We start from the raw sequence: 138,615 nt of genomic DNA, 5'->3' as shown, positions 1-138,615 counted from the left end.
CTCATTTGAACCCTTGCCACCTGAGCAGTTACCGCGGCATCTACGCTGCATGGAATATCGCAGAATATTCAATCAACGATACCTCGTCCCATGTACTATATAGCGAAAATAAATACCGTATGAGGTTTTAAATGTTTGCCATTCGTAAAACAATCAATCAAGTTCTAATATTTTATTTTATTTCTACTACAAGTCGTCGACTTTTTTGTTTTCCCAAATATATTATTACGTGACTTAGTCGCGCAATAAATAATTTGTTTCTTTCTTCAACCTCGTACTGTCATTGCTATTCTAAAATACCTGAATGAATTTCCAGTTCTCAAAAAAGAAAATTGGGTCGACAGTTGGATTAAGTCAGTAGTAGAGGGCGGCAGCCTCAGGACTTGCCCCCCCTTGAAAACATCCTAGATCCGTCGGTGACCGAGTCACGTGGTATTTCGACGTGAATACCAACCGCGTCGATTAACTTTGCACCGCCCTGTAGATACAATATTTTTATGGGTATACGTATATTGTATATATGCATGTAGACCGTTTACCGCTATGAAAATAAACAAACGGTCCATCAAGCACGCTAATGCCCTCAGCGTAGAACAAATTCCTAACTATACCACGTACCCCGAAAATATATATAATCCGGAACGACAACATTGCAGACATTGTTCTCGGATGCCGCAGGCTCAGCGCCAACTACACAAACATCGCAAAACTCTGCCCGCTTTCACGAGGTTGCATCGAACCCCTCACCCCTTTTAACATACGTATCGAAAGTATATCAATGGCTCTCTGGGATGTTTACAGTCGTCGAGTTGTATCTGTCGATTTTTTTACAACAATTTAATTTCTCAGGTTGTCGTTATTTTCACATTCCATGAAATATAATACGTGTCTCAAATAGCTGAACATTTTTTAAGACGTTATTACATACCAGCCAATTAACGAAAAAATAACGGCCAGTGTCGGATTGTCGTGTGAGAAAGGGAGAGGGATTTTATAAACATTTTCTAATATAATATGGTCGAAAAAGTGATTTGCGATTTACACACTGCAGCCCCGATGCCATTGTAACCCTTTTCCTGCGAGAACTTGCATATCCTTTGTTTGGAGTGGCGAAGGGACAGGAGGAAGAGGATTTTTGCACGGCGCGTGCAGCTCGCTGTTGGATCCGTTCGGAAGTCCTCGAGGTGTTTATTCACGTGCATGCCTGATCCTTTCAGCATGCGGAAAAAAGGACCGCAGGAAAAGCTTACCCTGCGGAAAAGGTATCGACGGCATCTGTTGCGCCGCAAGAATTCTTGCCCGGTGTCTAAACCGTCTTCAGCTCCGCGACGAGGAAAGGACGCTTGGAGTTATCCTTCAACTCCTTCGTTATACCAATTAGGATATCATCAAATTAAGACATCCACGCCCCTCGCCGATCGACCCTGTGAACATTTGGTTGCCGAAATATGCGAGACTCGATCGGATCCGACGATCGGCAGCTGGCGTGAACCGGAGTCAGGATCGCTGATATAATACCTGGGTTTAGAGTATCGGTCCCGGTGCCGACAGCCACCTCTCATATTAACGGCCCTACTCGCTCACTGACTCTAATTAATAAACTGCTTCGTCTCGTAGAACAAAAAAAAAACTGTACTACACAACGGAAATTCCATGTCATGCAGAATAACGTGCACCGCGGTGAAGTTACAGGAAAGAGGACAGGAATTGTGTATTATAACTATACTTGTATAACGCCACGTGTTTCAATCTAACAATAAATTTCTTATTGTCATAAAATTTTGAATCACCTTCTAAGTTTAATTCAACTTGCAGAGACGACGTTGCAGTTCCGAATTTGAAAAGTTTCAAAAGCGCCTAATTACGAAGTATTTGGTGGCGAAACTTGAAGTACGGAAATCAAACTTTGAAGAAACAACAAAGTTTCGAGTGGTTGGAAAGCCGACGTGTCAAAGTTCCGAAATGCAAAATTCCGACAGAGCAAAGTTCCGGAAGATAAAGTTTTGATGGGGTGATATTCCGAAAATTAAAATACATTCACGCAGCGTAGTTTACTCATCGAATGGGTGTAAAGAATCAGAAAAATCAAAAATCTCATGACGAGGATTCCGGACATAAAAATATCGTAAATCCGAAACAAAAAAAAAGATCAAAGTAGTGAAATTTCACCCAGCCAGAAATTCATAGAACTGAAAATCGTCGATAATTCGGAATTTCGATTTTTCAGATTTTGAATTTTTGTATCAGTTCCGCTCATTCGGCATTTCGTCCTTTCGGAACTTTACACTTTCGAAACTTTGATGTTCCGTCAAAGTTTGACTTCTTTACTTGAACTTTCGCCTGGAAAAAGTTGGGAATTTGTCGCTTTTGGAATTTTTCAACTTCGTAATTTCAACCCCGGCCCAATTTGCATTCCCGGAATAAAATTTTCCACGATATTTTCACGACAATATTTAGGAGAAAGATTTCTCCGCGTACCGAAACGAACGTGTGGGTACGGGAGGTTGTTGAATATACGTATAATGTATGTATTAACGATGCCGTAAAGGAAGAGAGGCCGCGAGATGAAGACGCCGGGCGGGAGATATTCGTGTCTGGAAAGCGCGTTGACGACCGCGCGGCAGCAATACAGACCCGCATTTGTCATGATTAGCCCTTTTAGTCACGGTCGTCCTCCGTAGCCTCTCGCGCACCTTCTCCCTTCGGCCATGACCAAGGTAGGCAGTAGGTAAACCTTCGCGATGAGCTGCTCTCGCCTAGCTCGAACGCCCTGTACGGCCTGTGAAGAAGGCGCGTGTTTCTCAAAAAATGCCACGATGTGCCCTATCATCCTCCTCCTCTCCAGAATTTTTCAACGCCGCGTTTTGACGCCTTCTTCTCCTCGTAATTCTCCGTGTCGAGGCTATGAGATCTCTATAACACGAATGCCCGGGGAACCCGGGCCAAGAGGCCCGCCAAATTAACGCGAGCTTTGAACCGGGCCGCACCGGTTTTGTTGTGACTCGACTATGTAAGTGTGGACATGTACACGCGTGCTTATTGTTTAACCGTGAAAAGCAGAGTGCCGCAGGATACAGGGAAAGCTGGGGGTGCAGCTCGCTCCTTGATCCCTGGGCATCGTTATACCTTTTCGTTCCTTTATTCATTATTTTTTCTATCTCTATAACGCTCTGTTTTCGCTTTTCTGACCCTACCATGGGTGTAGTTTCGGCATTGAGCGGGCGACCCGCGCCTGAGCCTTAAAATAACACCTCTTGGCTCGACTATGCACTCCTTTATATTCTCTCATTCTTTCATTATTTCGTTCTCCACTTCGCTAGGCGTGTAATTTACCAAGTGATTACTCATTCGGTTTCATAATACCTTACACTCTATACCCGGCCTTGAACAAGAACGGTTTCCTACACACCTCATACCCACACACATCTGCGGACAAACCTCCCGGCAAACACGTACATCTCTACCTTTGAACAAAAAAGATAAACATGACGAACGTACGTAAAAATATTGAAGATAAAAACACGAAAGAAGGAATAGCCAGAGTAGGCGATGCACCTGGACACCGCACAACGTGTTTCAAGTGATTTGTCAGGTTTCGTTCGAGTCAATGGTAGTCGCGTCCCCGTGCTCAATGAGCGAGTATAGAGAAGAGTAACAATTAGATCTAACTCGGTACGATACGATGGTATAGCTACGTATAAAATGACGGACAAAAGATACGCAACTCTTTCCCTCTCTCTTCTAGTTCTATGCCCTGCGTGTACAAAACTTATGCACGGGCATAGAGCAACTGTTTGAATAGGTGGCTGAGGGAGCTGCTGGGAGCGGGGAGAGATGCGGAACGAAAGATGGTCCGGCGAGATAAGTATTTAAGTACCGAGTTTAGCAACAATCGCGTAACTCTACACCGCTGTTAAATGTGTATGTATGAGGTGGGCACGGGAGGAGAATTATTCCGAGAAGAAAAAAAACGGGGCAAACCTGAGAGAGCCGTCTCTGCGTCTTGGAGGGACAGAGCGTAGCCGAGGCAGAGGAACGCGCGCAGATCCAGAAACCGTTGTATTTGCTCAATTTACAGTTACATAATTCCATAATGGTGGGTCGTGTTTTGTTGCAAGTTGTTGCGAACACAGGACACAATGGGGATCGGATTTTGCAAGCAACTGCCCACAAAAGAGCAGAACGTCAATAGATGATGCGGTGATGGCGCTGCTCCTGGTCCTGCACAGACCTCGAAACTCCGGGGGTGAAACCGGGCCAGGGAAACTGAGGCACCAGGCATCGGATTTCACAGTTGTTTTTATGCATGTACCTTGTGCTGTGTGAATGTCTTTACGCATACACGCATACCCTCGTCGTATCTCCTCGATACGAGTAAATTTTACAATTTACACAGGCACGTAACATTTTCGAACCACCCGTCGTCGTGTGAATCGGTCGGGCAGCTAACGTGATGTTTTTTTTTATACATATATATATATATATATATACGTATATAAATGTTTAGCTTCATCCCGACTCAATATTCCGCAAATTTAATTGATCAACTGTAAATTTTTTTTCTCTTCACTCTCAGGCTCCGATGAAGATTCTCTTGCATGAGATCTTTACTTACGGTTCCTGCATGGGAAAACCTATATGTAGCATTCTTAGCTCAACCACAAGTTTCGAGTGATCCTTGAGTACCGGGCGGAGAATAACTAATCCCTATAGGTCGCCGGGTCTCGTGAGGATAATCCGCGGTGTAATTTCAGGTGAGAATGGCCCACTTAAGAGGGTTCTTTGTGAAATTGCGCGCGAAATGCGCGTAAGGCGACCTCGACGGTTCCGCACGCATTAGTTCGATATTCTCGTAGTGACGACCTGGACCGCCCTGCACGCAGCTTGCTTAGGTAGGTTTAGTACGCGTTGCCCAGAGTTCGGATATGGATGAAAATCCCCAAGCCAGAAGGAAGAGAGAGATAGAGAGAGATAGAGAACTTTCTTATAGCGCCGTGTTGAATTTCAAGGCTGAAGTACGACGATCCTGAGCGTCCACGTTGTCACTTTTGGCGTTGGTTACAGCGCACGCGTATTTAGGCGCTAAAAATGGAATATTCCAGGTACCTGGCCACGATATTCAACACCCCGTAGAACGCAAAGGTTCCTCTCAGTGGTTGGTGGACGTGTCCGTGTACGCTTGTACACCCGTGACACATTCCACCTTGTGAGTGTGCTGGAAAGCTGTGACAGTGATTTCTCACGCGGGCGCATGCTCGGTTTCGCGTGACGCCACGTTGACGTGCCATTGTGACCGTAACTGAAAATGACAGGAGTACGTCCCACTGAGATCAACTGGATCCTGCAGGACTAATTTGCGCGGGGAGGACGAGCGGTGTTGGATAACGACGTTGATGGATACATTGTTGTTGCTTCGCGGTTGCAGTGGATGGTTGTTTGCGGGAGCACCCAATCTCCTCGTGAGACTCAAGGACCGGTCTTTTTTACCAGTGTCGGTTAAATTGCGACAGAGTGTCCGAGTCGAAATTCAGCGCCGACATTTGACCTTATATACCAACGTTCGTATAAACCTACTTCGATAGAAACTGAACCTAGAAATCCTACGTTGACCCTCCAAGTCATTAAAATTTAAAAACAAATACTGCTTTAACGCTCTCAGTGGACGATCGAACCTGATTCGATGCTATTCGATCTACGGCTCTTCCATTGGACCTGTAACTCCTCCTCTACTTATAGATATATTATTGCAGTGACGTTCAAGCGTTCTCAATGAATAATCCAAGGGCTATTTCGACATGATTTTGATAAGTTTCAATGACATTTGAAATTTAAGTGTTGCATTTCAACGGTAGTTATTCAACGTTCTTAGGAATACGATAAGCCTTTTAACGAAAAGAGCTTCAAGTTAATATAAATAAAAAATTCCAAAATTTATTAATACACTGAACTGGAATTAGATGATGGTCATAAACTATAAATTTGTGTCGCTAATGATAAACGTAGAAGTCTGATTAAAAATAATCGATTATCGAATATCTAGAATAAATACAATCATTGCATCAGAATCGATGAATCTTTATCAGTCGGGTAGGGTTTCGAACGTTGAAGGAAGGTTTCAAGGAAGCAAGTGTAACCCTACCTCTGGAGGGTAAAAGAAGGTACTAAACAGACCCTACTTTCAGCCTAAGCTTGGTAAATCGAGAAATTTCGAACATTTTTAGCGTCAAACCAAGGCTTGATATTGCATTGAAATACAACCTACCTTACCGTCTTCAAACGGAGCTCCTACATAGGGCTTGAAATAGGCGCTAAATTTCTACTCGGGTGATGCCTTGATTATGCCCGAGGTGAAGACACGGTCACTTCGGTAGGAACTTTTTCTCCTTTCCACGAACCTGGATAAGTGAGACGTAAGCTTCTACACGAGCGGTGGTGGCCGATGGTGGTTTGCGGCTGTTGCTTCTCCCACCGCGTGATCATTGATCCTGAGCGGCAAACTAACCGGCCGACAATGGAGTCGCATAAACTGCACGTCAGGCTGTTGTGTGTAAACTTGTGGGGCACACCGTGCAACAATCGACGACAAACGCGGTCTCGGAAAGCAGCAACGCGTCGCGAGAACGCCGCCAACCGAATCGGTAAGCCGCTCGCGTCCAAGAGTGAAGGGCTCGAGTAGTCGACGCAACCGATGCTTGATCGCGCAGCGCGGTGCGATGCGAAACGGTGCTTTCACGTCAAAAATTCCTAACGAGGGACACCATTTTTTCGTAAATTCGACGCAAGCTCTCAGCTTGGTTCGCTTTTTGCTCCGCGTTATCTGGCTTTCGGGAAACTTCGAGAGAAGGTGTTTGCGCGGATTCGGAACCAACTCGAATCCGTCCGTAAAAAAATCCGTGAGCGTGTCGTCGTTGTCATTAATCACACGAGCCGGTCGGACGCTCCCTGGTCCCCCTCTGGTCTCCTGCGGTTCCCTCTGGACCCCGCTGGAACCCTGGCATGAGTCCTTGCAGCGCGCACTCGCCGGGGCATGTAGCGACGAACGAGCGTTTCTATACCGAAGCAATAAAGCCATAGTGCGGCATAGGCCGCAGCCAATAATAATAACAACAACAACCCGCAGCCTAAAAACGTGTGTTAAGGCATGTACGCACGGCGGGCAGGTATACCTATCCTATATATGACTAAAATGCGACCGTGGCCATTTTAGGCCTGTCGCCGCAACAGATCACAGAGGACATTCAGTTCGCCGACACATTTGTCACCCAGCGGCGTGGCTCAAACGTCGACCCCAACAGATTCCTCCGCTCTCCGCACCTCACCGTTTATCGCTTCTCCTGGTAGTCGTGTACCTCCTTCTATTAGTATAATGTCATTGGGGGTATTCATTCGGATTACGGACCTCGAACACTACGGAAGTCACGCGTAACAACGATTTTTAAGTAATTCGCAGGTATAGGTACATTCGGTTCCTGTACTAATTACCGTTCGCGCGCGTTGAACGAGTATTTTACGAGCTATAATAAAACCCCTCGGATTAAGAAAGAAGAATAACTGCCAGACCGATAAACCGTAAATCTTGCGTCAACGTGCGAAATATCATTCCAAATCCGTAGAATAGGGTGACTCATTTTTTAACTTTATTTTAAGATGCCACTCGAAAAATTTGTGACAAATACTGAATTGTTGAAATATTTTTATTTATTTTTATGTGTACGAACTTACATATATCGGTTTTTTTTTTTTTTATATTGTAATGATTCAAATATAAATGCGCGATGAACACGGCACGAGTGGATTAGGTTAGACCCAGGGAGTGGGGAACCTGGTCACAAATTTGAAAGTAGAAGGTGGTCTACGTCTCTCCAGGAGGAAGGAGGTGCGGAGGTGTTCCTCTCTGAACTGAAATAGTAACTGATCGAAAATCGACCATTTAAAAATAATAACGGAAATTTAAACTACGGGGACATACCTATTAAATTAACAATTAAAACACTCGAAAAGCCAAGCAAATTTAAAAAGAGAGACGATAGAACGAGAACATTAAAAGTGCAATAAACAAATATAGTGCCTCGACGAAAAACCGTTATTGACAAGACATCATAATTTCAACGATATCCACCCATTTTAATAAAATACACTGTTTTAACCATATACACTGATTTTCACAATATACACCGTTTTAACTAAATACACCGGGAATGAATGAATGATGAATGAATGAATTTTAAAATTAATGACAGCTCATGTGTAGTAATATTTATAAATAAATTAAAATGGTCACTCTACTAATCATAGTTTGATAAAAGATTGTTAATATAGATTTCGCCTCATTGATAAAATTCAAATATTATTAGAATTTTGGCGCCCAACGTGGGGCATGTCCTATTAACAAGGAGTCCAGGAGTAGAGAGGGTTAGATAGAATTTATAATTTTCAATTAATTGCATGGGTAGAGTAAAACGAACTCCAGTTTCTAGACCGAAAACTACACGTAGTGGCCGAAATATTCAATATAAAGACATGGCACCTGGTTCGACGAATTCAAATTCTGACCGTGAAGACAATGCGACTGGAGTTGAAGGAGGTGATGATTTGAATAAATTGAGACTAGAACGACAACAATTGGCTAACCAACAAAAAGAATTGGACAAGTCTTTGCGTGATAAGCAGCAGCAGGACACGATGATGGCGGAAATTCGACGTTTGATGGAGGAAAATGAGAGACAACGTCAATTGGTAGAAAGATTGTCGGCAGTAGAACCAATTCAACAAAGTCAAAATATTGAAGGAAGGTTAGTAGGAGGTTTGATAAACCAAATGAAATCATTTCAAATAGACATAAAAGTACCTAAATTTTCTGGGGAGGATAACACGAATCCTAGAGAATTTTTAAGTGATTTAGAAAGATATTTCGATGTGAAACACGTACCGACTGAACAAAAAATATTAGTTATTCATGGTGCATTAGATGGTAGAGCTAAGATTTGGTTTGATGGAAAAAAAAGTAGGTTTAACGATTACGAATGTTTTAAAACTGCATTTTTGAAAGAATTTTATTCCATAGCTATAAGAATCAGGGAAAAAAATCGTTGGTCGATGCGCAAATTCAAAGGGAATGAAAATAATTTGCAAACGTATTTTTTAAAACAAACTAAGGAAGCTCAGTATTTTGAACCCAAGTTGTCGGATTATGAAATAAATTATAGTATTATTCAACAAATGCCGATTAAAGTGAGGGAAGCGTTAGTGGCAATTGATTTTTCCGATAATAATAGAGTTGAAGCCGCGTTAGCTCAGCTAGATTTGACTTATGAAGAAAGAGAACGTGAAAAACCTCGAAATTCGCAATCTTACAACAACAATTCTTATAATACCAGCGAAATCAATAAACCAGGTCACATTCACGCACAACAGAAATATCAACAGATAAGTCAACATAACGGGGTATCTACGAAGCCAAATTTTCAAAATACTATACCAACAGCTGTAAGCGTTTGTTTACCCAACACAAGTTATCCGCCACCTACTTACTTTGGACAAAATCAAAGGTCGAATGGATATCATTTACCAACAGGGAATTATAATAATAACAACAGTAATGACCAACAACAAAATTTAAACTGACCATCGGCGCGTTGAATCAAGGTCCAATAACGTGTCGTGACCCTTTTGATTATATTACGGACCTATCTTATGATGTAACTGGTACTGAAAAAAATGTCCAAAAGAATTCAAGATTAACTGTACCAAGATGTCCACATATCTTAGTTACTGTTTTGGGGATTAAAATACATGCACTTCTTGATACTGGTAGTCAAGTGACATGTATATCCGAAGAATTTTTCAATCGATTAATGACAATAATAAATTTAAATATTCTCCCGGTTAGTAAAGTAATGGTAATCCCAGCTATTGGACGAAAAACTATAAATGTTAAAAAACAAGTTTTCTTACAATTGCATCTGGCAAATCAAGTTATAGAATATTCATGTCTTGTTATTCCACATTTATCTAATCGTATAATACTTGGTAATGATTGGTTATTGAAAAACGAAGTGATAATAAATTACAAAGATCGTATGTTGGAAGTCAACGGTGTTCATATCGGTATACCAACGGTGTTGTTTGATTTGGAACCTTTAGATAAATTGGTATCCTCTACAAATAACGAAGTAACTTTAATTCAAATAATAAATATGCAAAATGTTAATTTAGATTTAAGTGATGAAAATGATAAACTTGTTATTGGTGAAGAAAATTGTGGAGTTGATGCGTTGATTCATAATGAACAACCACACTGCCATTTAGAAAATGAAATTGAATTGATAGTTGATGAAAATAATATCGTTAATGATAATGATGTTGATACACAGCATCTCAATTGTGAAATGTATAAAAATAATTTACCTCGTGAAAATGATTTTGTTAAGTTAGTTAAAGCCATTGAAATAAATAGTAGTCATAAACAACTAGAAGAAACAAATGAGGAAGAAAGATCTCAAAATTTAAAGAAAGATGAAAGATTTTTAATACATGGAGAGGATCATAATTTTTTTAAAGAGTCTTCAAACTTCGTGCATAGTCTAACGACACTCAGTAATGTACAGATTGAAACTGTCTGTGTACTTCTTAAAAAGTATCAAGTCTTGTTTTCCAATAAACCCGGATGTACTCAAGTATATCAACATGAAATCAAAGTAACTAAGCCAAATCCAATTGTACGAAAAACTTATCCAATTCCTTTAGCTTTGCGAGAGTTAGTAGACAAAGAGATAAAAATTATGTTAGAAATGGGAATAATTGAAAGATCCATTAGTCCACATTGCAATCCTTTGAGAATAGTAAAGAAATCAGAAAATCAAATTCGGATATGTTTAGATGCGAGATTTTTAAATGAAATTATCGAATCAGATAATGAGTCACCACCACTAATTTTTGAGCTATTACAAAAACATCATGGAGTACAATATATGACAACAATCGATCTTACTCATGGATACTGGCAAATCCCGTTAGCTGAAAAGTCAAGGCCGTATACCGCATTTTTACACGGATCACAACTATACCATTTCTGCAGAATCCCATTTGGACTTAAAACAGCAGGAAGTGGGTTCATAAGAGCTCTCAATTTAGCAATTGGAAATGATTATTTTAAGTTTTTAACATGCTATATCGATGACTTATTGATCACTTCGCCAACTTTTGAAGAACACATGATACATTTAGACCTAGTTTTTAGTAAACTACTTCAACATAACTTCACTTTAAAACTCGGAAAATCGAAATTTTGCCAAAAATCGGTGAAATTTTTGGGATTTATCTTGTCACCTGAGGGAATCCGACCAGATCCGGATAAACTAGAGATCATCAAGAATTTTGCAGAACCCACAAATAAAGAACAGTTGCAAAGATTTTTAGGTGTATGTAATTTTTATCGTCAATTCAGTATTAAGCACTCGTATTACTTAGAACCCTTACGGATGTTATTAAAAAATAACGTACCTTTTAAGTGGACGAAAGAATTAGCCAAAGCATATAAAGACTTAAAGGAAAATTTCACAAAAAGTGTAGTATTGCATTATATTGTACCAGGAAAACCTTTTCGGTTACAGACTGACGCAAGTGATAAAGGTATTTCAGGGATCTTGTATCAAACTGACAACGAAGGAAATCATTATTTAATAGCAGTTATCAGTAGATGTCTGACTAACCCAGAAATCAATTACACGACTACTGAGAAAGAATTACTAGCAATAATTTATGCCATATGTAAATTAAGAATGTATTTGATAGGAGCAACTTTTACAATAGTTACCGATCACAAAAGTTTGACTTTTTTGAAAAATACCATATTTCAAAATGGAAGATTGATACGTTGGAGCTTGTTACTTCAAGAATATTCATTTGACGTGGAATATTGTAAAGGGAAAGATAATATAGTTGCTGATTTTTTCAGTAGAAATCCTGAAGGGAAATTTACGGATGATTTAGAACCTGAAAAACTTTTAATATCAACTTTAGAATCGTACTCTAATCTATTAAATGTGAATAGTGTAAATGCCAATTATAATCTTATTTATGACATGACTTTGGATCGAACTTTAACTAGAGATTTCAAAAATATAAAGAAATTACAAAGAAAAGACACATGGATATCAGAAAAACTAATTAAAATGTCCGAAAATTTGCCTGATCAACATTTTAAAATTCATAATGAAATATTATTTCAACATAACGTCGAAAATAACCAATGGCGAGTAGTAGTACCATGTTCTTTAATTACAAAACTAATCGAACATACCCACGCTAAATTAGGTCATCCCGGTCAGTACAAAACTTTACAATATTTGAAACAAAATTATTATTGGAAAGGCATGACGAAAGATATCAAGAAACACGTAAATGCATGCGATTTGTGTCAGAGAGTTAAAGTTTTATCGAAAACCATGGAAGGAGAATATGAAATGATTAAATCTGATAGACCAGGAGAATTAGTAACTATCGATTATTATGGACCCTTACCGCGATCTGTAGGAGGGGTGCAGTATATTTTAGTTGTGTTAGATAATTTTTCGAAATATGTCAATTTATATGCAGTGAAAAACGCTACAACTCGTATTAGTTTGAAGAAAATCTTAGAATCATACGTACCAAAAATGGGCAAACCTGTACGAATTCTGTCAGACCACGGGACACAATTTACGGCAAATAGTTGGAAAAAAACGTTAAATGATGCAGGAATAAAAACAGGATTTTCAAGTATTAGACATCCGCAATCTAATCCAACGGAAAGAGTTATGAGGGAATTAGGAAGGCTTTTTAGAACATTGTGTTCGGAACAGCATACTAAATGGGCAGCCCACATTTCAAAAATTCAGGATTTATTAAACATAACAACCCATTCGAGTACAGGATATACTCCTATAGAACTGCATTTTGGTAAAAAACCTGTTGATGAAATTCGAAAGCTTATCTCTTTTCCAGACAATATTGAGGTGGATCATGAAACTAAAATTATGATAGCTATGGAAAGATTGTTAAAGAACTTTCGTTATCGACGCAAGCAACAAAAAGTGAAAACAAAGATTATTCTTGATGTGAATGATTTAGTTTTATTGAAAGTACCACTACCCTCTAATGCAGCTGATAGAGTAACTCATAAGTTTTTTCACATATATCAGGGACCATATAAGATTACAAAAGTGATTGGAAAGAATGCGTTCGTGTTATGTAATCCAGAAAATTTAAATGATGTCAAAGGTACATATAATAGATTAAATTTACGCAAGTATCAAACTTCCTAGTTTCCTGAATCAATTTTGAAAGCAATTTATATACATTTAAGTTTATTGATATTCAAAAAAAAAAAAAAAAAAAAAAAATATATCTATATCATAATGTATTTAACTCGTATGAATCTCAATGAAATTGATTTCATCCTCTACTTTGGACTCGACATAGAATAAGGACAAGCAAATTTTGTGAGTTAGATTTAATTTTATTAAGTGGACGAGATTGTAATAATCGGAATAACGGAAAACCAGAAGATTGTTAATTAGTTTATACAAGTGGATGAATGTGTGTGGAAGAATGCGTGTGACAAACTTTCCAGTGCTAATAATGCAAAAAGGTGATGAAATTTCAAGTATGTGCAGAGAACGGTGGACATGAAGCAGTTTTCGATCATTATATAATAAATTTGAGTATGGATAATGAACAATGACAATAACTGGTGTTTGTGATAATTATGATAAACCTAACCATCACAAAAGGGAGGCAAATGTAATGATTCAAATATAAATGCGCGATGAACACGGCACGAGTGGATTAGGTTAGACCCAGGGAGTGGGGAACCTGGTCACAAATTTGAAAGTAGAAGGTGGTCTACGTCTCTCCAGGAGGAAGGAGGTGCGGAGGTGTTCCTCTCTGAACTGAAATAGTAACTGATCGAAAATCGACCATTTAAAAATAATAACGGAAATTTAAACTACGGGGACATACCTGTTAAATTAACAATTAAAACACTCGAAAAGCCAAGCAAATTTAAAAAGAGAGACGATAGAACGAGAACATTAAAAGTGCAATAAACAAATATAGTGCCTCGACGAAAAACCGTTATTGACAAGACATCATAATTTCAACGATATCCACCCATTTTAACAAAATACACTGTTTTAACCATATACACTGATTTTCACAATATACACCGTTTTAACTAAATACACCGGGAATGAATGAATGATGAATGAATGAATTTTAAAATTAATGACAGCTCATGTGTAGTAATATTTATAAATAAATTAAAATGGTCACTCTACTAATCATAGTTTGATAAAAGATTGTTAATATAGATTTCGCCTCATTGATAAAATTCAAATATTATTAGAATATATATCGTGATCCAATTCATCGTTTACCAATCAACAGCAAACTACGCCTAACAATTCCGCAGTTGGCTGTTTTCGTCTTTTATCCGAAAGACTAAACGCCTCGGAGAAATTTGGATAACATGTTTTGTTAATGAAATAGGAATATCGCATCACCTGTCCCTATTTCCTTTTCAATACCGATTTCTGTGAACAATGATTAATCGGACCACGATACGAAAAAAATAAACTAATACATATACATATAAAAGTCCGTAACGTGTAGACATAAGAATGAATAAAAAATATTACAATAATTGGTAGCGACCTCTAAATATTTACCTACCTCCTCCAGGTTTTGCGACAATTTTTTTTCAGTATTTGTGATAAATTTTTCGAGTGGCATCTAAGGAAGAAAAAAGTTAGCAAATTAACCACCCTACCGTAGAAGTAAACCACATCACCCTCATTTTGAAAATTACACCATGGGGCAGTTTACGTTTACGGAAAAGTTTAGCGCTTCTCATTTTTGCTTTCGCTGCTCGTTTGCTCCCTAGATTCAGCTCCTGATCATCACAGGGTCTCGCAGCTCAGGCAGACCAGAAGCCCTTTTTCTGGTTATCAGGTTGTTAGGGGAGAGTTATTGGTTCGTTTACTCCAAGCAGTTGCGGGCGGTGCTACTTCTGCTCCGCTAATAGGTTGCGGACGTGTGTCCCGCTCTGAAGTTCTTCAACCAGTGTAGGATTCTTGGTTGACTCCAGGGGTGGCCCGTATGGCGGCGCGTTTCATCTTCAGACTCGGCATCTTTCCGGGTTGTTTTCTGCTTTCGTAAGCTGCAGGGTGGGCACGGAGTCCTCGACCAAGTGCAGCGTCGAGTGCAACGCTGCTGAAAAATCCTAATCAGCCTTGAACTCAAGAGCTCACCAACACTGTAGATACGCAACATTTTTTCACTCTGCTTGGGAAACTGAGCCCTGCAATATCATCGAAATTCCGAACAACGAAGAAATTTTAATTCCATCAATGCATCGAAATTTCCACTGAGAGGCTACTTTGTTTATCAACGCTGCGATGCGATGACGCGTTGAAAACTGTGATGAGTCCGAAAGAACTCGCTTTCTTCCACCATTTTTTTTTCTCTGGCCTCTCATTCCACAGGCGCCACTCAACCTGCAGTCAAGAAATTCGCCACGACGTTACGATTTTTTTCAGACCCAACTAAAAAGATGACGAACAATCGAATCTCCCAGCTTCGTGAAAACTCGATTGGGCACTTGTGAAAGCTATATGCTTTCTTCCAGCTCTTCATCCCCAGGGTGTCATGAGGAACTGCCAAGTTTCATTTATTTCCCATTGTATTGAAAGAAAAATATACTCTTCTGTAGATATTTTAAAATGTTGCTGATGCATTGCCTCTTAATGTAACAACTAACTGTGACTTGCGTCAGCGAAAGCTCTCGAGTTTACGGCTTCTGAACCATGTGCAATGATTGTTGATTACAGAATCACGGATGCTAAGCTATGTGTCATCCTTTTTCGGTCGATATATAATCAAGTTTCCAAGACGTTCATTTACGTCTATATTACGTCGATACGTATTCATTCAATCGATATTTCATTTTTCGGTCCCTATTTTGGTAATTTTCATTCTATTGTCAATTTTTCAGGAGGAAGCGACAGATGTTAGTTAAATAAAGATATCCATACAAAGAGACTCCGTATTGGATTACCATTTCGTATCGTTTACCTCGTCGGACTAATTACTTCGGACTGTCCACATTCTTGACCTGCAAACCGTGCCATAAATTATAATTATTCGCGAAAGAGCCAGTAAACATCACTGAAAGTACGAGCCGGTTACGTTTACATCCACCATCGTTAGAAACAATCAAAGTTGGGTAAAGTTTTTGAAATCTCGAACCTCCAGAGTGCCCTCAATGCCGCAGCCTGTAAATTGCATCCAGTAGGTACCCTCGTATCCCTTCGTAAAGACGCTGCCCCCGCCTCCGAAGTCCGTTTCGGGTGCGCTTCCTTTGGCGAAGCGATGGTACCGCTGTGCTTTGGAGAAGCCGTGAGCGAGGCGTCGGTGCCCTCTGTAGCCGGATCGTGGGCGGAGCGTAGGAACGCGCGGCGTCGTGTGTCGAGGATGAATTGTCAATGGAGTGCATTGTGGTTCGCTCTGGGGCATAAAACACCCCTGTGTTCGCTCGTTCCCAGTCGTCAGCTCCGGTAATAAACTCCCTCCCCATTAACGCCGCGGATAGGATACGCGTATGCGGCGAATCGCGCGTTGCCTCCACCCTCCGACGCCTACGCACAGAGGAACCCATTCACCCCCGGCGTCGGGGACTTCCGGGCGGAAACCAAAGGTGTGACACAGCCACTCCTCGCAGCTAGCAAAGGGAACTTTGATCTCTTTCCGAAGTCCGTCGCGCGACACCTGCATGTGATATAACCACGCATCTTGACGCATCTGAAGCTGCGCGCACGCCTTTTTGATCGGACGTTCTTTTTTTCGTTTTTTTTTATTTTGGATCGCTGGTGTCGAGGAAAACGGTAAGCTGGTGTCGAAACAAAGCCAGAGAAGTCGAACGAAATGTACATGTGTGTATATATGTGTTAGGGTGGTTTTTTTAAACTTTTTTTTTGTTCTTACGTACCCTTCGGAAAGTCAGTTCTTAGCCTCAAGCGAAGCCTCGTGAAACCGGAACTCGGTAGCAAAATTCTACAAGGTACTTCATCCGTTTTGAATTTTTCAAACACTCTAACCGAAATATCGCAAAAACTATACAAGTTAGGAAGCTATTCTTGATTTCGTTTTGTAGATCGTCAAGTATTGTTTTATAAAAAACTCGTGATCCGATTAAAACACGGGTGAGTTAAAAATTTACGAGTCAATAAGCATCTTCATTCATTTATTCAATGCACTCAACTTTAAACGTTCGTATCGCATACAAGATGAAGATTTAGGTGTGTAGTAGTCACGACCTTTTCTTATAGAAAATTCGTTTATCTACAAAATGAAAGCAAAAACAGTTTCCCAACTTGTATAATTTTCTAAGTATTTCGGTTAGAGCATTTGAACAATTCAAACCGGATGAGCCACGTTTTAGAATGTTGCTACCAAGTTCTCTGATGTTCACGAGGCTTCGTTTGAAGCTAAAAACTAACTTTTCGAAGGGTACGTAAGAAAAATGAAAAAAAAAACTGAAAAAAATTATCCTTATATATAATATATTTCCATTGCTGTTGCAAAGAAGAAATAATCAATTTTTGAGTGGGTTAAAATGAAAGAAAAGGGGGAAAAGTACTCTTATTTTAGGATCCTTTAGCTTTTCGGGATCCGCACTGATCTCCCATCAGTACCGTACTGCGAAGTGATCATCACCGCTGCCAACCAACCACCTTCCCGAGTTCTTCTTTATACCTGAAGCGTCACCCGCACAACGCCAACGACGTCGGCAGCTGTCGGATAATTGAATTATCTCGTTTCCAATTCGACGCGGAGATTTTCCCCGAACGGGCCCCGTCGAAGAGTCACGATGGCTAAATATTGAAAAACATGCCATCCATTGTTGAGGCTCCAGCCAAAGAGGGTTCTCGGTGGGGTTACAGAATAGGCGGAGCGCTTTGGCTCCTAATTCTCTCTCCTCTCTTTCTCTTACCCACATACCTGTGTATATACTCCCCAGCTTCTCCTTACTCCATTTTTCTTCCAATCTCTCTTTCACCTTTGTACCTTTCGATCTGTCCGCTTCTTTGTCTCTTCAACCCGCTACAACGCTTCCCCTAAGCCTTTTCCTTGCATCCAAATCCACGATATTTCACACCTCCCGATTTCGACAATTAGATTCAAAAATATACCGACTACAAGAATCTGGAAAGATTCACGAACTTTGCGAGTAATGTAGTACTGATTTATCATGAGAATAGCTGGCAATTGCTGAAGCGTGGACACTATTAGGGTGGTTCAGAAAGGGCCCTTTTTTAGATTTCTCTCTTCTCCTAGATTCTTGTACTTTTTCTCTAAAAAATAGTTCGGGCGAAAGGGCTGGTGTGAAAAAAAATTTTGAATGCTGCTTCAACGGCGTTGAAATTTCCAAGAGAAGATTATTTTCCGGACTTTCAAACTTGAGATGTCCTCAAATCCTTCAGTGGCTATGTTTTGTACGATGAAACAAAAGTTTTTGTCAAACCTGAGATGCGTACGTTTTTTTTTAATAGCGAAAACACTGTGTTGAAATTCGTAAAAATTAATTTTTTCAACTCTCAAATGTTAAAATATTTCACTGCTCTATATTTTTCTCATTACTTTATAGCTGACAAAACCTCACGCGAAACTGGATGAGTATGAGCTAGTATTGGATATACCGCTTCATCGCATTATTCAGTTTTTCTTTCAAGATGTGAGTTGAAAAAAAATTATTTTTGACGAATTTCAACGTAGATTTTTCGGTACTAAAAGAAAATCGCACGCATCTGAGGTTTGACAAAAACTTTTGTTTCGTCATGCAAAACATAGCCATCGAAATTTTTAAGGATATCTCAATTTGGAAATTCCGAAAAATAGCCTTTTAGAGTTTTCATTTTCAGCCCAGCCCTTTCGCTTGATCTATTCTTCAGTGAAAAAGTGCAAGAATCTCGTAGAAGAGCGAAATCTAAAAAAAAATGCCCTTCTCTGAACAGCGCTAGTGGACAGTTGAGAAATCACAAAAGGACAAAAGTGTCGCTGCAGTTCAAGTCAAGCTTCTGAATTCCGGAACCAACGCATTTGAAGCCGAACGATCCATTTCTGTTTTCATGAATCGAAGGGTACCGGACCTACAATGAGTAGTTCCTACAGAATCCAGGGGCAAGATCCTCCTTAAAGATTCCTCTCGCGTTGTTCTCCAAGTTCCCTGCAATCCTCGTGATCGAGCATTAGTGTTTTACAACGGTGCGTTGCAGGGAATCGTCATGCGCGTCACCTGCCATTGTCCAAAGTCGGAGGTTGTTGGTCAGTCACACGACTCAAGTCTGTCCGGTTCCCCCAGACTAAGTGCCAAGAGACCGGATAGCCACCGTTGAGCCGGCCATTCTTTCCGGCGACTTTTCATCCGCCAACGCGGTGAGGGAAAAACTTTTCCAGGCCACTCACGGCGCTCGGAAGAGGATGAATACCCCTGCGTATCTAACCGTGACGCAATGAAGATTACTAATTTACAACCATTTCTCTCCTCGACGTGCCCCGTTCGCCCACTCCGCCCTTCAACTCCGCAGCTCTTCGTACCTTTGCCAACCCCCCGGTGACTAGTCTGGACCTGAGTAATTACATTACGTTCACGCGTGACTTTGCCTGTGCGTCCGACTTGCCTTAAGAAAATCAAAACACTAGGAGCAATTCGAGTTTGAGGGCTTTGTTATTTGTAGTTTCAAGAATATTTTTGAATTTTTTCATTGGTGTGACAAGTAGCGAAGTGCCCCTCCCACCCCCCTTAAAAAACACACCCCAATACATGTATTTCATATTCGCACTTTTCCCTTTTTCGATCCAACGTACGAAATGTTTTACGGTGTGGCGACAGTACAACAAGTGCAAGTAAACCAGCAACTATAGGCTGCGGAGAATGACAAGCACGGTGAAACTGTATTTGCGGCCTGAAGAACTGTCGATGAATATTTTCTCCAAGTTCCGAAGGGGATTTGCATTCCACCGATGTTGAAGAGCGCAGCGCAGGTTCGTCTAACGGAGTGTTGGGCGTGGTGGGACGGACGGGACTCATTGCCGGACCCCCAGGAATTGTCGAAACGAGATTAATGCGTTTCACGGATAGGAAACAATGCCGGACAATGCCCGGGGGCCAGGATGGAAAACGGCGCCGAGTGACAGTGTGAATAACGGTCAACAATGGCCAACAAGTAAACAGCTCCCTTGAGTCCAATATTGCAGTATTATTATACTACCCATCCCGCCATCTCTTTCGCAAAAACCTTGCGTTTCTTCTCCGCACGATTATTTCTGCGCAAGATCAAACGATCCAAGGTGGTCCTCAGCTTTGTCGTCTAGACGGTAATGGTCGCTCGGTTGTCACTCACTTCAAAAACCCCGGTGTCGCAAAATCTTGCGTCTCATTATCGCCTGCAACCCCTTCACTAATGTATTCCTGTTCCCCGTTCCAGCAACGTTTGAGTAGAATCTCTGGTGCGGGGGCAATGAAGCGTGAGTTGCGATCACGATCTGCCCGATACATGTACCGAATATGCATCCGATGACATTTCTTACTTTGGCTGGTTGCAGTTATACGGTTTATTCCCGACTCGACCATAAAGTTAACTTTTTTGACCTCGAAAGCGAGACGAAAGTGGCATATTTTTTCCTAAAACGCATTTGACATCATATTTCCAGCATCTCTAAATCAGTGGGGAATATGAGGCCAATTTAAAACTCCCAATTTTCAAATAAATATTAAAGCCAGAGTTGACTCGGAAATAAAGTCCTATATGTCAACACAGGAATAAAAGTCGACTTTATTCCCTTGTTACATAATGTACTATTATGGTAGAGACTTCTCGAAGCGAGAATTATCGGGAAATCTGGCCCTAATCGAAACGAGAAAAAAGTGTCTAGAACCTCAGGAAGGAAGCAAAATATTCAAACACATATTCAAAGTACCTACTTTTCAATAAAAAGACAAATTAAAAGTTTTCTGGGAAGATACTCAAAGTTTAATTTAGTCAATTTGGTTAGAAAAGTTTGCAAGCAATTAAAATCTTAGTTAAAACAAGACAGAATAAATAACAAATATTAATGATAATTAATAAGCGTAAATTTACTTTGCATTAAATGAACAATTTTATAACTTTTTAAATGATTTAAAAATTTCTCGAAAGTTTATGAATTCCCGGAAATTGCTAGTCGAGAATTCTCGACTCCCGGCAAAAAAAAAAATAACTCGAGAAATCAGAAAGCCTATTTGCAGTCCAGTAAATCGTACATAGCCATAAAATGTGAGACGGTTCGAGACGAACAAGTTCGATCATTTCGCGGCGCAGGAGAGCCGGAGAAAAGTGGCGGAACGTTAGAATAGAGCCGTCGAAGGCGATTATGCACGCAATAAATAGATTATCGGTGGAAAACACCCCCGCCGTGAGTGTGACCGATCTTTTCGTCGTCCGGGGTGGGAACCAGCTCATGGTTGCCGAGAGTGGAACCGCGTCGAGGATCGGCGACCCCGGAGCCCTTTCAGCCGGCGTCACGGCGAATCGGCGAAATTAGCGGCATCTGGCAGTTGAGCGTTTTCGGAAAATCCGTCAAAGGCAACCGGAGGCGTGGCTCTTGCCTGGGGGGCTGCTGCAACGTACGTACAGCGAGACCCTCCGTCGCCCCGATTGAGACGTCTCTCCTTTCAAATTTACAAATATTTGCCGAGTCGTGCCGCCAAAATACGCCAAACTAAGCGGTACACACGTATAAGCTACGAGGATCGCCGTGTATACCTACACACGCCTAGCCTAGATCTCATTTCGACTCCGTGCATGCCCTTATACTGGCGGAATTTGCAGGGAGAGTAAATAAACATGGATACGAAACGTCACGGAAGAAACGAAAACCTTACACCGTGATTGACGACCGACTTTGGATTGCACAAGACACGCGTACTTGATTGACGAGTTATACACTGAGGGAAGTTTCATTTGTTACGGTAACTAGAAAAATTCAGTAAAACAGGTATCGTTAAAAAAACTGCCTGAATATTGTTGGAATTACGAAAAACGCTATTGTCGATCCTTTTTTGGTAATTGCAACGCAAAATCAGTTTGTGAGGTTTACTCTACTTTTTTAGTTAAATAAGGCTTTAACGTCGATGTATTGTTGCACAAGCATCAAATTTTCGCAACGGTTGCAAGAAAATCTAGTAACAGTGATCGTAATGAGAAAGAATAGTAACGGATACTAGACTATCTGGTAACAGCTAGAAAACTAATTTTCATTTTCTACCTAGAACAATATTTTTCGAACGTGGTAAAAAACGAAAATAGTCAAGGACTGAGCGGTAACCGGAACTAAAAATTTCTCTCAGTGTTTTTGTAATCTTATGTATGAGGTTAATATTTGCAATTATTTTGAAAACAAGTAGGTAAAAAAACTCGGAGAGTATTCGGTTGAATTCGTAATTTACATCGCCTATTCGTAGCTTGACTGACAGAGTTCTCTCAGTTTCGATGGCGAACAATAAAGCGGACGTCAAGATTGCATATCGAATAAAATGTCTGTTAAAATTACAAAGAGTAGCGTATGAAAGAAGGTGACACAAGTACAAGACGTTATGCCGACCTGATTTACGTATTATCTTGAAACGTGCGAACGTTTCGGCTTCGGCATTTCTCTTTCGAAATTCTAATTACACGGCCGGAAATTTTATCGTGACAGAATTTGGTAGATACGGTTTGTGCCCCGCATGCATAATGTATTGGATTGAGAGGGAAAAAGTTTTTTTATTTTTTTTTTCAACGGCACATCCATCGGTCTCAGGATATGGCGGACAATTGTTTAGAATCCGATTCTATCGGACCCTTGAGACGGAATTCCAGGCTCGGAATCTGTTTAAAGGCACTAATTGGTACTGTGGCGAATATGACAAAGATATGGTCGTAAAGAACTCGTTATGAAATTCCTCCATGACGAAGCGGGGTGCGCGTAGAAATACTTGTATATATATATAAGGAGTGACCGAATGATCGCGGTCACTTCGACATTTTAACTGTTTAAGTAATGCACAATTTTAGATTAGGCACGTAATTTATTATACTCACAAAGAGGTTTGAATAATATGGAAGCTTGTGGATATCAAATAATTATAGAACTTATATGTGTTTGAAACGCTTAAATAATTAATTTCTATAAAGATGACAGAAGTGCTGCTTACGTTTACAATAATTAATGAATTTACGCGAAGCTGTCGCCATAAAATTGTCGAAAAAAACGTGCTAGCTAGTCTTACTGTGTTGTTCAAACGGCAATTTCATCTATCAGTGACAAAATCAACCTCGGTGAATGTATGTATAGTATGACCTAGTAGACGCTGAACGAGACATTGATTAATGAAAATTGATGGCAAACTACAGCTCAATGTACGCATGAATAATAGCGTAAGTGTTGAATAATAATTGTTTGACCGGAGAAAAAATTTTTAGCTTAATATTGAAAGATTATTACTCTGATATTTTGAAGAGTTATACAGTTTTAATACATAAATGTGGGTATTTACGATGACCACACCCATTTGTCATTAATAAATACGTTTTTCGCAAGTCAAAAGCCCTGACTATTCCTCTTTTTTAGTTCGCAGTATTCCAATAGCCTTTAATATTTCTTTTTCCTGGTTTAAGCGCTCTCTCCATATGTCATTAGACATTTTCGGACACCCCGGTAAGCAGTTAAAACTAACTGAAAGGTACAATTAATTTGCAATAATTATTCCCACTCAAAGATGAATTTCTTAACACTTCGAATTTTTTCTAATGTCTATTTTCAGAACGAGGAACAACCAAGGAATATCCGACACAAAGCTTGGAGTAACAACCTTTACCACTAATCTTACGAAGGTTTTCGAAACCAGGGGAACTCCTACGAGAAAAGTACAGGGACGCACCTGCGCTAAATTATGATCTACGTTTTCATTGCGAACTTGTGCTTTTTGTAAGTGTTTTTTTGTAACTATGAAGAATCTAAAATGAAATATTAAATGAGAGAAAAATAATCCCTTGATATTTCAAGAAATGCCGGGTACAAACTGCACGGAGTTCAGAATTTTTAATCTATCTCAGAACTGTATAAGTATCCCTCCCTGGGAGGAATTTCCGGTTTTACGTTGCAGTCATAAAACAATTACAGGACTTCACCCGACGCTGACCTCATGCGCTCTCGACTTCGGTGATTTACTATCTTCACTGTGTTCCGGAACAATCCCGGGGAAGAGAATGACGGATGACGGCTGCCTGCCACGCTTACCTTGCGTTCGCGCAATTTTTTCGTTCATTTTCTCCAATTCTACCCTTCATTCCGCAAATCGAGGGAAGTCTTTTTTTGCATTGACTATAAAGGAGTTATCGACAGCGAATTCAGGTATTCAGGTACCAGTGCGAGTTTAGAAAATGACGAGAGAACTAGGCGTTGGTCACATGATCCGGTCTTCAATGTAGCCAGGATATTTCCTGCCGGTAATTTATAGTATCGTAAAATAATAAAGGCATTAAGTACCAGTTCACAACGAGGTTCGTCAACAAGTCGTAACGCCTGACAATGCAGACCGTATACATCTAGGCGTACGACAACCACCTCGACGGCTACGTGCATAATAACCGATACGCCACTAGGTACAGATAGACGCAAGGATGCGAGTCCTGAAAGACGCGTAGAGAAAGTCCAACGACTCGGGGAGTAACTAACAAGAACCTAACGACGACGCGCTGGAAACGGCGTCGCTGATTTACGAACTACGCGATTCTCACCTTACCCAACAATCAAGTCAATGCTCTCTGTGATCTATAAATTACTTGACGGCAAAACAACTCACCGAAGGACGTCTCACGTTCGGCACCCTCTTGGCACGCGAGGATTCCGATCCTTCGGACTGCACAAACTTGCGTTTCATTGATGTTACAGACAGCCTGGACTTTTTCGTTGAGAACTCCGAGGATCTAATGTGTCGAAAATCCGTTTAAGCCCTTCGAGTTTTGATTATACCACTATTTTACCCAAATTTTTTCAGATTTTCACCCAACATATGAATAATTTTCGAAATGACAACTTCGTCAAAAAATTTCGTTTTTCTTGAGAAAAAAAAAAAAAAAATGATTTATCAAGAAGCATTTCAACTACCTAGGATTGATTCTACAATATTTGAAGAATGGCTAAGAATATTTTCGAATTGATGGAATCAGTAGTTCTGAAATGACTATAGACCCAGAGTATAGGTACTCGGTGATCGAAAAAATAGGTGTTTACTCGAAGGGTTAAGAAATAAAAAGCTAAAATGAAACCACGATTCGGCAGCTGCGAGAATACTTGATGAAAAAATTTCAAAAGTGCAATCAAAATGTCGGTCGTTGTCGGAATAGCGCCAAATTGTTAAGCGTACAGGTGAATCAATCAATCAATCATGAGATTATTTTATGGTCTCATATAGCTTTTCACCGATGCCATTAGTATAGTACAAGATACACGTACACTATGGATACACGTAGATAAATGAACATATAAGCTGTTGGTTGTAACCTGCAGATATTTCCCGCATTATCACGTGAGGCAGTCCCGACCCTTTTCAATCAGCTTTCACGCGCACATGCCACGTCTGTAATATGACAGTCAGCGTCAAAAAGACAGAATTCAAGTACCGTTGAATCTGAATGTATGAGTAATCCGATGCAAACTGAATATGTCGATACAACTTTATTCCAATTCTCTATCTCCATTCGTTTCCTAATTTTTGAAACGACGTATAGCCAGAATTCACTGGTGCAACGATACACAGCATGTAAATAAATAAATTGTACGCCAATTTTTCGTATACGTTTCTTCAATTTTCCTCACACAAGCAAAACAACTAATGTAGAAGAATTGCATCATGTTTTTTTTTCTCCAACATACTGCTCTGCAAGTAGTGATATTTATTTCGGTGAAGCAACGCTGAAAAATCTGTCGATTTGCCCTCTAGCAACGGAAGTTGAAGGGGAGGAGTTGGAGCTGAAGGAGGTGAGGAGATATTTTTAAAATGCTTGCCGAGCTCGCGGTTCGAAGAGGTGGAAAGGGGCGGTAGCCGCGAGTCACGAAGACGTGGAGGACTCTCGCCTGGGCGCTCGTGCCCCGGACAATGCCGCCATATTGTGAAAATATTGATTAGAGTTCGCCAACAATGGAGACAATGCGAATAGCTCCTATCCTCGAACACCGTCTTCCTACTTACTCGAGTACATATACGTTACATACACTGCAGGAGATCTTACAAAGCTTTATATGCCCCCAGAAACCTGATTCGTACTGACACCTGGTTTCGAAAGAGAAAATCGTTTACTTCAATGAAGGTTCAAACTTTTTCGAGCTAATTTTAAATTATCATCCGTTTTCCAACAACGCTGTTTGCCCCTTCTACCAAATTCATTCACCGACAATTTTTAATTTCGATAAAAAAATAACATTACTTTTTCACAAACATAGCAAACGTTGAAAATACACGTTTCAGTGTTTCCTTTCAACGAACAAACGTGTATGCACATAACATCGAAACGTAAAGCAGACCTCTACAAAGTTTATAAACGTATGTGCGTTGCGAAAGCGTTTGCGTTTCAACATTTTTCACCCTTTTCAGATCCGGGTGATAAAGTACGCGACTGCTTCGTGCTCGGCAATAAGCTGTGAAAGTACTTGAACGGTTTGCGGGTACCTCTGGCCCGTTACCCCGAAGTGTTGAACGTGGTTCGCGGCCGATCCGGAGAAATCTGCTGACGCCCTCCGTTGTTACAAGTCCCGGAGGAAACGGAGGAAGCAAATTTCCTGGCCATCTTTTTTTAGGGCACGTGGACGAAAAACGCCCGCGATCGTTTCTTCTTTAAATTTGTCTTTCGCCTCGTCGTTGGTTATTAATTGCAATAATTCCTCTTCCATATTCCGCCTTTTTTTACTCCTTCAATTACCTTCACCGCACGCACCGAGCCCCCAGCTTGCACCAAATGCCAGATGGTGACTTGCCTGTTTCGAGGTACCCGCAGGCCGGACAGCCGTGTCCACTGCATCCAACACCCATCGCCGATTTCACGTATGCTCATACGTAGGTATCTACGAAGTGTGGCGACATTTAGAGCGGCTAATTTCACCGGCTGTCACGCGTTCGCCCGGTAAATCGACACGCGAAGTCCGGCACATGCCGCGTAAAATTTCCCGCATGTATTTGAAATCGTTCAAATGACGTCAGAGCCTGGTTGTCGGCGCCATTTTATCGCCACATAACCTAAGTTTTTGATTTTAATGGAGGCAATTCGTAATTCTTGGGCTTTCAAATTACTCATGTCACATAAATTAATGAAACGTAATCGATGATATACCTGTTCTACCATCCACGCGCGAAAAAACACGCTCATCGGTCAGCTGTCAGTCTGGTTGTGTTGGTTCGAGTTTTTTCCATCAGATGACGCATTGCAAAGCGACAATCCCAATAGTACAGCGACGGTGAAATAGTTTCGTTTAAATCGGAGAATAACACTGTTCTGCAAACAAAACATTTTTTTTTTTTTATCCTTCCAATTATTATGTGTAATTATAATAGATTTCATGCTGTTGAATCGAAATATAATAATAACAAATATGTACCACGGATATTTGTCATGTAATAATGGTTTTTTTCAGTGAAAGGCTATTTTTGCTTATAAATTATAACCAAACACTAATGATAGGAACAAGATTCATAAAAAAAAGTTATAAAGTAAAAAAATTTACGAGTTAAAATCGTCAAAAAATCTATCTGTGTCAAGTAGGCATAATTCTGGTTATTTTGTAGTTTTCTTTATTTTCATATCATTGATTGGATTTTCACGGCGAATCGACTGAAAAAAAATTCCTTGTACAGTTTTTCTATGTGCAATATGTCCTGGATTCACTATTCAAGTATATTAAAGTAGTGTAAATGCAAAAACAAAATACAACAAATTCTGGATTTTGAACAAGAAATAAAAAAAAAATCGTATCATGTACCTAACATATATGTGACAGAAAAAAATGGGAAGCAGATATAGATTCGGCACATTAAAACCATCATATCTATAATGTATTTTTATTATTTTTTTTTTTTTTTTGCAACAGAATTTCGTTGCTGACTCGTGTCATCCATCGGACGGGTTTACAAATTTCACCCCGTGTAGTATGACGTAACTGGTATTGCAGCTTTATATCACAGCTAGTTGGTAAATGCGGATCGATGCGCAGACAGACCGCGGTATGCAGGGTAGCATATCAGGTATTAATTATTCTCCGACTCAGCGACCCATTACCAAAGCAGGACTGCCTCTCCCCGCCCAAATCCTGAAAACAAAACGCCTTCGGGATCGACGATATGACTTTGAATTGAAGCCGGGTTCTATTTTACGTACCCACGAGAGAATGCACCCGGTTCGGTGCAACCGGTTAGCCGTAACGTGCGATTCTGTTGTTTGTGGTCACTCTTCAGCCGACTCAATTCGCACGAAGAATGGTAAGCTCGGGGTGCGCCTTCGCCTAAGTGGTGCGCTGGCCGGGGTGCCGGCGGGGTGCGCGATTGATTCCCGCTTTGTTAGCTGTTTTTAACATGAAATACCTACTCGCCGATCCGCCATGGCTTTTCGTTCTTTTCTCCCCTCGTTTTTTTCTCACAGCGCATCGCCTCGATGCGCACTAGAATAACGTACTGTGACGTGTACGAACTCCCGTAAGAGCCGCGTTTTTCATTTCCGTACTTTAATATTCCTGTGGGACAAAAATTTTCAGGACGGTTAGAATTACGCCCCAAATCGCTCGTTTACTAATTATTCACTTGTATATTTAGTTTACGCAGCGGGCGGGGGTCGAAATCCCGAATTTGAAAAGTTCCAGAGGCGACAAATTCCGAAATTTTTGGTGCCGAAAGTTGAAGTAAAGAAATCAAACTCCGAAAAGTGCAAAAATGAGAAAATTTTAAAATCCCAAACATCGAAATTCCAAATTATCGAAGATTTTCGCTTCTGTGAGTTTCTGGCTTGGTGAAATCTCACCACTTGGATCTTTCTTTGTTTTGGATTGTCGATATTTTCACGTTCGTAATCCTGATCATTCCGATTTTCGGTTTTTCTGATTTTTTAAACCCACTCGTTGAGTAACCTACGCTGTGTGAGTATATTCTAATTTTCGGAGTTTTAGTCCATCGAAATTTTATTTTTCGTAAATTTGCCCTATCGGAAATTTACTTTTCGGAACTTAGCTCTATCGTAACTGGAATTTTTGGAATCTTACATCTCGGAATAATTCGTAATTAGGCGCTTTCGAAACTTTTCAGTTTCGGAACTTGAACCCTGCCCCACGAAGATATTGTTTCAGGGTTCCATTAATACAAACGCGTGATACAGCATAGTCTCAATTTAATTGCATCGAAAATCGCCCGTATCCAACAGACATGACTAACGGAAATACTGAAAGCACCTGACTAGTATTACCTACATTGAACGACACCTATCAAACCATCAGCGTGTCTGCTACAGATGCAGTCAGTCGATCCGACCGCCGATCATTTGTCATTATTTTTCTGGACACTTTCGGGTGCGTAATATCGTCAACACATGTCGCTTCCAAGTATCCCCAAATATCGGCATCGGCAGCACGAAGGGCTGCATTATGTATCGCCGTCCCTTAGAAACTCATTCTAAAAAAAAAGCGCCATTCTTGGTTCCGTTATTCAAAAGTTGTACACCAGAGAGACGTACGTGACTGCACTTATCTTATCCGGTGAGATTGTCGTTTCTTGAGCACACATGCAACGTAAATAAGAGTCCGGGTCGCACGGGTCGCGATCCGGTCAGGCATCAGACAGTTAACTTCGGACTGCGAACCATTGCCGATTGCATTTTGCGGCCACATTGGAAATACCTATTTTATACTCGTTCCTCGTCGATCATTCTTCACAAAAGTAATCTGCGCAGGTGTGGACCGATATCAGTCACTATGACAAAAGCTATGGTGTGCCGCGTTACGTTTTCTTTGTACTTCAGAGACAGTGCAGGACGTTACTAATTCGAATAAGGGTTCAAATACTCGCAGCTCCCGATTACGTACAATTAGTGATTACCGGACCGATAGACATGGAAAAACGAAGGGTTAATTAAGTCGGACAACATGAGCACTGCCGATTTGTGGGTGAGAGAATTAGGAGCACGATACGGGCTTGTATTGATCATCGTGATCGTCATCGCTACGTGGGCATATTCGAGATGGTCGAAAGTTCGTAAGGTTTGGTACCGAGATCACCTCGTCGGATTCGAGACAGAATGTTCGACTTTGGCCAGATTCCACAAACGCCGACTCTTCGAGCCTCTGCATAGTCTAGTTTCGGCCGACAGTGCTCTTCGCGATTTGGGACGAATTCGTATCCTTGAGATTGGCGTAAAGACAGGTTCGAGATCCCAAATTCATTTTAAGGGCCCGGCCACGATCAGGAGTGTGTTCCCTTTTCAGGTGAAAATATCCCATTCTACCCAGAAGCCTGTCACCTAATAGGGGTGGACTGGAACAAAAAATTGGCCGACTATCTCTTTCACGACGACTACGCCTGGCGCTTCCAACACGTCTTCGTCGAACGGACTCTCGTCGGCGACGGAAGTCGTCTCAGCCGCGCGATACCTTCCGAAAGTATCGACGCCGTTGTGACAACTAGAACATTGTGCTCGGTCAAATCACCTTCTGCCGTACTTCGCGAGATTCGGCGAGTTCTAGTGCCGGTAATTGGATTATATATTTCTTCTGACAAGGAAGGTATCCAAGGTCAATCTCTCCGATTTCATTTCTTTTGTAATATGTTATAGTAGACCAAATAATATATTGCGAGTGTGACGTTTACCGCCCGAGCAAAGCGAGAGTGTTGACCACACGAGTTAAATTGTCTTCCACTCCTCATTTGCACAATTTATTTTTTTGTCACAGTCCCTTTGAAAATTCGCCTTTCGCACATGCGAAGCGGTTTCAAGAAATTGATATTTTCATGCGCAGTTCACGAGCAGGCTGACATGAAATTTTGCGCCCGCTACAGCGTGCGTGAAAACGGCAATTTTGCACCCGCTTGACATGCGCGAAAAGGGTGTTTCTTTTCGAAGGGATTTGAATACGAAGTACATTTATTATTTACTGGCAATATTTGATTTCCGATTCTATGAATAATTACTTTAATGTATGAGGAAATCATTGTTTTGCAGGGCGGTGCATACTTCTTTATGGAACACACGCCAGACCCTGAACGAGGCACGCTTATTTACTGGCTACAAGCATTTTGGTCTCGATCCAGAATTTGGCCCTACCTCTACGGCGGTTGTCGACCAGATTTCGACCCAATTAAAAGCATTGAATCGGCTGGCTTCAAGGAAGTTCGCTGGGGTAGGGCAACTCTACACGGCGACGTATCAAAACCCCATCATCTTGCCCTTACTCGTCATCACATGATCGGTACGGCAATTCGATGAGCGATTATTGATTGTGATTTGAAGTTGCTGATCATGTATAATTTGCACGTGTACGAATCTGATGACATTTTTTGTGCAAAACTCTACAGCATTATGTAAATAATTCTATAACTTGCCGTGGACACGATACAATTTATTTTACAGGATAAAAAAAAATTCGAGTCTTCGATAGTATATTGTTAAAACTTTAGAACTTATCGTTATGATAATTTTTAGTAAGAAAAATATATAACATATATTACAGATACCCTTAATTTATTCATAAGTTATATACCTATGTTTAATTGTATACTGATACTTTTAACAATTATACTTCTAAATATTAATAGATCTTAGGACCAGTGAACCTGATTAGCAAAGAATTTAATGTTCTTATTTACATTAAGGAAAATTAAATAGAACAAGAAACTAATTGTATTCACATAATTAAACGTCCTGCTTGTGGTTTCAAAACGTGGTGTTAAAAGTTTTTCTCTTTTATTGTTTATTTATTTGACGAATCGGCAACAGTGGCACAAATTATTGACTTATTCTTTTGAATTGATTATGCTGTTACATGCGTTGATTAGATGTGAAGTAGTTTTCGGTTTCGGAATATAACGCAGAAATAAAAGCAAAAAACTATAAATCGTTACAACTGAATCAGTCTTTGATACCAATTTTCTGCACATGTTCTCGTCAAAAAAAAATGTAGAAATTTGCGACCTCGAAGGCACCATAAATTATTTTGCATATATGTGCGCTCCTGACCATGGAAGTTCCTACGTTGACCACCAGTTAACTCTACCGTCCACCACAAATATGATGGCCACGGTGGTTCACTCTTAATCGAAATATCACAAAATTCATAGATTCAAAGTCTTTTGTAACTGTGCGTTTTATGGTATAAGTGCGTACGAATATCATGCTGTTTTTGTAAAGTCTCAACAACGAAACATTAATAACAATATCCAGTAATTATGTATAAATAGTCACAACAGTAAACTGTTTTATTTAAGCATTACTGTAACTTGTGTAGTTTCAAAATAAGTTACGAATAATCAGAATCTGATTCCCAGTATTCTTTCGTGCAGAAAATAATCTTTGAATTTTTTTGTCCAGTTACAGAGATTTTTTTCAATGACGAACGCGTGTCTTTTTCATATACAAGTCCCTGCTTTGTAGGACTCATAGAATCTTTTAATGAATTTGAATTGTAACTCTCATCGTTGTTCTCATTTTTTTTCCTCTGAGAATTCGTACCAGCGCAATTCATGAAGCGGGAAATCGTCGGATCATCATTTTTAAATGACTCGTCACTAGAAATTATCAGAAATCTTTCGCAACCATTGGAAGTTGCCAAGTTTCCATCGATCGCCTCGTCTACCTTATCCATCTCACAAAAACTTTTTCTCCTATTTTTGTAATTTGGTACCCTTCCAAGTTCCAGCTCTCCTTCAGTCCTGACGGAATCAGCACTTGTATTGTCATCAATTTGAGAATTCGATTTTCTCTTCTTCTTCAATCGGGTGTTACCCAACTTCTTCACCACTCCAACCGCGTCCCGGTGCTCTCTTGTACATATTCTTCTCTCATCTTCGGACGATACATTTGATTTCGAGATATTCTTACGTAGTTTTGATCTATCATTCAAAGCCAAATCAATGGGTGTTATAGAGTGCTCCGAATTTTTTTCTGTGAAATTTTCTTTGGTACGTGACATCAGTACAGTTGTCCTGGTGTTGTCAGTCTTGTGAGAAATTGGTAGCTTAGACTTGGGGATATTTTCATCCATCCTTTCATGTGACTCGTTATAATTGTGTATTTGATTATTAGCCGGATTACCTTTCTTCATTTCAAAATGTTTGTTCACATCCAAAGATTGGCAATCTAATTCTTGATCATCACTTCGAAAGCTATCTGCCTTATCCACACATTCATCTTGTACTGGAGATGTCGTTTGTTCAGATTTTGGAGAACTTTTCCCCTTATTTTTCTTGGAGCTTAGCTTTGGAAATGTCCTGGAACTAGCAATTTTTTTGTGTTGCAAACCTCTCCCATTCATGATATTCGTTTCATCTTCTGAACTGCTAGAGACTATTTTATAACGTGCACTATTGAGCTCTGCGCCTTGAGATTTCTTTGGAGTTTGAACTGTACGGTTTTCACCTTGATCGATAAGTTCCGTTCCTCCCGTTTCTCGGACGGATCTCGTTTTTCTGGACGATCGTGATTTCAAACGGCGCGTCAATGTTTCTAAAATATCTTCCTCGTCTGAAGATATAAGATGAAATAATGAGTTTTGTGAATTACAGTTTCTGTTGGTCGTTTTAACCGTTGCCTTTCTATCCTTTGATAATTGTATACTCGTTGCTGCTTCAGGACGGCAACTGATTCCAGTAGTAGAAGCGCAATGAATATCTTCAATTGGCTCGTGAGTTTTCAGAGGCGATAATTTTTGATCTGACAAACGAAGATTGTCGGTAACTAAATCTATATTCTTCGTTAAAATATCATTATTGCTCTTCAAAGATGTCAATTTCTTATTCAACTTTGCTTTGTTCATCTCAGAGTCTCTGTGGTTCAATGATTGCGTAAATTTGAAGTTTACATTATCTTCTTGAACCGAATTGTCTTGCAGCGAATTTTTCTCATCTATGTCTTTCTCAACTGTGTGTAAATTTTCATTCTGATGTTGTTTACTGAGCCATTTCTTGTTATGTTGTTTTTCCAGTTCACCACAACAATTTTTCAGGTGCAGAAAATCATGCAGGATAATTATTGGCTTCCGTACAGTAATTTCTGAACCAAGACAAATATTGGTTGCTTTTACTTTCGTTGGCGAAGAGAAGCTTTTTCTTTTTATTTTTTGCTTGAAACTATGCAACAATGATGTGCTTGCCTCACTGCCATTATCTTCTGCAACTTGAATTTTACTCGGACTCGATGCCAAAGGAGAGTTTGTGTCAGAACATGACTTCAAATCTGTTGCATATAAATTCTTCTTTGCATCAAATATATTTTGTCTTCTACTGTCCATCATCTCGGATAACGAATCAGCTGGCGGTCTGAACACAGAGCCTTGATCATCCTCCTTATGTCTATTCTCAAATTGCTGACTTCCCGTAGGAAAGGATTGCTTCAAAAAGTGTTTTCCAGCTACGCTATTATGTGTTTCCTGAATCCTGTTCATTTCCTCATTTATAATTTCTGAAACATCTTGCAAACTTAGAGAGGAAGAAGCAGCAGCTGGGTCATCACTTTTCATAACTTTGTTCGATTTTGTATGCAAGATTGGCGATGCTTCAAGCAAAGTTTGTTTTGTGGGAGAATCAATTGTTTTTTCTTGACCAAGGTAGATCTCGTCATTCCTTTTCATAACCATACTGTCAGGCGAATCTCTATGCAGCCCTTGGGAATCCTCGGCATCCCTCGATTTAATGAGAGACGATTTTTTCTTAAGCTTATTCTTGGCAGAGCTTGTATTGATGGAGCGATTTTTAAACCTTCGGATTTTCGACCGCCTTGTCAAAGTGGACAACTGTGGTCTGAATACAGATTTTCTAGGTCGACGTGTTGAAGAACTGTCTACTAGTGCCGGATGAATACTCTTTCGGCCAGACTTGCTATCCTGACAGTGTTTGATCATCGGCGTAAGTTCATCACATACATCATGGTTGACTGAGTACAGTTTCCTCCAGTTTGATTTTCTTTTTTGACTAACTGTTACAATTACGTTTGAAGAATGGAATGATATTCCGCTATTATTTTTTTCGTCTACCTTCTCACTTTCAATGGGAAGACTATCTACGGCAGACTTCTTAGACTCCAAAGTAACTTCAGAGTCTTTGTGCTCGTCGGAATTGCACCGTTTGTCAATAGTCCCTATGCGTTCAGCCAAAGACATATCACCCATTGCACTTATTTTATCATTTTCAAAGGATTCTCTTTTGCTAATGCAATTTAGATCCAGAGGCATATTTTTCTGCAATATTGCATTATTGTCTGAGTTTGACGTCTGTTTAGGAATCCCTGTTAACCGTGTCAGCACAACCTTTGGGATTCTGTTACTAACGAATCGACCAATACGATTATTGTTTGTGTTAGTTATATTTGCGATACGAGGGTCCTTATCGAAGGGAAGATTGGCTTTCCTTGTCATGTTTGCATTTGACAATATATAAGCTGTAGTATCAACCGAGCTACCTGATGAGCATGTCCCAAACAACTGCTCCCTACTGCTTGCAAATTGCTTAGTAACGACCAACGATGTTGAAGTTGATAACTGGGATTCATCCAAGCCTGCGCCTTCACTTTCGCTTATCGAAATAGTTACATCCGAATCACTTGCTAAAGCCTCAAAAGCCTGACATGGAGGATTCCCTGTATCAACCCAGTACTGAACTTCTGCTGCAGATTTACGAACTGGAACCCGGTATTCGCACGATCCACTTGACTCAGCTTCTGCATTTAGGGTGCGGATATACAATTCCAGATCGTCAGACACCTGCAAAATTAAAGATGCTTCATGTTTTTCCAATTGTAGTCGTTTATTAGTTGCTTCAGTGATAGCGAGCTTCTTAAATTGGCACCAGATACACTAGCTGTGTCCATTGCACACGTATGTAGCAACAATTAAACGACAGTAAAGATCATTATTAAATATATCACCTGTTCAAAAAATGCACTAGCTGATCGAGAACGATAATTTATGTTTGCTTAATTTTGTATGTTTGTGTGTGTGGATTTCTGTATGTGTACTCAAATTCTGTATATAGCTTCCAGGATAGTCTGAGTTATGAAGGAGGCCAAGCAATGCTTAGGTTAGGTTACCTGAGAGAATTTTTCGAATAGCATGGCCCACTCTTCTTCACGTGCCTGAATGACTTCTGGTATTTCAAATGCATCCCGTTGTTTGTTTTGATTCCCCGTAATTCTGTAAAAAATAGCAAAGCTATTGAAATAAGAAACTTCTAACCAACGATTGCAGATTATCATAACCTGAAAGTATCGATAAACTTTGTTACCGTTCAATCCCTCGCATGTAGGACTTGGAGAGGATGCTAGTATTGCGTAAGCCGTGATCGATTTCCATCTTATATGTAACATAATAATACAGAAAATCAGCGTAGATCGCTTTAGAAAATATAAATAAACTTCCCTCACATCTTCGAATTACATACTAGACAGCAAACACTCGACTCTTCAATCGTGTTTTCAATATTTTGACGTCGTTGACATCAAGTTGACATTCGGAACAGTGATATTCTACGACACTCTTCATCTTTTTCTAAAACACGCCTAAAAAGAAATTACATTACGCAGTAACATGTTCTTTCGTCGTGAGGCATTAATCCTGTGCTAAATTAAATCTGGTGTTTGGAACGGAGCAATAATATTATTAATTTCGAACAGTGCCGAAATTTTTTTTGCAAAAAAAAAAACATTTATTTTCCGCCAGTCCTTGACAAGCCATTGTTTGCTCTCACGGCAGGCAATGAAACTAAACTTACAAAAAACCAGAAACAGCTATGGAGAGCATGGAGAGATGGTTTGACGAAAGGAACGGAACGGAATCTCCCGCGTTTTTTGTAAGATATAAACATTTATATGAATTCATTGATATTTTGTGTATTATTCGTGCGGCTGCACAATGAATATTGTAAAGTCTGTCCTGAGGCGTGAGGAAGGTTTTGGTAAGCTACAGAAACTAATGCACTATCATAATTTTGCGTACAATATTCATAATCTTTCGAAACTTGATCATAACCTTTTTTTCCGGCGACATGTATCGGGATTCAATTACAAATCAGAATTCTCAACTTTTCGAAAACTCTGACAAATACTATTGCAGCATTATGATTAGCAACTTATTGAATAAAACCAGCAATTTCACTATCTCACTACATGCAGAGTTATACAGGGTCTTTCACCTTTGTGGGTACTAATTGTGAAAAAGCCAAACTAGACCATGTCATTTTTAACAATTCGCATCCAAGAGAATGACACTTCGTACAACAGAGAATATATTTAATTAGCATAGAATATCTCAGTACTTTGCCTAACAAATTTAATGATATAATTTCAATTCTTCAGGAGCTTTGAGCGATTACGACATCGCATTACGTCGCTTAAAATGTTATCACAATGACGTATATTGTGGAATATCCCCAAGTCTTGAAACACCAGATTTTAATCCAGAACCACCAGTGTTTGCATGCAAATTCAGCACAACACGTAATAACGAGCATGTGCTTGCATTGGCTAATGAAGATGGCAAAATAGCCTTACAAAACACAACCATTACAGGAAACTTTCACGAAAGACTAGAGGGAACACAGGTAATGTCAAGTTTTGTGCTTAAATGATACGTAATTGAATATGAATTTCTGTTTCTATTTTTAAACTTATGTGTGATATCTGCAGGCTCATTACAATGCAATTTTTGATGTTGCCTGGATGCCGGGTGAAATGAAGTTGGTCACAGCATCCGGAGACCACACATCGAAACTCTGGGACATATCGCAAGAAGAAATCAAGCAGATGGAGTGCTTTCAAGCCCATACAAGAAGTGTTAAAACTGCAGTTTTTCGACACCAAGACAAAGGTTTGCTAAAATCTATAGAGAATAGTGAAAATGCGTTTCAGGTCAATGGTGCCAAAAAAAAAATTCTGTTTATATTTCATGTAGATTCAGTTTAAGCATATCATACTTCATCGATGAACGATATTTGTTTTCAAACCAGCGGTTTTTGCAACCGGAGCTCGAGACGGTGCCATTATGATATGGGATATCAGAGCAAACCACACGCACCATCCCAGACCAGACAACTGTATATACAACTCGCATAGCATGGTGTCTGCAGGTGGGACAAAATCGCGAAAGAGACGTAGCCAAGCTTCGCGCGCCCACAGTATTACCAGCCTCGTTTTTCAGGATGATTTCACACTGATATCTTGTGCTGCTGGTGACGGGTATGCATGACATTCATTTCCTGGATCAATTTATTCATATTATCCAAATTGCACGCAAAGTAGTCATCATTATTACAGTTTAAGTCGCTGCTGATGAATCTTTAATTTCTGACTCAAGAATGTGTCCGATGCTTGACAATTGGTGGAACTGATTCATATCTAATGAGGGTTGAAATTTTTCTGATACACAGGATCATAAAGGTGTGGGATCTTCGAAAGAATTATTCGTCGCACAAAAGAGACCCAGTGGCAAAAAATATATTACAATACACTGGTGGAGGTTCAAGAAACGGTTTTACGTCGTTACTTGTTTGCCCTGCAGGCGTTGTGCTGTATGCCAGTTGCATGGATAACATTATTTATGCGTACAACATAGCCACATGTAATCCCAAGCCAGGTAATACCACATCGATACACTTCCTATTCCATGCTTTGATAACTCATAATCAGTAGAACAGATTAAGATTGCTCTGTTCTGAAACAACAGCTCACTTTTGTGCATCACAGTTGCAGAATTCTACGGACATCAAAATTCAACCTTTTATGTCAAATCCTGCTTAAGCCCAGATGGCCGTTACCTTGCCAGTGGATCTAGTGACGAATTTGCATACATTTGGAATACCAGCAAACCAGGACGCCCATTGGTTAAACTTTCAGGGCATACCGCCGAAGTGACTTGCATTGCGTGGTGCAGCATCGGCGAAGCAAAAGTATAGCTTGCGCAATTGAAAATCCTATTCTGTTGAAAAAGAAAACTTTCCAGATAGTCAATTTCTTCACTACTTACTTATACGTGTTACAGATCGTTACTTGTTCTGACGACTCCAGACATAGAATATGGCGAGTGGGTTTGGAACATAAAGGTGATAACTCAGAAGTAGAAATACAAGGAGAGGCAAACCCAGTACCAATTGAAGACGCTCTGAGCCATCTTGTAGGTGGCTTGGAAGCAACACCAACTATATCTTGCCAATGGATTCATTGTCAACAACAGACCCCTGGCTCTGATACTACCGTTGGTATACGAAAATATTTGAATAATATAATGCAACAAAAGAATTTTACCACTCCAAACAGTTACTTAGCCACAATTGCTATTCTAACTTCCTCCCTCCGTTCATCTCTGGCTTAAATTGTAACTGAGAGGCTCTATTTATTCACGAAAAATTGCGTGTTTTCGGCAATTGGAAGATACCTTCACTCTTTTTAAAGGAATGATAAAATTTGCGATTGTAAGTGCTAATGTTGAAGGGGCCAGTTCAATAATTAACAGTTTTCTTCCAGGTCCTTCTTCGGGTCCTCCAAGTTCTACTGAATCAGTTGAAAGTTACAACTGCAGTGAAAAAAAGGCTCTGACGCCGTCGACCAAGAGACGATACTCACAAATGACAGCCGATGAGCTAAGATTCAAATTTGAATCAGTTTTATCGCCGGTTGAGGAAAATCTCGAAGGTGGTAGCGCGAAACGTCTGCACATAGAAAACCGAGGAGCTCGAAGACTATTCAGCTCAGCAAACGAGTGCGGACGAACACTGAGTGCAAATTATGACTCAGATGAACCTGGACCAAGTTCGTCTACGGTAAACGATCGAAGTAACAGTGAAGTTCCGTTTTCCCCGACTCTAAATCTGCCCAATTACGTCATAGACGGTACTGCGCCGCACTTGCTACAAATATCCCCACAAAAATACAAAGAAAACGTTGACTGGTTAACAAAAATACGTAAAGAAAAATTCGAACAGAAGTCGAAAGCTGGTATAGGGGAACTGACTAGTCCTAAAGCAACCGCGACGGCAGTACGACGCTCAGCAAGATCACGATCAACAGAACCACGGAAAACGATTAAGGAGCCTTCTCTCCTTAATTTCTTTAGAGTATCAGGCAAGGAGTGCGAGAAGGAACTCTGCGTTACAAGTGACAATTTAATTTCTTCACAATCTGTGCCATCCGATGACGCGAAGCAAAAAATAGAAACGGAAAATGCTTTAAGTTGAAACCAGTGACAGATCTGAGATCGTCTTCAACGAAATATGAAAACATGGACATTACAGTACAGTGAAACGCTCCAACCCAATACTCTTTTGTACAAAATTGCCAGTATTATTATGTAAAAATTTGTCGTGATACATCCTGTATCCGTTACACCTGGTCGTAATGATTTGCTTCAACTCAAGGTGAACTCCTATTTTATTTCTTACCCGTTGTTATAGCAGCTAATATTTGTTCTGTTACTAATGTCAGTATGTTTGTGTTCATTTTGTACGAATTATTTTAACCTATAGGATATTGTGCACTACGAGAATAATTTGGAGGTACAATTCATATCGATACATAGGCGTATAATCTCATTTAAGACCATTCTACAATACCCAGGATGAAAAAAATTGTAATGAAAATGCCGGTTCAACGAAATCGTTAGTTTTGTTGTTGTAAATAGTCATACATTATTTTTTATACGAAAAACGTGTTTCAAATATAAGTAATAAATTGTTTCTTATTACCAAATGAAATTGAACTTGTATGTAGAAAACCCGGTTGAAAAGCCGAAAACCGGTGAGACATTTCCCCTTATTAACATATTTCCCTTATCCTACCTACATTTTCGTTTTTTACAAAGTTTTGTACGATTTTTTTTTTGTCCCAGTTTATTTTTAGCAATGTTTTAGATAAAAGCTGTAATTCAATAACTAGGGGATTTCAAAGAAAATGTCAGAAGGGTAAAAAGTTGCATAGGTTCACACTGGAGTAACTCGGATTTTTCCAGTATTAAAAAAATTTTTTTTACAATTTTGGGATGGGACTCGGATGAGTGGAAGGTCAATTTTTTCGGCTGAAACATGGACAACCATCGTCAGTTGAGTTGTTGTGTCTCAAAAACTATCAGATTTAAGACGAAATATTAAAAAGAAAAAACTTCAGTCTTTTGAACTTGCTTTTTGACGCAAAAAAATAGTCAATCACGTCTCTGAGCTCATCTTTACGAGATTTCGTTGTAAAAAAAAAATTACATTTGCGCCGACCAAGACCATATTTATCGATATATTCACTTTCTTCGCTATATTGCGACATGACATATCTTTATTTCTTTAAGCAAAAATCATAACTCGTTTTCAAATATGGATTTCTTTATATTTAGCCATTTTTACACGTGAAAACTTTTCAAAGCAGGAAAAATTAAAAAAAATTATACCACGCAGTTGCTGGAAATGTTCGTACAACAAAAAAAAATCGACAGGATCGTGTAGAGCAATTGTTTACCTTCATAAGGTCAATGCGAAGCTTAAAAGTATTTATTTTTCATCTAGAGTTTGTGTTTACATCGTATGAAAGTCACACAAAGTATTTTGGACTCATTTCAACAGTCTTATATGTGATTGATACGTGCGATTAATACGTGGTCAACATTTTTCTGAATTTTCCTTGCTCCGAAAAGTTTGAACGTGTAAAATGGACTGAATATAAAGAACTTTGTATTAAAAAAACGAGGCATGATGTTTATTTTACGTAATCAAGGTATATCATATTTAATTATCGCGAAAAAATGAATATAATTCTCAACTGACGATGGTTCTCCAAATTCTGGCCTCCAAAATTGCCCCTCCACTCATCAAAGTCCCATTAAAATCCCCCCCAAATGCTGGCAAAGTTCAATTTACTCGAGTGTAAACCTATGCAATTTTTTATCCTCTTGCCATTGTCTCTGAAACCCACTAATTGTTGAATTACAGCTTTTTTCTAAAACATAACTTTTTGAGCTGAAAATTCAATACTTGGGCGAAAAAAAATCATACGATACTTTATGAAGAACGAAAATGTTGGTTGGAGACTAAAGAATGGCGGAAATACGGCCATGTTCAAAAATACGTACCAGATCCAAGAAAAATTGTAAATAATTTTCGAAAAAACAAACATAAAGGTAAATATGTCCTCTTTAAAACGCTGTTTGGAACGTTTGATTATCTTTATTTTTGAGTCCGCTATTTAACTTTTAGTGCGGCAAGAAATTTCGACTGGTGTACCCAAACTTTTGGTTGGCGGTGTATATTCAAATTTTTTAGACTTTTACAGAATCACCGATGGAAATGATCCGTCATCGGTATTAAATGCAAAGGATAAAAGAAAGGCGCAAAAAGTACTGTTAGCTCTTTATTTATACTAGCTTACTGCACTATCCATAGGCTGCGCACAAAACATTGTTACACTTTTTGGTAGTAATTTAACTCTGATTGGCTTCAATTCAAATTCTTCATTGTCTATGGAAAACATTTTGCTTTGTTCCTGTAATAAACATTTCACGTTTAACACATGTCAACATTCCAGGGTTTAAACTATATGTAATACAATACATGACTTCGCATAGTTGTTAAAATTCTCGATTCCCTTTTTTAAAATTCACAAGGGAAGTTCGAGTAGGGATAACAATATGATGTAAATATTCACTCACCGGTTTTGAAACAGTTTCACGAGGTCGTAATTCAATATCCTTCGCCTCAATGGTTTGTTTGTTGACAGTTTTGTGACCATCTGCTCGCTTCCATCCTTCCTTAACAAAATCTAAGTAGCTCACGGTTTCTGGACCTATTGATCGAAGATTGTTATAATATTTTGGATTTGTTGATGTGAAGATTGAATGATAGGTTTAGCTATTCAATGGCTACTTTAACTCACCTAAATGGACTTTAATTGCTGGCACACTATGATCGGTTGGAGAGTCCAGATTACTGGTAATCATTTTCAACTCGGTTGTGACTATTGGAATTTCATGAAGAGATCCACATTTTTCATTTATCACCTTACTATAATCGATTTCTAAAAACGATATTTATTGATGAATATCAACTTTTAATTACGCCAAATTTTACTTATCTTTTATTGTACTATGTAAGTGTGCATCTGATTGGTACTGAGAATACTTTTAGAGAACAATTGCTATCGATATTACCAAAAGATGCACTCCTCGTCCTTGGAACAAAAGAATGCCACCAACGTCTGTCACTGGAAGATGAATGACTACTCTGCCTGCTGTGGCGACAACGAGAGCACCCGTTGCATGGTTCTGAGTATCGTAAATCAGCGCTACAGTCCCAGGTGAGGTCACTTTTGTAACCATTGAATACATAAGTTGCATATCTGTAATATAAGAGTTGATTACAACCGAATTACTGGATCCTGCAATTAGATTACTTGTAACTGAAGTTCTAGCAATTGGTGCAAATCAATACATGGCTGAAGCAACTTTTTCATCTTATAAGCTTTTGGCCATGTCAGGAAATTTACAATACACCAAAATTGTACTGTTTACCTACGAAGTGATCCCCAATACCAGTATTTGTTGGCTTTAGCATTTGCGTCTCTCCATGCACCCCACTCCACAGTGCCCACTGCATAAACTGGTTTGATAATATTCTCAGGGTCTTGCTGTAAGATTGAGAATAAATGTTCTAAAATTCAAACAGCAAACACTGTGAAAACTTACAATTTACCCGAGTTTAAGGTCTGATGATAAAAAAAAAAAGAAACAATTCGCAAAATGAAAAATTAGCAAACACCAAGTGACCTATGATCGGTCTAATTAATTACCTCAAGAGGCTCAATTTCGATAGTATCAACTAATTTAGTAGTGCCTCTGACAACAGCCATGGTAGCTTCAGCCATAGCGTGTATCTGTGGCAAATCTGTGTATCCATTAAACAGTGATTTTGCGACATTGTTGGTCTGCCCGAGAGGTAAAATGCCAATTGGGCATTGCTTGACTATCTCGACATCGGTGTTGCACCTTCGCATCACCCCAGTAACGACATCCGACAATGACCCATCGCCACCTGCTACAACTATGGCATCTGTATGAGAATTCAAATTCTCAACTATACTTCGTGCTTGGCCCTCAGATTCAGTTTGAATGATCGTTACAGCTATTCCAGCAAGGTGTAGCAGTGGTGCGCAATACTTTTCTAACAAATCCTTTGCTTTTCTAGATCAACAGCGTCAAATGGTAACGATGATTACATATCGGTTCCAGAAATCTGGAGCAGTTGTTATATATCGCTGGATCAGTAAAATATTTTATATGAAGTGCTTCCATGAAACTTTAGTAGTAATCAAAATAATCTTGTCGCTGACACACCAATCATATGACCATAGAATTTGAACATACCTTTTGTTAGCCGCTGGATTTAAAATGACAGTAACGTGTCGCGGTTTTAAATTTACCGGCAGTGGCATATCTCCATATCTGACCGCATCCTCGCAATACCTTCGCATCAACTGCTCTTTGCTGAAATTTTAATTTCAACAGCATCGAGAGGTTAATCCGTTAAGGTTATGTTTGTTTGGTAGAAATAACTTCCAGCTTGACAGGCAAGGAAGTACTCACTTATAAGACTCTATGCCATAGGACCCACCATACGATATCGCAGCTAGAGCGAAGGTGGATTTTTTCCAATTATTTCTTATAATTTTAAAGAACTTAATAATTCGGGCCATAGCCTATGTTTAAATGCCAGTCTCGGCGTCCGGCGATAGGCGAAACCGCCACTGATTATGAAATAAGGAAACACGGTGTGCTCTTTGGTGTGCTTCGTGTGCTTTAAACAGAGATGCGCAGTAGCAAGGTCACGTGATAGCCCCTGCATGACGCCAGATAATTATAGTTAGATATAAATGACGTCATGTGGGGGGGCACATTTTCAATAGCCGAAACGACAATAGATGCGCAAGAACACACCTTGTTTCCTCAAAGACGGTTCAGTCATGACTGGTTGCGAACCATAGCACAGATTCCCTATCCTCCAACTACCTACTGAACGGTTTAGAAGATCGAACTCGACTGCAATGAGTACTGATTTTAAACAGCGTGGCCAAAATCGTCACCGCTGAATACGCAAATTGGTACTCTCATTACTCGCATCGCTCGCATTCACGATTAGTGGCCCCGGTAGTTTAAGCTGTGATTACAACTCTATACTAATAGAGATCGGTGACTGTGATCGTGTCCGCGCGGTTTCCGTTTACACGTGACATTAATACAGCGTATCACAGACAACTTATAGGAATCTGTGGTTTAATGCGAGTCGGTAGGCCTTGCAGTATATTTCAGTAATTTCAAGTGATAATGGGTAAAGGTAGAAAATATAGGCCAAAGAAGAATTTTGCTGAAAAACGCCGCGATAAACAGAAGGTAAAAAATTTTTCAGAACTGATGCGGTTTCTGATTTGATTTGGAGGTTAAGTTTACGGTATTTCGATATTGAATTCCGCAAATGTCACTAAAATTCATCCTTCTACCCTCCGCAAGCATGTTGCTATTAGAATTAATTTTTATTGAATATTTGACATGACAATTCTTTTCTCTGGAAGCTGTACATTTTTTACCCAACAGCAACTTACAATCGCTGTGACAGATGGATTTTCGAAATAGATTATAACGAGCTAAATCAACTTGTTGCAGAACAAAGATGAATGGGATAAAAGGCCGCAGAGATGCTATGAAGAAATAATCAGGGAGAATGTTGATTTTGAAAATTATTACAAAACCCAAAATATCGTTCCTAGCGAAGAATGGTACATTTTTATGAACAAGATGCGGGAAAACCTGCCGGCCGCCTTTCGAATAACTGGTTCCAAGGCAGAAACGAAGGCACTGCTTGATATAATTAAAGGGGATTTTTTCAATGAGATCATCAATATAAAACGAGAAAATGAAGAGGAAGAAGTCAAAGAGAAAGAAAAACTTTATCCAAAATGCCTTCCATTTTATCCAGATTCTTTGGCTTGGCAGCTTCAGTTGACTCGTAAGGACATTCGAAGGTCTGAGGCATACTTTAGGCTACATAATTTTTTGATTGCTGAAACAGCTAGCGGTAACATAAGTCGCCAAGAAGTAGTGAGCATGATTCCTCCCCTCGTTTTGGAAGTCAAACCTCAACATAAGGTTTGATTTTATCATCATTTGCTGATACACTTATGAAGTAAACCAATTCCTTCAGCTGAATGCATTTCAATCAACTCTAAACGTTTGCAATCTTTCAGGTTCTCGACATGTGTGCTGCACCAGGTTCAAAGACAGCTCAGTTAATTGAAATGATACATTCTGATGAGAGCAACCCACATCCTGGTGAATATATGCTTATACACAATGAGATCAAGTCATTTTAGGAATAGTAGCAAGTCGGCTTTATCATTTTTGCCTTTTTTTTTCCTTCCATTAACCAATAGTTTTGCTACTTTTCTTGAATTTCTATTGTCACCGCTAGTTGTGGAATTTAATACTTTTTACAATGTTATCCATGTGTCCCTTGTCAACAGAGGGATTTGTAATTGCCAATGACGTGGACAACAACAGGTGCTACATGTTGGTACATCAAGCTAAGAGATTGAACAGCCCAAATATTCTGATTACAAATCACGACTCGTCAGTAATGCCTAATTTCAATGTTGCCAAACCAGATGGCACGACAGAAAAGTTAAAGTAAATAGACTTGTCTCAGAAATACCTTTCCAATAGCATATCTGAGTAATACACTTTTCGATTCCATTCAGGTTTGATAGAATTCTTGCTGATGTACCTTGCAGCGGGGATGGAACAATGAGAAAAAATCCAGATATTTGGTGCAAGTGGAGTCCTGCGAATGGAAACAATCTTCATGGGTGAATGTTTACTTACTTTGCACGAATTTTCTCGCATAGCCTTAAAGTTGAAATTAAATTTTGTCATTCATCGTTTACTTCTCGAGTTTTCATGAGTCAAACAAATTCTTGTTCTCCACTAGAATTCAATACAGAATAGCCCAGAGAGGACTGGAGCTCTTGGCAGTTGGTGGAAGAATGGTTTATTCCACATGTTCTCTTAATCCGATAGAAAATGAAGCTGTTATTCATAGAATACTTACCGAAGTTGGTGATTCCGTTCGATTAGTTGATGGAAGAAATTTAGTACCTGGTCTGAAATGCAATCCAGGTTAATATCATCTTGCGACCTGTATTACCTATCTTTGAAACGACTCAATTATTACTTACAATTTATAAAAGCACCCTCAATAGTTTTTAATTTCGTTTTATTCTCTGCATTTATTCTGATAGTAATTTTTTTGTTTGTCAGGTGTAAGCCATTGGACTCTTGCATCAAAGAACTTACAGTACTACAAAACGTGGGAAGAAGTTCCTGAGCAATGGCAAACTCAAATCCGACCTCATATGTTCCCTCCAAATGCAGCAGATGTAGATAAGTTTCACCTTGAAAGGAGGTGTGTACTCCTGAAATTTTTGATATTCGTTTTCTAATCCACTGGTAAGCTGCAATTCAATTTGTATAAACTGAACGCTTTCAGTATGAGGATATTGCCACATCATCAAGATACCGGTGGATTTTTTGTGGCAGTATTGGAAAAAGTTAAACCACTTCCATGGGAGAATAAAGAGGAAAAAATGGAAGTAGGTTCTGAAAAGCCGTCAACCAATGATGCTAATACTGAATTGAGTTTGGAAGAAGAAGCAGAAAAAGAAGAAGCAAACCTCAAAGCTACTGATGGCAAAAGGCCGTTAGAGGCAGAAAAAAAACCGTGGGGTCCTCAAAGAAAGAGGAAAAGGATGGTTGGATACCGTGAAGATCCTTTTGTTTTTTTCAAAGGCGATAAGGAGGATGTCTGGCCATCAATCAAGTAAGTTTTAACAAAAGTAATAGGAATAACGGAGTAGAGATAATTTGAACGTGTGATGAATTTCGATGGTGAAATTGAAAAAAAATAGTGATAATACTCTTTCAATTACAGAGAGTTTTACAATATATCAGATAAGCTGGACCCAACATGCTTGTTGGTGAGGTGTCACGAGGGGAAAAAAAAGAACATATACTTTACCTCACCAGCTATACGCGATATCGTAAAATTGAACGAAGCTAAAGTGAAGATGATCAATACAGGAGTGAAAACTTTTGTTCGCTGTGACAATAAAAACATGAAGTGTGCTTTTAGACTCGCTCAGGAAGGATTAAACAGTCTCTTTGACTATATCGGCGAATGCCGAAAGGTTCGAATCTCAAAGGACGATCTAGTGATGCTTTTACAAAATGACAACCCCAATACTCCACCTGAGATATCAAAATTGAGCCCAGATACACAAAGTCGAGTCCAAGATTTTGGTAGACATTATACTATGTATTTAAAGACTTACGTCTTACCTTAAACATTAATTTCTAGTTGGAATATCTTTCAATTTAGCAACTGGAAGCTGTGTACTGATTTATAAAGAAGAATTAATCGAAGAAGACAAAAACTTGAATCCTTTGGAGTTGGAGATGGTTGGGTGGCGAGGTACCATGTCGTTGAGAGCCTACGTGCCCACTCATGACGCAATACATTATCTTCGACTCTTAGGAGCAGATTGCTCTAAATTTGGTAAAATTTTATCAGACATATCATGAGAAACTAAAATGTGTAAATTCGTTAATATTTCGTATTTGTTCGATGGTAAAAAAAAAAAATAATAAGAATAAGAAGTTACCTATACAGCAGTAATTACCGTTTTCTAATCTTTACATACAGAAAAGAATAAGTTCAAAGAGAATCAGAATGCAGAGACATCTAACGTAGAACTCGACAATGGGGAATCTATGGAAAAAGACGATACGACTGCAAATGGAAAAGAACTGGAGGATAATAAGAATGAGGAAGAGTCAAGCAACAATACATCTTAACAGACGATCTTGTCCATATATCATTTGTTATCTATGAGATGCCGACTGGGAAAAAGCATATTATTCCAGGTTTCAATATTGTTGAATTTTGACAGTTTTTCGTTAACTTGACAGTCAATATCGTTTGTTTCTATTCTAAATTCATTTAGTTTTAATATTGTATTCTAAACTTTGAATTCTATTTTTTAATCGAATGAATGCAGGATAGTAAAGGATAAGGCAGAGAAACTTCTCCATAACGTTCAGAATTTCGTATATGGGATGTTTTTTAAAAACAATAAACTACGTGATGATAATTGATAATGACAATGGTTTTTTCGTTATTCACTTTCTGTGAACAATTTTTAGGAAACTGTATTACAATATTAACAATGTTTCATCCTTAATTGATATCATTTGAGCACAAATTACCCTTTCGAATTATTAATCAGCCTGTGTTGCTGCTCACAATATTTGAACAAGCGTAAAGGTACGTACGTATGTATAATTATGTACGTGCAACTGCGAGAATGTTATAAAAAGTTTATGAGCATGGTCGGAAGTGTTATGAATTTATGAAATGAAAGTACCAAATCGGTAATTTCATGTTGGACTAACAATAAAGTTCTACCTAACATACTGAAAAGCGTTGTGCTTCATACGTCTCAGTTTTCAACAGTGAGTATTCATAAGGTCTGACTGATTTCCCTGTCATTCAACTGTGAGAATAAATAACATACATGTACAACGTACGAGACGGGATCTACTGTAAACGAGATATTTTAATGTATACGTACAAATATAGCGTAGAAACATTAAAATTCTATAACAAATACATAAACTATAAAATAAACAAGATTCGAAAACTCTTCATACACTACTATACATGAGGCAAAGGTTGACGCTAGTAATCCCTGCTAGTTGGCGAAGTCAATTTTCCGCCAATATTTTGCGTGTTCGATGGGGATTTCGAGCCTGTAAAAATAATTGACCAATCTTCACAGTTGGAAATTTTGAAACGTAAATTTAAAAAAAAATTAAATAAATATAGGTAAATACCAATGTCACGCGACGATAATATAAGTTTATACATCATTCGTACTTTTCTTCGTTTGCTTCAACTAATATATTCAACGTTAACTTACAGCTTTTGTTTGTCTTATTCCGCGGATTATTTGTACAGGGTTGATCTCCCATGAGATGATCTCGCCATTTATTCCGATTAATATGTAACTGACATAGTGGACATCTTTCGCATCCTTCTATTGGCTCTGCGACAGCGTACAGACAGATTATGTATTTTGCGCATGCGAAATTTTATCTTAAACCCATATATCTGGAGGAACAATTATACTCACTAGTACATTTGTCACTTTTTGAATGTCGCTTCAAGTCTTCTATGTGTACTGCTTGTTTACATGTATCACATTTGCTGTAATTATTTCTCATATCGCATTCGTCTGGTAAAGAAATTGTTTTGATCATTCGCATGTTCTGCAATTTATCTCATTTCAACCTTTTTTTTTTTTTTAGTTTTGTCACAGATTTTAAATACACATACTGTGTATACTCACTTAGTAAATGTAGGTTGACGTACGAAACTTCGACAACTTGTTTACAAGCCTCGCATCTCGTCAACATTGGACAGCTCCTCCAATAATGTATATTCAAACCTTCCTCTGAATATACCTGACCTTTCGACAAACAAAATATGCACATCCTGAAAATTAAAGAAAAGCATTCTTCGATCAGTTCTGCCAATTTAAGCAGTATTTTGTTACATTGAGCAAGATGTCACAAACATTCCGAATAACTCATTTGCTATTCTGCAAAACTCAGAACTCGATATACTAACAAAAAATACTAACTTGTCCCCTTTGTGATCGCTGCTGTTGTCCGACGGTGATGTAATGCTGATAGAACTACTAGTACTAACAACGGGACTAGACCTTGGCGGAGATTTAGCAATGCTAGCTTCGTTATTTTCTACAAGCTTTGTGTGAACTGGCGTCGTGGTTTTCTGACTAGTTTCTAGATCTTTCTTTCTCTGTGAAGAAAGAATCAAAAAACCAATACGTTGAGAGTTGGTGAGTTAATACAACAAAAATTTTGCAGATTTCCTACGCGCTTATAACATTATAAATGCGGAAAGTAGTTACCTGAAGATCGACTAGATCAAATTCATGGAATAATTGTCTGTAAAGGAGATTTCTCCTAGTGATATCATCGTCTGGTGGTAGCTGCTTTCTCACAAGCCTTGGATTTACTTTATAAACCAATACCAATACTCTTTCCGATACTTTTCTCACAGCTTCTGCTGGATGATGCAGTCCAGACAGGCCAAACTCCGACAATGTTCGGCAAGTCAAACCGCTAAACGGATTAATTTGAAGATTACCAATTACGTAATCATCAATAATTGTAACTATTTTATCTGTGCTCAATCTCACCTTACCTCTGTTTGTCCGTAGATATTCCGTGATTCAATATTAGCTGCTCGACCATTTCTAGTCTACTCAGAGCTAATCTTTGATGCGTACTACTGTTCACAGGCCTGCTAAGATGGACCGGTATAATATGCAGTTCTCTGACACACTTGCAGTCTGCCATACTGAGAATAGTGTGAACAGCCATGTTATGGATCCTTGGAGTAGTATCGCCTGATTTTGTCAGGAGCTCTGGCAGCAATCGATCTACACTGCGAGCAATTTCAGCAGATGATACTCTGAAGTAAGAAAAAATAAACTAATGAAAAGAGGTATGTCACTCTCTATAAGGGAGTGAGTATCGTCAGCTATCAAAGTAAATCACATTTTTTTATTTTCGTAATAAAGTTTGTTGCTGATAAATTAACTCTTTGTGCTTACCGACCCACAGCAAACTCGGTGAAGAATACCCTGATTAACTGAGCTGCTAGACTGTAGACACTGAAAACTTTGTCTCTAAGCGCTCTGTGCAGCAGCAAAATAGCCGCCCTTGCTGTTTTGTTTGCTGAATTTTTTGAAACTTCAGAATCAAATGTCCGCAATTCCTCTTTGAGTTGCATTAATCCCTCTTCTTTATCAGTAAATTGCTTGGAATAAAATTTTTCGACCTAAATAAAATGAAGGGGTTTGTGATTATAATAGGCCTTATTGTTTGAAAAATTTTCAAACGGTTGAAAATGTAACTGAAGATAAAAGAATTACCATTTCCATTCCAAAGACGGATATTGGTAGCGCAGCCTGTTTCTTCTCTCTGTCATTAAGTTTCGATGTTACTTTTGTACTGTCTGTACTGTCCAAGTGACATTCTCTCGTAAATTCGTTTGTATGTGAGCTAAAAGAAGGTATTAATTTTAATAATTCTGAATAAACAACACTATTTTTTGGATACTCACTGCCTTAGCGCAGGTATAGTTCGTTCCTCGTAAGCCTCGTAGCTGGATCGAAGCATTGGTCCAGCTGACTTGGTTTTTCTTCTGAGAGAGCCCTTGGTGCAACCATTTGTTCTTTCTAATACACCACTTGTCGGGTGATCCAGCACCTCTGGTCATATAAAATTGATTTATAGCAAGAAAGGCAAAAATGTATCCAAAGAAAATAGCTAATGTGGAAACCACTTTTATCCACAAATTTATAACTGCGCCAAGATATCACTAATATTTCTGATGACTTGCGAAATTCTTCAGAATGTAGAAACAGTAAAGCTCTTCTTCATATAGACCATTCAATAACTGGTTCTATCTGTTGAATCTTAGCATTGTTTTCCATTCTTACCCGGACTACTAGGCTTTTGATGAAGCGGTGACGGTGGTTGTTGATGGGCAGGACCGGTAGGAGACAGGGCACCGTCTCGGCTTGGCGGAACGACTAGTCTTGGTGGCGAAGTAATGTCTTCAACCACTTGAGCTGCCGTTGCGGATACAATTGCATCAGCTGACACCGGCTCTTTCCCTTCTATGATGGACTCGTCATTTTTTTCCAATGGCTAGGTGGATAGTGTGACAATGTTATTGATTTTATTTTTGACAGCTTACGGATGTTTGCAGAATTTCTTGTACTGTCGAAAATATTACGTACGCCATGAACTTCGAGTAAATCTTCAATTTCTAAACTTTGATAGACCTGCTGTCTGTACTGCTGCGCTTGAGCCTTCTTCACTTTTGCCTTATCGTAATCTTCCAGTGCGATAGCATATTTCTTTTCCAATTCATATTTACCAAGACGTTCCCCGGCTTTCCTTAGATTCTCCATAGCCACTTTTAACTTTGACGCGTATTCAAATCTTTCTTCTAAAGATTAGAAACAATGATAAAATTGTAATAATCAGGAAGTAATTCAGAAGTACTAACATTGAGATACACAATGCATGTAAAGTAGGTTCAAAATATTATTTATATTAATTCTATTTGTAAGATTGAAGTATATTCAAGACTACCTTCAGCCGCCTGCAGCTTTTTCGTTTCCATTTGTCGTATAATTTTCGCCACTTCACGGTCAACGTACATTTCAAAAGCTAGGTCATCATAGGGTGAAGTGTAGTGCGGGTTGTAAGGTGCATCACCTTGACCGCAGTATTCCTGGCCGTAGGGTTCACCAAGGATGTTTATCGCTATTAGACCCACCTGAAAAATATAAATATAATGCAATAGGCAACCTGATCGAATTAACACTACCTACGTCAAAGTCTGTACTAGATCTAGCAGAGTTTGTAGAAATTATACTGTGTAAATTTATACTTATTCACTGATGAAAATTTCTTTTTTGTTACTCTGAAAAATATCTGCCATTTTTTACCGAAGTTTAACAAATGGACTGAAAGTTTGTAAACTGGCCCGTTAAAATATTGCAGTAAAATTTTACGATTTTGTGGTGTGAGGAAATATCTTTTCTTAAAAACATAGAAATCGTAAAATGACGAATATATATACATAGAACGTCTAAGAATTTCAGTGAAAGTCAAAATGTTTTTATCTCTGGAAATCACGGGCTGAAATCTTTAGTTGACTGAATTTACATTTAACCGGTACATATTGTAATATTTTAATGCAGCTTAGTAATTTCAGAGAAATTTTTGTTTATTATTTGACTTCACGATTTTCGAAAAAAAAATACCATCGAAAATATGCCGTATCAGTTTTCAGATTGTCTTTCAAATCGCTTTTGCTAAAATTCATACCTATAGTAAGTGAGTTATTATAATTCAAACGGTTTTAAATCTTTCAAAGATTTGCGTAGCGCGTGATTCGGGAATATGATAGTAATCACTTTCAAAATTGAATTACTCTGAACGTTTATCGATCGATCCTGGACTTGTACATACGAGGTTCCATGCAGACTCGCAGTCACTGTAGCACTCTTTGAAAAATAGATTAGTCTGGAACTTAAAGAGTAGATATTATAGTCCACACGGCTATTTTGAAAATTATTTTAGTGCTGTGCCTGAAAAAATATATGACTTTTTCTTTTCTCTTAATTTCACGGTTTGGACGTATTATTTTAAGTCGATTGATTAATTCATTGCCAAGATGAATGATATGACATTATCTACATCTCCAGTGGGTAGGTAATGTAAATATAAGATTATTAAAACGACCTGAGATGACAGAGCGTCTTGGCTCATCCTTATAGCTCACAATTTACTTGTAACGTCATATACGTGAATAAACGTATATATTATACTACATAGGCACGTATTGTATGCTTCCTCACCTACGATTAACATGGTGTTTGTGAACAAATTACTCACACGATTAAAATTTAGTAACCATAGGAATAGTTGTGATGTAAAAAGTTGGCATATTTAACTGTGAATCAATGAATTAGAAATGTGTGGAAATTAAAGTACAACTTTCTTCTATCTTCACATATTAATATTTCTTGAGAAGAAAGTCTTACACGTACTGATCTCGAAGCTATTTAACTTATCGTTAGTGAATTTTTATTCGACTAATCGAACAATTGGTATGTTTAAGATAGACTGAAAACGGAATTTGGCAAAAAGGTATCTTTTTTTTTAAACCGTGACAAGATTTGCTTCTATTGTTTCCATTTTTACAACACCGATGTTATATTTGATGAAAAATTTACTGTATGTTTGGCTTTCAGGTGGCAATAAATTGACAATAGCTTTTATCGGTAAAAGCAATGCAAAATTATAGCAGTTTCACAATCACCGCGTAGATACGGATGTACGTATATACCTATATAGGTACGCGTGATATACCTTATACGGTTGAATGAATAAATAAGAATTAAATTGCAGGCGTGTCGTCACTATTGCTACCCATGGTCATTCGTAATCTTAGATTTGTCCGTCGGTATAGCGATTACGCGTAGACGACTGTTCGCGGTAAATTTAACGATAAGTGAAATTTCATTTCAACGCCCCCGCTGCACTTTGTCGAGTTTACCTGCTCGTGAACATTGTGGGCATTCTTGTGCGGTTTATGCAGCTTGAGTTTCAAAGTGGCAGCGTCGGTTTCGGGAAGAGCGACGCTCTTCAACTCCCTGCTCTTGTATAGAGTCGATGCGTTATCGGACAACGTAATGTACCCCAGATAATTGAAGTCCGTTGAATTTGTACCATTCGTCTCCTGTGACGTCCATATCTCCAATTTCTCCGCTGAAAGAAAAGTTTTTTTTTTACTTCAGTTCTCTACGTCCGTAGTTCGTTGAGGTTCAAACTATTTGTGTTATAATTTTGATCGATGCCAAGTACCCTTTGATTCTTTTGACTTGACTTTCGCGAATTTCATAGATAGAGTTCGTTAATTATTCGCAAAAAATTCAGTTGCTTCATTTGTTTTATGCTGCGTGTGAATTGGACTCACGTATGAGGTATTGATGAGCCAAAACTTGTATTCTCGAGAGCTTGGTCGGCCCGTGAAGTCTAAGAACGAGTTCTTGAGGGTATCCACATCTTCGACCGCTCTGCCACCCGCGCACCGTCGGTCCGTGGACGTTAAGCTCCAAGGAAGAGTGTCGATCTTCCTCACCTGCAAGGAATCATGCTTTAACTTCCACATTCAGAATCAGAATTTCTGAAAAGAATCTTTATTTTTAGCTAAAAGGTTTTTCGCCCGCTTTACGTTTTTATATCATGTATGGTAAATATTGTGCACAGATGTATTTCTGTTCACAGACGTAGAGAAAAAGTACCCGGTCGATCGGGAAATGAGAAAACGGTAGAACTAGGAACGATGATGTCGTTGATAAATATTTAAGATAAGTGAAAATTCGTACATAAAGCTGAAATTCATTGAACGGTAGTCACGTGATGTGGACAGGCGCTTATTATAGTCTATGGAACACATCGATTTCACCATTTAAAACTCAATCCGTAGCAGAAAGAGAATATTATACATATATCAATAGAGTAGCTTGGATAACTGTAAAACTGTGTAACCGGATAAACCTGACAATTAATATTAGATCGTCTTAATCCAAAACTAATGTCAATTTTGGTACCTACTTTGATATAATTGAAATTCATCTTGAACACTAATTTTAAAGAAGGATTTTGAGGATGGTGGAAGAAAATGTACGTGTATATATGCAGATGTAGCTATGAATCAATGTGAGAATAGAGGTGCACGTGGAAAGAGAAAACGGCATGCTTTTTTTTTGTTACACATTCATTCTTTTACGCTCCCTGTCAGAATATGTCTCTGAATTTTAACATATCAAAATGTTTGCAAATTCCGGCTTGAGAAAAAACGAGGCCGGTAATCACGAAACAACTTCTTTCAGGCAGACTCCAGAACCTCGTGACTGCGGGAAAATCAATGTCACCAAATCTGTGGCTGATATAAGGGTTGCATCGAGAATCCTCACGTCTCATGACAATCCCAAAAGAAATTACAAACCATCGTACCTATAATGCGAACCGATGGAAAAGTTTTGTGGTTGGTTCATAGTCAATCTCTATATTTAATCTTCTTTTCAATTTTCGAAAATCACAAAAAAAAATTTTACGAACTTGCAAGTTTTTACTTACTCGTGGCATAAACAACGGTGAATCCTATTTTCCTCGGCATTATGGACGGATGAGTGAGGGTTCCGGGCGAACCGTGAGACAAGCACTTTATAAGCCACTGCGACAACTTATACGGTTCGAAAAGAAAAAAGAGTTAAAAATAGATAACGAATTTATCAATCAAAACAGGAAATTTGAAAACGCACAGCCATTTCAAAGCGCAACTTGGGGCTGACTGGTACGCCGTTGAGGCCAATCATCCCCCTTTCGTTCCGTTCAGTACGCAACCCGTCGTACGTCGCTGCGATGCGGCGGGTCATTCGCGAGCAGACTGATCGCAAAGGCAAAGTTCAGCTCCAGAACGGCGCAAGCCGACGGACCGCGGCAGCACCGTGACTATGGACGTTTCTCCGTCCGATGTCTGTATCTTCCTGTCTACAGTGTGGCGCAAAAAAACCCCGATTCTCGAGCCTAAGAAAAATTATTCATACATAACGCGAGCATGTTTTACGCATTTTTTCATGCGTATTTTCCGTGCACAAAGTACCCGTTCTTATGACGGTAGAGTGAGTCGGCAAGTGCGCATTCGCGGAGTACAGAAAAGACCACTTTTGAGTCACAGGAGTAGAAAGTGGTCTTTTCTGTACTGCGCGCATGCACTGTCGCAAACAACTCTGACATTACGCGGCCCTAACCTCAATCTCGTGCTTCGTTAAAAAATGCGTAACATTCTTTCGTTATATAAAGAATCGTGACCAACAAGGAGGCAGCGGTCTTTTCATATCGCATATTCGTAATATTCGACTTAGCTACGACTCATATTGCAAACTTATACACTCGGCCTGAAAAGACCGAGTTTGCCTCTTCGTTACACGATATACTGTTAAAGAAAAAAGAGATTTTATTTGTATAATGCATATTGCGTAAATTCGCATAACATTCGGATACCAAGAAACTATAATATATTGTATTCGGTCGACTGTATCGGCATTGATTTTTAGAATAATGTACATACATATGCAGTTTATACGTTTGGAAGGGTGGTCTCCATGTCGAGTGTAATTAGCAGTTGTCACGTTGCCGAGAGTCAGCAGGAGTGTGCTCCCCATTCTAATTACCTAATTACTTGCGAGAATCGTGGGGCTGTTGTGATAAAATCTTGAAATTTATTTTCATTTTCACTGTCGCCTGATTTTGAAGTTATCTCGACCTTTTGTGGGTTATGGAATTTTTTCTACAGGTCTTGTATTCTATAAGATAATCTAGTACCTAATTCAATAGCAAATTAAAATTTTTAAATATCAGACCCGTGTAATAAGATCGTAATATATTTGAAAGATAAATGTGAGTTTTCGGCGTCTTTTCATTCATTCTGTCGTTCGCAATTATTCATATTTTAGAAACATTTTTATTCTTACAAATCTCATACCTAAATTGATTTGGCAATAGGAGAATCGAATTAATGCGACTGAGACATTTTCTTTCTTTTTCCGACGTGGTCTGTAAATCTTGTCCAACTCCAGAATAAAACAATTTCAGAGTTCTTGGAACGGTTGAAAAGTGAAATAATCTCTGCAGCGGATCATGTTTCGGGCCAAATCGTTGCGGTAGTAAACGCTATTGTAACTGATCGAGCCAAACTGTAAAATGAGCTGTCCTTTTTCATTGATACTACATAATGTAATCCAGTCGACCAAAAAACAGCTCTGTAATCTTATTCAACAGTGTATCGTGTTGATAATGAAATACTTGACGAACTTGTTTTTGTGGGAGAGTGGCGCAACACGAATAGTATAACTTTTTGGTCCACCCCGTGTTCATACATTTTGCGTGCGACCCGTGTGGTATATGCTTCCCTATCAAGCATAAGATATATATCGCGAATATTCATAGAAGACGGGACAAGTTTTTAACTCGAGGAACGACAGAGTCATTCAGCACGAAAAATATACTTATCTATATCAGATTTCGCTATGTGGGCAACTATACAATTTCGTACTACATGACCGCGGAATGAAAGCGAGAACTATCATTTAAAGAGGTTTATACTTATAGCTTGCGGTATTACATAAGTCGTGATATGAATAAGTGAAAATACATGTAGAATTATGAAAATAATTTTTTGTTAAATACTTATAATTTATCCAGTGACAACAAAGTGATTGAAATCTTGTTATAGTTATACATGCTATAAACGGCAAATACCAGCTCATAACTGGCTGCAAATCTCCGAAGCATGTCTCTGAGAGCTCCAATTGAAATTACAAACTGTTGAACACAATGTGCGGGATCGTTCCTTTTTTCTCTTGTATATAGTATGTATGGATGTACAGGAGTTTCGGATCAAATTCGACATCTTCGGTTAATAATTCGGATGAAACGCTCCCTGTAATTTCGTAATGGATCAATAAATGGCAGGCACGTGACGTCAGAGGGTGCGCCGAGGGTGCGGCGGCTCTTATTCCCGACCAGACGATACCTACCTATGTTATATCCATGTATGTCCACGCGTCTGTGCAATTGTAAGCCATGATGGACTTGGAGTAAAATCTATTTTCGATGGGTTGAAAAATACAATTCAGAGAGTACAATTTACAGGATCTCAACTTTTTATTACCAATTACAACACGTACATTACAGGCATGGTCGTTTCGTTCAATTTTGGTAAATCTATGCAATCCTTTTGCGATTCCAGGATGAGGACCGGTACGCTAATCACTGATTCACAACAATACACGAGATGTAACGAACAGATACGTTATCTCTTAATTGAGCTGATTGAAGATCTGTAACAATGATCAACAGATACCTTACATAACGACCAACAAAATACCTACATATTTTCTGCTGGAAATCTGTCGTAAAATAAGTTTCTCGTTATAGGTATGGACACAAACTGAATTTTTCACAGAGACTATCACTCATTGAGCCAAGCAATCCAATAAATAAATTTGGCAAATAGCAGCGCATTGTAATTTTCATTTGAATATTTTCCGTATCCTGAGAAATCTAAATATACCGCGAGAAATTGTTTAGTTTCTGTGTTACCGATCGATTATCGAATTTTGTCCCAAATCGACGTTGCCTTCAGTCGTTAAGATAGGAAGCCCAAATAGATCGTCTTCATGATATCGTCCCAGTTTTAACAATTTTGTCGGAGAGGGACTGCAGAGGCACGCAACCTGGCGAAGAAATTTCGAACGAAACGGGCGTGTACGCTGGGTGCGTCATAAGTTGAGGAATTTTTCTCTCTGTCTTTATTGACATCAGCCATCTTAGCTCACAGTGCGTAGGATTACTAAAGCCCTGTACCCGTGACGTACGTACAGTTATTCAAGAAATTATTTAACACACGATGTGTCTGACGATTAAAAATTGTTTAATTTTCAGTATTTCAATTATATGACACAATCGAACTGAGCTGATCTATAAAATCCTCTAACAAGCGGTAAAAAAAACGGTCTGTCAGACACGGAGGGACTATTTCAAAATAGCTCGTATACGTACTCCACTACGTTCTGCGGCCCGATGCGTCCCTATTCAACAAACCTGTTTCGTAGCTATCGTGTTGTATTGTAGAAGTTGTGAGTTGTTTACGTGCCCAGCCCACAGTCGTGGAAAAAAGAGTTTTTTTCGCCGATTTCTCAGTGTTCCGCTTAACGATATCCTGGCGTTACAGCTTCCGCAGTTATAACCCAGGGAATCTTTCACACTAATATCATCCGCATTTCGCTGGTGAGTCTGTACAATTTTTTTTCCACATATCCCTTTAATTATTTGACATATGACGAGGAGTGCACCGGGGGCATTATAGTAGGTACTACGTTCGAGCTGCGGCTTTCGAACCTGCCGCATTTACCGTTTTGTCATTTAACTATACAACGTTCGATAATTATGCTTTACGGAAAGTTTCATCGTTTCAGTTTCTCTATATTCGATTTTCAAAAATCTGCACAGCCAAAGGGCAACTTCAAGAACCGGTTTAAATATGTTCGCTATTCATTCATTCAGACGCGCTCATTCGTTCGATATTTGAACGTATGTACCGTTTAACTACCTTTGTTGACACTATTCACTGGCGGTATACTTAAAATGTAATTAGGTACGTAAGATTTTCTGGATTTTAAAGGTCTCTCAGTATTATCGGTCTTGTTATTATCTCTCATGCTAGAAACTGTGCTGTAAAATTCCCGTTCATATACATATACTTTCATATCGGCTCCACGCATCGCGTGTAATTCTATTGGATGATCTTTAGTCGAAAAATGAACAGTTTGTGTATTTTTTCCATAGCTTCGTTGAAGTATACGAAAATGTTCCCGATGTTTAGATAGTACATCTTTTATGGTTCCGAAGTTGTAATGTATACCTTATTGTTAGTTGTATGCACGCGTTTCAAAGGAAAGTGTATAATTTATGGACACCCCCATAAATATTAGTGAAAATTGATTCTGCCTGTCACATCATACAAACGGCATTTTATCTTTGGATATATGTTATAGATTCTATAAACCTTCGCTTAACCAACTTGCAAGAGGTGTTGCATATGTATATATGCACACACACGTCGATGAACGACACTGATCAATTCATTCCGCAGTACCTATTATTACTATTATTATTATTATTATACCAATTTCACGTCCCAATTGCAGGTTACTTTAAGCGATTGCAAGAAGAGAAAAGTATAATATGTACAATCGTAACGGTTATAGTCATTTCTTTCTTCGTTTCACTCATCAATAAACCGATTGGTATTGATGGAAGTCAATGATTCATCCATAGCGTGTGTATAAATTGAAAACAGAGCACCGTCAATTCACTCATAATTTTACTATTCAAGAGCGAATCTCTGCATAGGTTTAAGGTACATACATAACCGATATAAGGAAAAGGTGTAGTCCAGTTTCGAGTGTTCGTAGTCGCCTCATTCCGTTCAATTAATATTTAACAACGACGCTAAATTAACCTTGTTCGGTAATTTGAACCGTCAAATAATAAGGATCGTATCTCGCAAGCTTTCCTGCGGTATGTGATGTCTTATATGTATAATATAACGCTATGCCAAATGCGGGATTTTATTTTACTTATTCTTCGTTCGATAAACGTTTTACAAGCGGAAAATACGTGTACGCACTTTCGAATTTTCCCGCACATCTCTTCGCACCTGCAACTGCGAATCTCCAATTAGGGGATATATGTTGTTTACCTTTTAGTAACGAGAAACGTGCAAGACAAATCGGTGACATCCATTTCGTCGAACGATTCTATAACCGCTAACTGGAGTGTGAATATTAAATAAGTTTTGAATTTCGTTTCTTTTTCTAAAGAAATATCTCGCCACAGCTTATCAATACAAAAGAATATAATGAAACGTGCCGTACGTGGGTGTAACAAAAACACGCAACACACACGTAGAGACGGACTGTTTTCTAGCGCCTAATCGGCTTCTGCTACTATAATACCACTGTCGCAAGAGTTTGTTTCGAGATCTTAGGGATAACGGGAGTGATAAGGTGAAGCCTCAAGCATGCAGCTATGCTGTTATAAGGAATTCTACCCTCGTCGATAGACTACACCCTATTTGCTGCCAAACTGACACACACCCGAAGCACTTCGTTCCCATTTTGTTTCGAATATAGGTTTCGGTTGACACGGAATTAAAAATTATAACGTAATTTTGGAGTATTGTATTATCTGGTTAGCCAACAAGTGCAATTTTACTCGTTTCGTCGGCTTTGTACCGATCTCGAACTCAAGCCAATATCGCCGTTTATTGATGAGTATGTTTTTATTGATTCAAGATGATGCATGTCGAGGTACCTACACGTAGTAGAATATAGTAAAAGCACGTGTTACGAACCTAAATATATATGTATACACGTACGATATGTATGTAGATCAAACCTTATGACCATCATAATCCAAGCGGAAGGTGAGGCTTGCGCTGTGAGACTCCGCTTTTACGGTTCGTGTATACATATACTTAAGTGTAATAATAACGGGCATGTATACCTATAGATATTAGGGTGGTTCGTATTTGGGTCATGTCGGAATTTCCACGCGTTCACCCCTAAAAAGTAATCGTGTTGTATATGGAAGAAAATCAGGTTGAATCCAAAAAGAATTTTCGTCAAGCAGTCGAATTTTTATATGAAACAATACACGAATTTGATATTTCTTTCAGAAAACTGTTTATTACTTCGAAACTATATATTATGAACAAAAAATTTTCTTTACTATTCTGTAGGATATTTAATGCTCTACAAAAAAAGATCTCTCGCAAAATTTTTGTAAATCTTATATGTATCACGTTATTATCCAAAAAATGGCGATAGATTTAAATCGTGATAAATATTAGATATACGAAAATTTTGCAAGAGATCTTTTTTTGCAGAGCATTAAGTTTTTTACAGAATAGGCAAGGGAATTCTTTTTTAAATAATATATTATAGTTTCAAAGTAATAAAGAGTTTTCTGAGAAAAAATTCAAATTCATGAATTTTTCCAATTAAAAGTTCGACTGCTTGACCGGGCGTGTTAAAGTTATCGGAATTTTTTTTAGATTTGGCCTGTTTTTCTTCTATACAACGTGATTACTGTCCGGTGGTGAGCGCAAAGAAATTCAGACATGATCCTGCAAATAAAAACCACCCTAATAAATATACACGTTCATGTTTTTCGTTTGACGCATTCACGTACGTAGAAATGTTTAGAATGCATTCTCCAAACGTTCGATCGTGAAAATGGCGGTGCGAAGAACGTTAACAGGTGAAAGTTGTTCAACGCTTCTCGACTTATACGCGCCACTGTTGAGAAAACGAATATTCGACTTCTGTGAGAAGACGGTCCTTTGATCGCCGAGTACTTATAAAGTAGCGAAAAAAACGGTATCACTCATATAAACTGGAATGTTTTGAGGAATTGTTCTTTAAAATTAGAATCCCTAAAAATTTAGTAAAACCAAGATTCTGATGAGAAAAAGATTAGAGAGAATAGATGCATGAAAAATCTCCGATTTCCATGCATCACGTATTTATATTCGTCATCTTTTCATTGGTTTGTTCGTTTGGAATTAGCCATCCGTTCTCCCCGTTTTCGTTAATTCACGTTATATTACTTCGTATAATCTCTTTCAAAAATTCCTCACAACTTTTTAAGCTGTTGAGAGTTGAAATTGAACCGTTGAACGGTGACGCGACAGGAAGGTGGGCGTGCCGCGATGCCCTTCGTCACACGTTACGCTCGTTTCGAAGCGTACTTTGGTACACCGTCCATGCACCGTACGACACGCTCGTGTCACGTACAATCGCACGCGTAACATCGTCGATACCGATGTACGTATGAATTTACGTACCGCAATCCCCAATAGCGGTAGCTAAAACAGGGAGCCACTTGCGTAGATGTGAAGGAAGCAAGGAACATATCGGGCATTCCATACGACTTCGACCTGGGTCTGACCCCTGCCCCCCGAATTGGGCACGCGATTTTTTATACGATGCTTCTCACTTCGAAAGGCGCTCGGTATTTTTTTTTTACATTTTTTTTAACTCCATATGAATTTACTACAAATTTTTAAAACGATTTTTATTGATCGATGCAATTCGAGAGTCTGAAAAAACTGAACAATTTTCTGTCGGTATCAATATTTTTAAGCTTAGAGCCGGAGCGGAGTGATTTTTTCTTCGTACTGTTTCAAGCTTATTCTTAAAACAAAAACACGGTAAAGAAAATTAAAAGCGGAAATTATTTTACCATGGATGGCTGCTGAAACATTTTCATATGTCACATCAGATTTTTAAAAAAATTTTGAGATATCTTTGTTTTTACCACGATCTTCAAAATGTTACAAGGTAAAAAAAATTTGCAAATAACAAACTGGTTCCAAAAAATTGTCTATAATTTTCTAACATTTGATGTGACATATGAAAAAGTTTCCGCAACCATCCATGGTAAACTAATCTCGCTTCTAATTTTCTTAACTTTTTTTTTCGAAAAAAACTTTTAAACTTAAAAAAGGCTTATAAGCTCAAAAATTTTGAGAACTGACAACAATCATGTAAAAGGTCACGGGTCCAATCCGAGAGGTCAAGAGTCAGACCCAGGTCAAAGCGATATGGAATGCCCTATATATAATAGGTATATATACCTAGGTAGGTGCAGTTTATTCTTGCAAAGAGCCAACGGTACGTACACCGATTACTGTACAATGTCGGTACTAACTAGGTAGGTATTGAGTTGCTGTATACCTGTATAACAATGTTCAGGTACTGGGTACCCCTTATTAAGAGTGTGGTTTCGGAGTAAAAGCTGCGGGAATGAGTAGAATTGCCGACTTTAAATGTCTCGTGTACGTTAAATAAGGATTTAAATGACCCTTTTATCAACCCTTTTTTTTTAACGACGGGAAGTCAGAATAGTGGTTTATGTTTTCGCCACAACACTAGTTGATTTGCAGGGCAGGTGCGTCTGACGATGAAAATCTCTTGGTGACAAAACCTGCAATATTTATTCGCGTCGCTCTGATACGTGTAGCGGTAAAACATGAGGCGTACGCTCGATTGATTCGATCGCCGATTAGACTTTTGCATCGTGAACTTCAATTATTATTACTAACATTATCTTTTACATTTGCTAATAATGATATACTACTCATATAATTATATATGCGAGACATGACGAGTCCTCGGTATCGAAAATCATTGTTCGATGCGTATATCAGACGTCCGATCAAAAATTACTCATTGGCAGATTTATATCTGAGGGGGATGAAGCAAGAATTTATTCTAAATACCTTTAATCATTTTTCTTCTTTTCTATCTTATACATATACCGAAATTCAGTAATGTTTCAAATTTATTGTCTACCGATAATCACACTTTTTACATTCGCTTTAAAGAACAATTATGATCTATAATTTAAAAAATCAGTTGTACGAATTATGATACTCCGAATACGTTCGTCGAATCTTATATATATATATTATATTATTAGATATATATATATATATATTATTAGATATTTATCATTAGGTGTTTCGTCGTGGATAAATCTGTGTAAATCATTTCAATCCACCACCCCATTGGCCTAGTACGTCTTCTGATTATATTTGCACTCGATTGAACGTACCGACATATTTTTATCCTAGACGCATTTAAGTGGCGTCGTGACGTCGCGGCGTCGTCGCCGTTTTCTGTTATATCGACCAAACAACCCCTGCGAGTATACCATGTATATGCACCTATTGTATGCTCTCAACTTCGTCTCGACGAGTAAAAGTTCCCCAACTCGATGATGGCGTATAACGTACAAATGACATTGTAAAACTCTGAAAAACTTTTATACGAAACTATTGTTTTCTTCTTACGGATTAATCGATGACCTTCCTTAAAACACCCATCCGGCTGTGAAGTTTGCTGAGATATTGTAATGATGCATCTTTGGAGAAATTCGTTGCCATACGACTTTAAGATTACTTTAAATTCAGTAAACTGTTAATATTATAGCATCAACAAATTCAGATTTTGTAAATTCAAACTCTTCAGGTATTCTAAAGGTGCAAAGTAGTTTAATTTTTGTTACGTTTCGACACGTTAACTTGACTAACTTCACCCTCCCAATCATTTTACAAAAAATATTCCTCTACTCTTTCTGTGAGTAAATGCCAATATTTATAACACTGCGAAGTGAAGCTGATCATGGTAAAAAAAAAAAGAGGAAGAAACAGAAAAAATAAAGTCATGCCGAAAATGTCGGAAATAGGTATGACAGTGCCTTCTCAGTGCCTTATTTCAGATTTGCGTATAAATGACGAACCCGGATAGGAAAAAAGGAAAAATGCTACATACACAAACACAAAAACACGCGTACGCAATTCACTCACACTTGTTCCAAGAGACTTATTCAATTATTGACGTTTCCGGTCACACAGAGAATTCAATGTTGTGAGTCTCGCGGCAGGTAAAATCAGTAGTTTTCATGTATAACGGCTGCACCTGCGTTACACAGTTTTCGACAATTGATCAGGTATAGGTGTATCACCTACGATACGGCGTAAAACTTGTGAAATTTCACCGTCGGTACATATACATATAACTCAGAATCGGCAAATTTGTGCAGTGAGGATCGCATTATAAGAGGAAAATTTTATCAAACGTTTATTATAGCCGACTCGTCACCGATTGTATTATCTGACCGCACTTCCTTTACCGTCAAACAATAAAATGTCCATTTAAATTTTGTCCAGTTTATACTAATTTAAAAGGACTGAAGCTATTCCAAACTAGTAAATAAAACTTTTAAAATATTTATGATGCACGTTGTAAGAAATTTTCGACGGCCAATTTTTCGTATGACTCTCCTTTACTCCCCATATTAGTATTGACCCCCATATTGTAGCTACTCGTTCGCTGCGAAGGTGCACATTTATCTTGTACCTATTATCAGGAAATTCCTAATCGTTAGATACAGGTCAGGTAACTTTATAAGAAACGTCGTAAGATGGAATTTAATTCTAGCGTCATATTTAAACACCGTAACGCCGAGCGATCAATTTCCGTGCGTTCGGGCCGTGATATGTATGTACATACGTACCTAATTGTAAGATCTAATTACTCTACTCGCCACTTGAGGCCGGTGTTATTTATAAACCCGGCACAGCTTTGATACAACGTTGGATACAAATATACATTAACTGGCTTCCTTTTTCGATCTATGTATATATATAAACTTATCGATCGATGCAATTATTGCATAAAATCGTTTACCTATACGTATAATATAAGTTTTATTTTTGCATGGTATAGGATTTTCAAAAAATTTGTAATTTTTATAACGTTAGTTTCACTGTCAAATCACTTTTTCTTTATCGCAAAAATGATTGAGGAGCAATAATGCGTTAGTATAAATAAAGTATCTGATTAAAAGAAAAGGTCTGACAATCTGCGTATGATGGTTAATTTTTTTTTTCTGTCTAATAATTTCTAAGTGGGTCAATTCTGTTTCAGATTTGATGTATTCAAAAATCGACGGCATGTTAATTATTTATTTCATCCTCTTACCATGATGTCAAGTTTTTCGTCTTATTGTAAATCAGTTAAGCCTGTATTGTACATCGATATTGCATATCTACATTGATATTGTACATATACAACAGTACAATACCGAGGTGCTACTATTTGTCAATTGTGACAATGCTTTCTGAGCGAAAGGCGTGATAGTCGAGATATTGTTAATTTAATCTAACCGCAGATTTCAATTATCGTTAGAAGAACTGAAATTCTTAAAATCAACGATCGGCTGCAATAATCGTTGTGTAGTTGTGTAACTCTGTCTGCATTGTTGTGGAATAACTGCTGACCGTAAGTTTTTACGCTTGCGTAAGAATCAACAGACAAACCTCAACTGCAGTGAAAATAATCCGTCTCAAACGGGACGAGTATTTTTAATTTGCGTATCAGTAGTCGAATCACTTGCAGATCTCCTCGCGTTACATCAACGCGACGTGTCTAACGGATCGACGGAAGATTCGAATCATATTGAAGTTAGTAGCGATTTTCGAATTTTATGAAATTCAGTAAACCGTAATAGAACAAAACACACTCACGTTTCACTAAAATAGTGATTTTTTTCTCCAATGTTTCGTTACGGGCAACGTTTACTAACTTCAACCTCGTGGATTCGACGGATCCGCGATCTTTACTTAACCTAAACACTTTTTTGTATGCACCATAGTATCCAATCTTGATTTTCGTTTTTTACGATCTTCTCGACATACACCGCGTATTAAGTAATTGTCAAGTATATGAAACAGGGGTAAAATTTTCTGACTAATCTATTGCCGCTATTTATTTTAGGGAATTATTCTCACATTGTGAGAAATAAAAAAGCAAATGATGAAAAAAAAACAAACACCAATTTTTCAAACACGTCAACAACATTTCAAAATCTTTACTCAAATAAAGGCATTTTGAGTAAATATTTTCATTTTAAAGCAAACGAGTTAAAACTGCACTCTCGTGATTTCACTCTTTGCACATTATACCTACGTATAGCCTCCTGACACACGTATGTGCGACATGCATTATACCCAGGAGTGATATTATACGTGTATTATATGCCTGACTCTCTGCTTACGGCGTTGATGAGGTAATGTCCGTTATTGGTCCGATGACGCTATCGTTCTTACTAACAAGCCGATATACGACTAGCTTAGGCTATCTTCCTACTTTAGGCTATTTATTGCATACATTTCTGCCATGATAAAGTTTCTATTTTTGTAATTTTTTTCATCTTGTTTCTCCGTCGGAAGGACTGGGCGGAATTTTCCTTTCAGGCGCACTCAAATAGAAGAGCAAACAAATAACTGACCCATGGGGTGAACGGCAAAGTATGACTAATTTAGCGTTATCATAATTTCTTTCTTTCTTTCTTTCCGGACGTACATTGAATGATAATTTGGTCGTGAACTGTAAAAACCCCGTGAATATCGGTCTCAATGTTGTAAATATATTCTCGCCGGAAGTTGTAGGTAATTTATTTGCACATGCGAATAACTGTGGAACTAATTATAATATATAATACCTTTTTGCATATCGCGCGATTTTTCCCATAATATTAATTCGAGCATCGTTAATGTCCGAAGAGGAATTGCGGCTTGTGTTTAAGTTAGGAAATAATATGACATAAATTTTGAGCACGTTAAGGGAAATAAACTGAATTTTCTACAGTCAGCAAATAATTAGCTCTGCGCGTAAATAATTCGTAAACAATTGTAAAGGTTGTCGCATTCGTGTTCTAATTCAAATCTGGTAATCGATTTCTGCTGGGTAAATAACTTACCGTTTTCTTCAGGTTTTGCTGATTTTAACATGCGCCCAGTAATTTGCTTATACTAAAAATCGCCATACAAGTATGTTAAAGAAAAAAGTAATATATTTAGGCAGAAGAAACCGATTATATTTTATATGCCTCTAAATGTGCAATTTTTACGTTAAAAAGAACCCTTGAAATCGAACTACAGCAGATGCAATATGTGCATGATAATGCTAACACCTCGGCTAATACAGTCTTCTTTGGGTTGAACCTCGTTATAACTTGTGTATACCAATTGCCCCTTGCCACTTGCCACTTGGCGCTTGGCGCTTGGCACTTGCTACTTGTGAATTGCTCACAGCCCAATTTACTATCTTACAATTCATTTTTTTCACCTTGCTGGGCTCCTAATTTCCTTTCTATTCACGACGTGTATATGTACGTGATATTTGCATTCATTAAAGTGCCTTTTATCACTCAATTCTGATTAGAGGTGTGGTCATTTTGCAAATTGCAACTGTTGCAACTTGAACCTCATAGGCAACATTATTTCTCTCCTATTTTGGCGAAATCGAACAATTTTACCACATGCATTGACAAAAAATGACAATTCAGATTTCTTATTCTTCTGTTGATATTTGAAGAATGATTTTAATAATAAAACTCAACCTTTCAAATATGAGTACCTATATTTTTGAAAGTGCTCTCAGGATTTTGCATTGCATAAAATTACGTTTGATTAAAATGAAAATCGTTTTAGTTTACAGGTAGAGACATATATAGACATCTAATGCAGATTTACTTTTTCCAGATAATACTGGGCACGCGATGCCGGAAGAACCTAAATCAGGTGGCAGTGTGGCGGAGGCGTCAGCGGCTGAAAATGGAACCAGGACAAGCTCGCCTAGCAAAAGTCCCTCTAACAAAGGAAAAACTGTCTTGGCCAGAATAACTCTTCTTGATGGCACTGTCAAAGATTTCCCGATTGAGGTAACCGAGCTTTCGATGCATATGTTTTTTATGGCGACAGACTAAATTCCATGACTCGTCGCTTTTAACTCGCTCAGTTTGGATCGCATTTTAATTTTCAACATTTTACAGAGAAAGGCTAGAGGCCAAGAGCTTCTTGACAAAATATGCCAAAGTATGAACTTGTTGGAAAAAGATTACTTTGGTTTGATATATGCTGACCGGCACGACCCGAGGAACTGGCTGGATCTTGACAAGAGGATTGGTAAATTCATCAAAAGTGCGTGTAATTTAATGCCTCGTTTATATCTAATCTTTGCACGATTTACTTCACTACATACATGATAATATATACTTTCTTTATGTTATTTTTCTCTCTTGAATTAAAATCTTACAATATTAATGAAGATTAGTTTAAGATTGAAATAATCTTTGTAGATGAACCGTGGAAGTTCAATTTCGAAGTGAAATTCTACCCGCCAGACCCCGCTCAGCTCCAAGAAGATATAACTCGCTATCAGTTATGTTTGCAAATAAGAAACGATATCGTAACAGGTCGTCTGCCCTGTTCGTTTGTCACCCACGCTTTGCTGGGTTCTTACCTTGTGCAATCCGAAGTAGGAGACTATGACCCTGACGAGCACAAAAGAACTTATCTAAACGAATTCAAATTTGCTCCAAATCAAACTCCCGAACTTGTTGAAAAAGTGATGGATCTCCACAAAACACACAAGTAAGTTGTTTCAAGTTCATTTGGATATAACATGCAACTCAATCTTTCTTCCTTTGCTAATTCTTACAGTTCGTTATCGTTTAATTTAATCTACTTTTCTATTTACTACCCAAATCAAACTTTTCAGAGGTCAGACTCCGGCAGAGGCCGAACTTCATTACCTTGAGAATGCGAAGAAGTTAGCTATGTACGGTGTAGATCTCCATCCTGCGAAGGACTCAGAAGGTGTAGACATAATGTTGGGTGTCTGTTCCTCTGGTCTACTCGTTCACAGGGACCGTTTGAGAATAAACAGATTTGCATGGCCGAAAATATTGAAAATTTCGTACAAGAGGCACAATTTTTACATAAAAATTCGACCGGGAGAATTTGAACAATTCGAATCTACCATTGGCTTCAAATTGGCCAATCATAGAGCTGCCAAAAAATTGTGGAAAGTCTGCGTCGAACATCATACTTTCTTTAGGTAATTTTTACAAACTTTATAATATTCTATATCGGCTTCATTTTTTAATATTCTTTATTCTCAGGTTGATGAGCCCTGAACCGACTCAAAAACTTGGACTCTTCCCACGTCTTGGATCTCGCTTCCGTTACTCAGGAAGAACTCACTATGAGACTAAGAAAACTCCTATTGAAAGACAACCGCCGCAATTTGAGAGATCTCTTAGTGGGCGACGGCTGACATCTCGCAGTATGGATGGTAAGAATTCAAAGTATTACAGCCTGAAAATGACAGTCAAAATTTGGTTTTACACTCGCTTAATCATCTCGACATTTCGTGGCGGGAATACGAGATGCAATTTTTGTTTGAAAATTCCTATTTTGCAAGCCTTATTATGTCTTAAATTATTCCCACAATATTTCTCTTACGTTGTTTGACTCCCCCCTCATTCTAAGTTACCTTCATAACGCAGTACACTTTGTTGAGCCAATTTTGACACTTTTTCTGTAGCCTTGGGTGGACCAAGGCCTGTTGAGACTTATGGATCGGAGCCCAGCAAGAGACATACCATGATGAGCTACGAACCTGAAACGATACCTGATCTTGAATATATTGAACAACGGCCGAGTCCTATAAAGAAGAAAAAGGAAAAGGTAAGAATATCATAAGGTGTACGCATTTTACCTCGCTGCAATTTCTGAATTACAATTAGTTTCGAGGGTGTAACTATAAAATTAATGTGGTCCAATCGTTTTATTTATTTAATATTTTTTCCCACAACGGCATACGTACCGACGGATTTTTTTTGGATTGATCGCAGAGAAAGAGATAGAACATTAATTTTGTGTTTAACAGCAATGGTCAAAGTATGAATGAAGCTGATATTTCATAGCTAGAATAGAATATCATTCTTCTGAAGTGAGAAACTTTGTAGTAAATAGATCATACATATAAATATTACTATTCTAATTGTAGCTCGTTGGTACTAAAATGTGTCACTAAAAATATTTACATTACATCGTGTCATGTAAATTTTCCATTTCAGACTGTTAAGGAAAAATATTTCCCCAATGTATTTCAGCTGGGAAAAAGTGAATTTTAAGTGATATAATTGCAGTTTTCTGACCCATACTTGAACTTTTTTGTCTTTATAGAATTAAAAATTGAACTTCCACGTGAAAAAGATTAATACAGTTTCTGTAGAAGTGAAGAGAGAAAAAAAAGCACAATCACTATTATTTCCAAATAAATATACCTGTCCGAGCATCGTACACATTGTAACCTTTGAGTTTTGTTGATAACGTTGGAGAGCATGATAGACATGAAGTGAAGTGATCGCATTTAAGTTGCATGCCACGGCATCAGGCTCACTGCATCATTTACAAATCAGAGTTCCGAATTGGAACAATACTTGACACTGATCAGTTTCTCATTTAAATTCTTATCGATAAACATTTCACGCTTCTAGGATCAATAAAAACATACATGTAGTGGCACCTCATTATCGAAGCATTTACTAATTTCATACCGCTGGTTAATGCGCAGGAATAATATTGAATGTAGGTAAATCATTTAGTTCTAGATTTCATCGTCACTATACAACATTTAGACAACCATTAGATACTAAAATTATGTGAGTGTTAAGGAACTCATTGGTCAACTAACTGTCATGTTCAAAATAGTAAGGAGTTAGTAAACACTAAATGCACAAAATTTGCACACATCATTCCTCAGCATGAGAAGTTACTTCTCCGTGAAATGATTTTTGCTGGCACATTTCTTAGGATTCCTCTTATTTCGGTTATTTTGAAAACGTTATTCAATGGATCTGTTTTCGATATTCATTGTTTGTAATCGTAGGAAAGGGAATTTCGTGAGCATCAACTTTCAAATGAATTTCTACAAATGGTAGAACTTGAAGTTAGAAAACTTTTAAGGTAGATACAGTAATACAATCAATTTATGCTCAGAATACAAAGTATATATACATATTTTTACAATCAAATACTTAAATCTTGAAAGTTATTTTTACGCTCATTGATCATCTCCTTTTTTCCAACACAGCTGTGCCGTCTTAGAATAAACACTACATCCTACCTATAAATACAAATATAAGCATCATATTACAGTTCCAACTTCATTGTAACAAACATATTACTTCGAACCTCAAATGAAACCCCATTCCCATTCACAACTCGATCATTTAAAAAAAGGTCCTACAGATTTCAGGGCAGGATTTATTACGTTTAGTTTTGTTCGCAACTATATGAATAAGCTTCATTGTGGCTGCAATTGAGCCAAATTCACTAACAATAAGAGAAAATAGCGAATAGATCAAAAGTTATTCCAATTTCCACTTCTAAATAGCAAATTAGTAATATTGATTTCTAATCAAACCTGCCCCGTCTCTAGAACCTTAGTCATGATAAATAACTGACACGTAACTAACACCGATAGCTAACACGAAAGACAAGTGCTGGAACCACTTCAGCCAGCAGTAACAGCAGTCTGGAAGGAGAGTACGACGCTGAAGGTGGGAAAAAGGTATAAAAAACCATAATCGCCTCATCATTGCACTACCTCATTATTGTGCATACATATATGTATATACGTCTATGTATTATTGATGTGCTTACATGTAATTATTTGGTGTCTGTCGATTTATTTATGCATGCTTATAAATTTCTATTTCCTTACAGCGTTGGCCAACTTTCAACGTAACATTGTCATACTTACCCAGCTTGCTGTCTGGTACTTTTATCATATTTCTTTTAGATCCACTTTTCAGGTATGCGCACGCATGTGTGATGCACACACAGGTATAAAATTTGGAACCGATTATTTAATTCTATTTAGATGTACATAATCGTGTGTTCATACATACATGTATATTGTATAATCCAAAATTTGTTGATACTTCATTACAGGTGTTGCTTAAAAAAATCTTTTCTATCGCAACTGAATTAGCACGAAATTACGAAATGGCAAGAGAATATCCTATAGTGCTACCAAGCTTAGAGTAAAATTAGTACAGCTTATTGCATGATGTCCTCTGTGATTGTGTCGCTCTAATTGTAGAAACCAATTGGGGGTATCGCGGTTCTTCCTCCTGGCGGCTTGTCCAAGAAGAAGAAGGACAAGCAGAATGAAAATGAGAAAGAAAACCGCAACGACTTGAATAACTCTGACTTAATAAACGAAAGTGCACTGCTTGACACTAGCAGCGAAAAGTCACCTACTAAAAAGGAGCCTAAAAAAAAAGAGAAGGAAACACCCGAAAAACGCGACAAGGAAAAGAAGGAAAAAATCAAGGTAAGTTTCTTACGGAGTAACGAGCAAATAGAATTTTGATAGAGTGATATGATATCGCTGTAAGGAAGTAGAGAGAGAATAAATTTGGGATAATTGTATAGCAAACTGATAAGATTTGAAATGCGTTTAAAATCAAACGACCATACCTTATTAACGATATTTCAAAGAAATGGTCAAGTGGATGTTATTATGTTGAATGTAATTCATCACAAAGTACGTCTTGTCACAGTAACTCGCATGCAGTTTCATTAATTTCCGTCAGAGTTAGATTATTATAGTTGAAATACACATTCGATAGATTTTCATTCCTCCTATTCAGATTTGTATGTTGGAACACCAGCATTTAGCGCTGACACTAACTCGCTAGATCCGGTAGAAACTAGGTATTCAGAAAATACTGGTGAATGTAAATTTTGTTTAATGTATTATACATATACATACCTTGGCAGAGCATATTTCACACTGATTCCTTTTCCATTTACTACCATGGATAGAAACAGTCCAAACATATTTTCGAATTATTTGTATACCTACGAGAAATACTATTCTAAGGATTATTTAATAATTACACTTATGGCGGTGGAGGCTCTTTGTTACACTGGATTGGGTCATGTCTTACTAACGTCTCAGCACGTAAAAATTAAAAACTCTGTATCAAGTCAAAGTCTCGTGCAATCGGGTGTACCCCAGGATCCCATCTAAGGCCGCTGCTGTTTTTAATTTTTATTAATGATATTGGGCAGGAGATTTAAATTTAAATTTAACCGACGACCTCAAAATTTGTTAAACTAACAATTCACAAATAGTTACCGTCCGACTCTAGAGCAATCTTAACGGCATCTCTCATTGGTGTAGTGCTAATGAGCTTAGTTTCAATGTGAGAAGTCATCGGTCACATCTTTTTTTTTTTTAGGCCGGAGGGTTTTAATACGGATTATTTACTTGACGACTTACCATTGACCCGTGTTGTTGTTGTCAAAGATTGCAGGGAACTGTTTGATAGTCGCCTCAATTTTAACGCTCATCTGCTATGTGTTAGAGATAAAGCACTACAGGAGCTTTACTTTGCTTTTACACCGACGCTATTTTGCTTTTTAAAATTTTCAACAACATGGTTGACTATGTTGAACTTGTTGGTAGTTTTAATTTCCATGTTCCGGACAGGCTTCTCAGGGGGTATGATGAGCAGTTCTCAACTGCAAGTTACCCTGGGAATTTTGGCTGTAGGTCGGTGACAGGAAGACTTACCGCGCTTTGAACATAAACTACAAATGGTTCAAACTATTTGGTTGCACAATAGCGTCCTTTAAAACTAATTACAAACTTGCTTACTTTCGGCTGATGTCGCGATTATTCTCGTTGCTATTCGGAGTTTACCTCTTCATAGATATAAGAAAGAAAATCATGAAATGGAGATTTTTTTGTTTGTATAATGTATATTATTGTTTGTGGTGTAAGAAATTGTCCGTAAAAATATAAATAAAAAAATTCCACATTTGAATTCAAATCAGTATCGCTAGAGTAAGAATGTTGTGAAATGCTTTGCCAATGTATTCGACATTTAAGGGTATAATATGTTGTAGTAAGTATGGATAGTATTTACATATTTTTGTATCGCATGTTTTTATTTATTATCCAAGAGTCCTGTCGGTGGTTTCCTGTTTGGCAAGAAGGACAAAGATTCCAAGCAGAAAAAAGATAAAAAGGGAAAAGACCTTGACGAGTCAATTGAAAAAGATGACTCTGAATCAAAAGATGACAAAACAGGATCTCCTGGCTCTCCGCAACTTCCAGGATACACAAAACCATACGATTATGTTGAAGATGAAACTTCGCCAACTAGAAAAAATTTTAAGACACGAGGCTTTTCGTACGAAGACAAACCTTCTTCTCAGGATCCATCGGATCAACAATCACCCACGTCAGCTGGTAGAAAAGCCACTGGCCTAGCATTCAACTATGCTCCTGGAGAAGAGAAGAAAGTTGCTGAAACAGCTGAGAAACGAAAAACCAAAGAAACAGACGCCAACAAAACACCGGCAGGCTTACGTACACCGGGATTGAACTATGTGGAATCTGCTGGACTGAAAGAACAGCAGAAAGCAGCAACTCTTTCTCCAGATGATGGAAAACAAGCTTCGAGTGCTTTTATCAGCGGTGAATTGCAGAATCAAAGAGCTGCCGTTCAACCTGGTGTCATAATACCCAGTTCGGTGGAAAGCAAACCCAACTACAGGATATTACCTTTACCAGATGGTTCCAAAGTCATTGGTGGTATAATTTATACAAAGGAAGGCAAAACCTTGGATCAGAGTACACTGGGCCCAGATGGCAGTACAATCATCAACGGCAAAGTTCTCGGGAAAGACGGCAATCCGATAAAGAAATCCGATTTTGGTCCCCATGGCACACACGTTGCCAATGGATTAGTAACAGGCAAAGATGGCAAGCCTCTGTACCAAGAAACATTGGGCATTAACGGAAATGCTGTAAGAAATGGAATCATCTATGAGCCAAGCGGAGAGGCAGTCAATGATCGGGCCCTGGGACCAGGCTACACTTTAGTCAAAGACGGCAAAGTAGTGTCCAAGAACGGTAAGCCTCTCGGTTATGAATCTCTTGGAAAAGACGGAGATTACATAAAAGATGGACTGATATTTAGTCGGGATGGAAAACCGTTGACTCAAGGCTCGTTTGGCACAGATGGCGACTACATAGTCTCAGGTGCTGTGCATGGAAAGGATGGCAAACCTCTGAGTCAAATTGCTTTGCTTCCCGACTCAACTTTCATCAGCGAGGGCCTCTTCTACGATCGTGACGGAAAACCGTTGAGTACTGGCCAACTGGGTCCCGATGGACACTTAATACGAGACGGAAAAGTTTACTCGAAAGATGGCAAGCCTGTTAAAAGCGAATCTTTCAGCTCGGATGGATCGGTAATAAAAGACGGGATAGTGCATGGAAAAGATGGCAACTTGCTCAGCCAAGGATCGCTGCTTCCTAATGGCGCTCACTTGAAGGATGGTAAAGTTGTCGGCAAAGATGGCAAAGCTATCAAACATGCATTTTACAAGCCTGATGGCAGTTTTGTTAAAGACGGTGTGATTTATGGACGAGACGGAAGACCATTGAGTCAAATTCCCTTGATTGCCCCTGGTGCTTTTGTCAAGGAAGGGGTAATCAACACCAAAGAAGGAAAACTTTTGAATCAAAGCTTATTCAAGCCTGACAACGTAGTTATTAAGGATGGAGTAGTACACGGTAGTGACGGAGGTGTCTTAGCCGAAGGTTTTCTGGGACCAGATGGACTTACAATCAAGGATGGAATGGTTCTTGGAAGAGATGGCAAACCTGCCAAGAACGAAACGTTTGCGCCTAACGGAAGCTACATCAAGAAGGGTCTAATTTATGCTAAGAATGGTAAACCTCTGAATCAGGATTCTCTAGTTCCCGAGGGCGCAAGCATAAAGGACGGTTTGATTTATAACAAGGACGGAAAGCTGATGAAGGCAGCGTTCTTCAAGCCCGATGGAAGTCATATTCGAGATGGCCGAGTTTACGGAAAAGATGGCAAGCCGTTGAATCTTAGCTCAGCCCTTCCAGATGATAGTTTCATCGCAAATGGTGTGATTTTTGAGTCTACAGGTAAACCTCTTGATAAGGATACCTTTGGCTCCGACGGTTCGTACGTCGCAGCTGGTTTGATTCATGGAAAAGACGGCAAAATCGTCGCTGACGGTGTCTTTGGACCCGGCGGCAACAGAATCAAGAACGGTTTGGTCGTTGACAGAGATGGCAGGCCAGTGAACCAAGACGATAAAGGCCCTGACAATATGGCCATCAAAGACGGTAAAATCGTTGACGCGGACGGAAATCCCAAAAATCAGGGCTCTCTAGTACCAGATGGTTGTTATATTCAGAGTGGCGTGGTTTATGATAAACGCGAGAATCCTTTGAAGGAAGGTGCATTCAAGTGTGATGGCAGCTACATACGAGATGGCTTAATCTATGGCTGGGGTGGACAGCTTTTGAACTCTGGTGCTGAACTCCCAGCTGGTAGTTACGTTGAGGAAGGTAGACTGTACGGCAAGGATGGCAAACCATTGAACCACAGTTCCTTTGGACCGGAAGGAAACTCCATAGAGAACGGATTCATCTATGGAAAGGATAAGAAACCTCTGCATCGTGGAACCTTTGGAAACGACGGTAGCACAATACAAAATGGTTTGATATACGGTGCCGATGGTAAGCCTTTGAATAAAAGACAAACAATCATCACTGTCACGTTAGTGCGCTACGGTTTGGTCTGTGATAAAGACGGAAACCCCTTGGAATCTGGGATATTCGATTCTGAAGGCAGTTTCATCAAGAAGGGAAAAATTTATGATTCTAATGGACATCCTCTCAATCAAAGTGTATATGGATCAGATGGTAGCTTCATTAAAGATGGTTTAATTTATGGCAAGAATGGTAAACCTTTAGAAAAGGGGCCACTTATTGCAGAGACGAGTTTCATCAAGAGCGGAAGAGTATACGCCGCTACTGGACAGCCGCTCACACAAGAAGCATTTGGTCCGGAAGGCTTAAAAGTTATTGACGGAGTAGTAGTTGATAAGGCTGGTACTCCGATAAAGAACATTCAATTTGACGCAGAGGGCAACCTGGTTAAAGATGGACTTATCTACGCGCCAACTGGGAAGCCGTTGGACAAAAAATATACCGTTATCTCTATTACTTTGGTACGCAAGGGTCTTGTTTGTGACAAAGATGGTAAACCTGTATTGCAAGCACCATTTGGAACAGATGGCAGCTTCATCAAAGATGGTAAAATTTACGACAAAAGTGGTAAGCCATTGAACCAAGAGATATTTGGAAACGATGGTGGTTTCATCAAAGATGGACTGATTTACGCTAGCAATGGTCAAGTTATGGATCAGGACCCAATTTCTGACGAAACCTCGTACATTGAAGATGGTAAAATATTCGGATCTAACGGACTTCTGTTGAACCAAGAAAAGTATGGACCGGAAAGTTACAGAGTAGTCGATGGGATTGTGGTAGATAAAAATTTCCAGCCACTAAAGCAAGGTACATTTGGATCCGATGCGGTAATCAAGGATGGAAAAGTTTACGGCAGCGACGGAAAGCCTCTGTTCAAGAAATTCACCGTTATTACGATCACCGTTGTTAAGCGAGGCTTGGTCTGCGACAAGAATGGTAAACCGCTTGTTCATGGACCTTTTGGCACGGACGGCAGTTATGTTAAAGATGGTAAAATATATGACAAGGCAGGCAAGCCTTTGAGTCAGTCTTCATTCGGAAGCGATGGTAGCTACATCAAAAATGGAGTTATCTGTTCCAAGGATGGAAAACCTTTAGATCAGGATGTTGGTGCGGACGAAGATCAGCATACGTATATAGACGATGGTAAAATCTATAATATCAGTGGCAAAGCGCTTACAACTGACTCATATGGTCCGTACGGCTTCAAGGTAGTCGATGGTGTGATTTATGGAAGAGATGGGAAACCGTTGGCATCTGGGACCTTTGATAATGATGGCAACACAATAAAAGGAGGAAAAATCTTTGCAAAAGATGGTAAACCACTCACTAAAGAGTCGAGGATCGTCACTATCACATTTGTGAAACGTGGACTCGTCTGTAACAAGGATGGAAAGGTTTTGAAGGATAGTCCTTTCGATAACGACGGAAACGTTGTCAAGGATGGAAAGGTCTACGGCACAGATGGCAAACCTTTGACTGCTCGATACTATGGTCCTGACAGTATTTTCATAAGGGAAGGAGTAATTTTCAGCGAAAATGGAAAGCCGTTGAATGATCGGGAAACTGGACCAGAGGGTAGCTATGTTCGCGAAGGCATAGTATATGCAAAGAACGGAAAGCCGCTGACGCAAAATCCGTTTGGTCCAGAAGGTTGTAAAGTTGTTGCTGGTGTAATTTATGGAAAGAACGGTAAACCCCTTGACGGAACGTTGTTTGTCAATGACGGAAGCTATGTCAAGGATGGTTTAATTTACTCCAGTGATGGCAAGCTGGATAGTAAAGATAATCTAACGTTTATGTACAAAACCGTCCTTGTTACGATCGAACCGAATGCTCAGTCAGAAGAAAATATTGCGAATTTGGTCAGTGCAGTTAATCAAGGCTTTTATGACGATCCACGGTATAAGAAATTCAGTGGAATGAGCTCTTTCGGTAAAGACGCCAAGATCTACCCAACATCAGGCGGAGCATATGAAAGTGGCTCTGGAGATGACAGCGATGATGATTTGGATCAGTACGGAGAGGGAAAAGGTGACGTTATTAGGGAGTTGCGTGGTGCTGCCAAGATCAATATTCCCGCTTTGAAGAAGACCTCAATTCCGACCACACCAACAATTGTTAAAACTACAACTAAACAATCGGCTGTCAAAGATCATGAAGGGGTGACACAGAACATTGAAGAAAAAGTAGAGGACCTTACGCCAGGAGGTACCGGCCAAGTCACTGTATCTACACATGTGAACAAGGTGACATATTCCTTTTTTGTTTTCATTATCTACAACAGATGCATGACGTTTTTCAAACTGCATTCCTGCAGTGATCATTTATTAGTAGCAAACCATTGATATAAATTTTCTTCCCTTGCTATGTCAATGTTATTTCCACTGCAATACTAGCCTGTCAGCATGTGTTTCAGTGTTTGTTGTCATTGTGTCGATATTTTTTAGACATTCATTTTTAACTTATTGAAAACAGTAGAGTTTTCCCCATTAAGTGATGATTATTATCTGTAGAGTGGGAGTATAATTTAATATTTATCTCCGAGCCAAACCTAGTTTAGCATAGGTATAAACGTTTTAGCTGAGAATCGTTGTAAGACAGTAGTTGTACTTAGGCTGAAGCAGCTGACGATGGTAGATCACCGTATATGACAGCAACCGCTGTTACGACCCGTACAGCAACGATGCACGAAGACTTGGAAAAGAACCAGAAAACGAGCCAGGTTTGTTGAAGTAAAATAAAGTGTTGATAGTTGGTCATGCAATTTAAACTAGCATCTTGCGAGAGCCCAATAAAAATGCAGAGATTCTACGTCTACTTGTAAGTGAGACTTCATTTTCCTTTTTTCCTCATTTAAATTCAGAACTGAAACCCGATTAGTTTTCAAAACCTTACACAGAACAAATTTGTTTTCTTCTTCATACGATGATAATTATCGAAGTTGTTTGCCATCGTCATAATTTTGATCAAAGTTAAATTGTCGTCATTAATATGTGGTCAACATTTATGTTCAATTAATATTACCATATTAACCCAATTATCATTTTAGTTTTTTATTAGCCTTATTATTTCTCTTTTTCAAATTAGGTGGAAGAAAAAACGGTAGCTCATACAACTGCTACTAGTGCAACATGGCAGGAACAGCGTGTTGTCACACAGGAAGTCAGAACAACAAGTCATGTACTTTCCGGCGAACAGGTAATGTTTACAATTTATTTATTTATTTTTTTTTTTTTTAATATGCCTTGAATTGCAATCTTTAATCGGGCATGTACTTCCATTCACATTGTGTTGAGAAACAGTTCATATTTTGCACTTGGCTATAATCATTTTTTGTCCAGTAAATTATTGCGCATTTCATCTGAGATTATTTGAAATATTCGAACAAGGTAATCCAGATTCTGCCCGCGCAAGCCTTGTTCATGTAACTCATTTAATTAACCAAAAATGAAATTTACGCAAACCTTAAAGTCACTCTTTCGATAATCATTTTGAGTATACAAAATGGAGTTGGCACAGATCATTCAGTTGTTTGTCATTTTACCTAATTATTTGATTGATTAACCGAACAAAGATCAATTATCTCATAATTTTTCGTTTCTGTTCATTTGTAAATAATTTCAATGGCTTGGCTAACATTGCATGGCGTAGCTGAGCTCACGTCGTCATAGTACCTCCAGTTCGAGCAGCGGTGATTCCGGTACACCGATTGATTTCGAAGATGACCAACAAGCGATCTACAATCAGTATTATCAGGTAAATGATACGACGGCCAGAGTAATGAAATACAAATCGTAACGAATTTTATGTAACTGATATCTTATCTACTTTATTCTGTAATAATTTATGCAGCACATTTTGCAATTTTAAATCTCCAATACTTCACAAACGATACTCAGATTGAAAAATTTCAATTATGCATCAGTTTATACTCAAGATCTTGCTAAGCATTTATGAATATCCTGTGAATAATTTCATTTTGTAAATATATGAAACTATGTACACGAGCTACAAATTCAAAATTACAAAAGCAGGTAAGTTTAACTGGCATCGTTGTTCTTGCATTGATTTCACTGCATCTGTACAGGCATGAATTTTTTAGCATCTTTATTTCTTCGTCCTATTTAATAACGAAAATAAAATGCTCAGAGAAGAAATATAGCATTTATTGAATAAAGACATCAACAGATCTTTGAGGTCGAGGCTCATACATTTTAATATCACTTATATGTTGTTTGAAAATCAGTTTGTGAAAATTATCACATTTTGTAGCCGAAATATAGTCGGCACGCAAATGAAAAGCTGTTTCAATTTGGTTTTGAAAACTTACAGGGAGATCAAGCTGGCATAGTAGCAACGGAAACGCACGTTTACACAGGGGAACCCGATAACAATGTAACAACGACAACAACCGTACCACTGGTTGCAACTGAGTCACGAAAAGTAGCTTTGGAAAGCGAAGATGGCAATTATAGCGCGACCGGTGAAATTGTCAGCTCTCAAACAATATCTAGCAAGACTCGTACCGTGGAAACAATTACGGTTAGTGTAATCGATTACGTATAGATGAAAGAAGAAATTATATTAATCTGTAATTCCTCCTTTCAGTATAAGACGGAAAAAGACGGTGTTGTTGAGACTCGAGTGGAACAGAAAATTACAATACAATCAGACGGGGATCCTATCGATCACGACAAGGCTCTGGCGGAAGCTATTCAGGAAGCTACAGATATGAATCCTGACATGACAGTTGAAAAGATTGAAATTCAACAGCAGACTGCGCAGTAACCGCGTTGAGTAAGCACTAGGCATAACTGTAGAGTGCCCTGACCATATTGTTCAAATTTGATCATATTTTAGGTACAAATGTTGATGAAATAATGTTACTAATTGTTTGTAAAATATTGATATAAATTTGAAAATTCCGAAGCATTTTAATGAATCAAATTGGAATGTGATTTCCATGCATAGTTGATCGATAGCGACCAAGCAGCTACTTATTTATGTATATAAATTATATGCAACTTTACACCATGACGCCTTTGAGGAAGAAGAAAACTTTATGTTTGAGGCTTGAAAAAGATCATTTGTGAACGATGCCGATAATTTTACAAATTATACTTTAGAGTATAGAAAGAATGTAGAGCATCGTGTGAAAGAAACATCATTATTACATTTCCACTTGAAGACTATTAATAATTAGGCCTGATTACTTTGAATTCGATAACGAACGTCATACAAAAGTTATTTAGTAAAAATGGCCCTTCGATTTTACCGAAGTGACTTCGTGTTCTGAGCCACCGCCTAAGATGGTTCCCTTCCTCAATGCGAATAGTAACTTTCACCAAATAATCCCGGTACAACTGTGTGTTATGATGTCAACATAAAATATGTGATTACAAAAACAAGTATCTTTATCGACTAACGTTATTATGCTTGGTTGCGATATGGAATTAGTTATACATTGGAACGATGTTCACTAGGAAGTTTTTAAGGTAATATTTTAAAAATGAAAAAAAAATATAAAAGTTTGAATAAATTAGAAAGAGAAAAAAGAAAGCTCCAATATACATGTGAATTTGACCATACTCGAGATGATAAAATATACATACCGAGTCTAATATCTTATTAATATACTTATTAATATAAATAAATGGTAAGACTTGTGGGCAAAGGGTACTCTACAGTTTGTAGTAAGGTAATCAAAATATTGGGCTAAACAAACGAAAACAATAAAAGTATAAGGAGATATATTGACGAAAGTAACAGATATCCAAATCAAGCATCCGAATGACATGTTTTTATTATGTCTTCCAAGTACTATAAAACGTTCAACGTGATTCCAGAAATTGGTTAATCTAATAAATACTTCACCCGCACTCATTGCATTGAGATATCTTAGTTCCAAGCTCACTGAAAAATCTGGAATTTATTGTATTCGTTTGTAGAACTTGATACACCCGTGGAATATTTCAAATTGAAATATTAAAAAGGCATGACTAAGCATAAATCGTATCTAGCGGCAGAGAAGCCTCTTATCTGTAGTTAACAGCGCATTAATGTATTACCGTAGGCATAAAAATTGCATTTCACCGAATCTTACGGCACTTCATAGTTTTCACGTAAATCCATGCCCTGTGAGATGAGGTGTTTTCCACCAACATTTTGTTGTCCGTATGAATTTTTACCATTTCAACTTAGATAATATATTGTATAACATTTACACGTTTTTCGAAACATGCTGTTATTGTCATCATTTTCATCATTACCTTTATCACATCAACGTTTTGTTTTTCTTATCAAACATTGAATCGACCGAACGAATGTAAATTATCGTTCGGTGCAAAGATGAAATCAATCATCAAGTTTCGATTGAGTGTAATGTGTCGTAATTTGTGTAAAGAATACTGTGAGATACTGCTGCACATGAATTTGCTAAATGCACATTTACCTAACCTTATTGAGATAAATCAACTATGTTATTCATTTTAACATCATGAATATGGTCGTTCATTTTTTTTCACTTCATCCACGAATGGTTCGTACATATATTATTTCGCACCGCCTGTAAGTAATAATAATTATTATTATTCTTACACGTTCTACTACAAGACTTTCTTAATATATAGTTAATGTGACTTATAGACCGGTTAGAATAACAAGACGAATATGAAATACTACGAAGTGAGAGGTTTCTTGCTTAAAAAAAGAGAAAAAAAAAGAAAATCATTAAAAAAAAATTCAAATATATATATATAAATATATATATATTAATATATAAAATACCTATGTATTATTAATAGTATAGCTTAAATCTTCAAAATCATCACGTTTTTTTTCTTGTACTATAAAAAACACGACGAAGTATGTTTTGATAAATTGAAACATAAGAATTACGATAATAAATAAATGTAAGTACAACTGCGAAACTATAAAAATCCATGGTATTGGATAAGATGAACGGGTGATGAGGTTCTCTTGCTTTTTTGCTTTTTTATTAACATTTCTTTTGAAACGTGTAAATTTTGTTGATCTAAGTACAACATTAATTATTATTATTATAATAGAATAATAAATTATAAATATACATAAATAACATACCAATAGCATTGATTATGCTTTGGTCAGCGTATATGTCTAAACTTATCTGTAGTTTGTATACTCGTATGAGAATAACGATTTACAATTTTTTATTTAATTACATTATTTACCTGACTATATACAATTATAAGTTCATTGTTTGTTTCTGTTCTTCTTTATAATTGTGCAGTTAATATAATAATTTCCCGGGTACATACCTATTTATAAACTATTATAAGATTATATGTTGCACGTAACATCTCAGTCGTCTATTTTCGACGAAACAGAATGTAAAGCATACGAACCAAAACGAGTTATAAATCATCCTGATTAGGAGACAGGTATATCATACCTATGTGTCAAAATGTGTTTTCATTATTTTATCATTACAAACTGCATTTCCGTAACTGCGATATGAATTTAAATTTGTGTCAAGTTTTCAATAAGAGTATTGCTTATTACAAATGACTGTGCGTTACATTTAAATTTCCTTATAAATTTACATTTACAAAATATACATTTCTAGTATCCGTATGTTTGATGTAATTAATTATTTTTTAAACTTCGCATATATACACACACCATATGTATACATATTATTTTTTTATGATCAATTATTTAATGCATGGTGCATAGGATTTGTGCTTTTTTTATATACGAATGATTAATTATTGTCGTATTAAACAAAATATCTGTTAATTTTATTCATTTTTATATTGTTTTCATTTATTTCATATTTGTCATTCTTACCCAGCATACATAAGGACATAACACACGATACATACGTATCTAATCAATTTTCGATGGTTAATGATTATGATATATTCTATCTGAATATCCTTTTATTTCACAATTTATATATCCACGCGGCTACAAACGATCGATTCTTCTTCTTTTTCCCGTAAACTTTCATTTGGTCTGGTTATCTCGCACAATTTGCCTTAGAACGAGGTTGCTGAAATTCTTGATTGCCTTCTACAATGCATCTGGTGGATCAATAAATAATTATTGCTGTCGTGCGTACGTGGAAGTAATCTGTTCAAAAAATAATCGTTAACATTCCGTTTTACAGTGCTGACAGTAAATTACATTCACACGCACTGTTCAATATTGCCAAATCAAAATTTGTCCATGATGATAATATTACAATTCAAAAAAATTATTTTAGTCGGAAGCCAATATATTTTATTTATGATGTTTCGAAATATTTTTGAATTACTTACTCAAGTTCGAGTATTTTTTAAAATATCTCCCATGTCAATACATTCCATTTTACATCTGTCACTTTTACTTATCATAGAATGATCATTTATTTATATAGCTGGGTGAAATTGCTAGGTACTCATTACTTAACATGATTTATTTACGCTATTGTAGTCCACAAATTACTATGTACATTTTGCTCTTCATTGTTAGTCAAAAATATACTTAGCAAAACTCGTTTTACAGATATTTATGATTATTTCAAAATCTTACAAGTGGTGCCTTTTTGTCTCAGACATATCCGAGTAGCGTACAAATTGTTGTTACGGTTATTTAGTTTTGTTTGCTACCATTTTATTGTTCGGTGTTAATTTATTGCTTGATTACCTTTTCAATGTGTTATATATGTTACTATTAACAACATCTGCATTAATTAATTACATTTCAATTCCGAATGCATAAGTTTAGCGTTAATGGTGTAAATCGCACGCTTCGCGCAAAAAATCAGACGCACGACGATTTCGAGCCAACTTGTACGTTCACAGCTACCTATTATTACAATCAACGTTTCCGTGAAATATTCTTCTCGCAATTAGATCGGTGGTAATGCTATCGTGTTTTCACTTGCAGCTGCAAACGTTAGACTTGGCCGACCTCTCGATGAACTTCTCCAAAGTGGTCTAGGAGTAAAATGACTATCCCTCAAGCCTCTGATCGAAGACACTGTAAAGATACGTTCAAAGTACTACATTGTAATCGCAATCATAATTAGCATTCGTATAATCATCTCGATAAAATGGAATGACACAAGTTACCGATTAATTAAATATTAAGTACTTGCCCGATTTCCAAGACGGGAAAATCTGTGGATGCAGCTGACCCGACGCAGATGTCACAGATACTGATAATTTCGGTCCTGAATTCTGCAATATAGCTCGAGTGACAGATCTCTTGAATGCCGGAGGTAAATTCAACGAACCTGTCGACACAGAATTAGTCGGAAAAATATTCGGTTATACCGCAATTAAAATTATTACACGAATACACCGAATCTGAGTTGCACGAGGGTGCTGATCGGGTAATTATCCATATATTATACTCGTGTACTCACTCGTTATGTCATCGCTAAGAGTCATCTTTGATTGTTTAGTTGTTTGCTGAAGGTGCCGTTCGATTTTGAAATTTTTCATAAATTTTCGGCAGACCGAACTTATGTCCTTGTCGTCTAAACATTCTGTGAGATAAGAATCTGAGTGTAACATTTCATTTTCAATACGGTATAAGCCTTCAAAGATTGATTATCTTTTAATCATCTTGTGATGTTGGAATTGTTGCAACACACCTAACGAGTCCGAATTGGCGATGATGTTTTCCCTGTATCTGTAATACTTCGTTACTGGATTGCCTTGGAGGAATAATTGTTTCAACTTTCTCAAACTCTGTACGGTTTCCGTCAAATCCTTAACGTCTTCGATAGAATTACATCTTGCGTCGCACGATTCAAGCCTTTCGAAATTATTGATGTCCTTCAAAGTTTTCATTCTGTTTCCTGCTACATTCAGAACCTTCAATGACATCTAAGGAAACATAGGTATTTTATAATATAATAAGAATCGTGAACGAGGATCAATCAGTTTTTTTTTTTAATGAATATAAAAGAGTTGAAAAGATATAAAGTATTTTTCACTCGAAGAAGGTCTTATTGTTAGTATAATAGCATATATTTACGGTTAAATTGTGACAGCTTTTGGGATCGAAATACAGAGATTCCCCCGCGGAAATTTTCTGTCTTTCCACGTGCAGTTCTGTCAAGTTCTCCAGATTTCCCAACCCTTCAATTACGGCAATGTTGTTATATCCCAGGAACAGTGATGTAAGATTTTGCAGACAGTCCAAGTTTTCAATTTTTGATATATTATTGTGTTGCAGATATAAATGCGTGATGTTCGTTCCGAAATGTAAGTTTTCTATTTTACTTATCGAGTTATTGTGGAGATAAATTACGCGCAGGTTCCCACACATCGCAAAGTTACCCTTAATTAAAATATTTCATGTCGAATGAAAGGATAAATGCACGAAGCGTATAATATTATTATAATTTATGCTATTACGTTTTTTCAAGTCATTTGTAATCAATTCAATTTAAGAAAATCGATCATTAATAATGAATTTGTTGAACACACTTACGATCGCATTGATGAATTTGTCATTCATGTAAAGATGAGTGATTTTTCTCAGATGATCCTTTTTTAATTCTTTCGTAAGCGATTTCGATGCCTGCGTCTGTGAACACTTTTTTTCCACGTAGGCAGTCGTTAATTTAACCATTTTATTAATCGATATAAATTCCAATTTATTCACAAACATCTGCGATAAAATCACATTATTCTGCCTTCTTTACTTTCGCTCGCGTTTTAGCATCACGGCTACATTCAAGCATTGATCAAACAATTCTCGCGGTGATACCACGTGATTTAAAATGAGATTAATATTCGATCCCAATATTAAAACTTTGGATTACTCGTGATATTAACAACTCAGTAAACTGAAATGCATTTCTTAATTTTATTTATACAGGATTCGAATGAATTAGAAATGCATTATCTGACCCGAAAAGAATTCTTTTTCATTAGTGTATAATATAATTGGTATACGAAATTTTGAAAATTCGGATCTTAATTTGTAACTTAATCATATCTCTATACTTATTACATTACATTCTTATTTTATGTTATATGTTTTTATACATGATGACATTATGATTATGGTTATTTCTTGATGCTTTGTCGTCTCGTTAACCCTCGTTGAACTAAATGAAAAAAAAATATCTGCCCCAATTAGCAACTTGTTCAAACACATTTGCACGTAAGCATCTGCAGTTCGTTGGAAATCCCTTGAAATGGCCGTTCCTCTTACATAATAGGTATTGTGAAAAATTGGGAGCCTAAATGACGGGGTAGTTTCCTGAAAGTTGATAATACAAAATTCGAATTCCTTGACGCAGGCGTGCTTCGACTTTGACGAGCACTCCTTGTACCTATAATGTTACAAACAGGTATGAGTGGCCCGCGGTTGCTATTGATCTGAACGCAAGTCTAGGTCAACTCTTGGTTCTCGTGACATTTCTTAAAAAAATCGCAGGGTGAAACGTGAAAACGTGAAAAATGTCTGGTCCTGGATTTTCATTATGACTAACCGTCCCAGACGTACCTGCAGCCGTAGTCACCAACTCAAGATCCCCTTCTGAGTTTGAGCGTTTCAACACGGATCTCGCAACGCTTTGCAAGGCAAGTACCACCTAACAAATATACAACTCCTAGCTGTAGCGCATATGAGACCAAAGAAGAGTAATTTAAAAGAGTAATTTAATTATTTAAAAGTATCTTCAGTATTTACACGTGATGGAGAAAAACACTGTGCATACAGACGTAGTGTACCAATTGAAAAAGATATTCATTGGCAAATTACTGCACTTATTTTCCATGACCATTTGCATCCACCAAATTCGTAAGACTGTCATTTCCTCCTGCAGGTGTACCCGGTGAGCCCTGTTACGGGCCCGGGCGCTGCCAGGTCGGTATGGGAGTTGAGCCCGGACCCCGACATGGTGGGACACATGCCGAACAGTCCGTTGTCCGTGGAGGCGGCTCATGCCGGAGGCAAGGGGACCCGAAGAAGAAACAGCCCCGACGACGACGTCTACGCGGATGACGCCGCCCTCAGCCAGGCTTCCGGAGGGACCAGCGACAAGTCGAAGGAGATATTTGACCTGGTACGGGCCGGGTAAGTCTTCTTCAGAAGAATCGTTACAGTTCCTTACGCTTTGATAATACAGCACTGTATGTTCATTGCGATATTTTCTGCAATGAAATCATTTTTCGATAATTAAATGGGATGTGTATGATTGATTATAGGGAGGTCGAGGCTATTGAGACGCTCATAGAAATCAATGGAACCTCCAGCATCCTCAGCGCCAGGGACGAATGGGGATACACACCTGCCCATTGGGCTGCCTTGGACGGAAACCTTGAGGTGCGTTAGATGAGATTACTTATTTGAGATTTTTTTATATTTTCAACCTAACTGCGTGCATAAGTTTCAATTTTTCAGAAAAAAGAATTGCTGGTGCGAGTACTGCAATTGCGGTAAAATAGGTAAAGCATGAAAATGTTCTACATTCTACCAATAATAATTTCAGCCGTTGTCAGCGCAATTATATAGTAGGTAAAAAATTATCAAATAATGGTGAATGCCACAACAATTTCATGCTATCCCTGATCTTTCTTGTATTTCTGAGCTAGCAATTCTTTTCTTGTTCGTGTTGTTGCTATAAGTGTCATATTTGATTACAATACTTCAAAACTCTTCACAATCTCTGTTCAATTTATGTTCGAGAAGTTTTCTCTGAAAAACTTTCTCCTTCAAAGGGTTGATATCCTTATTTATTCGTACTTCTTCAAGCACGTCAGTCGCTACCTCTATCATAAAATTCAGTGCTAGTTTTGTGAAAAGCAATTTTCCGAACTCTTCCTTATAGGTGATGCGTTACCTGGTGGAGCGGAACGGACCCGTCGATCTCTCTTGCTTGGGAACGCAGGGGCCCAGGCCCATCCACTGGGCCTGCCGCAAAGGGCACAGTGCAATCGTACAAACCTTGCTGAAGGTTGTAAAAACGTCTCACTACCGCAGTGAACAAGTTTTCCATAGCGCACGATGGACTGTGAGGGAGAAAAAGAGAAAGAGATGAATTTTTTTACAGGCCGGGGTGGCTGTGAACGCGGCCGATTTCAAGGGGTTGACGCCGCTGATGACGGCATGTATGTTTGGAAAAGCCGCAACTGCAGCTTTCCTTTTAGGATCCGGAGCTCAGTGTCACCTGACCGATATAAACGGGGACACAGCTTTGCACTGGGCCGCATACAAAGGCCACCCGGAGCTAATCAGGCTCTTGATGTACAGCGGCGTCGATCTGCAGAAGCCAGACTACTTCGGCTCGACGCCCCTGCACCTCGCCTGTCTATCCGGCAACGTAAACTGCGCGAGGATACTTTGCGAGAAGAGTAAAATCGAGCTTGAGCCGCGCGACAAGAACGGCAAAACGCCACTTCAGCTTGCTCGAGCTCATCGACATGCTGACATTGTAGCTATTCTTCAGGCCGAACAGAAACGGAGATCTCGGTGGATTCCACCGATGAACGAACTTTGGTCGGTCCCAGTCTTTTATGGTTTCGTCGCTTGTTACGCCTTGGCCTCAATTCCTTAATTTACCGATTGCTTGTTACCTTATCCACAGAAATAATCCCATTTTTTTTTGTTCTTACATTTTTTGAAAAGACTCTGGAAAAGTACTAAAATATTGCAAAATATTCGGGTTTGAGTTATTATGGTATCAGCTTCGATGCTATCTTGAGAGTCTGACAATAATCGGTTTGACGTTAGTCTTGAGGTAATATCATTTACCTTCTTCTGATGGAATGTCATCCAGATATTTCGTTGATCACAATGACAGTAGAAAAAAATTAGGCAGTCAATAGAACTGGGATTTCTCAGAAATTCCGGTTCAAGTTATCGTACAAGTTTTTGGAAGAAGAAATTTCACTCGAAAGCATAATTTCGAGAAATGGAGTGCTTTTAAACTTTGAAAATATGGTTCTTAAGAGTAGTTTATGCGAAATCATCGCACTCTAAAATAATGAAATTTTCGTTCTTATTCACACTTTCTAAATGATTAATCCGGTTATTAGGGCATTGCTATTTGGAGGCGCAGGTAACAGCAAAGGGCCTCTTCTTCTTTTCATGGGCTCTGTCTTACTCTGGGGCTATCCAATGTATATGCTGAAGTGTATTCCATTGACGTGGGATGTTCTCCGAGGTAGCCACTATTGTTTTATTTATTGGAACATTGTGATGTGGATTTCATGGATTGTAGCCAATCGGCGGAACCCTGGATACGTGCCTCGAAACAGCGAGACCTACTATAGGGCCATAAAACAGGTGCTGTGATCCTTGCGTGTACTTGAACGTTTTTCCTCTTACAAAAATAAAACTAAAGCTAATGTGTTTTTTCTCCGCAGATTCCTTACTTTGACAAGTGGAAGAAACGGAACGTGATATTGTCGCGACTTTGCCACAGCTGCAGGTGTTTCAGACCACTCAGAGCGAAACACTGCCGTCTCTGCAATCGATGCGTAACGTACTTCGATCACCATTGTCCGTTTATCTACAATTGTGTTGGCCTTAGGAACAGGTTTGTACATACAAAACGAACCCAGGCCTCTGATTCTGCAACTTGTATCACGGTGATGAAAGTGATAAACACCATTTAGACCAGCGATCAGCTTTGGACGGAAAACCTCCTTCATCATCCGTTACAAAGTTACAGAGCCCAGACAAGTCCTTAATTTATCTCAACTATAGTTTTTTCATCCGAGCTCATTTCTTCCACTGTTTCAGAATGTGGTTCTTCCTTTTTGTCCTGAGCATCGCAATAAATTGTTCATTCACGTTATACTTCGCTTGCTACTGCATCGCGATTGAAGGGATTCAATTGCTTTATGTACTGGGTCTTCTTGAGGCTTTTGTTTTCTGCGGACTTGGGTGGATATTGACTTGCACTTCCGTAAGACACATTATCATTCAAAACTACTGCCTTATTCTCGATAGCTCTGTAAAACCCCTTCTTTACTTCACAAACTGCAGGTTCTTCACGCCTGCATGAACCTCACAACAAACGAAATGTTCAATTATAAGAGATACTCATATCTGAGGGACAAACGAGGACGTTACTTGAATCCGTTCAGCAGAGGGCCAGTGCTCAACCTCATGGAATTTTTCCTCTGTCCTCCTGACCACTATGCCGATGACCCTCAGCACTATCATATCTTGAACGAGGACATCGGCACGTGATTTTTTAAATCTTCAATTGCAGATAGCTTTGCCACAAAAATAAATACCGCGAACTCAACTGAATTCGGTTCAATCCTAACTGAATATTTAGTGATTCGATGTAGCATGATGACATCAACAAAATATACATGTTGTATAATCAGCAATGTTTAACGGTAAAAAATACAATATGCTGATAGTAATACAATTTTTGTTCATCCGTGCTAATTTTCAAATTGCCACGACTAAAATGTTCTCATGAATAAAATTCTCTATGATCACTGTGCAAATTAGAGCCTCGCGAAGTAGAGTTTTTTACTTAAAAAATACGTTGTTCTTATAAGTAGTGTTTAGACAAATTTCTGTAGTGATATCTGGATCCAAACTACACAATATTGTTAAATAAATTATTTATTTTTATTCAATAAAGATCATTGCGTCATTACAAACTACGGATAAAAATGTAGAATAAAAAAATGGCACCCTTAATATCGCAATTACAATAATTAAGTTTACGTAAATTTATGAAAGAGTATAAAAAATATGAATGAAATAAATTACGTTAAAAGCGGTGTAGATTCGTGCACTATAAAACTGTTGCCTTTGATTACATAAATATTCTGAAGTAGAGATTCAATAGATAGACCACATCTGGTGGTAACTTGTAGAAAAAAAAAAATGAAGTAAAAATCTGTAAAATATGTATATGTATATATAAATCATTCTTCAATATCTTTGGCATACTATAGATTTACGCCATTTCGCCATCGTGAAATTTCCAATTTGGTCTCTTGAGTGCGACTATTTTCAAAGATTCTGCACGTATAATAATAATAATAATACTTTTCGCATGCGATTTCTGATTTATAGAAATTAACCTATAGTTAATGAGTCAATTGCGGCATTTAAACCATTTGCACATGAAATAAAAAATTGCACTAACATCTTGTATGTAAAATCTTGAGATACCTGATAATGAAACTAATGAAATTAAAACCCACAATATAATTCTCAAGTCTATGTGAGTTCGTAACAAAAGTCATAGTGCGGTGGATTGTCTGGGATCGGTGGAGGTTCGGTCGGAATGTCTATACCCTCTGCATCTAATAATCTCAATTTAATATCCATAGACAAGAGGGTTTCCAGGTCCTTTTCTGTTTCCTTGCTCGTCATCTTGTTGCCTAAAGTTCGGAATATAGACAGGTGATGGTACAGTTTGATTTCCAATAAAAGTGAAGAAACAATTTCTAATTTCCAAAGATTACATTGTAAACTAATGATTATTTTTCAGAAAGGCTTACCCAGTAAAGCATTGATCCCGTCAGTCCAGTAATCAAATACTTGCTCATCTGGTGCTACAAAGTCGAGACTGCTCACCTCGACAGAATCAAGGGCCAAAGAAAATGCAAGCTGATGGGTAGTCTTTCGCCGTTGTAAGTCCTTCATGTGCGGACAGTCTCTACCGGTTAAAAGCGCACGAATCTCGACAACCGCAAGTTTTGCTGGAAGCTCGTCAATTGTTGGCACAGACTTCTCATCGCATTCACCGTAATGAAACACTTTGTGATTTGGTGAAAGTCGAACGTACCGAAATTTGTCTTTCATTCTCTAAAGTCACAAATCATCATATTCCTTATATTGCAATTTTAGAGTACAGTGTTATTGATGAGAAATTAAACTAACAGCTCTGAAAGAAGCTCAACTTACTTGACCTCTGGGACCATATTTGGTGAAACGAGTACCTTCGACTAAGAACCCAAGCCTCTGCTGGCGTATAAGATCCATAATTTCAGGGGTAATTTGTTCCCGAAGTTCAATGATAGGTTTGGCATGGCTCTCACACTCCTCGCGGCTGGTCCTTTCTTGCTGCCAGAGGTTTGTGATTACAGAGTAAGTAAGTTGATGCAGTGTCAATTTAAACTTATCAAGTCCTGTCGGTTTGCTCTGAAGTGCTCGAGTGATTTGCTCTTTAACAACAGAGAAGACTTTGACAAAGTCCTCCGTCGTCGCCCGCATCTCTTTCCATGTTTTATTCAGTAAAACTATGCATACACAGTAAAACTCTTCAAAGGGATGATCATGTTTAAAAAACATTGGGTGATAACACTGCCCTTGTTCGCTGGGAGCTTCACCTATTCGTAATACCTAAGAGAAGGTCGAAAAATATTGGAATGTCATAGCATATTTCATTACTTGAATACAATTTTGTGTCAAATACTTGTCAATCGCTCAAAAATCTTACCTCGCAGAGAAGTTTTACTAATTCGACGCTAGTTCGTCCGAATGGACACTCATGCTCATCGGCTCGACACGAATTCTCCAGAACCACCTTCGTGTAACTCTCCACATGATTTCTGGCAAAGTAAACCATACAATCCAGAGCTAACATTCCTGGTGGAGTTTCGGTAAAATCCATGGCTGGGTTTATATCGTACTTAAAGCCTAGTTTCTTGTAATCTTTAGCAAAAATGCCTTGTTTTCGAGCTGTTACATCTCCGCTTACGGACCCTTCAGTATCAAATGCAATGCGACGAAGTTCTTTGATCTTGTCAAGTGCATCCTGATCTTGGGGATCCATTTTAGTCATCATTCTCTGTTCTAACAGTCCTAGCAACAGTGTCTGCAGCACATAGAGTTGATGTGCCATCTCGCTGCCAACCTGGAAGTAAATTGAACAATTTAAGAAAACTTTTATGAGAAAATGTTCATGTTTGAGTACCAATTTATTATTAAATCCTACCTGTCCTGTTGATTGTATAACATTGGTAACAAAGACGAGCCGTAATTGTTTAGATTGCAGAGTAGCAGCGACAGCTCGCCGTTTAGGCAAGTCTGCCTTGAGAAATAGAGCATTGATGAGGGACATAGCATTTTGTTGGATTTGAGGGCTCTGACTTTGCAAGTGCATGACTAAATTTGGAAAAGTAACTTCCTTTTCAACTTGACTGTATTTTCCCGAAGAATTCACGACAATATTTTCCAAAATTTGCAAGGATGCTTCGACGACCTTAGAGTCCGGCGGAGTCGCTTGATTGTTCACATAGCTAGCCACCTTATTTATGAACGGAGATTCCAATATATCCCACGATACAATCCCATGATCCATCAATTCCACAAAGGATTGCAAGAGAAAGGCTAGTGTGTTACTTTTAGATTTACCAGCCTCAACCTACCGTTATAAAAAGACATATGAAAGAACATTGGATTTGGATCAACAAATCGTTCAAGAAACAGAGTTACAGATTTGTAAGAGCAGTATTAGCTGTTTACTAGAAGAATAAAGAAGCAGCAATTCCTAGTTATTAAATACAAGGTATGAATAGTTTTTGTATTTTAAAGGGATTGGTTTTTGGTTAAACATTAATGTTACATCATATACACATTGCATAGTAAACTATGAGATGAGACAAGGTTTGATCATGGAAGGATCTTTATCGTTCTTCGATTCCTTTGAAGTTGAAGTTACATTATAACCCAAGTGTGCACGTCATGATTGTTCCAGATTCATTTGTAGATAAAATAACTCGAAAACAATTTTGATGAGGCACACCAAACTTCCATGTGAATATAATTTATTAGAAACTTACTCTCTATGGTTACGAATGGTAATCGACCCTAATTTAACATCTGTCATGTAAATTGAATAATTGTTCGAAAACTCCAATTGCTTTTGAAATAATAGGGACAAGTAAATATTCAGCCTATCAAGGGTGTCCAAAATGCCTGAATACTTTTACACTGCAGTGCAAATAGTCACATTGTTAAAAATTACCTGTGAAATAATGAGAGCCAAGCCTTGTTTATTGATAAATTCCAAAGCAAATGTAACGTCGTTGCTAAGAGTGCTTAATTTCTGGAGTGCTGCAACTTTTTCATCGTTATTGCCATTGTTTAGTTTAGCTAGTATGTCGCTGGCTGTTTTTGAAGGTGAATGTTCCAGTCTTAAAATGCTTCCATTTTTTATTTCATTCCGATTTTTTTCTGTTATATAGTTATGGTTGTTATCTGAAAATTGCAGAGCATACGTGTCGGGATCTGAGAGATCCCAAGCATTGCACAGTTCCTGCAAGACGAAATATACAGTGATGAGTTCATCAGAAAATAGATAATTTATAAATAATATTGTCGCTATGACCAAAGATTTTACTTGAATTCAATGTATGCAACAAACTATACTTTTATCAAGTCAAAATATTTTAAGGATGTGCAACAAGCATAGAGCATAGCAGATATTGAATTTTTATTTAGATTAATTTGATCCTTAGGTTGAATATCCGCATTCAGTACTATTGGCAGTCGATAATTCGCTGAAAAGTAAACTGGAGGTTGGATGAATAGGCTCTTCAATCTTCATTTAATTAAAGTATGTATGTACCTGAATTATTCCGGTCAAAGGCTGCTTTTGATTAAATTCAATTAATTGTGCTTGTTGATCGGCCATTTCTATGGCTATTTTAACAATATTCGAATCCTTCGTGGCTGGCATTTTTATTGTTTTTGTGTACATGGGACACCGAACTGTAGTGGTGATTGTCAGCCGCAGTCAATTTTGGTTGATAATGAAATGACAGAGAATAGCTTATTGCTATTCTCTGTGAAAGTGAACTTTGTGCATCAAGGTGCAGCCGTTATTAGTCATCTACGCACTAATCACGTTCACAACTTTATTTATCTGGAATCCGCAACATGAAACACAACTCCCAACAACGGACTACGCGACAACTCAATGAGTGCCACGAACTTGACGTTTAGGAAAATGACAATGAAATTCTGGGCTGCGTTCACAAACTTTAGTTGGTAAGGTTGGTAAGATGTATTCCGAACTAATCTCATTCGCTGTTTTATCCTTGTTTATCATAGCAATTAAAATAAGACAATGATATTCCGAATCTTTGTCAAGTTGCGGAATATACCCTTCAGACTTCTTCAGAATCGACTGGCGTTTGTTTGTCCACGGTCCGTGTGAAAAGACAAGAAAATAAACGAATTCTTCTAACAAGGTCAATTTATTTACAAGATAATAATGTCATATGGCTATTGTCAATTGTTTCATTATTTCTACTTATTTTTAGATGCAAACAACATTTTATACAACAGCCTGTTACAACAAGCTTAGAAAAATATAAGCTATTATCTAATTTTAGAAAAAAATTAAGTTACATTATTTTAATATTTGTTGGCACTATTGCTCATGTTGTATTGAAAATCCTTATTTGCTGATCTCGAGCGCAGGCATACATATATGTGGTATATTTGTGTTTTTTCCTACCCAGCACTGTCAAAAAAACTGACTCATAAGAAAGTTGTTGAAGTCTGTACTCTAAATAAAGCGTTTTTAATCATTTAGATGAAAAATTTGACAAGACTGGGTCTTATTTTGGACTTGCAGAAGATATTTCAAATTAAATTTCATGCATAATTTCTTCATAATCTTTACAGCCTTTGTTTTTATTCTTACGCATAAGTAGTAAATGAAACATACTAACCAATGCATGTACTTTGCTCGCAAGATTACATAGCGACACTGACAAAAAATATTGTCATTATTTATAAAAATGTATTTACATGTACCATAATTGCACCCTTTAGAATTCAAATTTGATTAGAATGTGATCGATATTCCGATATTGTACAAATACGATTGTTAATAATTGACTAAAACTGTGATACAAGACTGTCTGTACAGTCATTACCTATAGTACTACAGTCTCGTTGCTAAATTAGATATAAATATAATTCGCTAGTGTTGAATTAGAATCTGTTTGCTTACTAAGAATGGCACAGAATTATCTCATTACGATTCGAATGAAAAGAACCTTCGTTGACTAATCTATACTAGTTTAACATTCCAAGTTTGCTTAATATACATTAAAAGAATATACCAAAATAGGTAAACTTTCGAAATTGAAAATAAAATTCAAAAGAAAAATAAAAAAATTGTAATTACAACAATATGCGCTATAGTTGAACCGTTATTGAAGTCTTTTTAAAGATATTGAAAATCATGAAACATTTGTTATATCATATTTTCCAGTCCCATGGTATACATAAGACTCCATCGCTCATAACTGAATAGTAGTGAGTGACCCATAGCCTAATCCCAGAAAGCATTGGCATTAGAACAGTTTTGTTCTGCAAAAGGTGTTCGCAGCATTCTATCATCAAATCTGGTGTTATGCTATCATCTTTATCTAGCGCTGCCAGCTCTAGCTCAAGTGCTACTTTTCTATGAAGCTCTCGTTCTACGTGTTTCACCCTGAAAAATACATTAAACTGTTAAGTTTTTTGAAAACCTTCAATAAAACGAATTTATTCACAAAGTGTAATGAAAATATTTGTCTGCAACACAACTAGTTACAAATGATAAGGGCATAACATAGTCGATCTGACATTTGTGCCACAAGGAAATATTCTCGCACAGATTTTTTAACAGCAGCTGAGCTGATACTCCAAAATGATTCGCTGTTGTGTCATCAAGTCTAAGTCAGTAATTGAGTTCATTGACTTTTGGCAGTTTTTTCGATTTCCTAGATTTGTAAAACCCCTGATAATTTTGTGAAGAAACATACCTGTTGTAATGATTTAATCTCTCAGTAGCTGCATTCAAATTTTCTGTGATGAAGCTAATTAATAGAAAACTAGGGCAGGATGATGGAACGATGAATTGTCCTGTGGGTGATAGCATCAGAGGCCCAGCTTCGCTATTAAAAAGAATAGATATTTAATGATAATTGCTTCAATTTCATCGAAATTCGAAAAAAAATTAGCACAAGACTCTGAAGAACCTACGTTTCGACTACAATTTCGTAAGCGCTCAGATCTTCGGGCCAATCTGTCGGGTATTTTCTACGGCTACGATAGTCACTCAGAGTAGTAGTTAACTGACGCAACTGTTGTTCGTACTGATCCACCATGACCTTCGGCATGAATTTCCTGCACATAAATTGCACCCTGAGCCTTACCGTCACTCATTACCTACTCTACGTTACACACCGTCTTCCAACTTTGATGCCAAGCAGAACTTGAGAGACAGCCTTTTCAAATGCCGGGAGCCGCAGCAGAACAGCATCTTGTTTTTTCACATTCTTCACTAGCTGCAATGTTAACCGTTAAAACCACATACTACTTTAACGACTACCACTCAATTTCTACTTCAAAATTTTGTATCTATTAACATGTCTTACATCAAGCCAGTTGTGCCGCACTTCACCAGAGTTCAACATTACATTTCCCTCCAAATTGATGCCTGTGTCATTAGCAAAGACTAGAATTCTACCTTGGAGAACTTTCATGGGCTCAGGATGGTGTTTGGAGAGTGCCAGAAAGGCTAATAAGCAACCGCGATAGTGAGCAATATTCCAGCCGCAGTCCCAAACTATTTTCTTCAAGCCCAAGTCTAAACATAATTCTTTCTCTAGTTTGGCCACCTCCTCACGGATCGGTCGACATGCCTCTAATTTCACAAGGGCTTCATTGCTATGCTTTTCTAAATATGCTCTGAAACACCAAAACATCTTTGTGACTCTTAACAATCCATAGTACAAACCAAAATATACTTATGTATAAGTTTTTATATAATTATGTACTAATTTTCTGACATTTCCAGGCACTCAACATTTTTTTCTGGACACTATTATTACACAATGTATAGAATGCATGAAACCTATAATAACTTGATTAGAAAGAAAATGCTTCTTCGTTAGTTGAAGGTAATGCTGATTTTTCTTTGAATGTGTATGAAAAGTGGTCGCAGCCGTTTTTTAAACCCCATCTTTTATTTATTTATATCATCATCCTGATTTCATCTTTTTTGTTCTGGATCATTATAAAAATAATTGGTTTATCAAAGTAAATTGAAAGCAGTTTATTTTTGCTGCGTGCATTAGATGATTACTTGTGGAAATATATAATAACATCAGTAATTAATGGATTTCTACCAAATTTTCTAAGATATGACAGAATTTTAAAGACTTATTTGTGCTTTGCATATACATTTCACAACGTCTATGCACTGATACATCGTGAACCTTGTCTTGAACGTTGAAGGTGACGGTTGTGAAAACCAACCAAAGAAAGAGCTGAATTTTATTAAAGGTTGATCGCGTTTAGGGCTGATACATACACTTACTTGAACGTGTCAGGTTCCAAGTTGATTTTCCTCCTCATAATAATGGAAGCATAGATAGGATCATCCTCAAGTTCAGAAAAATCAATTCTGCCATCATGTGCTCTATACCTCTGCCAAAATTGTGACTTTAGCTTTGAAGCTGGTGGTTTTTTCTCTTCTATTTTATCAACGAAAGTTGTGGAAAGATTGCATGCCTTAAGTATGCACAGAATTGTTTCTCTGACATCACGATCTGCCAACTGTATTTTCACCAAGGTAAATTTTCCAGCCTTGACTTCTTTTTCGTCTTTTGAGCGTAGATAAAAGGGCAGCGTAGTCGGCCTGATTGGCCTCCGTTGCTGCAGAGTTTCAATCAAAGAACTCAACTGCTTCAGGGAGTTTTCATTCACAGTCTGGAGATTAAATGAAGCAAACTTTATAATTAATATTTGCTCCAGTGTTGGCATTTTTGTACAGCACTTGAAATCGGTGAATGAACAAAGGATTGACGAAACTCTTTCACGCACAAGTATGTACGATATAAATAACATAGAATCTGCCAGATCTTAACGCTATACCTATCCATGTTAGAAACACACGCAGTATAACTTATGTCATCACAGAATACAAAACAAAAATTTGAAAACAAGGACTTACCCTTTGTGTGGGAAATTGGCCAAACAAGTCGGGATGCACAGAGAAATAGAAGGGTCTTAAAGCCGTAGATACTTCACCTGTGCTTAGGGCCCTTACAGCGTCTTGGCTGCGGATGCTGGATATTAAGAAAAATCATTTTTAGACAAAAAGTAATTTGAAATTAATTTCAAATTGCAGTATTTTTCGAATATCTATTGGCTTACCATTTTTTTAACGTGCAATACATCTTGAGTAATAAGTTCTGCTAGTTTCTTAATATTTTCATGTTTCAGTGAACTCTGTGGTGCACTCTGTATTTATTCCTAGGATAATTATCTAGTACACTATTGAATATTTTCGAAAATCTACGGAACACGAATCGTCGCGTACGTCACGTCACCTTGAACAACGAACGTGAAAGGATAATAAAATGTGTTGTGTTCTGAACTCAGCTTGCTGTCTTTATCTCTCTTGCTCTACCCGATTTTTCCTGAGCTCTCTCTCAGTCTTCAGAAATTTTTAGGACCGGCAGCTTATCTCGGAACACAACGGAATACACCCTACCTTTAATCCCGTAGAATTTTTAGTACCGATGATTCGTTTGAAAATACAGTAACTGATACAGCGTCATCACCAAGATGAAACTTCGAACTTGGCTCAAGCCTCTAACACACAGCAGTCATGCATATTTTCTGTAGATGTAAGGTTAGGTTGATTAGGATATGTTACATCTGATTGGTGGATACTTGAAATTCCACAACTTTTATTTTCATTTCAGCGAGCAGCACAATGACGCCAAGTAACTGGTTATATTCATTTAAATAAATAGTTGATAATTTATTAGCTGTCAGCATTACATATCATTATTATACTTGTACATAGGTACGTACATACATACACATGAATTGCCTATGGATAAATTCGACATTGTAGTGATTAATTAATTAAATAACCATGGGACGATAATTACTTAATTCAGTGATATTATTAATACAATTGTACTAGGTTTTGAATATAACAAAGAGGAAGCTGAGGAATATTATACTAATTGTTAGCACCATAATACAGTATAATTTGCGATTCGCTCTTTGGTACGTATCAGCTTTTTTTAATTGCTTATAACCCTCTTGCACTTGTATCTGTGTCTGTTCAACGTTGTAGTCAATTCGGTCTAATACGCTACCTTGATCCTGAACCATGTGTGCCAGGTCCTACAAAAATCATAAGCAGATTGTTAGTAACGATTGTCCATTGGTTTGTTTTATTTGGTTGTATCAAAAATCTACAAGTATTGTTGTATTGAAGCAAGGAAATAACTTCATGGTAAATCTCTACCTTAAATATATGATTTAGATCAGATATGCTCTGTACAATATGTCCGACTTCTTGTTCTCTTATCATTGCTTCTCTGGTCCGCTCTTCGTCATCAAATTCCAAAAGGACCTCTTGCTGCAACTGCCGTTCGTGTTGTTGTTCATAGTTACTTCCACCAACCTGAGCAAACTTTAAATCTGTTGCCCATGAATCCGATGGTTCAACAGAAACAAACTCTTGATCTTCCTCAAAGTACTGCCGACTTCTTTCTTCTCTCGAATTCAATTCTGTCATTAACATGGATTACATTTAGATAAAGCCTGGATGACGATTGAATAATCTTTACACGATTATGTTGTGAATCGGATTCTGTGTTTCAGCCTTCAGATATTTAAACAAAGCCACGATCTTAACTGACATAAATTTGAGTTTTTCTTTTAGATGCGATCAAACCTAGATAAAAACATATAGACATATCAATGTCAATTTGCCCAAGAGAGAACTGCAGTTGCATTGAGTGAATAAAAGTAAAATCGATAAAATGGAGCATGCATCACTGAACAGAGATCTTTTGAACCTATTTCTTTTATGTTTTCTCCCCCAGCATTTTAGTAATGAATAAGATTCTGACTTTTATCAAACTTGAACATAACAATTTTTACTTGACTTGGAACATCGTGACTTTTAGTTTAATTTTAACACAGTGTTATGTACATCTTCAGGTTTAGGATTCTGGCTGAACAGATGATAAAATTATATCAATAGTGATAGTACGCTGTAAGTAGTGGCTTTGCGCAGCTCGATAGGATAACCCCAGCTCCTGGAGAGCAGTGGAAAGAGCTACTGCGGCACTGGCTGCAAGTCGACGTTCACTTGCTCTACTTTCTTGTCTGGCAGCTGTCTTGATAAGTTGCACTTGCCGATGGCCACTTGTAAATGCTCTTCCCATCTCTCTGGTCAATTGTTCCATCTGCCTTTCTTCCTGCACATGCCATACAAAATTATGCTCAACTTTTTTCAATAGAGCTATTTATTACAAATATTTACATTTAAAATCCCCTGACATTAATTTTTTTCATTTGAAAAGAACATGATTATTCGCTGAAATCTATTTCAGGCAATAATATATTACAAGAGGCAGAAAAAGGTGGAAGGCAAATAATATGCTGATACTTAGATATTCCATTTACATTTCAATATGAATTGACTAGAGCCTTATGCCAGCTCCAGTCATACCTGAGACGTGTCATCCAACGTTGGCCTGGTCAAATGCTTTGCATGAAGTTCCTTTAATTCAGCAAGCTTTGCTCGCAGTCTACTAAGGATGTATTGGGTTTCTTCCAGAGCATCAGACCATGCAGGTGGTGCATCTCCAGCCAAATTCAAACCCCCTAACTCGACGTCACCTCCAGTCATTGATTCCGGGGCTACAAGAGCCATTCTGTCCGACAAATTCTGTGTTAAAATAGTAATTATCGCATGATGATTTGCTGTCAATTGGCATATGGTTAATCAAACCAAGTTTGAAGAAATTACTGTGGGCTAACATCAGTAAATGAATTAACGAAAATTTTCTTACTTGTTCAGAGTATATGTGTCGAGTCTGTGATGCATTGTTACGCATAAGAATAAAAGGTTCTGTTAAACTTCGAGTCGCCATTGTTTTATTACAGTACAGTCTTTATTAAGTCTGACTCTAAATATTTATCACTCTCGTTTTTTACACCTTGACAGCTCTAAGACCGAGCCGTCATCAACAGGGAGTCGCAGTTGTCATGTTTCTAACCACGGAATTTTTATTTTTCAACGAATCGATCCATTGTTCTGTAACATGCACGGCGAAACGTTTAGTTTCTCTTAATTGGGATATTCAAGGGCTTTCTGAAGTATCAGTTCCACCTTCATTGCTGGCCATGTAACATTTTATCTAAATTTAATAGAGTATACGACGAGCCTATCTTGGTTTCTATCCGTTTATGTGACTTATAATACCGAACATTGACTTGGGCATAGACGAAATAAATATTTCAAGACAAGTAACTAAACTTCATTATTTGGTATGAAAAAGTAAATTAGGAATGTTGGCATGTTAACCGTCTGAAGTCAACGTTAATGGGTCGGTGAGAGAGAATAGTTGGTAATTGCAGGAAACTTCTATATTAACCGTATTCAGGCTCATCTAGCCCACACTTTCCGCGAGCCTTACACCCGTATTCATAGTCCTTCCTTGAGAAACAAGGATTCCTTGTTCCTCATTTCACGTTTCACGAACAAGGAATCCTTGTTCCTCAAGGAAGGACTATGAATAAGGGTGTAAGTTCATATAACGATTTTAGCAATGAGTTCATGCACGATCAGATCGAAAATCACGCAAATGTATGCCAACTACGGTGCAAACGTGCACGGGGCATTCAATAGATGTAAAGTCACGTAACATTCTAACAGGCACGACCATAAATTCTCTGTTAGATTTTCTGATCCTATGAAGGCAACATACGATGTGATATTCTCGCATGATTCCTATCTGACTCAAACAGGGTTGCCGAACCGTTCGAATGCTCATTCCGTAAAAGATAAGTCTGTAAGTTTCAAGCAAAATGTTCAGATACACGTTGATACGAATCAATTGGTTTTATATAGCAATTGCACTCTTTGTCCTTGAAATCTTCCACTTTATAATAAAATACATGGGAAAAGTATAAAGACTATTACCCAAGGACTTAGAATTAGATTGAATTGGTATAAAACACATTAATTTTCTTTGGCCATTGGAAAGTGCTCAGAAGAGACAGACCGATTTTAATTTTCATTGAACCGATAAATCAGCTAGCTAATGATAAGAATGGGGTAGCATGAGAGTTGCGTGACGTAGCTGGCACGAATGGCACAAAATAATTTCATACGCCGTAGGCACTGATATAGTTATATTGCCAATGGCATACATATTTTCACTGGTTGCATTGGTGTGTATCAGTGTGTATTGTGGTTAAATAATGAGTATAACGAGATGACAGGGTGGTATCAGTGCTTTGACAAGATGATTTATTGCAATTTTCACCTTTTTGTTAGCTGGAACCAAACTAAAAAACATCGAACGAAATTATACTTTTTCGCGGATACGTAATACCGATGCTGGTGTAAAATGATTGTCAAAAGAGTCCACGCGGAGACGCTTCAAAGTTTAAAGACCTTGACATTTTTTCGATCTAATTTTGATCTGTCGCAGTAATATGTCGCCTCTGGCAAAACGTGCGGGAGGGGGGGCGTAGAAGTCGGAAAAAGGGGTGGCTAGCTAAAAGCGAAACGTCTGGTATTCAGGGTAATTTCAGTGCAACTCTTTTTTCTAGCAACTATAAATATATTAATATAATTCGAACAAATGCGTGGAATTCATTTGAACATGCTATCACCGGTGCGCATCCATGAAGCCAGGAGGACACATGAAGGTGTGGAAAGTTTGCGAGGGAGGTTAGGCAACAACTGCGCTGAGAACACTGACAATCCAGAGAGTTGCATTGAGTATGACGATGAAACCGACCGACCAGATGAAAGTGCCAGTGTAACACGTTGGGATATAATATTTCTGAGTTTTTCTATCGTTACCCATATTTTCGATATCGGAGCTGACATCAACTTAGCGGCTCGATATCTGATCTATAACAAGATAACATATTTTGCTTGGACTGTCGTGTTCATAATTTTTCCGACATTTGTAAATACGTTCATCAGCTTCAGAATAAATTACCAGGACCGCCAGGTGGATATAGCTGCATATACGGTCTACCATTCGTCTCCAAAAATCTGTTATTTATTCTTATGTTTATTTATAGCTCGGCCTAATCCCTGTCAACGAGGATGGAAAGCAAGGTGGTATGATAACGGCAACAACTAGGGCTGCAAGGAGAAAGACATGGTGCATTTTGGTGCTTTTGTTTCAATTTGCTCCAGTTCTCCGCTACTGGGATAGTCTTAGATATGCGATGAAAGCACGAAGGTGCAAAAAAGCTGGGGACCTAGTCGGACAACGGCGATATTATCTGAAAATGATTAAGGAAGATCAGAATGTTGCACTGCTCAGAGTTTTCGAATGTTTCCTCGAGGCTGCACCTCAGCAAATCCTTCAACTTACCATTCTGCTTAAAGACGATGATTTATCTGAATTGACTTTTCAATGTACGTATAGATACATATCGTGCAGAGATGTAGCATCGATGTATCATTTATTCAAGATGTACTTTTTTCATCATACTTACATTTTTTCATACTACACTTGGGATTATATTTGATTCTTATTTTTTTTTCAAATCTGCAGTGTTGCAGATAGGCAGCGTATGCAGCTCCCTTGTGAGCATGGGTTGGTCTATGGCGAGTTATCATCGAACAATCCGTTTGGCTCAACATGACAAACCAAACATTGACCTTGTTGGAACAATTCTTCAATTCTTGTGGCATTTCTGTGTTACTGGTAAAAATGATTTCATAAATTAATGACGGTTGAGAGAGAATGTGGGTGAATGAAATGAACTCTGAAAGTCTTTTTCAATACAAATATTAAAATTCAGTGAAAGAATATTATTGGACAGTTCTTTGTTCTCCATTTCTGTTTTCGTTAGTTTGATATACTTTCAAAATATGTGTCCATTGAGTTTATGATGTAAATTTTGTGTCATTCTTGTGATTTATTTTGCAATATAGAGGGTGAGAAATGTAGAACAAAATTCATAGAGATGACGAAAGATCTGCTGTAAATAGTCGTGTGCATTTGTTTGGGTAAACAATAACTGAGGGACATAGGAAAAACATTAATTATTAATATTTTGTTATACATTTTACGCAAATATGTAATTAAAAATACTAGTTTTGAAGCATGAAGTCGTAAAAATCGCAATTCTAACATTTCTTCAATTCTATTTGCAGTGTCACGCATCTTGTCGATCAGCGTTGTTGCAAGCATGCAGCCCTTATACACAGGGCTAGCCTGTGCTTGTCATTGGGCAATCATGACTACCTGGTTGGCTGCAGAGCCTGGCGGAGCAGCAGAATTTTGCCGTGACGTAAATAACTCGCCACTCTCCCCATTGACAGTACTCGAGAGAATAAGATCTGCACTTTTTGCTGCTGTGCTTGGCACCGTTTATGTATTCACATACCTGAATCCAACCGATGGTCATACTTTTGTCAGACACTTATTTTACTATGTATTATGCTCCGTAGAGAACGGGGCTGCCGCAGCTTTATGGGCTACGGAAGCCAATCAGAAGCTCCGAGATCGTTGGTATTTCGAATTTTTGATAGTTCTTTGTACTGTACCATTTTGTATAGGTATCGCAGCCATGATTCTTTACTACGTGTATTTTCACCCCACAACTAAACGCAAAAACTCCCCCCCTGAACAAGTCACTGCAGTCAGTTGACACATTATTCGTAGTAGCGTTCATTTCTCATCGATCTTATTTTTTGTACCATGCAATTTATTTGAAATAACATGTATACTCCACGCTTCGAAAATCTCTATTTCTCTCTATCTAAACACATGACTATGTACATCTGTCAAACATAGAATGTTTTTTTTTTTTTTGTTTGCTCATCAGATTATCATAAAATTTGCAAGTCTGTGATATGCCCATTTATCACGTTCTACATTTGCTGGAGCTGCAGCATTCTAAATTTCCTAGTAATTACCTATTTTTATAGTAAATATTTCAAACATAGAATTTCTTTTTGTGTTTTCTTGTCAGGTTATAAAATTTGCACGTCTGTGATATGCCCATCTATCACGTTTCGCATTTGCTAGAGCTACGGCATTCTAAATTTCCTAGCAAGTACTTATTTCTTTCATAACGATTGATATTCAGGACGTTCAGCACGGATCATTTTGACTCATGAAAAAAAATTTCTTTCGAACAAACCAAAACCCCGCGAACAAATACTAGTTGATGAAAAAGGTTGCAGAATGGCTTCCTGAGGTAGTTAAATGTAGTTTTAAATTAAATGTAGTTTTATATATATATATTTTAAAAACTAGTAATTTACTCACTATACTGATGTACTATATTATTGAAGAATTTATTAACGGAAAGAGATGGGGATTTTTTGTGTGATACGTTCTGAATGTCTAACAAGGAAAACAGATCATCGCCGCTATTGCCCGCTACAGCAGCAGTAGTATTATTAAAGAATCTCTTGTTACCTTATTGTATTATTTAATACGTTTGCTGCAGCGTATTTTAGATTGTATATTATTTACTATTAGACAGGGCATGTATCGCCAGTAATACATGTCCCAGCAAACGCATGGATTATAATGCGATTTAGTTTTAGTACCATCGCAACTCATCCATCAAATCATTTCGAAATTTGGTTGCAGAAAGATATGGTGAAACAAGTATACCTAGTTGCCATCAATCTTCTTCTTGTACTCCAATGAAGTTTAATTTCACAATCGAACAATGTATCCAAATGATTGATATTACATAACTTGATTGGATGATAATTGGATTGAAGAAGAATTTAGTTTTCAAAAGGTCGTGAACACCTAGAAAATTAACTTCAAAAATTGAAGCGCTCTCACTTTACAGTAAATCGAATTTACGGTATTTGAATCTACAACGTGACATATGTTCTGATATAAATATATAGGGTGGCTCTAATTAGATTCTTTCTGCTATTACACATACATTATTTAAGAATTATTTTTTAAGAATTTTATCTTTGAAGCCCATAAAAACATGCAAACCTAAGACTTCTTCTAGTAAGCTCTAGTTATAAAATTATATCCTTTTGCAAAAAGTGGCACAAAGATGGGATGGTGGAATATTAATAGATTAAGTAGAAGGCTGACTTACGTGCTCCTTCAGTACACATGTATATATTTATATTATACAAATATTCTTGTGTGAGGTGATTACAATAATGGTATAAATAGTTGGAATATCAAGTTCCTGCTAACTCTTAATAATATTGTGAAGTATGCCTTATTCGTACAATCATTGATATGGGTAAAAATCATACCCAGCTGCATTTCAGTGTTTGAATAATTTTTTTTTGTTGATCTGATTTATTTTTCTTGAGTGATATTTTACTAATGATTTACATAGAATCTAGTCCAGCTTATATTAAAAAATGCCATAGTAGGTCATTTTGAACAATATCGTAATGTGAATGAATACTTTAAAGGTTGAAACAGTTATAATTTGTATCTCCATCGCATTTCAAAGCTCAAGTATTTGTCAATTTTGACGAAACTTTACTTTCTACCCAGTTGTAAAGAATCTAGTGAATTGTAAATATATCGTTAATGTAAGTGCATGTCGTTTTGATACATACTCAAAGTCATTACGCAAATAACAACAAATGTATTTATAATAAACTTTATTTATATCAAATATCGTCGACATACACTCAACAATTTTAAATTCACCAACATTTTTTTACATTGAAATAAATTATAAACAATAGATAATGGACAATTAATGTATATAAATTATTTAAAATTGTGCCAACAGTTTGACAAGAGCAGTAGAGAATGTGAGATGACGAGAAGAACGGTATTAAATTTTTAGCAGCGTGCTCAGTTAAATTAACTTTTAGTATCTAATTAGAGCAGTGTTGCTCATATAAATTATGTATTACAAAATTGCATGCAAGGCGCAAAAAGAATGCAAAAATTATTTATTCTGTCAATCGACAGGATTTTGCACAACTATAAGTATAAATTCTTTATCCGGGGCGACCATCACCTCATGCTTCTTGCTTCGGATTCGCAAGAAAGTGAGATCATTAGTGGGATCCAGATCCCGTACCACTGAACGAGCTTTGTCGGATAGCTGACTAATCAGCCCTGCATATTGAATTGTTGTCGTGTTGTCTAACGTCGATTTTATTGGAATTCCTACAATCATTATCTCGTTTAATATAATTTTAGTTGATTTTAGAAGTAACCGAATTTGTTTTGTTTTTTCAGTAATAAATTAAAATACACAAGACAGTGAAATGGTTAACCTTCAGAGTTGACTACAATCGTTCCAACCACTCCCTTGTGGGATTGAATACGCTTCATGGTTTCCTCGACTTCTTGTGCCTGTAGAGAAAGAAGTTATTATAGATGCATCATTTATTTACTCATTGAATTATATTGACGTACCATCTTTACAGATTAAATTTCAAACCGCAATTTTTCTGTTAAACGTCAGTGTTAACTCTTCCGTCTTTACGGTATATTTCCAAGGCAACGGGCAGTCTTACCAGTCGATATTTTCAGAATGGTTTAGGTTACGATGACGTCATAGTAGTAAGATAGCCAGTGTTCGTAAACGCATCGGATACATTTACTACGGGCAAGCTCCACGCGGCTAATGATTGTTTTCTATACTTCACGATGATTTTATGGCCGAGGAGACTGATATAATAGCTTTCTGTAATACCGGTTTGTCTATGTACCGATGCAAAAACGCGTTGCCGATAACGTTATCTTACAGAGATTTCAGGGTTTACGCCTTGACCGCCATGACGTCGCGTGCAACGGTAATTCAGTAAAAATTTGACTGTTTAGTGCGCAGCTCGCCTGATTTTCTGACGAGTAAAAACTTACTTTCGAGAGGAACTGATGAATTTATTGAAAAAGGAACAGATATAAAACATTTCGATCATTTTTTACTCGATTATGTAATCGATAACATTGTACAAGCCTTGACACAATACATAAAACACTCCAATTGCACCTGTTTGAATACTGAGTAGATGGATTTTGGACAGGAAATTTTAATAAAATGCTGTGGTCTTTTATCTGATTACAGAATTAAACTACAGCAATATTGATCGAGGTTAGTGATCATCTCAATTGATCTCTGGCAATAAATGTTGGAAAACAAAATGCAGAAGCTGAACAGGTCACAATGTTGTGGTAGAATAAAAAACAGGTATGAATTTAAAATCATTCCCGATTATACTATCACACCACTTTTACTTTCAATTTAAAAATTTATCTCTGAGTTGAAATTTATTGCTATCCAGTCCTTGATTATATTTTGTAAAAACAATCGTCAATTTCCAATGGTCTGTGTATGAATTTGGAAGGTGAAATAGTAATCAGATATTGTTTTCTCTTACCTGATTACAGGGACAGCCTACATTGTATCACTATTGATCGCGTTTAACGATGCTCCAAATGAAGTAACCCGATTAATTGATCTCTGAGAAGAAAGTGAAAACTAGACCAACCATTATAGCGAATGAAACTAGAAGGTATGTACTTTAATTAAGAAATAATCGATTTTATCGTAAATGATGTCAGTTAGTAAGTTTGCACGTATTTAGGTAAGGGTATTTCTCTAGGATTAGTCTAATTACGCAGCGTATCTATCAGTAGAAATAATGTAGTGAAAGACTGTTGCCGCGAATGATATGGTTGGCTCGACATAGGTTTCGTCAGTTTAGGCACTTCCGTCGTTATTGCTAATCATCCGTTTATCTATGTCAGCTAATCAATTTTTTCCCCTTTTTTGCAAATTATATATTTTATCCCATCTAATTGTAAGCTGAGTATAATTTTTTTGTCTGTTTCAGCTACTCAATTTTATTCACTGAATTGCTTTGAACAGAACTTTGTAGTCAAGAATCTATTCGAATAATCATCTGTATATGATTTGTTAATCGATGAATGAAAAATTTCTTCCGATACTTATTCCGTTGGACGTAATATGCCGGTGGCTGTTAGAATACATTTTTTTCAAATGATTGTTACAGAAATATCTAAATACCTATATTTTCTGGAACGATCGATTTTGAGGTTCCCTTGGAACCCATTCTCGCCCTTTGCCATACTATTCACCTTACTGTCTTTAACTTCGTTAAAATACAAGCCTAGTGTTAAATTTTTTAAAATTATTAATAACTCTCAATGAAGATTAAGACGCAGTACGGTCAGCACAGTGCTTTATAATCAATATGCCGATCGCATACCGAAAGTCTACGACAAATAACGCGATGAGCAGTTCTACGCAAGCACTTCTGTGCGAGGATATTACTTCTGATCACAGCTAGAGTCGAGTAGAAATAGCCAGTAGAATGCTAAAGAGCGTTGGCTTGGTTAAACATATGATTATGTTGTAGTTCAAGTCGACCGCTCTAGCTAAGAATATAAGTGCTGTTCTAGGTATTAGGAGTTTGATGCATGTGTCAGAAAGCACTGCGAATTGTGTTTTTATTATCCAGAGAGGTCGAAGTGATCGCTGATTCATTGGGAGAAAATTAAATAATTTGGATCGCGGTCGAAGAATGTTGAAATGTTGAGTTAGCGGATAAATTCTGCAGTATTACGTATTCGTGAATGTTAGCGCCGCCAAACTTGTGATCGTGAACCATTTGGTTGTGTCGGTTGCGTGAGACGCTTCTGGATGAATTTCGAAGAAACGTCGTTACACCAGATAGCGTATCATTGCGAGAGTTATTTGTCGAGATATTTTTTCACTTCGTGAGTATTGGTGATATATATATACCGGCTTATTGCGACTCGGAGTCACTTCGAGCGTCGCAACCATCAGAAAAGTTTGTACAGTACAGTGTAATACAGTGTAATATGAGATTGATCAGTGATCGATTATTCTACCATACTCCAACATGTCAGATAAGCAAATTGGCATGGACCTACAAAAAGCGATTAAAACGGACGTACTACGAGCCGTTACAACAGATGTGCAACAGCAGTTAGAAACGAACGTGCAACAACAATTCAAAATAGACGAGCAAAAGGACTTGGATAACTCTGTAAAATTCAATATGACTGGAATGACAATGAACACAGACGGCAATAACAACGAGAGTGAAAGTACCGTGAATTTAACAGTAGTTGATCCACAAAATGCATGCGATGAGAGCAATCCACTCGCACCCAGAAAGAAACCAGATAATGCAAGGTCAAATGATAACGCCGTCGACGAAACACCCAGCGTTTCAAATTTTACACTGGCGTGTAATGCTGGGTCCATTGTGAGCTATTTCATCTTCTTAACCGGCAATATTCGGCTTGTGATCGAGTATTGGACATCCGATAAGAAGGAACACCTAATTTTTATGATCGTGCTGCTCATACTGACATCGGCAATAATCGCCGGGGTCAGTGCAAAAATGCAGTATTATGAGGTGGTAAGTCACGATTTCTACCGTTGCGACGAAAGCTGATGCAAGAAGAGTGCAAGTTTCTGATGCAATATTTATGTTTCGCAATACATTCTAAATGATCCACTCTTCTCATCGCAGTATGCTTATATAATTTGAAGTACTCGATCCAGTTCCGAGAATTTGCACGGTATGACATACAGTTGTTTCATAATGCAAAAGAAATGTATTGTGCGTTGCAGCGAAGCTCGTTGGATCATTATGAAAATACTTAAGTTGATTCAATTGCTTTTCGTATCTATATTCACATTCTGAATGTTATGATGCAATATTCTATTATCAAGGGGAAACCCGGCAACGTATCAAAGAGAACGTTCAGATGATTCTAACGATTCTGTATTTTGGTTTTGTATATACTTTACCTGTCTATATTTTAAATTTCTCTGAAACAGATTTTCGCGTTTTTCAATATTCGTCGTTGCTACCCGTCTATTTTCTGATCCTTTCAAATCTTTCACCGTGCCCCATGTATTTGCAAAAATACATGTTTTCAATCCTTATCCGTATAAAATTTTTGGATTTACTTTTGTATAGGTATTACAGGTGAATATAATTAATTTTCTAGATTAGTCACAGTAGTACAGACTGATAATTCGACGATTAATTTCACACACGAGTAATTAAATTTTCTATTCGCACTCCGAATTGAGAGTCAATGGCTTTTATGAAATTTACTGATTTTTTATGTCCTTTGTATTTTTGTTTTTTCGTGATTTTAAATGTTGAGTCAAAATACCATTGTTACCCAAATCATTTATTTCTTTGTAATACACGTACATATATTCGAATACGATGAAAATAATTGTAATATTTACTATAGTCACTAGGGTTTTTCTTGAAAAGGTCATTTTTGAATATCGAACGGGTTACACCCCAAATCGGTTCCAAATAAATGCACAATAATTTGTGTAAAACCTGAGCGTTGTAACTCAACTGGAAGGGGTGAGCATGAATCCATTTTCAGTTTTGAATTTGGACGGAAACTGCTAATTATCACTGACGATGAAAAAATTATAGCTTCGTGCGTTGATGCTACTAAAACAATTCAAAACTTGACAGAAGCACTATTCGAATATTGGCTAAGAAAAAAGTGACGAATAATATTTAATTACAAATCAACCAAGTAACTTATTATTGCCGATTCGCATTCGCCCCGCCTCCACCACGCCAACCCTTCTTTGTAGATAGAGAAAAACACTGTCAGGGTGAAAAAATCGAAATTCAGTATATTCGAGTAAGTATTTGTTGCTAGTGCAGGCCTTGTGTGTCTTACAATTTCGAAAATGTGGGTGTGAATAGGATGATTTCAAACCAATTTCGAGTTGACTTCGTGTGGTTTAGGCGGATTTCGGTGTCATATCGAGGTGATTTCGACGAGGTTTCCAAACCGATTCCAACTGTTGTGAATTGATTTCAGCCGACTTCAATCTACTGTTCTTAGTTGCTTTCAACTGATTTCGGGTTATTTCAACTGGTTTCAGTTGATTTGAACCAATTTGAACTCACTGAAGCTGATATCAGCTCAATTCAGGTGTTTGCTGACCTATAGTATATCAATGAACTGTCATTTCTTTATCACATCGAGCGTCTTTTAACTGATTTCAAACTGGGGTGTACAGTCAATTTCAAGTGTAAGTATCCCGACGTCTTTTGCTATTAGACTTGGAAGATTCGTATTATATTTTTAAATTTTATACAGAACGTTATGTTTTACACTACAAACTTCTTTCGAGGAGAGTGACAAGTGACAATAACAGGTATCGAACAAAAAACGGGCGCATTCTTATGTTTTTCGTCTACTTTTGTTCAGTTTTTTTCGTATCATAAATAATTTGTACGATCAAATTCGAAAACTACTAATGGAAGGCACCCATTACTTGAATTTGGCGCTCTGTATCTTTCTGGTAAATGAAATAATGAGACATCTTCTCTATGACAACAGGCCGATTCGCTATCGCGACGCGCTTGTTGCAGCCACTCGAAAAATACTGTACACTTATTATACAAAACAGTGAACGTTATTCCGAGTCAGCCGAGGACGTTTTGTATTTTTCTATGCTGCACTTCGAACATAATAGAATAAATTTTTAGCTAAAAATATTGAAAGTTAAAAAAGTAATGATTTTTTTAAAACCTCTTCTTTCACGAGTGACAGCATTGAAAAATTTTGTCAAGTATGCCGTTTATTGGATTTCTATCGGAATTTTAATTTCATAACTGAATTTAGTAGTGATAATGAATTTGAATACCATCTAAAGATCTTAAGGCTTATCCATGATTTCTTTGTTACTATATCGTTAATAGTTCAGAAGGTACAACAGTTTGATGGTGGTTCTGGGTGAGAACTGAACCAGTGCCGCAACGGTGATCGAAAACATGCATGTGTTAAGGAAGCATCAATTGTCAAAGGACTATTCCGAAACTTAGAATATTTAAAAATTATGAAACTTGTTTGTGAAAGAATTGCCGTATTACAGTGAAATTCAAAACCCTGTAAATTCTTTATACTTGCGAATTCGATACATACTGTACCAATTCCACGTATAGTGCCCATCAATTTCAATGATTGACTGAGAGTAATGAATTTTTGTAAATGTTTGCATTCTCCTTTACACCTGCAAGTAATTTTTTAAATCCATTGACACTATTTCAAAAGTGCGTGTAGATAAAGAAAATAATTTCCATTTACCAGGAAACATCGACAACGGAGGTGGAAAATCTAAGAAAGAAAAGAAACCGGTTGGATAAACTAGCCAATCTTAAGGTACCATTCTGGCTGGCTGTTCTTTTCCAACTTGATGTGCTCTTGCGCTGCGTACGCCGCCTGTGTCATGGATTAGCCGTCCGAATGTACGGGGCGAAGGGAAATTTGGAGAAGCAATATGGTTGGTACGATGCGATGCTCAAGGACAATGCGGATCTAGCGCTGCTTGACCTGATCAGAAGTTTCGTGGCCTCAGCACCGCAGCTCATTCTACAGCTGACGCTTTTTTTCGACCAGGGGTTGGATTCAGGTACGGTTTACGTTCGAAAGCTCCGTGGCATTCTTAATTAATGCACATTTTACTGACTGTAGTTACGAAATTTACCGTTCACTCTTCTCGTCTTACAATTTAAATTACGAAGATTGAGGTGATCTTAATTTTTCCGATCGACCCAAATCCTACTGATTGATATTTGAATTTACAGTACCTTTGTGGAAGATATTTACCTGGAGTATTACCGTGATCTGCCTCGGCTTGGCAATGGAAACATATCATTGCGCGGTTCGCTTGCCCCAACCGGACAAGCGTCGGATAACTAAACCCGGAGAGGTTTTCATGTCCCTGTGGTATTGTTGTACAATTGGTAAGAGTACAATTGAGCCTCTTTAAGACGAAACTGGGATTTGAACCGTATTTTTTACAATAAATTGATCATGAATTTTCAAGGTGCTCGGATCCTTCTAATCGCCATCACAGCAAGCAAATGGCCATCATACACGTTGCTCGGTTGCACGGTCAATTGGTTGGGATGGACAACGTGGATATACGTACAGAAGAATGGAGTGCTGAACTTTTGTCGCGATCGGACAAAATCTGAACCAACCGAACCGACGCGTCTAGAATTATTAGGGACATTCCTTTTTTCAGCCGTCATAGCTGTAGTCTACATGTTCACTGCAGTCATTTTGAAAGATGGGTCCACTTTCCTTAGGTACTGCTTTTACTATGGGCTAATGACACTGCAAAATGGAGCAATGCTCATACTTTTCATATATTTCAGCAGTACACCTGTTGAAAACTATTTGATTTTAGATGCGTCTTGTATTCTCGCCATGACATTGTTTTTCATTGGCATTGCTGCCATGATGATGTATTATCTATTTTTCCAACCAACAGTGAAAATCACATACGTAACATGCTCTCCAGTATAAATTGCTACTGTTAGTCTCGTGTTCAATGCAACTTTTCCAGTTGTATTATTACCCGTGTTTTTTATGTATAAGTTTTTTTTTAACCACTGTCAATGCTCTTAAAATGTTAGAAAATTGAATGATAATACGTTTAATACTGATAATACTTTTATACATGTGTATTTTACACCAAAAATAAATGAATATATTATATGTATAAATTTTGTATCGAAACTGTGAATGAAAGATAAAAATCGTATTTCGATATTTGTGTGGTAACGTACGCTTGCAGAGTTAATGCGTACTTGTTTGTGCATTCTACGTTTTTGCATTTTCTCGAAAAGTTATATTAATTTTTGTTGCTTTTGCTTAAAGGAACATATTCGCTTATAGCCTGTGTTTTCAGCTTTTGGCCGTTACTTTCAGATTTTGATAGTCAGCTTTGGGTATAATAGTCGCCCCCAACGAAAAACTGCTTAAAAACGTTTCTGTACTCGAACATGAGAATCTCGGATCTGCGATTCTTCGTAAGAATGTTCGCACAAATAATATAAATGAATGAAAATAATAATAATGTAGTGTAATGTAATGTGATGTTTATTTAGCTGATCATGGGACAAAGTCCCTTAAGGACTATAAGGCAAAGATACAATGAATACAATGAGTATAAAGTGTACAACAGAATAAGTTGAATACAAAAACCTTCAAATAAAGTTAAGAACATAACTCTTAAATAGAATATAGCAGCAATATATACGGTTAGTTCCAAGATGTTGGTTATTTTTGTGTCTTTTGGAAAAAAAGTAGTAAAGAATGAAGAATAATTTTATTTAGAATGACTGCAGTTATGTTTCAAAATGTGTTCTCTGTGGCGCACTGAATTTCGAACATTCGATGAACTTCGAATACAATGAACTTTCTCATTAATACCGTGTAAGCGTGTTAAGAGTTCGGGACAAAGTTGGCAATACGTGACGGATGAACGTCGTTGCACTTTGTTTTCACAGATAGTCCTGTGCAAGTTTAAACAATCAACGGTTTTCTGTAAAAACATCTCTCCCCTGGCATATGACAGGGGAAATACAAAATGAACAGGAGATGCGTATATAGTAAAATATATATATGTGTATATATTTATGTACAATCCAAGAGAGGGATGATTTTATGTTGCGTTATGTTGAGGAATCTTTTGAGTTCCAAGATTTTTAATTAATTTTATACATTCCATCTCAGGTAGTATATGGAACGACAAGTCTAATCATTATATATGTAATTATACAAAGTATATGGAAACGAATTAAAAGTATCATACAAATTAAATAAATATATTATATATTCGTATTTTCGAGTTTTTTATTTTATTCACTCACAAGTAAACCTATACCCTGCACAACATATCTCTGCCCTGGGCACCTTTAAAATTAGGTAATAAACAATAATTAAAGTGTCTCGCCATTTCGTAGGCATCATAAGGAGACTGTTAATATTCCATTAAATATGAAATTGACCGTAATCATTACAATAACATATTAAATTTTCAATCAAATCGGTTATGTCAATCCTAAGAAAAAAATAATTTCATTTCTTTGTAACTTATTTTATTTTTTCCATCAAAAACCAATAGGTTGAGATCTGATGCTTTTAGGGTCACAGTATTTTAATTAGGGCTGTGCGGGTTCTCCAAGTCTCGAAAAAAGTTCGGGTTCGTATCGGATCGGGTTTTTTTACGAATCCGGAATGATCGGTAAAACAGAATTTTTTCAGAAACCTGAACCGTGGGTGACCAAACTTACCTAAAATTTATGATATTGGATAAATACTTAATACTAAATACTTATATTGAATCGTGTATCTAAATAGCATCAATATTTTCAGTAAAAAGTACATCATCTTTCATCGGGAGATCTGGGAATCCCGAAAATTTCGACAAAACTGATACTTTCATGAACCCCGAGATTTTCGGGACCGTGACGCGGAACTAATAGATTTTTCCCGACCCAAAGAATTCTAGCACCAGTAAAGCCTTAATTTTAATAGTACACGTATGCACATTAATTCTGCGACAGCTAATCAAAGGCATTTCTAAGACCGAAGCACATAAAACTCCGGAACCCATAAGCGGAACGCAAAAGCCATAGCGCATGCGCTATGGTCTCTGCATTCTGCACATGGCGTCTGGATTTTCACCCCACACAAAAATCCATAGGGATATCACGTGGCATAACACTAGACCAACGCTAAGCCGGTAGAAATTGAGCAACAAGTGATATTGGTAATTTCGCTAGGAAATAAATTAATATCAACTCAAAAGTAAATACTATTGCTACGTATAAATAAATGTATTTTAGGTAAAAACTCTTCGCTCATATACGATTCGATTCAATTATAAGCGCTTATCCCCATATGGCCGTTATTTGATCGATTTACTATATTTTTAGGCAATGTTAGATTAGTAAAAAGATATTTTTCGCAATATAGCTTCATCAAAATGAGCCTTAACAGTAATTGAAGACCTAATTTGTTTCGAAGCCGCAGAAAAATAATTACTCCCATACGAGCCTTCGGAGCGGGATGTGGGAAGGAGACATATCTCCTGAATCTGCGCCAGAGTACTAATCGTAACGAGGACGTGGTACCCACAGGACTTCCGCTCCGAGTATATCAGTTGGCACTCATGCGGGGACCACTGCGGGGACTGTTGGTGCGACACTTTTATCGTTTTGTCAAGTGTTGTAGGTAAAGTAAGTTTTTAAAAGGTTCAAATTACGAGCTGGTCGGAATCTGTGGCTTCATTTGCACTATTAAGGCTAGTATTTAGAACACTCTAGAACTTCGAGAAAAAGTTTTGAGGATCCCTCTCTTTTCGAGGAAACACACTTTGTTAACTGGATGAATTCTTTTCTTCTGTAACGTACCCATGATTATATCAATGAGTAATATCATAATATATTGTGTTAGAGGTGCGCAATTTTGGAAATGAGGTCGAAATGAGAGATCCGTAATTTATTAATAACAGTCAAAACACCAAAAGATGAAAAGAAAAAACCATTTCTCAACATAGCAGACGGTCGTCAAAACTAAGTAATCATGGGTTCGACTAAAATGCACCATGTGGCCGTCGTCGGTCAGATTTATGCCTCTCAACATATATATTTTTGAAACAGCTCGACATAATTTGCAAATTCGGTCAAATGACTGATTATCGGAATCACTTAAATTTGAAAATAGCGGCAGCCTGCAGTTATATGAGTAAGCAGCGAAGCCTGCAGAAGCCCGTTGTAATTCACGAGGCTGAAGTTAGTATCGTTAACGTAACCAAATCAGAGACATCTCTGACCAAACAACGGGAAAAAAATCACTACATTCCCAATTTTACAATGATTTTTAAGGAGCTAAGATTTCCAAATATGAGTCTGTTTTGTTTTATTACGGTTTAGTGAATTTCAGACAATTCGAAAATTGCGAAATAACGGTTCTTCCTCGACTAACTTCAATATGATTGTAATTCTAAATTTAGAATACATATCCACGTCTTCGGACTTCAAATGATTTTCAAATTTTCTGATTTGAGATGCAAGTTTTAGTTAACGTTCGTTTGTTGCATATTAAATTATTTTGTGAGTTGATACTTGCATCAAGTTCCTTTGTTATATCAAAAGTTACCATTTTTTTGGTTTCTATGAACGGTTTTTGTACCTGGTCATTAAATTTACCGGTGAAAGGTAAATAAAAAATTATAAATTTCGAGTGTCCGTACGGTGGTTAAATTTTTTCATGCCTTTTAAAATTTGCGTCAATGTTCGTAAGTATTGACTGCAAAACGTTCTGAAGTGCTTCAATAATTTTTTTTATACTTCTATCCCAACGAGTTTGCAAATTGAAATTCCGGGAGGCACAAAATTGAACAATATATTTCAAACAATCAGCCTGTAATCGTTTATAAAGAAATAATATTCACATTAAATTATATCAAACTACTGATTAACTACTTGTTGTCAACAATTTGTAATTTGGCAGATCGACGATTACCAGATGCGATGGACGGTTATCGAAGCGGTAAAAAACGTACTGATACCACGTGTATTGCGATGCCGTCCGAAGCACGCGACGGCGACATAGGCTGCGATGTCGAAGTGTACATATCATGGTTCAGGCTTTTCTGTTTTACGTGTTCACCCGCTTGTCACATATACGACACGTTTTCCGACATTATGTCTACAAAGGACTACTTTACGCACCAAGAAATTGCGTATGGCTGCATAACGTTGACCTTCATTGGATTATCGGGAGCCGGAAGTCTTCTAATTTCTTCCATGATGAACCACCGAAAGCAGCGGGAGACTGAAAAGGTAAATAAATTTTCCCATAGCATGAATATTAAGTATGCTCCCCGCAGCTTTGACCTAATGAAAATCGCTATTGACTGAAAACGAACAGATATTTTCGTGTAGAAGAGGAGATTTCCTTTTCGCCATGATTAACGTTCTGTTTGATCTGAGGATACTATGCCATTATTGGGAGCGTTTCAGTTACGCAATGAATGTGAAACTGTTAAGAAAATCCAAAATGTCGGGAAAAATCGACGAAGCTGCTGGTATAAGTTATGATGAGGAACTCGAGAAAAAGATTGAGAACCTATCTGTACTCTGTCTGATGCCATCGTTTATAGAAAACGTACCACAGCTGACTGTACAACTAGCAGGCATGATCCAGAAGGAGACACCGATAGGATGTTTAAGTACGGTATAATTCTTTATTACTTATAATTTATATATTTAACTACTTATAAATAAGAATTGTGTTCTACAATTTACTAGACATAAAATTACCAAGTCACATATATTTTACGTAATGTTTGATGCAACAGAATACATGAAATGTTTGCTGGGACATTTTATTAGAAATCTTATTTTCACAACATTGAACTTATCGGAAAGTATTTAAATTTTACAGTGTGGATCAGAATGACTGCGTTAATATTTGTCGCTGTGGATTCGCAAGCCTATTATCTTTATATATATTCGGGTCGTTCTCATAGAGCTGTACTAAATAAATGGTATGTTTTCCGGATTTGGCTGCAATGTTACATCAGCATTGGTAAGTAAACAGAATGTATGTGAATTTCAAGTTTTATACTTTTATCACATTTGTTGTACGAAGCACAGGCCTGAATTTTTGCCTTCTGTGTTGGCTGTGGAAAAAGTTGTGACGTCACGAACGGTCAACACTGTATAATACTCTCTAAATTTTTTCTCTGTATCATGGTAAATTAGTGGTTTTATGCTATCGTTCAACATGTCAGTTATTCGACTCACTCAAGTCGGATAGTCCTTTTTAGGAATCCTCCATACAGAGGGTAGCATTTTCAAGTTTCTTGAGGTTCGAATAAGCATTTATCCATAAAATCAAGTATCCGGAAGTTTTGAAGGTGGCTCTTTTTGATAATAAAGTCTAAATTGTAGCATGATTTGAAATCAACGATGACAACACGCGAAATTTTGTTTTACTAATCGGTGGTGAAAAAAAACTGGTACTCAATAGATTATTATTAATGTTTCAGTCTGCTGGATATCAGCGACCACGTTTATAGTGTGCAAATGGCCAATATACATTTTGTTGTTCATCGTTTTCATATGGATGATATGGACTATTTACATCTGTAACGTAAACTGCGAAATTATGGAACTCTTCAGCTGTAGAAACAAAGCCTCATCATGGAGTGCCTGGAGAGATGTCGCTCTGCTCTTCTGTTGCGCCTTCCTAGCTTTAGTACACATGTTCACTTTCTTGGATTTTAAGAATATGTGCACTTTCGTTCGGATGGGATTTAAAATTCCGAAAGTCCAAACGATCCAAAACCCGATGCCTTTAGACCAAGATGTGGAGGGTGGGGTCGGCATCTCGAATCGCGATAGCTTCAAAGAACCGGAAACCGATTTTGTTATAATTACAACTAATCCGCACTCAGCATTCCAACGAACATCCAGGAGAAAATATGGGCTACGATAGGTACGAATCACAGCCTATAATAATAGAAAAAATAGTCGAAAAATAGCTGCCTTGTTAAAATAAATCCTTCTTTAACAATTTTTGGTGTATAGGATGATGATGGATCGATCGTCGAGTATACCGCGATATCTTTATCTAATCGTCTCTCGTGATATCGATGGACGGCTGGTGTGAGCCGTCTGAATGAGGAACGCCACTGTGTAACCGAAGGGAGCTGACGTGAGCCGAGTCAACCAGCGAGAGAGAACGACTTGCGAAGACACCCAGGCAGCAGAAACCTCCAACGAAGCTCCCAGGGAACTTATTTGAATAAGTCCCCAGAGCGCTCTGAAATTTGTGAACCAAACAAGTTTCATGCGTGCTCGTTTTTAATAGCTTTGAGGAAGTTCTCACAGTGTAACGTTTGAGCTCCTTTGTAACTCAGCGTGAATAGCTCGCAGGCAGCTCTACCGAGTACCGAGTTTCTCTAAAAGTACTGTGAGCTATTGATAAATCTCACCTACTTGTCATAAATGTTTCATCATTCGTTGAGAACGTTTCATGTGAAATCCATTGTCCCTTCCCACCTTAATTTTTTTTTCCGACTACAATTCTTTTCCAAGTTGGTGTCAATTTGTAGTGTTAACTTGGAAAAGAATTATAGTCGGATAAAAAAATTAATTAAGGTGGGAAGGGACAATGGATTTCACATGAAACGTTCTTACCTTAATTTTTTTTTTCCGACTACAATTCTTTTCCAAGTTGGTGTCAATTTGTAGTGTTAACTTGGAAAAGAATTATAGTCGGATAAAAAAATTAATTAAGATGGGAAGGGACAATGAATTTCACATGAAACGTTCTCAACGAATAATGAAACATTTATTACAAGTAGGTGAGATTTATCAATAGCTCACAGTACTTTCAGAGAAACTCGGTACTCGGTAGAGCTTCCTGCGAGCTATTCAGGCTGAGTTACAAAGGAGCTCAAAAGTTGCACTGTGAGAACTTCCTCAAAGCTATTAAAAACGAGCACGCATAAAACTTGTTCGGAAAAGCAAATATCAAATGATACAGAAATTGGATGTTATTTATTGAAAGAAAAAATCTGAAATTCAATGCGAAATGTCATTAACAAGTGGGAGTCTGGACAAACAGGTAGGTAAGTAAAAACAACGTTTATTGTGAACAGATTCTTTATTTAAATCAAATTAAAAATGCGTCTCATTAACGATTTATGTATTGTGCATTTTATTGGAAATTAGTTGTATCCAAAAATACCAAAAGATCCTGTCTGATAATAATAGCTTCTAATATTTTCAGGTACGAAATAATTCATTGTCAAAGCGGGACTAAATTTGTCAGCCATAGAAGCATGTACGTAAATTTTTAATTACGTGATCTTTGACTATTACAATATTTTAACATGGATTCAATGATAAAATTCGTTTTTTTTTTTTTTCAGCAGGCTCGAAGTTTAAACTTTGATTAACACGAGGAAAATTATGCCTTACCTGAGAGTCAAAACGTTCAGGTGGCAAGGATCCTGGTTTCTCGAGCGGTGCAATCATTATAATCATCGAACCTGGTTGTTCCGTCAGACATCAGGTTCCAGAGTAAATTTCATCAGGCCATGGCGACCTTTTTAACATCAGTTGAGGCAAAATTGAAGAGCGGGATATACTACAGATCATAATGGCTGAATATCCCATCATTTCACTTTGATCGAGCCAATAGCGATAAGTTTTTTAGTCAACCGTTGCTGCCAATTCATTCTACCAAGAAATCATTCTGTGCACCATTGTAATTCAAGCATTATTATTGACCAGCATTGTTTTTCAAACTTTATACCATTTAATTTGGTATCTTATTTTGACGCTTACTTTCACTCTCTTTGGCATTAAATTCAGATAAATAGTTTCTCAAGTCCTCAATTAGATTGTAGGGTTGAATTTTGTGAGGCAAACTGAATCAATCTAAATCTAGAATCGTTAAATAACTTCATCTAAAAATGTCTTTAAATTTAATCTTAGTTGACGGTGTCATCTGGCTAGCTAGTTGCACGACAACTTATAACCAAATTCAATTTCACACTCTTTATAGGGTCCTACGCTAAGACTGAAAGCTTGTGAATCTCTATTCACCGCAATTATTTCTGCGTTTTATGTTAGCATTGTCTTGAGCAAAAAAAATCTCATTTAGAGATTGGAAATGGAATATGAAACGCAGAAGATATTCAGTAGCACAAATTGAATACCAAGAATTTTTTAATGGTTCCTGCAACAAAGGGACTCTTTCCACATATCCTTGTTACAAGGTGATGTTCGGAGGACTATGCACAAGATATTGTATCGGATAACATTATTTGGAAAAAAATCTTCATGAACTTCGTTAAAAACCAGATATTCATCTATTTTGATGGAACAAGGGACACAATCTTGAATCTGATAAGTCTGTGTCCTCGTAATAATGTTCTGACATTACTTTAAAACACGATTGTCTTTGAAGCTAATTGTGATGTTTGGGCGCATTTTGAGAAAGTTGATTTTCAACTTGTGTCACAGGATGTGATTTACGTTCCTGAGTTCTGCGCTTCAGATTAGATTTTCTTTGTTTCGAACCGCACTAACATGAAATGCAAAATCATTTTAATAAATCTAATATTAGTTGAATTTTCAATTTGAGTATTAGGTTCCCTTCATTTATTTAATCGAAAATCATTGAAAATTTGCGAAATGAATTCTGATGATCATTAGAAAATTTTTAATACTAGTAGCAATAATTCATTGATCGGAAGAAATACATTGACTATCGACTATTTGTAAATTTTGTTGAACTATTTTCGAGAAAAAAAAGATTCACAGTTTTATTACAGATAGTGAGATATTAAAAATTTCCTGAACGCTCGGCTTAATGTCTTATTTTCAAAAGTGATAAAATTCAATATTACCACCTGAAATCACAAGAGAGTGAGAAAGTTGCTCAGTCGCTTGAAAGTGGCGATGATTTTTGTACGTGTGATAAATTGAACAGGCAGATAACAGTAAACATTAGAGATGTAATTATTCTGGCCGTATCACCTGTTGAAAGAAAAAAATTTCATTGTTATTTCTAATGTAAGAAATAATAAAAGTGATCAAATAAAGTGTTCCTACCTACCTGCTGCGTTTCTTCCAAGCACCCAACATTTAAACAGATTTCTCATTTCAGTCGAATGAAGCCAATTTTCAAAGAGCATTAGCATCAACTTTCCGAGTCACTACCAGTCACTACCTCGACTGTTTGAGATTCTAATCTCAAAAATTTGTATGAACTACATCGACGCCACAAACAGACTTTGACAGCGGAAGCACGGAGTGGCCAGCCTGCCCGAGCAGCCGATAAACCTCGCGCATGCGCATTGTATGTATAGTTTCAAGAGATTGTCCCGGATGTCATATCAACACCGGAAGTGAACACCATGCCGAGACCGCGCAGGCAGAATTCCAAGAGCGCGGGAACTGCTCGCAGAATATTCTGGAGTGTTCTTTCGAAAACGCAATAAAGTACAAGCGGAGCTCAACATACGACAAGAAAAATAGAAAACCATGGAAACCGAAGAAGAAAACGACAGTAAAGCACCTCAGAAAAAAACAAAGATCGCAACATCAAATGACACCGCTGAAGAAACGCCTGGTGTTACAATTTATACACTGATATCTAATGCTTCGTCCATTGTGGGTTATGTGATCCACTTCGGCATAAATATTTATCATATCATCAACTATTCGACATCGAATAAAAATATAGAACTTATTTTTTTGATCGGGCTGATCATACTCAACTCGGTAGCAACTGCCGGAGTCAGTGCAAAAATGCAGTATTCCGACGTGGTAAGTCACGAATTCCAGAAGCTGCTGCACGGGGGGAGCGTAAGGTAATAGTTAGACCATTTCACCGAATCCTGCACGCAAATCCGACCTCCTGATTCTTTTTTCTTTTTCTTCTACTAGGGGCTTCGCCCCTGCGCGCTTCGCGCCTCACTATTTCCTTACGCATTGTCTAGTAGACAGGCGAATTCCTTCATGTTGATTTGATGACAGGTCTGCACTTGCTGTCCACTTCAATTCCTTCTGTGCTTACTTATCTTTTTTTCATCAATCTAAGCTTCCATTCGTTGGTTGAAAATTGGTGTTCCTTCTCTATTGATATCGATCTATCTCCTTGGCTTGCTGAATTATTTTTGCTACCGCTCTGCTCGTTATTCTCCAAAATCACCTTCTTTATATTATTTTTTTCTCTATATTTGTGTTGCTGTTCACTCCGCAAAACACCTCTTTCTCTTGTGGTTAACATAGATCCTGGTCGTCCTCTTGCCTGGTTATAGGAATATTTGTTTATTATTATTCTCTGGCTTATTTGGTTATTCGCACTTACAATTTTATTTTCCTTTTTCTTTTGTGATACGTCCGACCATCCACCATCTCCATCGCCTTGTCTGCTGGTTGAAACTCCTCCTTTCTGTTCGTTGGTTGAAAAGCCAGTATGATATTTTTTGTTCGCTTCCCTATATTTTCGCTGCTGTTCCCGTCGTCTAATTTTTCGCTCTTCTATGTGCATCACATTGGTTGGTCGTCCTCTCGATTCATTTTCCAAATCAATAATCACAATCGATTCTTCTAATTCTTCGACACCCTTCGTTGAATTATTTTTACTACCGCTCTGCCGGTTATTCTCCAAAATCACCGTCTTTATATTATTTTTTTCTCTATATTTGCGTTGCTGTTCATTCCGCAAAACACCTCTTTCTCTTGTGGTCAACATCGATCCTGGTCGTCCTCTTACCTGGTTATACGAATATTTGATGGATCTTATTCTGTGGCTTATTTGGTTCTTCGCACTTACAATTTTATTTTCCTCTTTCTTTTGTGATACTTCCGACCATCCACCATCTTCATCGCCTTGTCTGCTGCTTGAAACTCGTCCTTTTTCCATTGTCATCGTAAATCCTGGCTGTTCTTTTGACTGTTTGGTGATATATTTAGATTTACTATTATTTGATTGTTACTTTTCATACTTATTACTCACTATCTGAATTTTATTTTGGTTCTGCAAGACATCAAAGTGTCCACTGTCTTCGTCCCTTGAAGAGTAGCGAGAATTGTGTTTCATTTTGTGATCCGATCCGGTGTGGATGAATTTATTCTTCGCAATACACGATTAAACGTATCTTAAAAATGTCCGCAGCTGCAGCTAATTCTGCTTCTGCCCCGTATATTCCATTTTTATTCATATGTGATTTGTAATCACCAGGTGACCTAATCACAGCACCGTTTGACTCATTACCTGTAATAAAAGCCGCAAATGTAGACCAATTATCCGCTATATTTGAAACGATACTCAGTCTCACCTCTGCGTGTCGATCTTGAGTGCCGTATACACAATACGCCATGCGCGAAAAAGACAATTCCCGTCGGGAATCATCTTAATAATTTTCGTTCGCATATTCATTTTTTGCGTGTCAGAAACAGATACCTATAAAGATATTTGTCAAAGACTGTCATAAACAGCCGATGACAGCTGTCAAAGGGTTTGCTAGATGCTTTTTGTTTTGTTTTCGGGATCTCACCCCACCGCCAACTTCATGCGTATACTATTGTTATTATAATCTTTTTTATACTATTGTTATTATAGTCTTTTTGTTACTATTGTTATTATAATCTTTTTCTACCTGCTCATTTGTTTGAAACTTTTTTATTAGATAGAGAGATTAGTTCATCACATTATTTAGAGGTCATCAAAGAGATTCCTCGAGCATGAAAGATGTCTGACTTCAATTAATAGGGGATTTCGTAATTATTAGATTTTGCTTCGGAATGTTCAATTCTAATTTAACGGTTCAAAAAATGCCTTATAAAACAAAAATTGAAAACACGGATTTCGATTGGAAATTTGCTGACTTTCGAAAACGATGCTAATTTCATTTTCACATTTCATTTTCAGCATAATTAAAATGTAAAACTTAAAATGTCAATTCTACTATGTTCTCCTATGTCACTGTGTATAATATCAGTGAAAAATGTTGAAAGACAAGTCGGCTAAGTCCACAAATTTTATTTAAGCCGAAACTGTGACTTGGAGGTAAACGAGCAGAAAATTTTTAGACATGATTTTCATCGAAAATTTTCCGAGTTTTCAGAAAATAAAAATACGATTTTCAAAAAACTATGGGGGATATGGTGGGATAGGCATTTTAAATTTGATTTTTTTTAATTTCGCGCGGAAAATGAAGAGATAAACAAATCATCATGTTCGAAAAATTCAGAAAATTTCTGATCGAAATTCGTGTTTGCAATTTTTCTTCAAAGGCATTTTTTCAACCGTTTAATTATACTGGAAAATTTCGAAGCTAAATCTAATAATTACGAAAACCCCTATCAACTAAAGGCAGAGATCTTTCATACTTAAGATATCTTTTTGTTGACACCTAAATAATGTGATAACATCATAGTATACAAAATCAAAAATTTCGCAGCCAGATTTCCGCATAGGATTTCGTGCGATGGCCAATTTAGGAAGGTGTAGAGATCAGTGGCAAGGACAAGTGCCCCGGTTATCCAAGATGCGATGCGCGGCGAGCTTATTGGAGGTAAAACTTCTACTAAATTGTAAATAAAAGGGCTCTGGACAAAAGTCGCTGAAGTTTCAACGAATGCCTATGTATCCGTTAGGAAGTGCATTCATAAAATTTAGTTAAAAAAAAAACACATTTCCTAGTTGATAGTTTTTGAACTCACAGCTGACAGTTTGTCGGCTGAGACGACGGTGAGAGACGAGGGGACGGTTCAACAGAATTTTAGCAGTCTTCTAGAGATGGCACGGGAATCGCAAAAAATCTTGGGTAACCGGGACAGAATGTTTCGACTATACCTTCCTAAATATTACTTTACCGAGCACGAGTCGAGTAGCGCCAATGGGACAAATACTGTCGATTTGGCGCTGCCGTCAAGTTCGCCCACGGTCTCTGTTACCGTTCAAAATAGTACAAAATTCGAATCTTTGCCGATACAGGATATTCATTTGTTTATACTGTTCTTGTGAAATGAGATTTTTTGATAAAGTGATTGAATGCGTACATGTTTGCTTAAAAAAGGTATTTTTGTACGCACGGCATTTAATGTACTTGGCCAAATGTTTTTGCATCAGAGGTGCTTTTTGGAGGAATATATCTTGTCGTAAGATGGTTGAAAATTCTTGATCAAAATGACGATTTCGAAGATGTCGGAAATACCGGGTGCCCACTGGTCAGGGAATTCTGGCAAACGTAGAAATGTCATGGAATTCTGAAATTCTGGAATAAGCAGGGGTTTTCGCGGAAATTTAGGGATTCGTTTACTATATATTTTTTTTCATATAAATACGTCACACATTCTTTTCAAGCTTTACATAAATTCGATCAAATAAAAATTTCTTTTATCATCGGTGAAGGATTTCTTCAAATTTTAAATATTCCTAAATATCATCTTATAAACAAATATGCACATCGGCTGGATAAGGCAGTGTGACCCGAGTGACAGTTTGAACTTTGATATATAAAAAAAAAAAAAAAAAAATTATATGGAAAATGTGTATATTTTTTTCATTGATAATTTGCATTCACTAGGAAACACCAGCTTCGGAGACTGACTATGAACGTAAGAAAAGAGGATGTTGGGAAAAACTAGCCAACCTGAAGGTACCATTCCTCTGGCTGGCTGTTCTATTACAAGCAGATATTTTTTTACGTTGCATTCGACGCATGTATTATGGAGTCAAAATCCGAATGTACAGAATCAACGGGAATGAGGATAACCTTCGTTACTATAATGCAATGGTCAAGGATAATGTAAATCTAACGCTGCTCATCGTAATTAGAAGTTTTCTGTTCTCAGCATTACTGCTCATTTTAAAAATGACGCTTTTCTTCAATCAAGGCTCGGATTCTGGTATGGTCTACCTTTCAGAGCTGCATGTCATTCTTAATTAGTGTACTTTTTATCAATCAAACGTATGAAATTTTACTCTTCATGTTTTTGTGCTATAATCTAAATTACAGAGATTGATTTACACTTTTATTAGTTTTTCTGTTTTACTCAACCCCTACTGATTGATATTTCAATTTGCAGAAATACATTCGACGATCTTTTTTTGGTGTTTTACCGTGATCAGCCTGGCCTCAAATATGATAGGATATCAATGCGCGGTGCGCTCGGCCCAACCGGATAAGCATCGAATAACTATATTCGGGCTGGGTATCATGTTGCTGTGGTATTCGGGTACAATTGGTAAGAATATCATTGATCCTCTTTGAGATGAAACTGGGACTTATACCGTATTTTTTTTACAATAAACTGATCATCAATATTCAAGGGGCTCGGATCCTTCTAATCGCCATTGCAGCAAGCCAATGGCCATTATCCACATTTCTCGGTTGCATGCTTAATTGGATATCATGGACTTACTGGATATACAGTCAGAAGGATGGAGCGCATAACTTTTGTCGTGAATTGACAAGATCTGAACTAACCGAACCGGCACATTTAGACTTGTCGACTTTCCTTTTTTCGCCCGTCTTAGCTGTAGTCTATACGTTCACTTTAGTAAATTTCAAAGAAGGGTCCACTTTCCTTAGGTACTGCTTTTACTACGTGCTAATGACACTGCAAAATGGAACAGTGTTGATACTTGACATATATTTTGGCAGTTCGACTGATGAATTTTCAGTGACATATTTGTATATATTTCGTATTCTCTCTATTTTATTATTTATTACTGGCATTGTTGCTATGTTAATATATTATATGTTCGTCCATCCAAAAGTGAAATGTTACGCAGTAACATGCTGCCCAGTATAGGTCACTGTTAATATTACATTCAGTGCAGACAATCTTTGCTAATTTTTGAATTTGAAATCTACTTTTCATTCTGTCAACAATATTACATACCTTCATCACCTATGTCAGCACACTGAATAAAGTTTGTTCTTTTTTTGTTTTTTATATATCGTTTTTTGTTGGGTTTCATATCTCTTATCTACGAACAATTATGCTTCCCAACTCCCACGATCTACTTCAAAGGTAGCTAACTGCGTAACACAGACGACACAGCATACATGATTCCAACACCGCATATTCATTATATTGAAGTTAGTAATATTATAGTAACGATTCAGGCTGAGAAAAAACCGTTATTTCAGGATTTTCGAGTTATCTGAAATTCAGTAAACCGTAATAATACAAAACATACTCATATTTCAAAATCTTTGTTCCTTCAAAATCATTGTAAAATTAGGAAAATAGTGATTTTTTTCCCCAATGTTTCATTACGATAACGTTACTAACTTCAACGAGTTACGCTCTTACAATTAGGTCAATAATATCTACAAAATATGGGCGTTCATTTAGAATGTAGAGATTGATACGTAGTCTACTTACGATTCAAACGTATTCCATGAATCCGGACACCTTCCGTCACGGTTAAATAAGAGTTTGATTTGTGTTTATCTCACTATACCTGCATTCGATGTTCTGAAATATTGTTAAAACCTGGGTAAGGACTATGGTGGGGGAACTAAAAAGAATACACATGATAAGTAAGATCGTGCACATGATGAACATCTTAGAGCATATACCATGGAAGGGTTGAAGACGGCAGAGAGAGGGGAATAGTAAGACGAGTACCTTTCTCCAGCTTTCTCTGTCTTCAGCCAACACTACATGTATGCGTTGAGCTCCGGCAAACGCATGCGGAAGGCGACTCCATGCACGCGGCAGCTTTAGCGCCACGCCACGTACGGAAATCGAAGATGCGCCGTAAAAATGTATACAAACGATAGCTACATTACCTAAAAGAAAGGAATACTCTATCGCATAATTCCGGGCGGTTTCTCACGTAATGAATTACAAATTCATTCACGTCATCACAATTATATTCCACAGTGGAATCTTTAATTGATGTTATTGATGGTTTGTTTTCATAAACTGTTTTATACGACATAACCTACGTCGCGTTGACTATTATTTGAGCCATGATTTGAGCTTTGCCAGATTCCGAATGGCCCCGAAGGTTCTCGACTTTAGCCGAATGACGTGCGGTACTGCTGTTATGTTCCGAGAGGAACGTTTCGAGTCGATTCTGATTCGCCGCGTGATTTAAATCGTTCTCCTGACTTACGTAGTTGGTGTATGTAAATCTCGGGAATCCGCTGATCAGCTCCTCAGATCTTCTCGTTGAACTCGCCTACAATTCTGAAAGTTCGTTAGGTAGGGCTCGTGCCAACCATCACTATGCGTGATTGAAATAATTGTTTATGACAACACTTGGGTTAATTACACATTTATTAACGGTCTCCTTCCAATTCTCGATGGTAGGTTTACAATCGTGGTACAGATTGGTGTTAATCACTATCGCAGTGACAAACTGTCACAAGTCTCGAAGGTTCTGAACGACTTATATTGATTTTATTCTAGGATTTTGGTAGAGATCTGATCTGTTCTCTATGATGTCTGAAGTTCTTCTGATGTATTCTATTTTCTGGGGAGGTTGAATTAGAGGAAAAGTAGGAGGAGTTCAAAAGGAGTCGCGGTTTCTCGCGGGTCTCGGATGATTGGTTAAGGATGATGAAATAATTGAGGGTAAGATTTCTGATTCGTGCATGAGATCTCGGTGGTGGATTAGCGCGAGGTAGTTGGTTTAGAGAAGCAAGCGGCGAATCGCTGATTGGTCTTGTTATCGTTAAAATAAGGGCGCTATTGTGACGTCGGAACGGTACCTAGTGGAAATCTCCAGATGTTAGACACCGGAAACATTCACACGCAGCTACAGCCAGACTCACATCAGTAGTTTGGGTCACCAATTACCGATTAAGTATTGAAATACACCGGACAACGGGCATTCTGTCGCTCTAGTCGAACGAACCGAAGAGGGAGAAATTGTTGGATAAAAGATTTAATTTGGCTTACCTTTTTGAGAGTATTCTGGATGCGATGACTTGTAGATTGGTGAGAGGTTTTAGTGGAATAACTGACTTTAATATATTTGGATATTTTGACTAACTTGGTTTATTTTATAAGTTTGATATTTAAAAGTCACAAACGCAGAGTTACACAGTGTAAGATCTTAGACTTAGTAAAAATGGAGTTGAAGCTCGCTGAACTTTTGGGCAGAGTAACGTTGTATGAAAGTTTTAATGCAAAAGGCTAAAGGATTTTACCGCGAGACTGTACCGGAACTAGATGACGAATCTGGAGGTAGAAACACAAGAGAGCGATCGAGTGATCGGTCGCCGTTTTTATAGGGGTCGATCGTTGCGCAGAACGATCCCCCTCTCTAGTTTTTTGGTCGCCTTTGCGCACCTCCCCTCTTTTCTAGGAATTCTAATTAGGGCACGACATCTTCGCCGCATGCACGCCTGTGATCTTATTTCTTTAGCTATTACTATATTGTAGGTTTTTACGTATGGTATATCGCTGCTTGGTGCGGTGGTGTAGGTGCGTGGACTTGGTTCCGTAGTTCTCCGAACTGCGTGAGCTTTTCGTTGTGTCGCCAGCCCCCTTTGTGGCGCCAGCCCCCTTTGTGGCGCCAGCCCCTTTGTGGCGCCCGTCAGCCACTTAACTACCTGTCTACCTCTGAATGTTTTTTGCTATCTTGCTCGTTACAAAGCCCATATTTCATTTTGGTTACCTGTCGTTTGTTAGTTTTATAGTTATATCTATATAGAATTGTATATGTATTATAGTCGACTACTGTCGTTGTTAGTTTTATAGTTGTATCTATATAGAATTGCATATGTATTAAAGTCGACTACTGTCGTTGTTAATCTGGAGTACAATAGCAATTGTTTATGAACATAGTTTGTTATTTGTTTAGCATTATTAGAATCACGCTGCTGCGAATATCTTTAGTTGTTTGTGTTATAACTATCTTAACAGATTTAGGGTACTTAGTAATTTGATGATTCATAGCTTTAGAGCAGGTTTACATGTGTGCTTTTGTATATGATTCCCTTCTGTAGTTGTTAATTCTTATATTGATATAAATCGGCTTGGAAGCTTCTAGAACGTTTTCGTTTCGTCGGTAAGTTTCCTAATGTATTCTCTAGGTAAGGCCCTGTATGGCTCCACATTGGAGATCTGCATTGCCTTCAAAACGTTGCGCGTGTTGCCTACAATACGGCGTTGCGGAAGAAGGTATAGTTCATGCTGGGTAATTAGCATTCACGGTTTGATGGTTTTGCAGCCTCTGGTTTTATGGGTTGCAGCAGTGCTATCTTTACATTATATTGGTTATGCATTTATCTATGGTTTTACAGTCTTCTATACTCCAGGCTATATAGTAAAGCGTATGTTGCTTAAGTATAGCTCTCAGCTCCGAATGCACAAATGGCATTGCTGAGTGCTATATAATAATTGGGTATAATTGTGTTAGTTAATTATAGTGTTAATGTGATAGTGATATATAATAACGTATAATAATATTATAGTTCTCTGTAGTACGAAGATCTCGTAACATGGTTTGTAAGCCTTGGCTAGTGAATTTCATAGTTATTTCCATCTAGGGGTATTCCAAATAGTTAGACAGTCGTTTTAATTTCTTATGGTTACAAG

The 138,615-nt window shown here is 37.7% G+C and overlaps 17 protein-coding genes and 4 long non-coding RNA genes across 32 annotated transcripts; 12 read left to right on the top strand and 9 right to left on the bottom strand.

The window, feature by feature from the left end:
- Positions 1–29,940: 29,940 nt before the first annotated feature.
- Positions 29,941–31,574, top strand: LOC107223979 (methyltransferase-like protein 7A). Its single transcript, XM_046734053.1, has 3 exons — positions 29,941–30,514; positions 30,577–30,839; positions 31,311–31,574. The coding sequence occupies exons 1-3, from the start codon at positions 30,238–30,240 to the stop codon at positions 31,572–31,574; spliced, it is 804 nt and encodes a 267-aa protein (XP_046590009.1). The 5' UTR covers positions 29,941–30,237.
- An 80-nt stretch (positions 31,575–31,654) lies between these two features.
- LOC107223976 lies at positions 31,655–36,914 on the bottom strand. 2 transcript variants are annotated; one of them, XM_046734051.1, is made up of 4 exons: positions 36,737–36,914; positions 36,581–36,648; positions 36,387–36,489; positions 31,655–36,060 (listed from the first exon to the last, which is right to left on the bottom strand). In XM_046734051.1, exons 2-4 carry the CDS (start codon positions 36,646–36,648, stop codon positions 32,605–32,607), a joined length of 3,627 nt encoding a protein of 1,208 aa, XP_046590007.1. In that variant the 5' UTR covers positions 36,737–36,914; the 3' UTR covers positions 31,655–32,604. The 2 variants fall into 2 exon arrangements, with proteins under 2 accessions (XP_046590007.1, XP_046590006.1); XM_046734050.1 differs by having other exon boundaries at positions 36,581–36,894.
- Positions 36,915–37,030: 116 nt separating this feature from the next.
- Positions 37,031–41,007, top strand: LOC107223991 (protein lethal(2)denticleless). Of its 2 annotated transcripts, none has more exons than XM_046734052.1 (8): positions 37,031–37,249; positions 37,650–37,889; positions 37,975–38,160; positions 38,300–38,528; positions 38,720–38,925; positions 39,036–39,238; positions 39,331–39,547; positions 39,813–41,007. In XM_046734052.1, exons 1-8 carry the CDS (start codon positions 37,207–37,209, stop codon positions 40,520–40,522), a joined length of 2,034 nt encoding a protein of 677 aa, XP_046590008.1. In that variant the 5' UTR covers positions 37,031–37,206; the 3' UTR covers positions 40,523–41,007. The 2 variants fall into 2 exon arrangements, with proteins under 2 accessions (XP_046590008.1, XP_015519372.2); XM_015663886.2 differs by having other exon boundaries at positions 37,650–37,894; positions 37,980–38,160.
- A 1,654-nt stretch (positions 41,008–42,661) lies between these two features.
- On the bottom strand, positions 42,662–45,390 carry LOC107223978 (acylglycerol kinase, mitochondrial). The gene is made up of 8 exons (XM_015663870.2): positions 44,902–45,390; positions 44,683–44,802; positions 44,109–44,499; positions 43,831–43,946; positions 43,471–43,658; positions 43,197–43,337; positions 42,973–43,106; positions 42,662–42,806 (listed from the first exon to the last, which is right to left on the bottom strand). Exons 1-8 carry the CDS (start codon positions 45,009–45,011, stop codon positions 42,684–42,686), a joined length of 1,323 nt encoding a protein of 440 aa, XP_015519356.1. The 5' UTR covers positions 45,012–45,390; the 3' UTR covers positions 42,662–42,683.
- A 129-nt stretch (positions 45,391–45,519) lies between these two features.
- Positions 45,520–49,521, top strand: LOC107223982 (tRNA (cytosine(34)-C(5))-methyltransferase). Its single transcript, XM_015663876.2, has 11 exons — positions 45,520–45,705; positions 45,976–46,458; positions 46,557–46,641; positions 46,833–46,995; positions 47,067–47,174; positions 47,297–47,484; positions 47,626–47,770; positions 47,855–48,184; positions 48,296–48,663; positions 48,743–48,919; positions 49,067–49,521. The coding sequence occupies exons 1-11, from the start codon at positions 45,640–45,642 to the stop codon at positions 49,216–49,218; spliced, it is 2,265 nt and encodes a 754-aa protein (XP_015519362.2). The 5' UTR covers positions 45,520–45,639; the 3' UTR covers positions 49,219–49,521.
- A 440-nt stretch (positions 49,522–49,961) lies between these two features.
- On the bottom strand, positions 49,962–57,466 carry LOC107223984 (centrosomal protein of 104 kDa). Of its 2 annotated transcripts, XM_015663877.2 has the most exons (16): positions 57,178–57,466; positions 56,012–56,176; positions 55,592–55,803; positions 53,617–53,803; positions 53,259–53,470; positions 52,956–53,166; positions 52,577–52,724; positions 52,386–52,515; positions 52,065–52,291; positions 51,653–51,922; positions 51,357–51,570; positions 51,066–51,244; positions 50,772–50,917; positions 50,556–50,657; positions 50,343–50,468; positions 49,962–50,172 (listed from the first exon to the last, which is right to left on the bottom strand). In XM_015663877.2, exons 1-16 carry the CDS (start codon positions 57,215–57,217, stop codon positions 50,102–50,104), a joined length of 2,640 nt encoding a protein of 879 aa, XP_015519363.2. In that variant the 5' UTR covers positions 57,218–57,466; the 3' UTR covers positions 49,962–50,101. The 2 variants fall into 2 exon arrangements, 1 of the variants encoding a protein (XP_015519363.2); XR_006903300.1 differs by lacking the exon at positions 49,962–50,172 and having other exon boundaries at positions 50,556–50,691.
- A 2,960-nt stretch (positions 57,467–60,426) lies between these two features.
- LOC107223981 (mesocentin) lies at positions 60,427–88,240 on the top strand. 5 transcript variants are annotated; one of them, XM_046734689.1, is made up of 15 exons: positions 60,427–60,475; positions 70,781–70,959; positions 71,071–71,218; positions 71,377–71,671; positions 71,799–72,137; positions 72,202–72,374; positions 72,627–72,769; positions 74,574–74,660; positions 75,195–75,428; positions 77,069–81,958; positions 82,327–82,434; positions 82,800–82,910; positions 83,364–83,468; positions 84,045–84,254; positions 84,321–88,240. In XM_046734689.1, exons 2-15 carry the CDS (start codon positions 70,798–70,800, stop codon positions 84,498–84,500), a joined length of 7,185 nt encoding a protein of 2,394 aa, XP_046590645.1. In that variant the 5' UTR covers positions 60,427–60,475; positions 70,781–70,797; the 3' UTR covers positions 84,501–88,240. The 5 variants fall into 5 exon arrangements, with proteins under 5 accessions (XP_046590645.1, XP_046590647.1, XP_046590646.1 ...); XM_046734688.1 differs by lacking the exon at positions 60,427–60,475 and adding an exon at positions 60,666–60,891; XM_046734690.1 differs by lacking the exons at positions 60,427–60,475; positions 83,364–83,468 and adding an exon at positions 60,662–60,891.
- A 70-nt stretch (positions 88,241–88,310) lies between these two features.
- On the bottom strand, positions 88,311–90,017 carry LOC107223990 (protein phosphatase 1 regulatory subunit 42-like). The gene is made up of 5 exons (XM_046734698.1): positions 89,724–90,017; positions 89,338–89,572; positions 89,107–89,244; positions 88,837–88,974; positions 88,311–88,718 (listed from the first exon to the last, which is right to left on the bottom strand). Exons 1-5 carry the CDS (start codon positions 90,015–90,017, stop codon positions 88,588–88,590), a joined length of 936 nt encoding a protein of 311 aa, XP_046590654.1. The 3' UTR covers positions 88,311–88,587.
- Positions 90,018–91,045: 1,028 nt separating this feature from the next.
- On the top strand, positions 91,046–95,329 carry LOC107223989 (probable protein S-acyltransferase 23). Its single transcript, XM_015663884.2, has 9 exons — positions 91,046–91,282; positions 91,528–91,778; positions 91,910–92,027; positions 92,533–92,658; positions 92,755–93,200; positions 93,740–93,989; positions 94,070–94,242; positions 94,449–94,614; positions 94,695–95,329. Exons 2-9 carry the CDS (start codon positions 91,600–91,602, stop codon positions 94,899–94,901), a joined length of 1,665 nt encoding a protein of 554 aa, XP_015519370.1. The 5' UTR covers positions 91,046–91,282; positions 91,528–91,599; the 3' UTR covers positions 94,902–95,329.
- Positions 95,330–95,757: 428 nt separating this feature from the next.
- On the bottom strand, positions 95,758–99,629 carry LOC107223988 (engulfment and cell motility protein 1). Of its 2 annotated transcripts, XM_015663883.2 has the most exons (7): positions 99,256–99,629; positions 98,653–98,943; positions 97,621–98,049; positions 97,123–97,539; positions 96,588–97,025; positions 96,182–96,488; positions 95,758–96,061 (listed from the first exon to the last, which is right to left on the bottom strand). In XM_015663883.2, the coding sequence occupies exons 1-7, from the start codon at positions 99,385–99,387 to the stop codon at positions 95,898–95,900; spliced, it is 2,178 nt and encodes a 725-aa protein (XP_015519369.1). In that variant the 5' UTR covers positions 99,388–99,629; the 3' UTR covers positions 95,758–95,897. The 2 variants fall into 2 exon arrangements, with proteins under 2 accessions (XP_015519369.1, XP_046590648.1); XM_046734692.1 differs by lacking the exon at positions 97,621–98,049 and having other exon boundaries at positions 99,256–99,628.
- A 65-nt stretch (positions 99,630–99,694) lies between these two features.
- On the top strand, positions 99,695–100,399 carry LOC124293554. The gene is made up of 2 exons (XR_006903399.1): positions 99,695–99,880; positions 99,953–100,399. It is a non-coding gene; the product is annotated as an uncharacterized LOC124293554 (long non-coding RNA).
- LOC107223985 (T-cell activation inhibitor, mitochondrial) lies at positions 99,868–104,283 on the bottom strand. Of its 2 annotated transcripts, XM_046734695.1 has the most exons (9): positions 104,188–104,283; positions 103,848–104,023; positions 103,645–103,759; positions 103,009–103,400; positions 102,065–102,377; positions 101,874–101,974; positions 101,670–101,831; positions 101,450–101,581; positions 99,868–101,136 (listed from the first exon to the last, which is right to left on the bottom strand). In XM_046734695.1, the coding sequence occupies exons 2-9, from the start codon at positions 103,868–103,870 to the stop codon at positions 100,902–100,904; spliced, it is 1,473 nt and encodes a 490-aa protein (XP_046590651.1). In that variant the 5' UTR covers positions 103,871–104,023; positions 104,188–104,283; the 3' UTR covers positions 99,868–100,901. The 2 variants fall into 2 exon arrangements, with proteins under 2 accessions (XP_046590651.1, XP_015519364.1); XM_015663878.2 differs by having other exon boundaries at positions 103,848–104,281.
- Positions 104,284–104,385: 102 nt separating this feature from the next.
- Positions 104,386–106,589, top strand: LOC124293555. The gene is made up of 2 exons (XR_006903400.1): positions 104,386–104,505; positions 106,282–106,589. It is a non-coding gene; the product is annotated as an uncharacterized LOC124293555 (long non-coding RNA).
- Positions 104,440–106,973, bottom strand: LOC107223977 (syntaxin-16). 2 transcript variants are annotated; one of them, XM_015663867.2, is made up of 5 exons: positions 106,517–106,973; positions 106,174–106,392; positions 105,712–105,919; positions 104,959–105,224; positions 104,440–104,834 (listed from the first exon to the last, which is right to left on the bottom strand). In XM_015663867.2, exons 1-5 carry the CDS (start codon positions 106,595–106,597, stop codon positions 104,625–104,627), a joined length of 984 nt encoding a protein of 327 aa, XP_015519353.1. In that variant the 5' UTR covers positions 106,598–106,973; the 3' UTR covers positions 104,440–104,624. The 2 variants fall into 2 exon arrangements, with proteins under 2 accessions (XP_015519353.1, XP_015519355.1); XM_015663869.2 differs by having other exon boundaries at positions 106,174–106,378.
- An 820-nt stretch (positions 106,974–107,793) lies between these two features.
- Positions 107,794–112,587, top strand: LOC107223986 (XK-related protein 6). Its single transcript, XM_015663881.2, has 4 exons — positions 107,794–108,694; positions 108,768–109,110; positions 109,250–109,402; positions 109,855–112,587. Exons 1-4 carry the CDS (start codon positions 108,317–108,319, stop codon positions 110,349–110,351), a joined length of 1,371 nt encoding a protein of 456 aa, XP_015519367.1. The 5' UTR covers positions 107,794–108,316; the 3' UTR covers positions 110,352–112,587.
- Positions 112,294–113,238, bottom strand: LOC107223980 (dynein light chain roadblock-type 2). The gene is made up of 3 exons (XM_015663872.2): positions 113,081–113,238; positions 112,939–113,017; positions 112,294–112,828 (listed from the first exon to the last, which is right to left on the bottom strand). Exons 1-3 carry the CDS (start codon positions 113,081–113,083, stop codon positions 112,617–112,619), a joined length of 294 nt encoding a protein of 97 aa, XP_015519358.1. The 5' UTR covers positions 113,084–113,238; the 3' UTR covers positions 112,294–112,616.
- Positions 113,239–113,725: 487 nt separating this feature from the next.
- Positions 113,726–114,642, top strand: LOC124293557. The gene is made up of 3 exons (XR_006903402.1): positions 113,726–113,855; positions 114,056–114,180; positions 114,502–114,642. It is a non-coding gene; the product is annotated as an uncharacterized LOC124293557 (long non-coding RNA).
- Positions 114,643–115,305: 663 nt separating this feature from the next.
- On the top strand, positions 115,306–120,224 carry LOC107223987 (XK-related protein 4). 2 transcript variants are annotated; one of them, XM_046734694.1, is made up of 4 exons: positions 115,306–115,923; positions 118,805–119,126; positions 119,302–119,460; positions 119,544–120,224. In XM_046734694.1, the coding sequence occupies exons 1-4, from the start codon at positions 115,555–115,557 to the stop codon at positions 120,026–120,028; spliced, it is 1,335 nt and encodes a 444-aa protein (XP_046590650.1). In that variant the 5' UTR covers positions 115,306–115,554; the 3' UTR covers positions 120,029–120,224. The 2 variants fall into 2 exon arrangements, with proteins under 2 accessions (XP_046590650.1, XP_015519368.1); XM_015663882.2 differs by having other exon boundaries at positions 115,309–116,079.
- LOC124293556 lies at positions 118,912–137,582 on the bottom strand. The gene is made up of 3 exons (XR_006903401.1): positions 136,817–137,582; positions 123,336–123,339; positions 118,912–118,923 (listed from the first exon to the last, which is right to left on the bottom strand). It is a non-coding gene; the product is annotated as an uncharacterized LOC124293556 (long non-coding RNA).
- On the top strand, positions 124,402–126,212 carry LOC124293553. The gene is made up of 4 exons (XM_046734697.1): positions 124,402–124,745; positions 124,961–125,104; positions 125,568–126,016; positions 126,109–126,212. Exons 1-3 carry the CDS (start codon positions 124,481–124,483, stop codon positions 126,014–126,016), a joined length of 858 nt encoding a protein of 285 aa, XP_046590653.1. The 5' UTR covers positions 124,402–124,480; the 3' UTR covers positions 126,109–126,212.
- Positions 129,520–135,084, top strand: LOC124293552 (XK-related protein 4-like). Its single transcript, XM_046734696.1, has 4 exons — positions 129,520–129,864; positions 133,635–133,956; positions 134,137–134,295; positions 134,381–135,084. The coding sequence occupies exons 1-4, from the start codon at positions 129,580–129,582 to the stop codon at positions 134,863–134,865; spliced, it is 1,251 nt and encodes a 416-aa protein (XP_046590652.1). The 5' UTR covers positions 129,520–129,579; the 3' UTR covers positions 134,866–135,084.
- Positions 137,583–138,615: the final 1,033 nt, after the last annotated feature.

Source organism: Neodiprion lecontei, chromosome 3 (genome assembly GCF_021901455.1).
Source record: "Neodiprion lecontei isolate iyNeoLeco1 chromosome 3, iyNeoLeco1.1, whole genome shotgun sequence".
In the NCBI taxonomy this organism is placed as follows: Eukaryota; Metazoa; Arthropoda; class Insecta; order Hymenoptera; family Diprionidae; genus Neodiprion; species Neodiprion lecontei.
The sequence above is the reverse complement of the archived record's forward strand: the minus strand, read 5'-3'. Positions and strand labels throughout refer to the sequence as shown.

What these genes read in the sequence shown, in the direction of transcription:
- LOC107223979 (XM_046734053.1), top strand. Translation starts at nt 30,238, where the DNA reads ATGAGCACTGCCGATTTGTGGGTGAGAGAATTAGGAGCACGATACGGG. An exon ending in TGAGATTGGCGTAAAGACAG is followed by an intron (nt 30,515 to 30,576) that starts GTTCGAGATCCC and finishes TTCCCTTTTCAG; the next exon opens with GTGAAAATATCCCATTCTAC. An exon ending in TTCGGCGAGTTCTAGTGCCG is followed by an intron (nt 30,840 to 31,310) that starts GTAATTGGATTA and finishes ATTGTTTTGCAG; the next exon opens with GGCGGTGCATACTTCTTTAT.
- LOC107223976 (XM_046734051.1), bottom strand. Translation starts at nt 36,648, where the DNA reads ATGGAAATCGATCACGGCTTACGCAATACTAGCATCCTCTCCAAGTCC. An exon ending in TACATGCGAGGGATTGAACG is followed by an intron (nt 36,490 to 36,580) that starts GTAACAAAGTTT and finishes TATTTTTTACAG; the next exon opens with AATTACGGGGAATCAAAACA. An exon ending in TATTCGAAAAATTCTCTCAG is followed by an intron (nt 36,061 to 36,386) that starts GTAACCTAACCT and finishes TTAATTTTGCAG; the next exon opens with GTGTCTGACGATCTGGAATT.
- LOC107223991 (XM_046734052.1), top strand. Translation starts at nt 37,207, where the DNA reads ATGAATATTGTAAAGTCTGTCCTGAGGCGTGAGGAAGGTTTTG. An exon ending in GAGGCGTGAGGAAGGTTTTG is followed by an intron (nt 37,250 to 37,649) that starts GTAAGCTACAGA and finishes TCAATTCTTCAG; the next exon opens with GAGCTTTGAGCGATTACGAC. An exon ending in TCTTGTGCTGCTGGTGACGG is followed by an intron (nt 38,529 to 38,719) that starts GTATGCATGACA and finishes TCTGATACACAG; the next exon opens with GATCATAAAGGTGTGGGATC.
- LOC107223978 (XM_015663870.2), bottom strand. Translation starts at nt 45,011, where the DNA reads ATGGCCCGAATTATTAAGTTCTTTAAAATTATAAGAAATAATTGGAAA. An exon ending in TATTGGGGATCACTTCGTAG is followed by an intron (nt 43,659 to 43,830) that starts GTAAACAGTACA and finishes CTTATATTACAG; the next exon opens with ATATGCAACTTATGTATTCA. An exon ending in GTGAAACTGTTTCAAAACCG is followed by an intron (nt 42,807 to 42,972) that starts GTGAGTGAATAT and finishes TGTTTATTACAG; the next exon opens with GAACAAAGCAAAATGTTTTC.
- LOC107223982 (XM_015663876.2), top strand. Translation starts at nt 45,640, where the DNA reads ATGGGTAAAGGTAGAAAATATAGGCCAAAGAAGAATTTTGCTGAAAAA. An exon ending in GGCACGACAGAAAAGTTAAA is followed by an intron (nt 46,996 to 47,066) that starts GTAAATAGACTT and finishes GATTCCATTCAG; the next exon opens with GTTTGATAGAATTCTTGCTG. An exon ending in AAGTTTCACCTTGAAAGGAG is followed by an intron (nt 47,771 to 47,854) that starts GTGTGTACTCCT and finishes GAACGCTTTCAG; the next exon opens with TATGAGGATATTGCCACATC.
- LOC107223984 (XM_015663877.2), bottom strand. Translation starts at nt 57,217, where the DNA reads ATGCCGAGGAAAATAGGATTCACCGTTGTTTATGCCACGA. An exon ending in CACCGTTGTTTATGCCACGA is followed by an intron (nt 56,177 to 57,177) that starts GTAAGTAAAAAC and finishes GATTCCTTGCAG; the next exon opens with GTGAGGAAGATCGACACTCT. An exon ending in ACTATACCTGCGCTAAGGCA is followed by an intron (nt 52,516 to 52,576) that starts GTGAGTATCCAA and finishes ACCTTCTTTTAG; the next exon opens with CTCACATACAAACGAATTTA.
- LOC107223981 (XM_046734689.1), top strand. Translation starts at nt 70,798, where the DNA reads ATGCCGGAAGAACCTAAATCAGGTGGCAGTGTGGCGGAGGCGTCAGCG. An exon ending in GACATCTCGCAGTATGGATG is followed by an intron (nt 72,375 to 72,626) that starts GTAAGAATTCAA and finishes CTTTTTCTGTAG; the next exon opens with CCTTGGGTGGACCAAGGCCT. An exon ending in AGAACCAGAAAACGAGCCAG is followed by an intron (nt 82,435 to 82,799) that starts GTTTGTTGAAGT and finishes TTTTCAAATTAG; the next exon opens with GTGGAAGAAAAAACGGTAGC.
- LOC107223990 (XM_046734698.1), bottom strand. Translation starts at nt 90,017, where the DNA reads ATGTGTGGGAACCTGCGCGTAATTTATCTCCACAATAACTCGATAAGT. An exon ending in AAAGCTGTCACAATTTAACC is followed by an intron (nt 89,573 to 89,723) that starts GTAAATATATGC and finishes ATGTTTCCTTAG; the next exon opens with ATGTCATTGAAGGTTCTGAA. An exon ending in TTTCCCGTCTTGGAAATCGG is followed by an intron (nt 88,719 to 88,836) that starts GCAAGTACTTAA and finishes GTATCTTTACAG; the next exon opens with TGTCTTCGATCAGAGGCTTG.
- LOC107223989 (XM_015663884.2), top strand. Translation starts at nt 91,600, where the DNA reads ATGGTGGGACACATGCCGAACAGTCCGTTGTCCGTGGAGGCGGCTCAT. An exon ending in TCGTACAAACCTTGCTGAAG is followed by an intron (nt 92,659 to 92,754) that starts GTTGTAAAAACG and finishes ATTTTTTTACAG; the next exon opens with GCCGGGGTGGCTGTGAACGC. An exon ending in GGATATTGACTTGCACTTCC is followed by an intron (nt 94,615 to 94,694) that starts GTAAGACACATT and finishes CACAAACTGCAG; the next exon opens with GTTCTTCACGCCTGCATGAA.
- LOC107223988 (XM_015663883.2), bottom strand. Translation starts at nt 99,387, where the DNA reads ATGTACACAAAAACAATAAAAATGCCAGCCACGAAGGATTCGAATATT. An exon ending in TAGTAAAACTTCTCTGCGAG is followed by an intron (nt 97,026 to 97,122) that starts GTAAGATTTTTG and finishes ACCTTCTCTTAG; the next exon opens with GTATTACGAATAGGTGAAGC. An exon ending in AATATGGTCCCAGAGGTCAA is followed by an intron (nt 96,489 to 96,587) that starts GTAAGTTGAGCT and finishes TTGTGACTTTAG; the next exon opens with AGAATGAAAGACAAATTTCG.
- LOC107223985 (XM_046734695.1), bottom strand. Translation starts at nt 103,870, where the DNA reads ATGTATTGCACGTTAAAAAAATG. An exon ending in TTGGAACCTGACACGTTCAA is followed by an intron (nt 102,378 to 103,008) that starts GTAAGTGTATGT and finishes TTGGTGTTTCAG; the next exon opens with AGCATATTTAGAAAAGCATA. An exon ending in TACGAAATTGTAGTCGAAAC is followed by an intron (nt 101,582 to 101,669) that starts GTAGGTTCTTCA and finishes TCTTTTTAATAG; the next exon opens with CGAAGCTGGGCCTCTGATGC.
- LOC107223977 (XM_015663867.2), bottom strand. Translation starts at nt 106,597, where the DNA reads ATGGCGACTCGAAGTTTAACAGAACCTTTTATTCTTATGCGTAACAAT. An exon ending in GACACATATACTCTGAACAA is followed by an intron (nt 106,393 to 106,516) that starts GTAAGAAAATTT and finishes ATTTTAACACAG; the next exon opens with AATTTGTCGGACAGAATGGC. An exon ending in GCAAAGCCACTACTTACAGC is followed by an intron (nt 105,225 to 105,711) that starts GTACTATCACTA and finishes TGTTAATGACAG; the next exon opens with AATTGAATTCGAGAGAAGAA.
- LOC107223986 (XM_015663881.2), top strand. Translation starts at nt 108,317, where the DNA reads ATGCGTGGAATTCATTTGAACATGCTATCACCGGTGCGCATCCATGAA. An exon ending in ATCTGAATTGACTTTTCAAT is followed by an intron (nt 109,111 to 109,249) that starts GTACGTATAGAT and finishes TCAAATCTGCAG; the next exon opens with TGTTGCAGATAGGCAGCGTA. An exon ending in GTGGCATTTCTGTGTTACTG is followed by an intron (nt 109,403 to 109,854) that starts GTAAAAATGATT and finishes TTCTATTTGCAG; the next exon opens with TGTCACGCATCTTGTCGATC.
- LOC107223980 (XM_015663872.2), bottom strand. An exon ending in GATTGTAGTCAACTCTGAAG is followed by an intron (nt 112,829 to 112,938) that starts GTTAACCATTTC and finishes TAATGATTGTAG; the next exon opens with GAATTCCAATAAAATCGACG.
- LOC107223987 (XM_015663882.2), top strand. Translation starts at nt 115,555, where the DNA reads ATGTCAGATAAGCAAATTGGCATGGACCTACAAAAAGCGATTAAAACG. An exon ending in AAATGCAGTATTATGAGGTG is followed by an intron (nt 116,080 to 118,804) that starts GTAAGTCACGAT and finishes TCCATTTACCAG; the next exon opens with GAAACATCGACAACGGAGGT. An exon ending in CGACCAGGGGTTGGATTCAG is followed by an intron (nt 119,127 to 119,301) that starts GTACGGTTTACG and finishes TTGAATTTACAG; the next exon opens with TACCTTTGTGGAAGATATTT.
- LOC124293553 (XM_046734697.1), top strand. Translation starts at nt 124,481, where the DNA reads ATGATTAACGTTCTGTTTGATCTGAGGATACTATGCCATTATTGGGAG. An exon ending in GACACCGATAGGATGTTTAA is followed by an intron (nt 124,746 to 124,960) that starts GTACGGTATAAT and finishes TAAATTTTACAG; the next exon opens with TGTGGATCAGAATGACTGCG. An exon ending in GCAATGTTACATCAGCATTG is followed by an intron (nt 125,105 to 125,567) that starts GTAAGTAAACAG and finishes TTAATGTTTCAG; the next exon opens with TCTGCTGGATATCAGCGACC.
- LOC124293552 (XM_046734696.1), top strand. Translation starts at nt 129,580, where the DNA reads ATGGAAACCGAAGAAGAAAACGACAGTAAAGCACCTCAGAAAAAAACA. An exon ending in AAATGCAGTATTCCGACGTG is followed by an intron (nt 129,865 to 133,634) that starts GTAAGTCACGAA and finishes TGCATTCACTAG; the next exon opens with GAAACACCAGCTTCGGAGAC. An exon ending in GTGGTATTCGGGTACAATTG is followed by an intron (nt 134,296 to 134,380) that starts GTAAGAATATCA and finishes TCAATATTCAAG; the next exon opens with GGGCTCGGATCCTTCTAATC.